Here is a 144,179-nt window from a genome sequence, read left to right as displayed (position 1 = left end):
CCTCAGCAGTGTGGACCTGGAAAGTGCACACCACCTTGGGCTGCAGCAAACCCAGTGTGGTCCATCCACAGTGAACATTCCCCACACATGCCAGTGGTATTTGTTTGCAGTGTCCCTCCCTCCCCACAGCACAACTGAACAAGTGAGCCTAGATAAAAAGAGCACTTAAGGATTTGATTATGGGCGAGGTTGCTCTCTCCCCGTTTAACTCTCCCTTTTCTCCTCCTGGTCACATATGTCTCCTTCCTCCCTCTTCTTTTCTCTGTATAACTCTGTGAATCTCTTTGAGTGTTCTGGATGTGGCTGTACTACTTTGCATTCCCAACCAACAGTGTAAGAGGTTGTTTGTTTGTTTGTTTGTTTTTTTCTGTACCCTCTCCAGCATTTATTGTTTGTAAACTTTTTGATAGCAGCCATTCTGACCAGCATGGCATGGCACCTCATGGTGGGTTTGATTTGCATTTCTCTGATAATGAGTGATGTTGAGCATCTTTTTATGTGTTTATTACCATCTGTATGTCTTCTTTGGATATATATCTGTTTAGTTCTTTGGCGCATATTTTGATTGGGTCATTTATTTTTCTGGAATTGAGCTGCAGGAGTTGCTTATATATTTTTGATATTAATTCTTTGTCAGTTGCTTCATTTGCTATTAGTTTCTCCAATTCTGAAGGCTGTCTTTTCACCTTGCATAGAGTTTCCTTTGTTGTGCAAAAACTTTTAAGTTCAATTAGGTCCCATTTTTTATTTTTGCTTTTATTTCTATTACTCTGGGAGATGGGTCATAGAGGATCCTGCTATGATTTATGTTAGAGAGTGTTTTGCCTATGTTTTCCTCTAAGAGTTTTATAGTTTCTGGTCTTACATTTAGATCTTTAATCCATTTGGAGTTTATTTTTGTGTATGGTGTTAGAAAGTGTTCAAGTTTCATTCTTTTACAAGTGGTTGACCAGTTTTCCAAGCACCACCTCTTAAAGAGATTGTCTTTTCTTTTCTCCATTGTATATTCTTGTCACCTTTGTCAAAGATAAGGTGTCCATAGGTGCGTGGATTTATCTCTGGGCCTTCTATTTTCTTCCATTCATCTATGTTTATGGCTTTGTGCCAGTACCATACTGTCTTGATGACTGTTGCTTTGTAGTAGAGCCTGAAGTTAGGCAGGTTGATTCCTCCAGTTCCATTCTTCTTTCTCAAGATTGCTTTGGCTATTCAAGTTTTTTTGTATTTCCATACAAATTCTGAAATAATTTGTTCTAGTTCTGTGAAAAATACCATTGGTAGCTTGATAGGGATTGCATTGAATCTATAGATTGCTTTGTGTAGTATACTCATTATCACTATATTGATTCTTCCGATCCATGAACATGGTCTATTTCTCCATTTTTTTGTGTTCTCTTTGATTTCTTTCATCAGTGTTTTATAGTTTTATATACATAGGTCTTTTGTTTCTTTGCTGCTGCTGCGTCACTTTAGTTGTGTCCGACTCTGTGCAACCCCATAGACGGCAGCCCACCAGGCTCCCCGGTCCTTGGAATTCTCCAAGCAAGAACACTGGAGTGGGTTGCCATTTCCTTCTCCATATGCAGGTCAGGAAGCAACAGTTAGAACTGGCCATGAAACAACAGACTGGTTCCAAATAGGAAAAAGAGTATGTCAAGGCTGTATACTGTCACCATGCTTATTTAACGTATATGCAGAGTACATCATGGGAAACGCTGGGCTGGAAGAAGCACAAGCTGGAATCAAGATTGCCAGGAGAAACAATAACCTCAGATATGCAGATGACACCACCCTTATGGCAGAAAGTGAAGAGGAACTAAAAAACCTCTTGATGAAAGTGAAAGAGGAGAGTGAAATGTTTGGCATAAAGCTCAACATTCAGAAAACGAAGATCATGGCATCTGGTCCCATCACTTCATGGGAAATAGATGGGGAAACAGTGGAAACTGTGTCAGACTTTATTTTGGGGGGCTCCAAAATCACTGTAGATGGTGACTGCTGCCATGAAATTAAAAGACGCTTACTCCTTGGAAGGAAAGTTATGATCAACCGAGATAGCATATTCAAAAGCAGAGATATTACTTTGCCAACAAAGGTCCATCTAGTCAAGGCTATGGTTTTTCCAGTGGTCATGTATGGATGTGAGAATTGGACTGTGAAGAAAGCTGAGTGCAGAAGAATTGATGCTTTTGAAGTGTGGTGTTGGAGAAGACTCTTGAGAGTCCCTTGGACTGCAAGGAGATCCAACCAGTCCATTCTGAAGGAGATCAGTCCTGGGTGTTCTTTGGAAGGAATTATGCTGATGCTGAAACTCCAGTGCTTTGGCCACCTCATGCGAAGAGTTGTCTCATTGGAAAAGACTCTGATGCTGGGAGGGATTGGGGGCAGGAGGAGAAGGGGACGACAGAGGATGAGATGGCTGGATGGCATCACCGACTTAATGGACGTGAGTTTGAGTAAACTGTGGGAGTTGGTGATGGACAGGGAGGCCTGGCGTGCTGCGATTCATGGGGTTGCAAAGAGTTGGACATGACTGAGCGACTGAATTTAACTGAACTGAACTGAGTCCTAAATATTTTACTCTTTTCATTGCAATGGTGAACGGGATTGTTCCCTTAATTTCTCTTTCTTTTTTCTCATTGTTAGTGTATAGGAATGCAAAGGATTTCTGTGTGTTAACTTTATATCCTGCAATTTTACTATATTCATTGATTAGCTCTAGTAATTTTCTGGTGGATTCTTTAGAGTTTTCTATGTAGAAGATCGTGTCATCTGCAAACAGTGAAAGTTTTACTTCTTCTTTTACAGTCTGGATTCCTTTTGTTTCTTTTTCTTCTCAGATTGCTGTGGCTAAAACTTCCAGAACTATGTTGAATAGTAGTGGTGAGAGTGGGCATCTTGTCTTGTTCCTGACTTTAGGGGAAATGCTTTCGATTTTTCACCATCGAGAATAATGTTTGCTGTGGGTTAATCATATATTACTTTTATTAGGTTGAGGTATGTTCCCTCTATTCCTGCTTTCTGGAAGGGTTTTTTTTTTTATCATAAATGGATATTGAATTTTGTTAAAGGCTTTCTCTGTATCTATTGAGATAATCATATGGTTTTTATCTTTCAATTTGTTAATGTGGTGTATCACATTGATTTGAAAATATTGAAGAATCCTTGCATCCCTGGGAAAAAGCCCACTCGGTCATTATGTATGACCCTTTTAATATGTTGTTGGATTCTGTTTGCTAGAATCTTGTTGAGGATTTTTGCATCTATGTTCATCAGTGATATTGACCTGTAGTTTTATTTTTTTGTGGCATCTTTTTCTGGTTTTGGTATTAGGGTGATGCTGGTCTCATAGAGTGAGTTTGGCAGTTTACCTTCTTCTGCAATTTTCGGGAAGAGTTTGAGTAGGATAGGTGTTAACTCTTCTCTAAATTTTTGGTAGAATTCAACTGTGAAACCTTTTGGTCCTGGGCTTTTGTTTGTTGGAAGATTTCTGATTACAGTTTCCATTTTTTGAATGCTGAGCAACTTCCACAAAACAACTTCTGAACCACTGGCAGAGGATACCAGGCACCAAGAAAGGCAGCCCATTCTCTTCAAAAGGAAGTAGGACAAAAGATGAAAGAAAAAAAGAGAGAAAAAAGAGTTAGGGATGGAGACTTGTCCTGGGGAGGGAGTAGTGAAGGAGGAGAAGTTTCCAAACAGCAGGAAACCCTCTCACCAGCAGGTATGTGGGAGCTTTGGAATCTCAGAGGGCAACATAACCGGAAGGGAAAAAAAAAAAAAAAACCCACAGAGTACACACCTAACCAAAACTCCCAGCAGAGAAGTAGCCCAGACACTTGCGTCTGTCACAAGTGAGTAGAGGCTGAAAGGGAGGCACGGGTTGCATGCTTAGAGTAAGGACTGAGCCTGAGTGCCCTGTGGACAATCTGAAGGGGTTAATGTGAGATAGAAACACAAACTGTGGGATAACCAGAAAGAGGAGAGAGAGAGAGAACTTTCCCATGAAAAGCTCTAACTAAGGCACAGCCTGGTCTGCTCACAGGACAAAGGATTGAGTGAATACCAAAGGTGAGCTAGCCAGCTGTGGACCAGCCCATCCTCCCACTGGAGGCAGAGAGGCAGGCCTGTGACAACCAGAGCCAGAAGGCAAGGGACAATCTTGGCCCCACAGATGGCATCCTTCACCAGACTGTGAGCAGGGTCCCAGTTGCTAAGCAAGTCTTCCTAGGATCCTGGATGGGGAACACATGTACACCAACGGCTGATTCATATCAATGTATGGCAAAAACCACTACAATATTGTAAAATAATTAGCTTCCAATTAAAATAAATTAATTATCAGATCAGATCAGATCAGTCACTCAGTCATGTCCGATAAAAAATAAAAATTAAAAACGAAAGCAAAAAAATATCTAAACCACCAGGGAAGCCCATAGTTACTTGTAGTAGCTTCTTATGATCTTTTCTATTTCTATGATGTCCATGGTAGCTTCTCTTATTTCTTTTTTAACTTTACTGACTTGATTCTTCTCTCTTCTTTTATTTATAAGTTTGGCTAAAGTTTTAAGAACCACTATTATTTTTATTGATCTTTGCTATTGTTTTTTTGTCTCTATTTTATTTATTTCTTCTTTGATCTTTATTATTTCTTCCTACTACTAACATTAGATTTTATTTATTCTTTCTCTGGTTTGTTTAGGGTAAGGTTAGGTTAAACCTAACCTTAAAAAATTGGATTAAAAATTTACCGAGCATGGCCCTGCCCACCAGAGCAAGACCGTTTTACCCATAGCCAGTCCCTCTCACCAGGAAGCTTCCACAAGTCTCTTATCCTCATCCATCATAGGGCAGACAGAATGAAAACCACAATCACAGAAAACAAACCAAACTGATCACATGGATCACAATCTTGTGTAACTCAGTGAAACTATGAGCCATGCTGCTTAGGGCCACCCAAGACAGATGGGTCATGGAGAGTTCTGACAAAATGTGGCCCACTGGAGAAGGGAATGGCAAACCACTTCAGCATTCTAGCCTTGAGAACCTCATGAACAGTATGAAAAGACAAAAAGATATGACACTGAAAGATGAACTCCCGAGGTCAAGTAGGTGTCCAATATGTTACTGGAAAAGATCAGGAAAATAGCTCCAGAAGGAATGAAGAAGCCAAAGAGGAAACAATTCCCAGTAGTGGATGTGTCTGATGGAGAAAGTTAAGTCCAATGCTATAAAAAAATAATATTATGTAGGAATCATGAACAATATTGCATAGGAATCTGGAAGTTAGGGCTTCCCCCATAGCTCAGTCGGTAAAGAGTCTGCCTGCAATGCAATGCAGGATACCTGGGTTCAATTTCTAGTCCAGGAAGATCCCCTGGAGAAGGAAATGGCAACCCGTTCCAGTATTTTTGCATGGAAAATCCCGTGAACAAAGGAGCCTTGCAGGCTACAGTCTATGGGGTTGCAAGATTCAGACAGGACTGAGGACTAAGCACAAACTTGAATGTGAAGTCAAGGTAAATTGGAAGTGTTAAATCAGGAGATGACAAGAGTGAGCATCCACATTTAAGGAACCAGTGATCTGGAATGGGTGAATTGAATACATGTGACTATTATATCTGCTATTGTATGCAAGAATCCCTTAGAAGAAATGGAATAGACTCATAGTCAACAAGAGTAAAAAATGCAGTACCTGGGTGCAACTTCAAAAATGACAATGATTTCTGTTCATTTCCAATGCAAACCATTCAATATCACAGTAATCAAAATCTATGCCCCAACCCCTAATGCCAAAGAGATGGCGTGAATGGTTATATGAAGACCTACATGACCTTCTAGAACTAACATAAAAAAAAATGTCCTTTTTATCATAGAGGACTAGAATGTAAAAGTAGACAGTCAAGAGATACCTGGAGTAACAAGCAAATTTGGTCTTAGAGGACAAAATAAAGCTGGGCAAAGATTATCAGAGTTTTGCCAAGAGAATGCACTAAGCATAGCAATCACTCTCTTCCAACAACACAAAAGAAGACTCTACACATGGACATCACCAGATGGTCAAAACTGAAACAAGACTGATTATATTATTTGTGGTCGAAGATGGAGCAGCTCTATACAGTCAACAAAAACAAGACCAGGAGCTGACTGTAGCTTAGATCATGAACTCCTTATTGCCAAATTCAGACTTAAATTGAAGAAAGTAGGGAAACCACTAGACCATTCAGGTATGACCTAAATCATACCCTTTACAAGTATACAGTGGAAGTGACAAATAGATTCAAGGGATTAGATATGATAGAGTGCCTGAAGAACTAGAGACGAGGTTAATGATACTGTACAGGAAGTGGTGATCAGAACCATCCCCCAAAAAACGAAATGCAAAAAGGCAAAATAGTTGTCTGAGGAGGCCTTACAAAGAGCCGAGGAAAGAAGAGAAGCTAAAGGCAAAGGAGATAAGCAAAGATATACCCATTTAAATGCAGAGTTCCAAAGAATACCAAGGAGAAATAAGAAAGTCTTCCTAAGTGAACAATGCAAAGAAATAGAGGAAAATAATAGAATGTGAAACACTAGAGACCTTTTCAAGAAAATTCGAGATACCAAGGGAACATTTCAGGCAAAGATGGGCACAATAAAGGACAGAAATGGTATGAACCTAATGGAAGCAGAAGAATTTAAGAAGAGGTGGCAAGAATACATGGAAGGACTCTATAAAGGAGATCTTAATAACCTGGATAACCAGGATGGTGTGATCACTCACCTAGAGCCAGACACCTGGAATGTGAGTCAATGGGCCTTCACTACAAACAAAGCTAGTGGAGGTGATGGAATTCCAGCTGAGTTTTTTCAAATCCTAAAGGATGATGTTGTTAAAGTGCTGCACTCAATATACCAGCAAATTTGGAGAACTCAGCAGTGGCAACAGAACGGGAAAAGATCGGTTTTCATTCCAATCCCAAAGAAAGGCAATGCCAAAGAATGCTCAAAGTACTGCACATTGAACTCTTTTCACATGCTAGCAAAGTTTTGTTCAAAATTCTCCAAGCCAGGCTTCAATAGTACATGAACCAAGATATTGCAGATGTTCAAGCTGGATTTAGAAACGGCAGAGGAACTAGATACCAAATTGCCAACATCTGTTGGATCATAGAAAAGACAAGAGAGTTCCAGAAAAAAAAAAAATCTACTTCTCCTTCATTGACTATGCTAAAGCCTTTGACTATGTGGATCACAACAAACTGTGGAAAATTCTTAAAGAAATGGGAATACTAGACCACCTGACCTGCCTTGTGAGAAACCTGTGTGCAGGTCAAGAAGGAATAGTTAGAACCAAACATGGAACAACAGACTGGTTCCAAATTGGGAAAGGAATACGACAAGGCTATATACTGTCACCCTGGTATTTAACTTAAATGCAGAGTACATCATACGAAATGCCTGCTGGATGAAGCAGAAGCTGGGATCAAAATTGCTGGGACAAATATTAATAACATAAGATATGCAGATGACACTACCCTTATGGCAGAAAGTGAAGAAGAACTAAAGAGCCTCTTGATGAAATTGAAAGAGGAGAGTGAAAAAGCTGGCTTAAAACTCAACATTCAAAAAATGAAGATCATGGCATCTGATCCCATCATTTCATGTCAAATAGATTGGGAGACAATGGAAACAGTGACAGACTTGATTTTCTTGGGGTCCAAAATCACTGTAGATGGTGACTGCAGCCATGAAATTAAAACATGCTTGCTCCTTGGAAGAAAAGCTATGACAAACCTAGACAATGTATTAAAAAGCAGAGACATAAATTTGCCACCAAAGGTCTGTATAGTCAAAGCTATGTTTTTTCCAGTAGTCATGTATAGATGTGAGAGTTTGAGCACAAAGAGTTCTGAACCCCAAAGAACTGATGCTTTTGAGCTGTGGTTTTAGAGAAGGCTTTGAGAGTTCCTTGACTTGCCAGGATATCAAACCAGTCAATCCTAAATGAAATCAGTCCTGAATATTCATTGGAAGGACTGATGCTGAAGCTGAAGATCCAAAACTTTGGCCAGGTGAAGTGAAGAGCTGACTCATTAGAAAAGACCCTGAAGCTGGGAAAGACTGAAGTCAGGAGGAGAAGTGGATGACTGAAGGTGAGTTAGTTGGATGGAATCACTGACTCAATGGACACAAGTTTGAACAAGCTCCAGGAGATAGTGAAGGACAGGGAAGCCTGGTGTGTTGCAGTCCATGGGGTTTCAAAGACCAGACTCGACTGAGTGACTGAACAACTACAGGGGTTAGGTTGTTTCTTTTAGGGTCAGGTTGTTTCCTGAGTTAAGATTGTATTACTATAATCTTCCCTTTTAGAACTGCTTTTGTTGAATCCTATAGGTTTCAGATTGTTGTGATTTCATTTTCATTTTTACCTTGGTATTTTTAAAAAATTTCCTCTTTGATTTCTTTGGTGATCCATTGGTTGTTCAGCAGCATAGTGCTTAGTCTCCACACATTCATGTATGTTATACACTTTTTCTTTTCTTTTTAATCTCATAACACTGTGATCAGAAAAAATGTATAATATGATTTCAATTTTCTTAAATTACTGATATTTGCCTTGTGGTCAAGCATATGGTAAACTCTTGAGAATCTTATGTGTGCTTTTATAAAAAAAATATGTATTTTGCTGCTTTTGAATGGAATGCTCTATAAGTGTTAATTAAGTCTTTCTGGTCCAATGTGTCATTTAAGGCCTGTGTTTCCTTATTGATTGTCTGGATGATCTGTCCATTGATTAAAGTAGGTTGTTAAAGTCCCCCACTAATATTGTGTGTGTAGGAAGTATCACTATGAGCAAAGCTAGTGGAGGTGATGGAATTCCAATTGAGCTATTTCAAATCCTAAAAGATGATGCTGTGAAAGTGTTGCACTCAATATGCTAGCAAATTTGGAAAACTCATCAGTGGCCACAGTACTGGAAAAAGTCAGTTTTCATTCCAGTCTCAAAGAAAAGCAATGCCAAAGAATGCTCAAACTACCACAAAGTTGCACTCATCTCTCACACATTAGTAAAGTAATGCTCAAAATTCTCCAAGCCAGGCTTCAACAGTACATGAAACATGAACTTCCAGGTATTCAAGCTGGTTTTAGAAAAGGCAGAAGAATCAGAGATCAAATTGCCAACATCCATTGAATTATCAAAAAAGCAAGAGAGTTCCAGAAATACATCTAATTCTGCTTTATTGACTATGCCAAAGTCTTTGAGTGGATCACCACAAACTGTGGAAAATTCTGAAAGAGATGGGAATAGCAGACCACCTGACATGCCTCTTTAGAAACCTGTATGCAGGTCAGGAAGCAACAGTTAGAATTGGACATGGAACAATAGACTGGTTTCAAATAGGAAAAGGAGTATGTCAAGGCTGTACATTGTCACCCTGCTAATTGAAATTATACGCAGAGTATATCATGAGAAACGCTAGGCTGGAGGAAGCACAAGCTGGAATCAAGATAGCTGGGAGAAATGTCAATAACCTCAGATATGCAGATAACACCACTCTTATGGCAGAAATTGAAGAAGAACTAAAGAGCCTCTTGATGACAGTGAAAGAGCAGAGTGAAAATATTGGCTTAAAGCTCAACATTCAGGAAACTAAGATCATGGCATCTGGTCCCATCACTTCATGGGAAATAGATGTGGAAACAGTGTCAGACTTTATTTTTCTGGGCTCCAAAATCACTGCAGATGGTGACTGCAGCCATGAAATTAAAAGACGCTTACTCTTTGGAAGGAAAGTTATGACCAACCTAGACAGCATATTCAGAGAAGACAATAGCACCCCACACTCTTGCCTGGAAAATCCCATGAATGGAGGACCCTGGTGGGCTGCAGTTCATGGGGTTGCTAAGAGTCAGACACAACTGAGCGATTTCCCTTTCACTTTTCACTTTCATGCATTGAAGAAGGAAATGGCAACCCACTCCAGTGTTCTTGCCTGGAGAATCCCAGGGACGGGGGAGCCTGGCGGGATGCCGTCTACAGGGTCACACAGAGTTGGACCTGACTGAAGTGACTTAGCAGCAGCAGCAGCAGCAGCAGCAGCAGCAGACAGCATTTATTAAAAAGCAGAGACATTACTTTGCCAACAAAGGTCCATCTAGTCAAGGCTATGTTTTTCCGTTAGTTATGTATGGATGTGAGAGTTGGACTATAAAGAAAACTGACCATGGAATATTTGATGGATTTCAACTGTGATGTTGGAAAGGACTCTTGAGAGTTCCTTGAACTGTAAGGAGACCCAACCAGTCCATCCTAAAGGAAATCAGTCCTGAATATTCATTGGAAGGACTGATGTTGAAACTGAAACTCCAATACTTTGGCCACCTGATGTGAAGAACTGACTCATTAGGAAAGACACTGATGTTGGGAAAGATAGAAGGCAAGAGGAGAAGGGGATGACAGAGGATGAGATGGTTAGATGGCATCACCTACTCAATGGATCAGAGAAGGCAATGGCACCCCACTCCAATACTCTTGCCTGGAAAATCCCATGGATGGAGGAGCCTGGTAGGCTGTAGTCCATGGGGTCGTCACTAAGAGTCAGACACGACTGAGCGACTTCACTTTCACTCTTCAGTTTCATGCATTGGAGAAGGAAATGGCAACCCACTCCAGTGTTCTTGCCTGGAGAATCCCAGGGACGGGGGAGCCTGGTGGGCTGCCATCTATGGGGTCGCACAGAGTCGACTCAATGGATATGAGTTTGAGCAATCTCTGGGAGTTGGTGATGGACAGGGAGGCCTGATGTGCTGCAGTCCATGGGGTCACAAAGACTCAGACATGACTGAATATTGTGTTACTGTCAACCTCTTCCTTTATGGCTATTAGTATTTGTTTTATATATTGAGCTGCTTCTGTGTTGTATGCATATATATTTATAACTGCCATAGATTCTTGAATTGATCCCTTGGTCATTATGCAGTGTCCTTATTTTTCTGTTATAGCAGCCTTTATTTTAAAGTCTATTTTGTCTGATATGAAGATTGTTACTCCAGCTTTCTCTTGATTTCCTTTTGTATGGAATACCTTTTTCTATCCCCTCCTCCCCTTTATCTATTACCATGAAATTGAAAGTGAAGTCACTCAGTCGTGTCCGACTCTTTGCGACCCCGTGGACCATAGCCCACCAGGCTCCTCCACCCATGGGATTCTCCAGGCAAGAATATTAGAGTGGGTTGCCATTTCCTTCTCCAGGTGATCTTCCCAACCGAGGGATCAAAGCCAGGTCTCCCGCATTGCAGGCAGAGGCTTTAACCTCTGAGCCACCAGGGAAGCCCATCCATTACCATACTCAGCTATTAAACTCTACTAATTATAGATTGATTTCTCTATTGTTTTCAACAGGTCTCTGGGACATACATTTTTCTGAGAACTAGTCCTATCAAATTCTGGCTCTTTTGAAGAGAGGTGGCTAAGGTCATCGTTTGATGTTTGTTCTGTCAAAACTCTTGTCTAGCACTCTGGAACAGAGCTTGGGGACAATGGCAAGCTTTTTTTCTGAGTGGGTGCTGAGTTCACTGTGATGTTGAATGGCAGTCACCTATGACCCTCTTAGATTGTTGTCCTGCTTGGCATGAGAACTCTACCTTATGAAATGGATAAAGGACATCTACAGTCACAGATCTAGGGCCCAAGCATTCTTAGCACGCTGCATTCAAAGTATAGCCTTTGTTCCATGAGAAAAAGATGGATAGATGAATGAAGTCCCATTTCTTGACTCAGTTGGTACTTAGCCTCAGCAACATGTAGCTGGAGACAGGATGAGAAACACTGACATCCTGCTACCCCCAGGAAGACAGCCCTCTTCCTGGGAACTGGGGAGAGAGGGAGCCCTGCTTTTTTGGCTGCAGTTGTATAGTGTAGTCTCCACCTGGTTATGTTGGAAGAGAGAAGGGAGAGACTGGTTGTATAGTCTAGATTTGTCTAGTCTAGATTTGTCTTTTACAGAGAATTTTTATAGATTTTCTTAAATGAATTTTTAAAAGTTTTCTATGTGCCTTTAGGCTATTTACAGAGATTTTAAATGGTTGCCTTCTCATATTTTTATCAGTTACAATTGGGTGCAAGTTGGTGGAACTCCTCACATTAATATGCTAGAAATCAACCTCTTAAACTTGCCATATATTTTTTCTAATTTAAATAACATGTCTTGTTATCTTTCCATGTGTATATAACTCTACTGCAATATTTATAATAACTGTGCAATACTAATTTTATGGATATCCCATAAACATTTTATATTCTTATATGGATATGGTGGATATGTTTATATCCATAAACATTATGGATAATGTTTACCCAATTCCACACCGGTGTATATTTAGACTTTTTTTTCAAAATTGTTGATATCAAAATTTGCATTTCAATGAATATTCGATTACATAAGTATATACACTTTCACACATTAATTGTTGTTTTCTTAGGTTAAACTCCAAGAAGAGAAAATAATGAGATGAAATTGCACTTCCTTTTCAGATTATTATGTTAATTCATATATTTTTTTCCTACATAGATTGACCTGAATGTTTGGCTTGGGTTTAAACGAGCTCACTCCTTCATGGATCACAGCCTTGTTCAGGTGAAGGGGATTGCATAAGTCAATGAAGCTATGAACCATGCCAAGGAGGGCCACCCAAGATGGCTAAGTCATAGTGGAGAGTTCTGACAAAGCGTGATCCACTGGAGGAGGGAATGACAAACGACTCTAGTATACTTGCTGTGAGAACCCCAGGAACTGTATAAAAAGGCAAAAAGATATGACACAGAAAGATGAACTGCCATGTGTCCAGTATGCTACTGGGGAAGAGCAGAGCACAACTATTAATAGATCCAGAAAGAATGAAGTAAAGTGGAAATGATGCTCACTTGTGGATGTGTCTGGTAATGAAAGCAAAATCCAATGCTGTAAATAAGAATATTGCATAGGAAACTGAAATGTTAGGTCCATGAACCAAGGTAAAGTGGACATGGTCAAGCAGGAGATGGCAGGAGCAAATATTGATGTCTTAGGAATCAGTGAACCAAACTGTGTAGGAATGGGTAAATTTAATTCAGATAATGGTTATATCTACTACTGTGAGCAAGAATCCCATAGAAGAAAAGAAGTAGCCATCATAATCAACAAAAGAGTCTGAAATGCAGTACTTGGGTGCAATCTCAAAAATGACAGAATGAACCTGGTTCATTTCCAGGACAAACCATTCAACATCACAGTAATCCAAGTCTATGCCCCAACCAGCAATGCTAAAGAAGATGAAGTTTATCAGCTCTATAAAGACCTAGAAGACCTCCTAGAACTAACACCAAAATAGATCTTATTCATCACAGGGAATTAGAACACAAAAGTAGTTAAGTCAAGAGATATCTAGGTAACAGATATGCTTGGCTTTGGAGTACAAAATGAAGCAGGGTAAAGGCTAACAGAATTCTGCCAAAAGAATGCTCTGGTCATAGGAAACAACCCTTTTCAACAACACAGGAAACTTCTTTACAAATGGACATCACCAAATGGTCAGTACTGAAATCAGATTGATTACATTCTTTGTAGCCAAAGATGGAGAAGCTGTTCACATTCGGCAAAAACAAGACCTGGAGCTGACTGTGTCTTAGATCATCAGCTCCTCATAGCAAAATAAGGCTTAAACTAAAGAAAGCAGGGAAAACCACTAGCCTGTCAGGTATGACTTAAATCAAATCCCCTATTAATATAAAGTGGAAGTGATGAATAGATTCAAGGTATTAGAGCTAGTAAACAGAGTGCCTACAGAACTATGGGCAGAGGTTTGTAATATTGTGTGGGAGGCAGTGAACAAAACCATTCCAAGGAAAAAGAAATACAAGAAGTCAGAGTGGTTGTCTGAGGAGGCTTTTCAAATGGCTGAGGAAAGAAGAGAAAGGTAAAGGTACACCCAACTAAATGCAGAGCTTCAGAAAATAGCAAGGAGAGACAGAAGGCCTTCTTCAAAGAACAATGCAAAGAAATGGAGGAAAACAGCATACTGGGAAAGAGCTCTCAAGAAAATTGGAAATATCAAAGAAATATTTCATCCAAAGATGGGCACAATAAAGGATAGAAATGGTAAAGACCTACTAGAAGCAGAAGAGATCAAGAAGAGATGGCAAGAATAAACAGAAGAACTCTAGAAAAATGATCCTAATGACCTGGATAACCATGATGGTGTGGTGATGGTGGTCACTCACCCAGAGACAGACATTCTAGAATGTGAAGTAAAGTGGGCCTTAGGAAGCACTGCTGCCAATAAAGGTAGTGAAGGTGATGGAATTCCACCAGAGCTATTCAAAATCCTAAAGGATGATGCTATTAAAGTGCTTCACTCTGCACTATCAGCGAATTTGGAAAACCCAGCAGTGGCCACAGGACTGGAAAAGGTCAATCTTCATCCTAATTTCCAAGAATGGCAGTACTAAGGAATGTTCAAACCACAAGACAGTTGCACTCATCTCCCGTGCTAGTAAGGCTATGCTCAAAATCCATCGAGCTAGGCTTCAGCATTATGTGAACGGAGAACTTCCAGATATTAAAGCTTTTAGACAAGACAGAGGAACTAGAGATCAAATTGCAAACATTTGCTGAATCACGAGAAAACAAGGGAATTCCAGACAAATATCTACCTTCGTTTCATTAACTACACTGAAGCCTTTGATTGTGTGGAGTATGATAAACTGGAAAACACTTAAAGAGATAGGAATACCAGACCATCTTATCTGTATCCTAAGAAACCAGTATGAGGGTCAAGAAGCAACAGTTAGAACCTTATATGGAACAACTGACTGGTTCAGGATTGAGAAAGGAGTATGAAAAGGCTGTTTATTGTCACCCTGTTTACTTAATTTATATGCAGAGCACATCATGCGAAATGCCAGGCTGGATGAGTTACAGGCTGGAACCAAGATTGCCAGGAGAAATATTAACATATGGATGATACCAATCTAATGGGAGAAAGCAAAGAGGAACTAAAGAACCTGTTGATGAAGGAGGAGATTGAAAAAGCCGGCTCAAAACTCAATATTAAAAAACAAAACAAAACAAAACTAAGATCATGACATCCGGTCCTATCACTTCATGGCAAATAGAAGGGGGAAAGGTGGAAGCAGTGACAGATTTCCTTTTCTTGGTCTTTGAAATCACTGTGGATGGTGACTGCAGCCACGAACTTGGAAGATTTCTTCTTGTCAGGAAAAATATGACAAATCTGGACAATGTATTAAAAAGCAAAGACATCACTTTGCCAACAAAAGTCTGTATATTTAAGGCTATCATCTTTCCAGTACTCATGTTCAGATGTAAGAGCTGGACTGTAAAGAAGGCAGAGCAGAATGGATGCTTTTGTACTGTGGTGGTGGAGAAAACTTGTGAGAATCCCTTGGATAGCAAGGAGATCAAACCAGTCAATCTTAAAGAAAATCAACCATGAATATTCATTGGAAGCACTGATGCTGAAGCTGAGGCTCCAGTACTTTGGCCACCTAATGCAAGGAGCCAACTCATCGGAAAATACCCCCATGCTGGAGAAGACTGAAGGCAGAAGGAGAAGAAGGTGACAAAGAAGGTGATTCAGTCCTATTTTTATACTCCCCCCCCCCAAAAAAAAAAAAAGAAGGTGATTCAATGGACATGAACTTGGGCAAACTGGGAGATGGTAAGGGACAGGGAATCCTGGTGTGCTGCAGTCCATGGGGTCATGAAAAGTCAGACACGACTTGGTGACTGAACAACAACAACAAAAATGACTTCAAGTTCTTGATGATGTTGACAAGCAGCCTATGAAGTGTGTTTTCTACAAGGTACTCTACCTTCTATATGCTCTCCTGGTTGATCTCTCAAAATCATTCAGTATTTTCTTAAAAGTGAAGATTACCCATCTCACCCCCAGCTTACCTGTGTTTATGTGTGTGCTAAGTTGCTTCAGTGGTGTCTGACTCTTTGTGACTCTATGAACTGTAGTCTGCCAGCCAGGCTCCTATGTCCAGGCAAGAATACTGGAGTGGGTTGCCATGCCCTCCTCCAGGGAATCTTCCCAACCCAGGGGTCACACCTGTATCTCTTGGGTCTTCTGCATTGGCAGGTGGGTTCCTTACCAGTAGCGCCACTTGGGAAGTCCCGCTTACCTGTGAGGGGAGTTCAAATAATGTAAAAATAAATAAAATTTGATTTGAGACATTGGTTAAGGGTTGGAGTCTGGGGTTAGGCAGAGTAGGTTCAAATCACATGTCAAATACTTACTAGCTATGTAATAGTGGGCAAGATCTTAATGTCCTTGTGCTCCAATTTATTCATTCAAAAAAGTAGAGATGATATCTATCTTTCTAACTTTTAAGTAGGTTAGGTGGATTTTATGGACCAATGTAAGTACAGTGAAGGAGAATTGTCTAGTACATAAGAAGTATTCACTAACTGATACATTATTGATTATATTTTTTTCTTAATAAATGAATAGAATGGATCATGTTCCAAAAAACATTCGATTTGTTAGAGTGTCTTGTGTTCCAATCCTAAGGAGGTTTGTGAGAGCCTTATTTCACTGAAGTATTTCATTGAAGTATTGTTTGAATTACGTTTTCTTTCTTGTTTTGTTCCTGCTCTGATGTAAAGGAAATCTCTGAATGAAGTGAATTATGAAATCAGTGGCTTTATAATCACTCTTGCTTGTTATTCATAAGACAAGTCACACTCCAGTTTATATGGAGCATTAGCACCTTTCTATAAGTTCTCTAGCCAATTAATTTTCTTTTTATAGTTTTATTTATTTATTTATTTATACTTTACAATATTGTATTGGTTTTGCCATACATCACATGAATCCGCCATGGGTGTACATGTGTTTGCCATCCTGAATCCCCCTCCCACCTCCCTCCCCATCCCATCCCTCTAGGTCATCCCAGTGCACCAGCCCCAAGCACCCTGTGTCATGCATTGAACCTGGACTGGCGATTCATTTCACATGTGATAATTTACATGTTTCAATGCCATTCTCCCATATCATCCCACCCTCGTGCTCTCCCGCAGAGTCCAAAAGACTGTTCTATATATCTATGTCTCTTTTGTGGTCTCTCATACAGGGTTATCATTACCATCTTTCTAAATTCCATATATATGCGTTATTATACTGTATTGGTGTTTTTCTTTCTGGTTTACTTCACTCTGTATAATAGGCTTCAGTTTCACAACTGAGTGACTGAACTGAACTGAAGGAGTTGCTTAAGTGCTCAGAGTGGTGTCTAACACGTAGAAAGCATTCAGCAAAGCTCACTGTCATGCCTTCTCACTCAGCAGAATGGAGAACTCTTGTTGGAGAACTCAGAATAACACATTCAAGGAGGTTCAGGAACGTGCTCCAATACCAAGCTGTGTGCACAGATATTAGATATAAGGTAAGGGTAACCCCTCGAGTGAGATAAGACATTTAATCAAAGCTGTTTTCACTGTGTGCTAGGTCCTGAGAGGAATGCAGGGATGAAAAAAAAGCCTTCTGTTGTCCTGAAGCTTTCAGATAGGCCACCAGAGGGAGATGTCAAGAAAGGAGCACCTCTTTGTGATAATTAAGAGGTAGTAGGAGATAAAACTGGAGAAGGCAGTGGCACCCCACTCCAGTACTCTTGCCTGGAAAATCCCATGGATGGAGAAGCCTGGAAGCCTGCAGTCCATGGGGTCGCTAAAAGTCGGACACGACTGAGCGACTTCACTTTCACTTTTCACTTGCATGCACTGGAGAAGGAAATGGCAACCCACTCCCATGTTCTTGTCTGGGGAATCCCAGGGACGGGGAGCCTGCTGGGCTGCCGTCTATGGGGTTGCACAGAGTCGGACACGACTGAAGTGACTTAGCAGTAGCAGTAGGAGATAAAACAACAGACTGGTTCCAAATAGGAAAAGAAGTACGTCAAGGCTGTATATTGTCACCCTGCTTATTTAACTTATATGCAGAGTACATCATGAGAAATGCTGGACTGGAAGAAACACAAGCTGGAATCAAGATTGCCAGGAGAAATATCAATAACCTCAGATATGCAGATGACACCACTCTTATGGCAGAAAGTGAAGAGGAACTCAAAAGCCTCTTGATGAAGGTGAAAGAGGAGAGTGAAAAAGTTGGCTTAAAGCTCAACATTCAGAAAATGAAGATCATGGCATCTGGTCCCATCACTTCATGGGAAATAGATGGGGAAACAGTGGAAACAGTGTCAGACTTTATTTTTCTGGGCTCCAAAATCACTGCAGATGGTGACTGCTGCCATGAAATTAACAGACACTTACTCCTTGGAAGGAAAGTTATGACCAACCTAAATAGCATATTCAAAAGCAGAGACATTACTTTGCCAACAAAGTTTCGTCTAGTCAAGGCTATGGTTTTTCCAGTGGTCAGGTATGGATGTGAGAGTTGGACTTCGAAGAAAGCTGAGTGCCGAAGAATTGATGCTTTTGAACTGTGGTGTTGAAGAAGACTCTTGAGAGTCGCTTGGACTTCAAGGAGATCCAATCAGTCCATTCTGAAGGAGATCAGCCCTGGGATTTCTTTGGAAGGAATGATGCTAAAGCTGAAACTCCAGTACTTTGGCCACCTCATGCGAAAAGTTGACTCATTGGAAAAGACTCTGATGCTGGGAGGGATTGGGGGTAAGAGGAGAAGGGGACGACAGAGGATGAGATGGCTGGATGGCATCACTGACTCGATGGACGTGAGTCTCAGTGAACTCTGGGAGTTGGTGATGGACAGGGATTCCTGGTGTGCTGCGATTCATGGGGTCGCAAAGAGTCGGACATGACTGAGCGACAGATCTGATCTGATCTGAGGAGACAAAATTGCAAAACTAAGCTGGGATCAGATTCTAGAGTGGAGATTTATATGTAATGTTAAGTCTGAAATGACCAGTTCTTTGAGAATCAACTTCCAAGTTCAATAAAGGGATTAAATACCCTGGCGAATGACTTTGCCTTCTGAGGAAGCACCTTTGAGTTCCCAGAAGCACAGATTCACCATTTACAGGATGATGTCTGTTTGTGGTCTGCTACTTCCAGAATTTCAGTCAGTCCAGGGCTCATACTGTGATTTCAAATTCAGTCAGATTCTTGGAGAGGAGTCATAGTTCTCAAAAGAAACCCATGCTTTTTTTTTTTCTTTTCCAAGTACAATGGAAAGAAGTTTTCTCTTTCAGGGATTGCCAATCGTTTCCTCCTGATGCAGTTATCTGCTTCATTTGGAGGAATAGGATAGTGTGATAGAATCCCAAAAAGGTTAAGTAATTTGCTTCAGATCACATAAGTAGACAGTTTAGTCAGGATGACAGATTTATAGACAAATAGTTGGAGATGACCTCAAAGATCTGTTCATTCAATCTGCCCACCACACCCATTTAAGCCTTGAATCACTTCTACTGCACCCCACTACAAATGTTTTCTTGTATTTCCTCTATACTTTCAATGAAAGAGAGCTTGCTTCTTTCTGAGACAGACCAATCCATCTCTGAACAACTCTACCATTAGATATTTATTTCTTCTGTTAAGCTAAACTTTATCTCCCTGTGGCTTTCACTCATAGCCCTTAGCTTTATCACCTGGTACCATCCAGAGCCCATCTGCTCCCTCCTCCCCTGATAGTCCTTTAAAGACTTAAAGACAGAGAACATGTCTTCCTAATCTGTTCTCCACAAACTAAATAGATTTTTTTTTCCTTCAAAAGTATGTCATGGTTCTTATTAGAAGCCCCTTACCCAGACTGTTTAATCCCTTTTGGACATAATCTGGTTTTCCCATGTTACTACAAAATCTCCTTACACTGAATCCTCTCACACTAAAAATCTATACCTATTAATATTTAGTTTGGTGGGAAGAGATTTTAAAGTAAGGAGACCTAAGTTTTAGCCTCATCTCTATCACTTCATTACTGGGTAATTTCAGGTGGGCTCCTTCTCTTCTCTACTCTTCTCCAGTTATACAAACAAACAAAAAGGAATAGACAGTATGAATTGTGAATACTCTCCAAGCTAGAAAATTCCTTGAATCTAAGACAAAAGAGTAGACTCAGATGGAGAATGAAGACCTGGCTTTATGGTAGGAATGCCTGAGCAGAATAACTTTTCTCTTGTGCTCCAGCAAACCCCTTTATCTCCAAGTGGTTTGGAAATATGGAAAATGCTGGCCTGTGACTGTTTCAAAGACCTGGAATCCCAGTCTGTGGGCTTAAAGGCTGGGTGATGGCTAAAAATACAGAGCTGAAACTCCCAGATAAAAAGCCAAAGCAACCTGGAACATTCTAGATGAGGGCCTTCTTGGGCCATTCTAAAGAAGAAAACGATTTATGGGAATGGATGGGGACTCAAACTGCAGTCTTCCATAGCCCAAAATGCTTATTTATGGGAGCCTAGATCCAGCCCCAGAGCCTTAACATGTCCATTACACGTTAAAATGCTAAGAAATTCAGCCTCCAGGCTTGACCTTTTTGGATGATCAGTTCTACCTCTGTTTTTTTTTTTTTTTTTTTCTGTCTAAGCTCCTGGTATGGTAGAATGGCTCCATTAGAATGGAGCCCTGAGAAACTCCAAATGGATGAATGCTTTTGCCCAACATGGCATAAAAATACCCCTCTCAGACTTCTGGTCCAGAGAAGATGGCATAGATCAGACAAGATGACATTCTCTCTGCTTTTCCCTCCTAAGGAAAACTACAAGCCCTAGAAATAATGACAAGAGGCAAGAAAGGAGAGCCCTGGAAGGTAGTAAGAAAAGGCTAACTGGTTTGAAACCCTAGACTTCGAGGAATATCCCAGGGGCAGGATGTCTTACACTCATAAACTTGACAACAATACAAATAGACAATTCTTTGAAAGCCACAAGCTACTGAAACTCACCCAAATGAAATAGGTAATCTGAATAGTCTTACAATCATTAAAGACATGTATTAAAATCTTTAGAAAAATAAACTGCTTGGACTAGGATGTTTCACTCAAGAATTCTACCAAACATTTACAGTATAATTAACATCAACTCATACTTCCCAATTCCAGGAGTTAGGAGAGGGAAGGGCAGCAAGATAGAGGTGGCTATAAAAGGGTAACAGAAGGAATCTATGGTGCTAAAATGGTAATATAATATATCCTTGTGGTGATGGAACAGTTCTGTGACTTAACTGTGGTGTTGGTCACACAAACCAACATGTGATAAAATTATTTGAGGCTGGATACACGTAACACACAGAAACACAATGATTACAAATAAAATTGGGAAATAAAAATATGATCTGTGAGTTACATCAATGTCAATATCTTTGTTGTGATATTATCCTATAGTTTTGTAAAATGTTGCCATTAGGAAAAACAGGGAAAAGTCTACAAGGAATCTGTATTATTTCTTACAACTACATGTGAATCCACAATTATCACAATACAAATTTCAAATTAAAAAACTTTCTCCTCCTTGAGCCAATGGAGTAGAACAACAACCATGACCCTGTTCTACTCTGTGCATTGCTTTTCTTCAAAGAGCAATGGAAGTAGCTCAACTGAAAGTGAAATTTAGCCCCTTCTCGTCTCATTGCACGTCTTTGAATAAGCCTCCTTCTGTCCCTTTCTGAGTCCTGTGCTCTCCTTTGATAATAGTAATAACATTTAACATATGCATAACTCTTCATGGTCTACGGAATTCTGTTATCTCATTTGAGCTTCATTCTGAAAGGTCGATAACGTTTTCTTAATGGGTATGAGTAAACTGAAGCTCAGAGAGGTTAAATAACTTGTTCAAGGTCACATAGCTAGTCCGAGGCAGACTAGAAGACAGCTCTTTCTAACTCTGCTGCTTCAGCTGCTAAGTCACTTCAGTCGTGTCCGACTCTGTGCAACCCCAAAGACGGCAGCCCACCAGGCTCCCCCGTCCCTGGGATTCTTCACTCAAGAACACTGGAGTGGGTTGCCATTTCCTTCTCTGATGAATGAAAGTGAAAAGTGAAAGTGAAGTCGCTCAGTCGTGTCCGACTTTTAGCGACCCCATGGACTGCAGGCTTCCAGGCTCCTCCGTCCATGGGATTTTCCAGGCAAGAGTACTGGAATGGGTTGCCATTGCCTTCTCTGCTTTCTAACTCTAAAAACTACGTTTTCCCTTCTACACTACACTATCAAGTTTTGTCATGCATCTATACTTTCATTCATTCATCCAACAAACCTTCATTGGGAAGCCTTCTCTATGTCAAGCCTTTTGGTGGGCCACAGAGTTAGGGAGATAAGATATGGACCTTGCTTTTAAAGACCCTACACTCGACTGGGAGGGGCTCCATTCTAAGCAGAGTCTTCCTGCCCCTCAGGTTGGGATCTCTTCTGCCCGTGAGGGTTCTGGAGGCTTGAATGCCACCTATACCAAAGTCTCCTTGGGAGTCAGCCCTTGGTACCCCTGCCTGACATGAAAGTCCACCAATGCTGGCCAGGGCTGAGTGCTAAAGTGTAGAGTTGGGAGAACTGATCTGGGGAGAAGAACACTGTTGGCTCTGCTGATACAGCAGGTGGGACCGGAGGTAGGGGATGTGTGGGCCAGGAATGCCCCCTAGAGGAAGCATGATCTGCCTGGAAATTTGCCACTGTGGCAAGGCATAAGGAGGGTAGGGCTCCCACCACTCCCATATGCCAACTTCTGCCTCCACAGACTGGAGGGACTCCACAGACTGGAGGGACTCCCACCAGATTGAGTTGTCACAGTTGGTTACAACTGACTGACAGTTCCTGCTACCACAGGCAACTCATGCATGCCCCAGTCTGAATGAATAAGTGTGCCCCAAGCAGGGGTTGCTTTTTTCCCTCTTGCCTGGGCAGGGAACAAACACCTGAGGGTGGTGCACATTCAGAGGTGGGGTCAAAATCAAAGCTGGGCCCCAGGGGCAGTGAAACTAAGGAAGAACAAAAATATTTCCATGTATCTGCACAAGTCATGGGTCAAATCCCTGAGATCAGCTTGGTAAATCCTGTGTCTGTGGAATACCTGAATAAACCTGACCCTGTTCTACTCTGTGCATTGCTTTTTTTTAAAGAGCAATGGAAGGAGCTCAACTGAAAGTCACGTGATTCTAAATTTAGCTCCTTCCCATCTCACTGAAAGTCTTTGAGTAAGCCTCCTTTTGTTACCACAATTGAGACTGGTCTACCATTTGCAGCAATGAAATTAGGAGACAAATACTTGTAGGAATTGGGCCAGGCCAGTCTAAGCTGACCCCACAGTGTTGACAGCAGGTCCCAAGATCTACCTAGAGGTACTGGAAGGCCTCCTGGGGAGGCAGAGATTGGTTCTTGCTCACTATGGGAGCAAGCACACTCTCACCAGAGGCCCCAGGAAAATATTCTTAATTTTTTTTTTGGTTTAATTTTGTTCAGTTATTGGTATTGTTACTTTCATTAACTTTTATCTTTTATTTTTATTATGTTTAATAAATATTTATTTTGTTTATGAATTTATTACTTTAATAAATAATAAGTTGAATATAACTTAAAAAAACATGGGACAAAAATAGGCAAAATTGAGCTTAATTTTAACCGACCACTTCCTACCCATGTCTGGCCATGTCCCTTATTTTTCTTTTTTTTAAATTTATTTATTTTTTATTTTTAATTGTAGGACAATTGCCTTACAAAGTTGTGTTGGTTTCTGCCATACAACAACATGAATCAGCTGTAAGTATTTATAGGTACCCTCGGTCTTGAATCTCTCTCCCACTCTGCACCCTATCCTACCCTTCTAGAGTATCACAGAGCACCAGGTTGAGTTCCCTTTTTATGAAGCAACTTCCTACTACCTGTATTTTACATATGGTAATCTATATGTTTCAATGCTACTCTCCCAATTAATCTCACCCTCTCCTTCCCCCAAATATATTTGTCTCTATTCCTGTCTGGGTCTCTATTCCTGCCCTGAAAATAGATTCATCAGTACACTTTCCTAGATTCTCTCTCTCTCTCTATATATATATATATATATATGTATTAATATATAATATTTGTTTTTCTCCTTCTGAATTACTTCACTCTGTATAAGAGGCTCTAGGTTCATCCACCTCACTACAACTGACTCAAATGTGTTCTATGGCTACATAACATTCCATTGTATATATGTACCACAGCTTCTTTATCCATCCATCTGTTGATGGACATCTAGGTTGCTTCTATGTCCTAGCTATTGTAAATAGTGTTGTAATGAACATTGGGAGTACATGTGTTTTTTAGAATTTGTTTTTCTCAGGGCATATGCCCAGTAGTAGGATTGCTGGGTCATATGCTAATTTTATTCCTACTTTTTAAGGGATCTCCATACTGTTCTCACTAGTGGCTGTATCAATTTACATTCCCACCAGCAATGGAAGAAGGTTTGCGTTTCTCTACATCCTCTCTAGCATTTATTATTTGTAGATTTTTTGATGATGACCATTCTGACTAGTGTGAAATGATACCTCAATGTAGTTTTAATTTGCATTTCTCGAATAATGAGTGATGTTGAGCATGTTTTTATGTGTTTATTAGCCATCTGTATGTCTTCTTTGTATTATATGAATGTTTGTTTAGGTCCTCTGTCCATTTTTTGATTAGGTTGTTTTTCTGATATTGACCTGCTTGAATAGCTTGTATATTATGTAGATTAATCCTTTGTCAGCTGCTTCATTTGTAATTATTTTCTTCCATTCTGAGGGCTGTCTTCTCATCTTGTTTATAGTTTCCTTTGCTGTGCAAAAGCTTTTAAGCTTGATTAGGTACCATTCATTTCTTTTTGTTTATATTTCCATTATTCTAGGAGATGGGTCAAAGAAGGTCTTGATGCAATTTGTGTCAAAGGGTGTTCTAAGTTTTCCTCTATCAGTTTTATAGTTTTGGGCATTAAATTTAGGTCTTTAATCCTTTCTAATTTATTTTCGTGTTTGGTGTTAGGAAGTGTTCTAATTCCATTCATTTACAGGTAGCTGTTTACTTTTCCTAGCACCAATTATTGAAGAGATTGTCTTTTCTCCATTGTATATTCTTGCATTCTTTTCCAGAGATATGATACCAATAGATGAATGGTTTTATCTAAGAGTTTTTTTATCTTGTTCCATTGATCTGTTTCTGTACCAATACCATACTGTCTTTATTATTGTATCTTTGTAGTATAGTTTAAAGTCATGGAGGTTAATTCCTGAAGCTCCATATTTCTTTCTCAAGAAAGCTTTGGCTATTTGGGGTCTTTTATGCTTCCATACAAATTGGAATATCTTTGGTTCTAGTTTTGTGAAAATTCCAGTAGTAATTTGACTACTGCATTGACTCTGTGGCTTCCCTGGTGGCTCAGACCGTAAAGCTTGCAATGTGGGAGACCCGGGTTCGATTCCTGGGTTCGGAAGATCCTCTGGAGAAGGAAATGGCAATCCACTCTAGCACTCTTGCCTGGAAAATCCCATGGACCGAGGAGCCTGATAGGCTACAGTCCATGGGGTCGCAAAGAGTCGGACACATTGACTCTGTAGATTGCTTTGGGTAGTATCATCATTTTTAGATTATTGATTCTTCTAATCCAAGAATGTGATATATTTATAGTTTTTGTCTTTGATTTCTTTCATCAGTCTCTTGTAGTTTCCTGCATACAGGTATTTTGTCTCCTTAGATTGGTTTATTTCTATGTATTTTATACTTTTGTGGCAATGGTGAATGGGATTGTTTCCTTGATTTCTATTTTTTTTTCCATTTTTATTGTATAGAAAGGCAAGATATTTCTCTGTTTATTTTGTATCCTGTGACTACTAAATCCATTGATTAGATTTAGTAATTTTCTGATGATATCTTAATTTTCAATGTATAATATTGGGATTCCCAGGTTGTCATTGGTAAAGAATATGCCTATCAATGAAGGAGCTGCAGTATATGTACATTCAATTCCTGGATTGACACGATTCCCTGAAGAAGGAAATGGCAACCCACTCCGGTATTCTTGCCAGGATAATCCCATGGGCAGAAGAGTCTGGTGGGCTACAGTCCACAGGTTCGCAAAGAGTCACACACGACTGAGCAACTAAGCATACACACATGTGCATGCAAAAATTTATAGTATCACATCACCTGAAAACAGTGAGAGTTTTACTTCTTTCCCAATCTGGATTTCTTTTATCTCCTTTTCTTCTCTAGGACAACTAAAGCTATGTTGAATAATAATAATGAGAGTGGGCACCCTTGGCTTGTTCCTGATCTTAGAGGAAATGCTATCAATTTTTTACCATTGAGAATAATGTTTGCTGTGGATTTGTCATATACAGCCTATATTACGATGAGGTAGGTTCCTTCTATACCCATATTCTGAGGAGTTTTTTCATAAATGGATGTTGAATTTTGTCAAAAGCTTTCTCTGCATCCATTCAATGGATTATATGGTATTTATCTTTCAATTTGTTAATATGGTCCATCACATTGATTGATTTGTATGTATTGAAGAATCATTACATCACTGGGATAAACCTCACTTGATTATGGTGTGAGATCCTTCTAATGCGTTGTTGGATTATGTTTGCAAGAATTTTGTTGAGGATTTGCATCTATATTTGTTGGTGATATTGGTATGTAATTTTGTTTTTTGTGCAATCTTTATCTGGTTTTGGTATCAGGGTGATGGCCTCATAGAATGAGTTTGGAAGTGTTCCTTCATCTATAATTTTTTGAAAGAGTCTTAGAAGGATAGGCATTCAGTTTAATTCAGTCACTCAGTCAAGTCTGACTCTTTGCGACCCCATGGACTGCAGCATGCCAGGCTTCCCTGTCCATCACCAACTCCCGAAGCTTACTCAAACTCATATCCATCAAGTCAGTGATACCATCCAACCATCTCACTGTCTGTCAGCCCCTTCTCCTTCTGCTTTCAATCTTTTCCAGCATCAGGGTCTTTTCTAGTGAGTCAGTTCTTTGCATCAGGTGGCCAAATTACTGGAATTTCAGCTTCACCATCAGTCCTTCCAATGAATATTCAGGACTGATTTCCTTTAGAATGGGCTGGTTGGATCTCTTTGCAATCCAAGGGACTCTCAAAATTCTTCTCCAACACCACAGTTCAAGATCATCAATTTTTTGGAACTCAGTTTTTTTTATAGTCCAACTCTCACATCCATACATGACTACTAGAAAAACCAGAGCTTTGACTAGACAGACCTTTGTTGGCGAAGTAATATCTCTGCTTTCTAATATGCTGTCTAGGTTGATCATAGCTTTCCTTCCAAGGAGCAAGCATCTTTTAATTTCATGGCTGCAGTCACCATCTGCAGTGATTTTGGAGCTCTCAAAAATAAAATCTTTCATTGCTTCCATTGTTTCCCCATCTATTTGCCATGAAGTGATTGGATCGGATGCCATGATCTTAGTTTTCTGACAGGCATTAGCTCTTCTCTAAATGTTTGATAGAATTCCCCTGGGAACCCATCTGTCCCTGGGCTATTGTTTTACAGGAGTTTTTTTTTTTTTTTTTTAATCACAGTTTCAATTTAAGTGCGTGTAATTGACTTGTTCATAATTTCTCTTTCTTCCTGGTTCAATTTTGGGAGATTGAACTTTTCTAAGAATCTATTTTTTTTCATGTTGTCCATTTTATTGTTTTATACTTGGTCAAAATCGTCTCATGATTCTTTGTATTTCTGCATTGTCTGTTGTAAACTCTCATTTTTCATGACCAATTTTATTGATTTGATTCTTCTCCATTTTTTTTTTTCTTGGTAAGTCTGGCTAAAAGTTTGTCAATTTTGTTTATTTTCTCAAAGAACCTGCTTTCAATTTTATTAATCTTTAATATTATTTCCTTCATTTCATTTTAATTTATTTCTGCTCTGATGTTTATGATTTCTTTCATCCTGCTAACTTTTATTTTTTGTTTGTTTGTTTTGTTTTTCTTTTTCCAGTTGTTTTAGGAGTAAAGTTAGGTTGTCTATTTGATGTTTTTCTTGTTTCTTGGGGTAGGATTGTATTGCTATAAACTCCCTCTTAGAACTGCATTTGCTGCATCCCACAGGTTTTGAGTTGTCCTGTTTTCATTGTCATTTTGTTCTAGAAATTTTTTTATTTCCCTTTTGACTTCTTCAGTAAACTGTTAATTATTTAGAAACATAATTTTTTAAATCTCCACGTGTTTGTACAGTGTTTTTCCTGTAATTGATATATAGTCTCGTAGCATTGTGGTCAGAAATGATGCTTGATATGATTTCATTTTTCTTAAATTTACTGAGGTTTGATTTGTGACCCGTGATGTGGTCTATCCTCGAGAATGTTCCATGTGCATTTGAGCAGAAGGTGTACATGTCTGCATTTGGATGGAATGTCCTGAAGATATCAATTAGAACCATCTGGCCTAATGTGTCATTGAAGGCTTGTGTTTCCTTATTGATTTTATGTTTTGATGATCTGTCCATTGATGTGAGTGAGGTGTGTGAGGTGCTATTATTGTGTTACTGTCAGTTTAGCCTTCTCTCTGTGTTAGTATTTATCTTATGTATTGAGCTGCTCCTATGTTGGGTGCATAGATATCTACAATTGTTATATCTTCCTTTTGGATTGATCCCTTGATTATTATGTAGTGTCCTTCCTTATCTCTTGCAATATTCTTTATTTTAAGGTCTATTTTGTCAGATATGAGGATTGCTACTCTGGATTTCTTTTGATTTCTACTTGCATGAAGTATCTTTTTCCATCCTCTAAGTTTCAGTCTGTATGTATCTCTAGGTCTGAAGGCACCATATATTTGGGTCTTGTTTTTGCATCCATTAAGCCAGTCTGAATCTTTCGGTTGGAGCATTTAACCCATTTTCATTTAAAGTAATTGTTGATATATATGCTTTTATTGGCATTTTCTTAATTATTTTGGGTCGTTTTTATAAGTCTTTCACTTCTCTTGTGTTTCCTGTTTAAATAAGTCCCTTTAACATTTGTTGTGATGCTGGTTTGGTAGTACTAAATTTTCTTAACTTTTGCTTCTCTGTAAAGCTTTTGATTTCTCCATCAGTTTTGAATGAGATCCTTGCCAGGTAGAATAATCTTGATTGTAGATTTTTCCTTTTCAATACTTTAAATATATCCTGCCATTCCCTTCTGGCCTGCAGAGTTTCTTCTGAAAGATCAGCTGTTAATTGTATGGGGTTTCCCTTATATGTTACTTGTTGTTTTTTCCCTTACTGCCTTTTAATATTCTTTCTTTGTATTTAGTCTTTGTTAGTTTGGTTAGTATGTATCTAGCTGTGTTTCTCCTTGGGTTTATCCTGTATGAGATTGTCTGTGCTTCGTGAAATTGACTGACTGTCTCCTTTCCAATGTTGGAGAAATTTTTGACTATAATCTCTTCAAAATTTTTCTCAAACTCTTCTTTTTATATTCTTCTTCTGGACTCTTATAATTTAAATGGTGGTGCATTTAATATTGTCCCAGAAGTTTCCAAGACTATACTCAGTTACTTCCATTCTTTTTCCTTTATTCTGCTCATCAACAGTTATTTCCATCTTTCTAACTTCCAGCTCATTTATCTGTTCTTCTGCTTCAGATATTATGCTATTGATTCCTTTTAGAGTATTTTTAATTTCAGTGATTGTGTTGTCTCTGTTTATTCTTTATTTCTTCTAGGTTTTTGTTAAATGTGTTAATTGATTCTTGCATTTTCTCCATTCTGTTTTTGGGGTTTTGGATCATCTTTATAATCATTCCTCTGAATTGTTTTTAAGACAATTTGCTTATTTCTTTTTTTGTTTATTTGGTTTTGTGTTTCTTCCTTCATTTGCACAGAATGTCTCTGCATTTTCTTTTTTTATTAACTTACTGTGTTTGAGGTTTCCTTTTCCCAGGCTTTGAGGTTGAATTCCTTTTTCCTTTTGGTTTCTACACTTGGTGGGTAAGGTTGGTCTAATTGTGTAGGTTTCATGTTCAATGTGACTTGTGCTTGTGTTCGGGTGGAAGGACATGAGTTTTTGCTTTTATTTATTTTTTCCTCTGATGGGTGGGGCTTTTTGAGGTGGTAATCCTATCTGCTGATGACTGGATCTGTGTTTTTGTCTTGCTGTTGTTTGGGTAAGGTGTCCTGCACAGATTTCTGCTGGCAGTTGGGGATGCTGGGTCTTATACACAGGTGGAAGTATTTGTTGGAGTTCTTACTGATTCATACTCCCTGGGGTTAGTAATTCTCCGGCAATCTAGTGTCTTGGTGTCAGTGGTCACACTTCAAAGGCTCAGGGCCTAATTTATGGCCAGGGAATACAGATTTCACAGGTTGTTTGTTATCGCATTAAAGGAGATTAAAACAAACACACAAAAGCAAAAAACAAGAATTAAAAGGGGGAGACCCAGACAAATGGCAAATACAAAATAAATCAAATAATAACAAAAATAATGGAATATACACATACACATATAAACCCATAAACAAAACTGAAATAGCCCCCCTCAATAAAATAAAGTTCAAGAGATTAACCTGGCAAGTAAAGGAAACCAAAAATAATATCAACCTTTTACAACAAAACTAAAGTATAAACTGGAATACAAAACCAAAGCAAGGTGCCAACTGGGGAAGAAAGCAATGAAAACAAAATAAACTAACCAATATGGTGAGAAAAAGAATAGAAAAGCATAGTTAAAAGAGGTAGATAAAGATTTATATATATTAGAGCAACTACAACAGGAAAATAACAATAAGAAAGGCAAACAAAAGAATAAATGTAGTAAAATAATAAAAAATAAACTTTTAAATTTTGTAAAAATAAAAAAAGAAAAGAAAAATATATGCCACAGAACTGCAAAAGGCCGCTGTAGAGGAGAAAGATATAAAATAATTAAAAATTATGATTAAAAAATTATCAGAAGTTTAAATGAATTTAATAGTACTAATAAAATCAACAAATATAGCAACAGTGGGGGGAAAAAGAAAAAATCAAGAAACCACTGCAGAATAAGTCAAAATATAAGAATAATAAATATATTTTTTTGAATCTCAGCTGTCAGTATCTTTTCCCTCTTTGTGAGTCACAGTCCACCTCTCCTCCCTAGGATGCCCTCTGATACTGGACTGGTCTCCAGACCTGCTGTGGTGGCAGCTCAGACTCTAATCTGGTCTTACTCCTGTGTGTTCTTGCCTCCAATGCCCACCTCCAGGTGCCAGAGCCAGTCATTTTCTTTTGTGGGAGCTTTCATTGTCTTTTTATACATCCCATAGGACACAGAGTCAGCCCAGTTGATCATCTGGATTTAACCTGCCACTTGTATAGCTGGTGGGAAGCATTTGGGTCCTATTCCTTAGCCACACTGTCCCTGTATTTCAACTGTGGTTTTATCTCCACCTCTGTATGTGAGTCATCCACAGGGCTTTGCTCCTAAGTCTGCCCTGGAGGACCTGGGTCTGCCTCAATGAGGACCCAGGTGGTACAGTTGCTTGGATCACAAGGGCCTCAGCACCACCAGGTACTCAGGAGCCAGCAGCTAGAGCAGCATGAAATGTGATACCCTTGGTTTTTTTTCTAGCTTTTGGCAGCTCTGCCCCAGCAAGTGTTGAGTATAGAGGTGGCACAGCTGCTTGGATCACAGGGACACTGGAAGCACCAAATGTGTAGGGATACTGACTGCCTCAACAGTAGGAGCTATGGCCCAGTCAGAGTCTTTTTCTAGCCTCTGGCAGCTGGTGATTGAGGGGCTCTTTGGCTGGCCCTTCTTTTTTGCTTGGCCTGATCAGGTACTTAAAAGGCCCTCCTGGCTGGAGTCCTTCTCTATTGTTTGGCCCATCAGAGGCTTAAAGGGCCAGCCTGTCTGGGGTCTTTCTCTATTGTTCAGTTGCTGGTGCTGGTATGTGGGAGAGAGAGGCTACAGTGTTGGCTTCCTGCCCTGTACATGACTCAACAGTATCACTTTGCCTTCATGGCTGCCTGGTTTTCCTACACAGTCATTTCCAACCATGATCTCCTCCTTCATGTCCCCTTGGGGCATCTCCCTGCAGCCAACAGCAGACCTCACCCTGGGATTTGCTCTCCAGTCCCTACACTCCAGCTCCCAGCTGCTGTGCTTTCTAGGGGACTTGCATCTCTGTCCACAGTATGTATGATTGTAGCAAAGACTGTCTCTGTGATTCTCATTTCAACAAGACTGTCACTGATCAGCTGCTTCACTGCCCAACAGCCTCAAATGCTTCTCCTCTGCCCCAAATATTTTCCTTGATGTAGGGATCTGACCCCTGCTTCAGTTCCCCCACTCCCCAGGTGCAGGTCCAGTCCTTCTCACTCTCCTTCCACCCCCTCCCCCACACTTCCTTCATCTTACCAAGTTCTTCCTGGTTCTATATATTCATTTCAGGTACTCTTTCCTGCTCCTAGCTGGTGTTCTGCAAGATCTTATGTGTCTGAAGGTGTACTAGTGTTGTATCCATGGAGAGATATGCTCAATATCCATCTATCCTCTGTCATCTCGTTCTCTGGAATACCTTTTTCCATCCTCTCTCTTCTGATCTGTATGTGTCTCTAGGTCTGAAATTAGTCTCTTATAGACAGCATATACATAGGACTTGCTTTTGTATCCACTCAGTCATTCCATGTATTTTGGTTGGAATATTTAATTCATTGAATTTAAAAGTAATTAGTGATGTGTGTTTCATATTGACATCTTCTTAATTGTTTTGGAGTTGTGTTTGTAGGTGTTTTCCTTCTCCTTCTGTAGCATTTGTTGTAAAACTGGTTTGGTTATGCTGAATTCTCTTAATTTTTGTCTGAAAAGCTTTTGATTTCTTTATTAATTTTGAATGATATCCTTGCTGGGTAGAGTAATCTTGATTGTAGGTTTTTCCCTTTCAATATTTTAGGGATATCCTGCCACTACCTACTGACCTAGAAATTTTGTGCTGAAAGATCAGGTGTTAATATTGTGATTACCTTGTATGTTAATTGACGTTTCCCCCTTGCTTCTGTTAATGCTTTATGCTTTTAATTTTGATTAGTTTAATTACTATGTGTCTTGGTGTGTCTCTCTTTGGATTTATCCTGTATGGGACTCTGCGCTTCTTAGACTTGATTATTTCCTTTTCCATATTAGGTGGGCTTTTTACTATAATCTCTTCAAAACTTCTCAGACCTTTCTTATTCTCTTCTTCTGAGACTCCTAAAAGTTGAATGTTGGTGTATTTAACATTGTCCCAGGTGTCTCTGAGACTATCCTCAGTTCTTTCCATTGTTTTCCCTTTATTCTGGTTTTCAGAAGTTATTTCCACTAGTCAAAAAGCAAGAGAGTTCCAGAAAAACATATATTTCTGCTTTATTGACTATGCCAAAGCCTTTGACTGTGTGGATCACAATAAACTGTGGAAAATTCTGAAAGAGATGGGAATACCAGAACACCTGACCTGCCTCTTGACCATCCCCTGCGAAGAGTTGACTCATTGGAAAAGACTCTGATGCTGGGAGGGATTGGGGGCAAGAGGAGAAGGGGACGACAGAGGATGAGATGGCTGGATGGCATCACTGACTCGATGGACGTGAGTCTCAGTGAACTCTGGGAGTTGGTGATGGACAGGGAGGCCTGGTGTGCTGTGATTCATGGGGTCGCAAAGAGTCGGACACGACTGAGCGACTGATCTGATCTGACCTGATCTGATCTTCTTGCTAACATTTATTCTTCTGCCTCAGTTATTCTACTATTGATTCCTTCTCGAGTATTTTTTGTATAGTTCTTCTGTGTGTTCTTGACACATCTTCTTAAAATCTTCTGCTTCTGTTAGGTCCATACCATTTCTGTCTTTTGTTGTGCCTATATTGGCATGATATGTTCCTTTGGTATCTCTAATTTTCTTGAAGAGATCTCTAGTCTTTCCCATTCTGTTGTTTTCCTCTATTTCTTCGCATTGATCACTGAGGAAAGTTTTCTTATCTCTCCTTGCTATTCTTTGGAACTTTGCATTCAGATGGATATATGTTTCCTTTTCCCTTTGTCTTTTGCCTCTATTCTTTTCTCAGCTATTTGCAAAGCCTCCTTAGACAATCATTTTGCCTTTTTGCATTTTTTTCCCTTGGGGGTGGTTTTGATCACAGCCTCCTGTACAATGTTGTGAACCTCCATCCATAGTTCTTCAGCCACTCTGTCTATCAGATCTAATCCCTTGAAGCTGTCACTTCCACTGTATAATCATAAGGGATTTGATTTAGGCCATACCTGCCTGAATGGTCTTGTGGTTTTCCCTACTATCTTCAATTTAAGTCTGAATTTTGTAATACAAAGATCATGATCTGAGCCACAGTCAGCTCCCGGTCTTGGTTTTTCTGACTGTATAGAGCTTCTTCATCTTTTGCTGCAAACAATATGATCAATCTGATTTTGGTATTGACCATCTGGAGATGTCCACGTGTAAAGTCATCTCTTGTGTTGTTGGAAGAGGGTGTTTGCTATAACCAGTGCATTCTCTTGGAAAAACTGTGTAAACCTTTGCCCTGCTTCATTCTGTACTTTAAGGCCAAATTTGCCTGTTACTCCAGGTATCTCTTGACTTCCTACTTTTGCATTCGAGTCCCCATGATGAAAAGGACATCTTTTTTTTGGTGTTAGTTCTAGAACCTCTTGTAAGTCTTCATAGAACTGCTTAACTCAAGCTTCTTTGGTATTGGTGGTTGAAGCATAGAATTGGATTACTGTGATATCAAATGTTTTGCCTTGGAAATGACCAGAGATCATTCTGTAATTTTTGAGATTGCACCCAAGTACTGCATTTTGGACTCTTTTGTTGACCATGAGGGCCACTCCATTTCTTCTAAGGGATTCTTGCCCACGGTAGAAGACATAATGTGCATCTGAATTAAATTCACCCATTCTGGTCCATTTTAATTCACTGATTCCTAAAATGTCAGTGTTCACTGTTGCCATCTCCTGTTTTACCACTTCCAATTTACCTTGATTCATGGACCTAACATTCCAGGTTCCTATGCAATATTAGGCTTCCCACACAATAGTAAAGTAATGCTCAAAATTCTCCAAGCCAGGCTTCAGCAATATGTGAACCGTGAACTTCCTGATGTTCAAGCTGGTTTTAGAAAAGGCAAAGGAACCAGAGATCAAATTGCCAACATCCGCTGGATCATGGAAAAAGCAAGAGAGTTCCAGAAAAACATCTATTTCTGCTTTATTGACTATGCCAAAACCTTTGACTGTGTGGATCACAATAAACTGTGGAAAATTCTGAAAGAGATGAGAATACCAGAACACCTGACCTGCCTCTTGAGAAATTTGTATGTAGGTCAGGAAGCAACAATTAGAACTGGACATGGAACAACAGACTGGTTCCAGATAGGAAAAGGAGTTCGTCAAGGCTTTATATTGTCACCCTGTTTATTTAACTTCTATGCAGAGTACATCATGAGAAACGCTGGACTGGAAGAAGCACAAGCTGGAATCAAGATTGCCGGGAGAAATATCAATAACTTCAAATATGCAAATGACACCACTCTTATGGCAGAACGTGAAGAGGAACTCAAAAGCCTCTTGATGAAAGTGAAAGTGGAGAGTGAAAAAGTTGGCTTAAAGCTCAACATTCAGAAAACGAAGATCATGGTATCCGGTCCCACCACTTCATGGGAAATAGATGGAGAAACAGTGGAAACAGTGTCAGACTTTATTTTTCTGGGCTCCAAAATCACTACAGATAGTGACTGCAGCCATGAAATTAAAAGACGCTTACTCCTTGGAAGGAAAGTTATGACCATCCTAGATAGCATATTCAAAAGCAGAGACATTACTTTGCCAACAAAGTTTCGTCTAGTCAAGGCTATGGTTTTTTCCTGTGGTCATGTATGGATGTGAGAGTTGGACTGTGAAGAAGGCTGAGCACCGAAGAATTGTTGCTTTTGAACTGTGGTGTTGGAGAAGACTCTTGAGAGTCACTTGGACTGCAAGGAGATCCAACCTGTCCATTCTGAAGGAGATCAGCCCTGGGATTTCTTTGGAAGAAATGATGCTGACGCTGAAACTCCAGTACTTTGGCCACCTCACGCGAAGAGTTGATTCATTGGAAAAGACCTTGATGCTGGGAGGGATTGGGGGCAGGAGGAGAAGGGGACGACAGAGGATGAGATGGCTGGATGGCATCACTGACTCGATGGACGTGAGTCTCAGTGAACTCCGGGAGTTGGTGATGGACAGGAGTCCTGGTGTGCTGCGATTCATGCGGTCACAAAGAGTCGGACACGACTGAGTGACTGATCTGATCTTATTTGATCTGGTGGCTCAGATGGTAAAGCGTCTGCCTGCAATGTGGGAGACCTGTGTTCCATCCCTGGGTTGGGAAGATCCTCTGGAGAAGGAAATGGCGACCCACTCCAGTACTCTTGCCTGGAAAATACCATGGACAGAGGAGCCTGGTAGGCTACAGTCCATAATCAGACATGAGTGAGTGATTTCACTTCACTTCATGCAATATTAGTCTTTACAACATCAGACCTTACTTCCATCACCAGTCACATCCACAACTGGGTGTTGTTTTTGCTTTGGCTCCATCTCTTCATTCTTTCTGGAGTTGTTTCTCCACTCTTCTCCCGTAGCATATTTGGCACCTACTGACCTGGGGAGTTCATCTTTTAGTGCCCTATCTTTTTGCCTTTTCATACTGTTTAAGGGGTTTCTCAAAGCAAAAATACTGAAGTGGTTTGCCATTCCCTTCTCCAGTGGACCACACTTTGCCCAAACTCTCCACCATGGCCAATCCATCTTGAGTGGGCCTACATGGCATGGCTCATAGTTTCATTGAGTTAGACAAGGCTGTGATCAGTTTGGTTAGCTCTCTGTAATTGTGGTTTTCATTCTGTCTGCCCTCTGATGGATAAGGATAAGAGGCTTGTGAAAGTTTCTTGATGGGAGGGACCGGCTGTGGGAAATCTGGGTCTTGCTCTGTGGACGAATCCAGGTCTTGCATGTGTATATGCACAGACATGTCAGACTCTTTGCAACCCCATGGACTGTAGCCCTCTAGGCTCTTCTCTCCATGGAATTTTCCAGGCAAGAATACTGGAGTGGGTTACCATTTCCTACTTCAGGGGATTTTCCTGACCCAGGGATCAAATTTGCTTCTCCTGCATTGGAAGCAGAATTCTTTACTACTGAGACACCTGAGAAACCCTCCACTTTCTGATACTTAGGGCTAATATTCAGGAAATTCAAAGTTATATCATCTCTTAAATATTGAAGTGTTTCTATACCAGCTGGTAAATAGTCACTACCCTAAGTTCCCTACATATCCCTTACTGCACTAATCCCTCACCTGGAATACCTAATCCTTCCTAGGATATAGCAACTAAAGGGGTAATGTTTCTTGAACCTTGTTTTAACATCACAAACCTATATTTATTCAGATATTTGGGGGGGCCATTGCCATACATTTTATTAAATATTTTGAATATTACTCCTATCTGTGCCCAATGTTTTATGATATAACTGACTACTCGTGATCCTGACATGTTCCTAGCTATCTTGCTTCTATAACAGGCCTTAACTTCTCTAAGTTTTTTCATTCAAATATTAGTCTTGGGGTTCAAGATTTTATAGCCTATATAAGAAATTCTAGGGAAGTGAGGGGGTTTGAGAATCTGATGGTCCACATGCTGTCTATAAAAATCATACTATACCCAATTATAAAGCCGTCCAAAGGTTATCCAGGTGAGGTTTTAGAAAATTAGAAGTCGGCTTTACTATCAGATGGATCAATTTGAGTGTAGACTCTGTTACATACTAACTGTATGACCTTTGATGTGTCACTCAATTTTGTGAATCTTAGTTACCTTGTCTATAAAATTGAGGCAATGTTATTGTAATAGGGTCATTATATGAAACACCTTAACTGGTCCAACAAATATTGAGGTCCTTTTCTGTGGTAGGAATTGCTCCAGCCCTTGCTCCTCAAAGTGTGGTTCATATTGATGTTATTGACATTATGGAACACCAATCTCACCACCTAATCAGAATATTTATTTTTACAAAAATATCAATGGACATTAAAGTTTGAGAAGCACTACTCTAGATAGACCACATTCCTGAAATATACACATATTATGCAATATACAAATATCATTTCTAGAGAAAAAATCTGTTTGAAGGAGAAGACATTTTTGATTTTGATCTCCTGGAATTGTAGAGTTAGAATAAAAATGAAGGTCAGAGAGCCCTGAAAAGTAGAAGTCACCATTCAGATGTCTGCTGGGGCTAAGCAGGAGCTACAAGGTAGGTTCTATGTCCCTAAAAGAGAGCAGCTGCACCCAGCTCCAGTCGACTATTGCAAGGTGGAAATGTTAGCCAAGGGATTCTAAACCTTCTGATTTTTCAAGAGAAGCTAGAAAGCCAGAGGTTCACACAGAAGGGAACAAAATCTTTCAGGTGGATCCCATTCACTGACTTCTACCTAGAGCTCTCTATTGTCATGATATTCAATGCATGGTCTGTAGACCAGCAGTATCTGTACCACCTAAGAGCCTTTTAGAAATTCTGAAATTTTAGGCCCCATTTCAGACCTTCTGAATCAGAATCCAAATTTAAAGATCACCAGGTGATTTGTACACACAAAAAAGTCTGAGATGCATGATTTAGTTGCTGGGAATATAATAGTATACAAATATTTTGTTCTCATAGATGTTACATACTAGTAGGACAAGATATACAATAGAAATGAAAAATGATTAGTAAACAAGAGTAGTTTCAATGGTGATATATATTATGAAGAAAGTAAAATGTCCAGGATGGCTTCTTTACTTGCATGGATGGTATTTAATCTGGGGCCATAGATAAACTAAAATGACTCAAAATAGGATGGCTAGACACACTGGCATCACAGGTCTCTCTCTCTTTCTGTGACTTCTCCACATGACTAGCATGGGCCTCTTCATAGCATGGTGATCCTAGGGTTATCAGCCATCTTAACATAGTGGTTAGCTTCACCTAAAATAAGCATTCCAATAGGCCAGTGTGACAACTCATTAGTTAAACAGATACTGAGGAACTACTCTGCAAAGCACTGTCCCATACACTTGTTATAAATATTCTGATACAGCCTCACAAGTTACGTAGCATCACTTCTGTCGCATTCTACTAGTTGCAAGGAAGGTATAGGACCATCCCAGATTTAAAGAGATGAGATATACAAGAATAAGAATAATGAAGGAGTGTATTCCTTGGGGAATCATGTTTGGAGAATAACTACCACAAGAGATAATATTTGAGCTGAGACCTGAATGGAGCAAAGTTGCCAACCATGCAAAATTCTGAGCAAAAAGCACTTCAGGTAGAAGAAATCGCCTGCAAAGGCACTGGGACAGAAGCAAGTTTAAAATTTTCAAGAGATGTAAAAAGGACATTGTTATTATAGCAAAGTGTATGAAGGAGAGTGTCATAGAAAACAAAACTGGAGAGGTAGGCAAGAAACATATTATCATAGGTGAGAAGTTCAGAGTTTACATTAATCACAATGGGAAGAATTGGAGTTTTTGAAGCATGCTATGCTAAGTCACTTCAGTCGTGTCCAACTCTGTGTGACCCCATAGACGGCAGCCCACCAGGCTCCCCCGTCCCTGGGATTCTCCAGGCAAGAACACTGGAGTCGGCTGCCGTTTCCTTCTCCAATGCAGGAAAGTAAAAAGTGAAAGTGAAGTTGCTCAGTCATGTCCGATTCTTAGCGACCCCATGGACTGCAGCCTACCAGGCTCCTCCGTCCATGGGATTTTCCAGGCAAGAGTACTGGAGTGGGGTGCCACTGCCTTCTCCGTTTTGAAGCATGGAAGTATTAAAAGATAAACTGAGGCATATTACAAACTTTGAGTTTATTTGAGCAAAACTTAGTTGGAATTAGGCAGGACTGGACTGAAAATGGTTAAGAGTGCTCCACCAACAGGAACTAAAGGAAAGACTTTTATAGAGAAGAGGCAGGCATAAGTAAAGAAAAACATAACTTGGCTATAGTTTAAGCAGTTGCATTACGTGACTATTTGCGATGTATTGTCCTTAGGTTTCAGTTTGTTATCCTTGAGGATATCCTTACAGGCTTAGGCTTTGGTCTGTTTACACAGATTCCTAAGTCACTCAAACTACTGCAGTCTAATGGCTTTCTTTCTTTCTTTTTTTTCACTCATTGAGGTTATCTTTTTTCTTTTTAAACTTATATTTAATTGGAGGACAATTGCTTTATAATGCTTTCTTAAAATTAATTTATATTAATTGGACAATTATTAATTTACAATATTTGATGTTTTTTTCCATACATCGACATGAATCAGCCATAGGTGTATTTGTGTTTCTCCATCCTGAACCTCCCTCCTCAACCTCCCTCCCCACTCTATCCTTCTGGGTTGTCCCAGAGCACTGGCTTTGAGTGCTTTGCTTCACACATGGAACTTGCACTGGTCATATAATTTACATATGGTAACACACATGTTTCAATGCTATTCTCTCAAATCATCCCACCCTCGCCTTCTCACACAACCCAAAAGTCTGTTCTTTACATCTGTGCTGTCTCACATATAAGGTCATCATTACTATCATTCTAATTTCCATATATATGTGTTAATATACTGTATTTGTGTTTTTCTTTCTGACTTACTTCACTCTGTAAAATAGGCTCCAGTTCCATCCACCTCATTAGAACTGATTCAAATGCATTCTATTTAATGGCTGAGTAATATTCCGTCGTGTATATGTACCACCGCTTACTTATCCATTCCTGTGTCGATGGACATCTAGGTTGCTTCCATCTCCTGTCTATTGTAAACAGCACTGTGGTGAACATTGGGGTATATGTGTCCCTTTCAATTCTGTTTTCCTTGGTGTGTATGCCCAGCAGTGGTATTGCTGTGTCATATGGCAGTTCTATTTCCAGTTTTTTAAGGAATCTCCACACTGTTCTCCATAGTGGCTGCACTAGTTTGCATTTCCACCAACAGTGTACGAGGGTTCCCTTTTATCCACACCCTCTCCAGCATTTATTGTTTGTAGACTTTTTGATACCAGCCATTCTGACTGGCATGAGATGGTACCTCATTGTGGGTTTGATTTGCATTTCTCTGATAATGAATGATGTTGAGCATCTTTTCATATGCTTGTTAGCCATATGTATATCTTCTTTGCAGAAATGTCTGGTTAGTTCTTTGGCCCAGTTTTTGATTGGGTCGTTTATTTTTCTGGAATTGAGCTGCAGGAGTTGCTTGTATATTTTAGAGATTAATTCCTTGTCAGTTGATTCATTTGCTATTATTTACTCCCATTCTGAAGCCTATCTTTTCACCTTGCTTATAGTTTCCTTCGTTGTGCAGAAGCTTTTAACTTTAATTAGGTCCAATTTGTTTATTTTTGCTTTTATTTCCATTACTCTGGGAGGTGGGTCATAGAGGATCCTGCTGTGGTTTATGTCAGGAGTGTTTTGTCTGTTTTCCTCTAGCAGTTTTATCATCTCTGGTCTGACATTTAGATCTTTAATCCATTTTGAGTTTATTTTTGTGTATGGTGTTAGAAAGTGTTCTAGTTTCATTCTTTTACAGGTGGCTGACCACTTTTCCCAGCACCAGTTGTTAAAGAGATGATTTTTTCTCCATTGTATATTCTTGCTTTCTTTGTCAAAGATAAGGTGTCCATAGGTGTGTGGATTTAATTCTGGGATTTCTATTTTGTTCCATTGATCTATTTTTTTTTTTTTTTTGGTCTTTGTGCCAGTACCATACTGTCTTGATGATTATAGCTTTGTAGTATAGTCTGAAGTCAGGCAGGTTGATTCTTCCAGTTCCATTCTTCTTTTTCAAGATTGCTTTTGCTATTCAAAGTTTTTTGTATTTCCATACAAATTGTGAAGTTATATATTCTAGTTCTCTGAAAAATACAGTTGGTATCTTGATAGGGATTGCATTGAATCTATGGATTGCTTTGGGAGGTATACTCATTTTCACTATATTGATTCTTCCACTCCATGAACATGGTATATATCTCCATCTATTTGTGTCATCTTTGATTTCTTTTATCACTGTTCTATAGTTTTCTTTATATAGGTCTTTTGTTTCTTTAAGTAAATTTATTCCTAAGTATTTTATTCCATGTACCACAATGGTGAATGGAATTGTTTCCTGAATTCTGCTTTCTGTTTTCTTATTGTTAGTGTATAGGAATGCAAAGGATTTCTTGCCGGGGTCCAGCCCCAGTGGATCCAGGGAATTCGAAGCGGGGACAGCGTCGGCGAGGATCAGGAAACAATTGCTTAATTAAATGTTAATTAAGGATATAAAGAGTAATAGAATGAGGATAGCTCAGTGAGGAAAATCAGTGGAGAGAAGAGGCTGAATAATTCAGCCAGAAGGTAAGAGAAAGAATGACATGGTGAGACCAAGTTTCGGTGAACAAGGCCCGCACTTTATTTTCCAAAGTAGTTTTTATACCTTAAGTTATGCATAGAGGATAATGGGGGAAGGGGTAGAGTCATGCAGTAAGCCAGGCTTTCTTCCTGCAAACTTATCATATGCAAAAGTTTAGGTGATTTGCATCATCTTCTGGCCCGGAGGCCTTTTTCTCTAAAGGTGATTATTCTAAAGTCAGGCACCAGCCTCCAAAAAGCATTAGATAAAGTTGCATTCCTACAGAGCAAAGGTGTGGTGGGCTATAACAACAAAAAGAATTAACTCAAGGGTCCCAGGTTACAAACATTAAAGCTACTATTTACACCAATTATATTAATCAATACACTGCCAGGGACACAGCAGGTAAGGGATATGGAGACTTAGCAGCAAACATTGGCCCAACAAGTGAAAATCCCTTCACCAATACAATTTCTAATCAATCTTTTAACTGCTCAAAGGAATCTGTATTTAGACAGTTTAGAACATCTCATGCCTCTCACAGTTTGGAGGCTCTGAGCAATCACATGTGGCCGGAAAAACCTATTCAGGCAGGCTAGAGGACTTCCAAGGGAGTTTGTAGGTTGAAACACTGTCACACCCAGGAATTATTAACTGGAGCTGTAAGCTAACTCTTTTTTCAGAGAGGTAGTGGGGGACAGCCCCCCGTAAAGTCAGAGGTGTAGGTGAAAGCACAAAGCAGAAAGTAGGCAGACTCTGGTTTTGGGGGTAGATTGCTCAAGAATTTCCAGGGAGACTCCTGAGGCTTGATCCCGCCTTTGCGTATGCCAAGCCTCCTTCCTCATGACCTTTGCCAGGGGCGGAGCTCGCTCCCCGCATCTCCCCCTTTTTTGTTTCTTAAAACAGCCAGATGCAGCTCAGTCGCGAGCTTTTGAATGTTCTGCCGAAGAATCCTGACAATACAAGGAAGAATGATTATGAGAAGCAAAATTAGAACTAAAGATATTAGACAGAATGTTTTTTCCAGAAGTAAAGTTAGAGAAGGTGTGAAATAAGTCATTAGCTGCTCCAGCGGCGGTAAAATCCAGTCGAGAGTGTTCCAGGGTCTGTATTTGATTATGAACTTTCCCTAAGTCCAGGCCAATGTCAGAGCTGTTGCAAACACCTGAGATATGTTTTTTGATTTTTTCCCATTCATAATCTGTCTCGTTTACCTTTAAAGATGTCACGCATATCCACCGGTAATTAGCGTGGCAAGACAGAGCCATTTTCACTTTTAAAGCCTGTAACTCAGTCCCGATATGCATTATTGCCTCTTCTAAGGCATCTACTCTCATCTCCAATTTTCTATCTATAACTTTCTGTGTTGCTAAAAGAAACATTTTTAGACATGGTATCAACATATTGGGCAGTATGCACTTGTTGAGTCAATGATATTGCTGCCACAGTAACAGAAGCAATTGCTGCTATTAAAGCTGATATTCCTAAAATAAGTAAGCCCACAAATCGTCACGATCGCATTAAATCCTGAAGTCTTTGTAATACAGCAAGACTATAGTTATATCAATAAGTGGTTACATCATAAGATAAGGTGGACATTGTAACACTACAAAGGAGCAAACATTATATTGAGGGTTTAAACAAGATGAGAGCATGCATTGTTCACAAGTCACTGCATTGGGTCCACCAGTGAAAAGTCACATGTACATTAAGTTTTCCAGAATCATTGGTAAAGAGAAAAACATAAGGAGAGGGTAGACAAGCCAAAACAGAATAAGTAGAATTATTTTCTGGTTGGAGTTCGCACTGCAGCAGCCCCGTCGGTCCCGCCGGGATCTCGATGTTTATCTTGCCTCCCCTTCAGGCGGGCTCCTCTTTTGTGATCGAAGCAATGGGGGAACTTGATGTCTGGGAGACTGCAACATGGCAAATCAGCCTGTCCCGGATGTAAATTGGAAAATGTGCATCCTGTGGAAAAATACAAGCACATCCTCGACCGCTAGTTAATAATGGGTCAGGACCCTTCCATTGTCCTGAGAGGAGGTCCTTCCATTTAACTAATGGTTTTGCATTTAATTGCTCCAGGCACCAATGACGAAGCATTGCAGTAGTTCCAGCCAGATCAGTATTTAGAATATTTATTACGAAAAGAGCAAATATTTATTACGAAAAGAGCATGTTGCAAGATTTGATGGGGACAGCTATACTTAAACTCCCCTTCTTTTAGTTTTTGAATTTGGATTTTTATTTTTTATTTTTTTTTTCACTTTTTTATTTTTTATTTTTTTTTCTAAATATTTTTATCCACCACAGGTATACATGTGTTCCCCATCCTGAACCCTCCTCCCTCCCCATACCATCCCTCTGGGTCGTCCCAGTGCACCAGCCCCAAGCATCCAGTATCGTGCATTGAACCTGGACTGGCATCTCGTTTCATACATGATATTTTACATGTTTCAATGCCATTACTCCATATTCATTTCTAATTTTGTTGACTTGATTCTTCTCCCTTTGTTTCTTGAGGAGTCTGGCTAATGTTTTTTCTATTTTATTTATCTTCTCAAAGAACTAGCTTTTAGCTTTGTTGATTTTTGCTATGGTCTCCTTTGTTTATTTCTGCCCTAATTTTTATGATTTCTTTCCTTCTACTAAACCTGGGGTGCTTAATTTCTTCCTTTTCTAGTTGCTTTACATGTAAAGTTAGGTTATTTCTTTGACTTTTCTCTTGTTTCTTGAGGTAAGCTTGTATTGCTTTGAACCTTCCCTTTAGCACTGCTTTTACTCCACCCCATAGATTTTGTGTTGTGTTTTCATTTTCATTCGTTTCTATGCATATTTTGATTTCTTTTTTGACTTTTGTGGTTTGTTGGTTATTCAGAAGCATGTTCTTTAGCCTCCATATGTTTGTATTTTTAATAGTTTTTCCTGTAATTGACATCTAATCTGACTGAAATGTGATCAGAAAAGATGCTTGGAATGACTTCAATGCTTTTTTAATTTACCAAGGCTAGATTTGTGGCCCAGGATGTGATCTATCCTGGAGAAGTTTCCATGTGAACTTTAGAAAAAGATGAAATTCATTGTTTTGGGGTGAAATGTCCTATAGATATCAATTAGATCTAAATGGTCCATTGTATCATTTAAAGTTTATGTTTCCTTGCTAATTTTCTGTTTAGTTGATCTATCCATAGGTGTGAGTGGGGTATTAAAGTCTTCCACTATTTTTGTGTTACTGATAATTTCCCCTTTTATACTTGTTAGCATTTGCCTTACATATTGAGGTGCTCCTAAGTTGGGTGCATATATAACTATAATTGTTATATCTTCTTCTTGGATTGATCCTTTGATCGTTATGTAGTGTCCTTCTTTGTCTCTTTTCACAAACTTTATTTCAAAGTCTATTTTATCTGATATGAGCATTGCTACTTCTGCTTTCTTTTGGTCTCCATTTGTGTAAAATATCTTTTTGAAGCCCTTCATTTTCAGTCTGTATGTGTCCCCTGTTTTGAGGTGGTTCTCTTGTAGATAACATATACAGGGGTCTTGTTTTTGTATCCATTCAGCCAGTCTTTATCTTTTGGCTGGGGCATCAACCCATTTACATTTAAGGTAATTATCGATAAGTATGATCCCGTTGCCATTTACTTTGTTGTTCTGGGTTCGAGTTTTTAAACCTTTTTTGTATTTCCTGTCTAGAGAAGATCCTTCAGTACTTGTTGAAGAGCTGGTTTGGTGGTGCTGAATTCTCTCAACTTTTGCTTGTCTGTAAAGCTTTTGATTTCTCCTTCATATTTGAATAAGATCCTTGCTGGGTACAGTAATCTGGGTTGTAGGTTTTTCTCTTTCATCACTTTAAGTATGTCCTGCCATTCCTTTCTGGCCTGAAGAGTTTCTATTGAAAGATCAGCTGTTATCCTTATGGGAATCCCCTTGTGTTATTTGTTGCTTTTCCTTTGCTGCTTTTAATATTTGCTCTGTGTTTGATATTCGTTAATTTGATTAATATGTATCTTGAGGTGTTTTGCCTTGGGTTTATCCTGTTTGGGACTCTCTAAGTTTCTTGGACTTGGGTGGCTATTTCCTTCTTCATTTTAGGGAAGTTGTCAACTATTATGTCCTCAAGTATTTTCTCATGGCCTTTCTTTTTGTCTTCTTCTTCTGAGACTCCTATGGTTTGAATTTTGGGATGTTTGACATTGTCCCAGAGGTCTCTGATGTTGTCCTCATTTTTTAAAATTCTTTTTTCTTTTTCCTCTCTGCTTCATTTATTTCTACCATTCTATGTTCCACCTCACTTATCCTATCTTCTGCCTCAGTTATTCTACTCTTGGTTCTGTCCAGAGTTTTTTTTTTTTTTTTTGATCTCAGTTATTGTATTATTTATTATTGATTGACTCTTTTTTATTTCTTCTAGATCCTTGTTAAACACTTCTTGCATCTTCTCAATCCTTGTCACCAGAGTATTTATCTGTAACTCCATTTTGCTTTCAAGATTTTGGATCATTTTTACTATCATTATTTTGAATTCTTTTTCAGGTAAACTCCCTATCTCCTGCTCTTTTGTTTGGTTTGGTAGGCAGTTATCATGTTCCTTTACCTGATGAATATTTCTCTGCCTTTTCATCTTGTTTATATTGCTGTGTTTTGGTGGCCTTTCTGTATGCTGGTTCTTTGTGGTTCCTATTTATTGTGGAGGTTGCTCCCTGTGGGTGGGGTTGGACGAGTGGCTTGTCAAGGTTTCCTGGTTAGGGAAGCTTACGTTGACATTCTGGTGGGAGGAGCTGGATCTCCTCTCTGGAGTGCAGTGAAGTGTCCAGTAGTGGGTTTTGAGGTGTCCATGGGTTTGATGTGACTTTTGGCTGCCTGTACTTTAATGCTCAGGTTTATGTTCTGGCATTGTTAGAGAATTAGCTCGATATGTCTTGCTCTGAAACTTGTTGGTTCTTAAGTGGAGCTTGGTTTCACTGTAGCTATGGAGCCTTTTGGATGAGCTCTCATCAATTAATGTTACCTGGAGTCAGGAGTATTCTGGAGTTCTCAAGTTTGGGATTTAAGCCTCTTGCCTCTGGATTTCAGTCTTATTTTTACAGTAGCCTTAAGACTTCTCCATCCATACAGCACCTATGATAAAACATCTAGGTTAATGGCAAAAAGATTCTCTACAGTGCGGGACACCCAGAAAGGTTCACAGAGTTACATGGGGAAGAGAAGAGGGAGGAGGGAGATCAAGGTCACCAGGAGGAGAAGACAGGGAATCAAGCAGGGAGAGAGCAATCTAGCCAATAATCAATTCTTTATATGCTCTCCACCATCTGGAACACTCAGAGAGGTTCACGGAGCTACATAGAGAAGAAAAGAGGGAGGAAGGAAATAGAGGTGACCAGGAGGAGAAGAGGGGGAGTCAAAAGGAGAGAAACAGATCTAGCCAGTAATCAGTTCCCTAAGTGTTCTCCACAGCCCAGAACACCCAAAGAGATTCACAGAGTTGTGTAGAGAAGAGAAGGGGGATGGAGGAGATAGAGGTGACCTGGGAGAGAAAAAGGAGAGTCAACAGGGGGAGAGAGCAATCAAGCTAATAATCACACTCCTACGTAAAAATGGATACTAAAGATTGGATTCTTAAAGGTGCAAAATTGATAACAAAAAACAAAAAGCAAAGATTAAAAATCTAGATTAGAGGTTAGACTCTCAAAAATACTATATTAAAAATACAAAACAAAATCAATCACAAAATTATAAAAAATATATATGTGAAATTTGCTTTAAAAATAGGGTCTTTTTTTGCAAGGTAATAGTAGGTTATAAAAATGAAAATTAAAGGAGTAATAAGGAATTTAAAAATTAAAAAATGATAATAGCAAAATACATCTTAGAATTTCTCTGGAGCTGTTGAGGGCAGTGTGGTGCCAGTTTAGTTTCAGATAGTTCCTTGTTCCAGCTTATACTTCTTCTCAAGGTCTATAGGCCCCTTCTAGTATAGTCAGTGCTAACTGCAGGGTTTTAATCTGTTGCACCTGTCACTTCGAGAGCAGTTCCCTCTTCTTTGTTTATTTTGACTTCCTCTGTTTCCAAGTCTCTTCAGTGTCTAATTTCCACCCTGACACAAGGGGGCGAAGGTGGTCACTTATTTAGGCTAACTTGTTTAGTTGTACTGTGGGGAGGGAGAAACACTGCAAACAAATATCTCTGGCATGTGTGGGGAGTTCTCGCAGTGTCTCGGCCACACTGGGTTTGCCCCACACTCTCAGTATGTGTGCTTTCCCAGTCTACACTGCCCAGGCTTCAGACTGTTCTGCAGCGGAACTGTCTAAAGTGGGCCCTGGGTTGGGTGCACTTCCCAGTCCTAAGCCACTCAGGTTCAGGTTCTCAGGTACCCCACAAAGGCACAGACTCGGTTGGGCCTGCTTTTTGTGCCCTTCCAAGGTCCAAGCAGCTCAGGCGACCAGGTGCTTGGCGAGCACACTCCCAATTTGGTGGTGCATCTTATCACCTCCCCAGTCCCAGGCACTTGGCTTCCTGGGTGCACCACAAGAGCACTGTCTCAGGTATGCCGTGTGTCTCCTTTGGAGGGCTGATCTCTGATTGCCACCATCCTGGTGGATGTCAACTGTCCAGGATCCCAGGAAGACTGGTTAGTAACTGGGAGCCTACTCACAGTTTGGTGGAGGATGCCATCTCTGGGGCCAAGATTGCCTCTCACCTTCTGGCTCTGGCTGCAGCCTGCCTGCCTCTCTGCCTCCAGTGGGGGAAGGGGCTGATCTGCATTCGGCTAGCTCTCCTCTGGTGTTCGCTCAATCCTTTGTTCTGTGAGCAGGCCAGGCTGTTGTGGGAAAGATCTCTCTCTCTTTTTTTTCTTTTTTCCTCTGGCTATCGCAGTTTGGGTTGCTATCTCACCTTAGCTCCCTCAGATTGTTCTCAGGGCATTCAGGCCTGGTCCCCACCCTAAGTATGCAGCCTAGACCTCCCTGTTCAGCCCCCATTCAGCTCACTGCTGGCAGACTCCAGCGTCTGGGCTACCTCTCCGCTGAGAGTTTCAGCTAGGCGTGTAATCTGTGGGTTTGTTTGTTTGTTTGTTTTTTCCTCCCGGTTATGTTGCCCTTGGAGATTCCAAAACTCTCCACAAACCTGCCGGTGAGAGGGTTTCCTGGTGTTTGGAAACTTCTCCTCTTTCATGACTCCCTCCCCAGACCAGGTCTCTGTCCCTAACTCTTTTGTCTCTCTTTTTATCTTTCATATTTTGTCCTTCCTCCTTTTGAAGAGAATGGGTTGCCTTTCTGGGTGCTTGGTATTCTCTGCCAGGGTTCAGAAGTTGTATTGTGGAATTTGCTCAGCACTCAAATGTTCTTTCCATGAATTTGTGGGGGAGAAAGTGGTCTCCCCGTCCTATTCCTCTGCCATCTTAGGTCCGCCCCCTGATTTGCATTTTTAAAATTTTTTTATTTTAATTTAATTTAATTTAATTTTATTTTATTTTTTTCCCCATGCCTTAAGGTAATTTATTTATTTTTATTTTATTTTATTTTTAAACTTTACATAATTGTATTAGTTTTGCCAAATATCAAAATGAATCCATCACAGGTATACATGTGCTCCCCATCCTGAACCCTCTCCCTCCTCCCTCCCCATACCATCCCTCTGGGTCGTCCCAGTGCACTAGCCCCAAGCATCCAGTATCGTGCATTGAACCTGGACTGGCATCTCGTTTCATACATGATATTTTACATGTTTCAATGCCATTGTCCCAAATCTTCCCATCCTCTTCCTCTCCCACAGAGTCCATAAGACTGTTCCATACATCAGGGTCACTTTTGCTGTCTCGTACAAAGGGTTATTGTTATCATCTTTCTAAATTCCATATATATGCGTTAGTATACTGTATTGGTGTTTTTCCTTCTGGCTTGCTTCACTCTGTATAATAGGCTCCAGTTTCATCCACCTCATTAGAACTGATTCAAATGTATTCTTTTTAATGGCTGAGTAATACTCCATTGTGTATATGTACCATACCTTTCTTATCCATTCATCTGCTGATGGACATCTAGGTTCCTTCCATGTCCTGGCTATTATAAACAGTGCTGCGATGAACATTGGGGTACACGTGTCTCTTTCCTTCTGGTTTCCTCAGTGTGTATGCCCAGCAGTGGGATTGGTGGATCATAAGGCAGTTCTATTTCCAGTTTTTTAAGGAATCTCCACACTGCTCTCCATAGTGGCTGTACTAGTTTGCATTCCCACCAACAGTGTAAGAGGGTTCCCTTTCCTCCACACCCTCTCCAACATTTATTATTTGTAGACTTTTGGATCGCAGCCATTCTGACTGGTGTGAAATGGTACCTCATAGTGGTCTTGATTTGCATTTCTCTGATAATGAGTGATGTTGAACATCTTTTCATGTGTTTGTTAGCCATCTGTATGTCTTCTTTGGAGAAATGTCTATTTAGTTCTTTGGCCCATTTTTTGATTGGGTCATTTATTTTTCTGGAGTTGAGCTGGAGGAGTTGCTTGTATGTTTTTGAGATTAGTTGTTTGTCAGTTGCTTCATTTGCTATTATTTTCTCCCATTCTGAAGGCTGTCTTTTCACCTTGCTGATAGTTTCCTTTGATGTGCAGAAGCTTTTAAGAACTCTCCAGAAAGCAGGAATAAAAGGAACATACCTCAACATAATAAAAGCTATATATGACAAACCCACAGCAAACATTATCCTCAGTGGTGAAAAATTGAAAGCATTTCCCCTAAAGTCAGGAACAAGACAAGGGTGCCCACTTTCACCATTACTATTCAACATAGTTTTGGAAGTTTTGGCCACAGCAGTCAGAGCAGAAAAAGAAATAAAAGGAATCCAAATTGGAAAAGAAGAAGTAAAACTCTCACTATTTGCAGATGACATGATCCTCTACATAGAAAACCCTAAAGACTCCACCAGAAAATTACTAGAACTAATCAATGACTATAGTAAAGTTGCAGGATATAAAATCAACACACAGAAATCCCTTGCATTCCTATACACTAATAATGAGAAAACAGAAAGAGAAATTAAGGAAACAATTCCATTCACCATTGCAACGGAAAGAATAAAATACTTAGGAATATATCTCCCTAAAGAAACTAAAGACCTATATATAGAAAACTATAAAACACTGGTGAAAGAAATCAAAGAGGACACTAATAGATGGAGAAATATACCATGTTCATGGATTGGAAGAATCAATATAGTGAAAATGAGTATACTACCCAAAGCAATCTATAGATTCAATGCAATCCCTATCAAGCTACCAACAGTATTCTTCACAGAGCTAGAACAAATAATTTCACAATTTGTATGGAAATACAAAAAACCTCGAATAGCCAAAGCGATCTTGAGAAAGAAGAATAGAACTGGAGGAATCAACCTACCTGACTTCAGGCTCTACTACAAAGCCACAGTTATCAAGACAGTATGGTACTGGCACAAAGACAGAAATATAGATCAATGGAACAAAATAGAAAGCCCAGAGATAAATCCACACACGTATGGACACCTTATCTTTGACAAAGGAGGCAAGAATATACAATGGATTAAAGACAATCTCTTTAACAAGTGGTGCTGGGAAAACTGGTCAACCACTTGTAAAAGAATGAAACTAGACCACTTTCTAACACCATACACAAAAATAAACTCAAAATGGATTAAAGATCTAAACATAAGACCAGAAACTATAAAACTCCTAGAGGAGAACATAGGCAAAACACTCTCTGACATAAATCACAGCAGGATCCTCTATGACCCACCTCCCAGAATATCGGAAATAAAAGCAAAAATAAACAAATGGGACCTAATTTAATTTTATTTTTTAACTTTACAATATTGTATTGGTTTTACCATATATCAACATGAATCCGCCACAGGTATACACGTGCTCCCCATCCTGAACCCTCCTCCCTCCTCCCTCCCCGTACCATACCTCTGGATTTGCATTTTTAAATAATGAGCAATGATTAGCATCTTTTCATGTGTTTGTTAGCCATCTGTATGTGTTCTTTAGATAAATGTCTGTTTAGGTCTTTTTACTGCTTGTTGATTGGGTTTTTTTTTTTTCTTTCTGGCATTCAATTGTATGAGCTGCTTGTGTATTTTGGAATTTAATCCTTTGTCAATTGTTTCATTTGCTATTATTTTCTCCCATTCTGAGGGCTTTTTACATTTTTTATAAAAGGTAAAAGGGCTTTTTACCTTTTACCTTCCTTGCTGTGAAAAAGCTTTTAAGTTTAATCAGGTCCCACTTGTTTACTTTTGTTTTTATTTCCATTACTCTAGGCGGTGGGTCATAAAGGATTTTGCTTTGATTTATCTCATCGAGTGTTCTGCCTATGTTTTCCTCTAAGAGTTTTATAGTTTCTCATCTTACATTTACGTCTTTAATGCATTTTGAGCTTATCTTTGTGTATGATATTAGGAAATGTTCCAATTTCATTCTTTTACATGTAGCTGTCCAGTTTTCCCAGCACCATTTATTGAAGAATCTGTCTTTGCCCCATTGTATATTGTTGCCTCCTTTGTCAACAATAAGGCACCCATAGGCACATGGGTTTATTTCTGGGCTTTCTATCTTGTTCCATTGATCTATATTTCTGTTTTTGTGCCAGTGCTATACACTCTTGATGTCTGTGGCTTTGTAGTATAATCTGAATCAGGAAGGTTGATTCTTCCAGCTTCATTCTTCTTTCTCAAGATTGACTTGACTATTCAAGATCTTTTGTGTTTCCATATGAATTGTGAAATATTTTTTCTAATTCTGTGAAAAATGTCATTGGTAATTTTCAGGGATCACATTGAATCTGTAGATTGCCTTTGGTAGCAGAGTCATTTTCAAAATATTGATTATTCCTACCAAGGAACACTGAATATCTCTCCATCTGTTTACATCATCTGTGATTTCTTTCATTAGTGTCTTATGATTTTATCTGTACAGTTCTTTTGTCTCCTTAGGTAAGTTTATTCCTAGATATTTAATTCTTTTTGTTGTAATGGTGAATGGGATTCATTCCTTAATTTCTCTTTGTCATTTTTCATTGTTAATATATAGAAATGCAGTTGATTTCTGTGTATTGGTTTTCTATCCTACAACTCTGCTAAATTCACTGATTAGCTCTAGTAATTTTCTGATAGCATCTTTAGGGTTTTCTATGTATAATACCATGTCATCTGAAAATAGTGAGAGCTTTACTTCTTCTTTTCTGATATGGATTCTTTTTATTTATTTATTTCTTCTCTGATTGGTGTAGCTAGGACTTTCAGAACTATATTGATTAACAGTGATGAAAGTGGACACCCTTGTCTTGTTCCTGATCTTAGGGGGCACGCTTTCAATTTTTTCACCATTGAGAATAATGTTTTCTGTGGGCTTCTCATACATGGCCTTTAGTATGTTGAGGTAGGTTCCTTCTATGCCCATTTTTGAAGTTTTACTCATAAATAGGTGCTGAATTTTGTCAAAGGCTTTTTCTGCATCTATTGAGATGATCATATGATTTTTATCTTTCAATTTGTTAATATGGTGTATCACATTGTTTAATTTATATATATTGAAGAATCTTTGCATTCCTGGTATAAACTCAACTTGATCATGGTGTATGAGCTTTTTGATGTGTTGCTGAGTTCTATTTGCTAACATTTTTTGAGGATTTTTTCATCTAGGTTCATCAGTGATATTAGCCTGTAGTTTTCTTTTTTCTGTTGTCTTTGTCTGGTTTTGGTTTCATGGTGATGGTGATATCATAGAATGTGTTTGGAAGTGTTCCTTGTTCAATGACCTTAAGGCATTCTTCTGCTTTTAGATGCTTCTCTTTGATAACTGACTTTTTCTGTTTGTATTTCTTGACCTTAGGCATAGACTTAGGGATCTGCTACTGTTATTCTCTAAATGTTCTTTCTTTTTGTGTCTTGCATCTCTATCACTTTATGTGTGTTTCTGTCTCTAAGACAGATCTCCCCTCTCTGCTGAGACTCCCACATATCCTCAGGTGGTACCAAGCTATAAACATTTATACATTTCTTATAAATACTTACAAAATACTAAGGTTATTTTTCCAAAAGTCAAATTTTTAAAAATGCAAGATTTGCATTCAGTTAGTAGATAAAGGCTGTATACTAAAGTACTATCCACGCTATCTTGCTTTTAATTTCAGCATTTGGGGCCTCTTACCTCTTGCTTTCACCCCTTGTCCCAGTATGTTATCCCAGGTTAACCTTTATCTTGTCAAGTACAAATTGACACTGGCAATGGGCACTTGCCCTCAACTTCTATAAGGATTAACTCATGTGCTGATGAAGCTCCTGACATTCAATACCCCTGAAAGGAGTTCAGCATGGAGAACAGAAATTGAGGCAGGAAACAGAAGGTCCCCCACCCCCCAGTAAAGCAATTGGAGATTCATTCCTTATGGACCAAAACTCTGAATAGCAGGATAATTATGAGAGGAGGCTAGGCCCTGCTCAGACCACATATTTCTTGTTCTTGACATCAGGAGACCTCCTTGACCACACATACACAGAAAGGCTCTTTGGAAGCCAAAGGGGAATTATGTCAAGGGATGTTCTACCCAGATGCTTTTTCAGTAAAATCCACCTTGGCTAAGAGATGCATGCACACAGATGAGAGGTCCTGATGTGAAATGAAAATATCTCCTGCCATATTAATAAATAAGAAATGTCATAGCCATCAGCGATTTCTCGTCTCCAAATGTGAATTAGGGCTCCCAAAATTGTGATCCAGCAAATGCTGCCACCACTACCACCTCATGGTGATTGCTGAGGAGCTGGGGTGATGCAAGAAGCAGGGTGAACAAGGAAACAGGTTTGGCCCCAGATAGCTGAGGTGCATATGACAAGAATGAATTTAGTGAGCCCAGACTTGTATCTTCCTATACATAGAATGCTACATTCCTTAACTTGATACTTGATCTTTGATGTTCAGACTGCCTGCCCCCTCTGTTACAAACTAACTTGACTCCCTCTCCTTCCTCTTTGGAGCAGTTTTCTGGGCTCAGAGTCCTAAACATTCCCAACAAATAAAATAACTCTCTAATTTCAGGTTGTGACTATATTTTTTAGTTAACACTGAGATATACCAAATATGGACTGTGACTCAGGCAAATCAAAATGATTGGCCAAATGAAACAAAGAAGATATGCTCCATAGAAGTAATTGAAACTGCTGCAAGGGCACAACTCAGTGACTTTCTCTCACTGAATTCACCCATGTGCTTATCCACATGTACTGTACTTTTTTCCCTCTTATTAAGTACTTTACTATCTTCACTACTTTCTATTATAGTGGAAATTCTTTTCTGCAAAGCCAAAGGGCCAGGGCCTTTGTCACTGACCCCTGGTCTAGTGGCTAGGATCTGGTGCTTTCATGGCTGTGACCCAGCCCAATCTCTGGCTGGCAACCCAAGCACCTCTCCAAGCCATTGCAGGCTGAGGCCACAGGAGATCAAATGAGGTACTCTGTGCTCCAGTAAACTGTCAGGATGGGTCTTTCAGCTCAGTTCAGTCGCTCAGTCATGTCCGACTCTTTGCGACCTCATGAATCACAGCATGCCAGGCCTTCCTGTCCATCACCAACTCCCGGAGTTCACTCAGACTCACGTCCATCGAGTCGGTGATGCCATCCAGCCATCTCATCCTCTGTTGTCCCCTTTTTACTCCTGCCCCCAATCCCTCCCAGCATCAGAGTCTTTTCCAAAGAGTTTACCCTTTGCAAGAGGTGGCCAAAGTACTGGAGTTTCAGCTTTAGCATCATTCCTTCCAAAGAAATTCCAGGGCTGATCTCCTTCAGAATGGATGGGTCTTTAGCTAGTTAGATATTTTCAGGAGCTGATTTTATGAGCCAGGTTATTGTATCTCCTCATATCTAGAAAAGCACTAAAATTCTTCATGGTGACACTATTCCTTGGGATTAATAAAGTTTCATGAGACTAGTAGAAACCTTCTGGAAAAATATGTGCTTGTTTGCATGTATTCCCTTTTCACCAAAATCACACATGTACTGACCTTTCCGCCTACCTCTTTGGAGAAGTTTGTCAGAGCTATCTGAGGTACTATCTCCCAGGCTGAAGTCCTCATTTTGCCTCAAATAAAACTTAACTCGCAATTCTCACATTATATGTTTTTTAATGTTGGCAATATCTTGGTTTAAGCTGCTCCCCCCGCTACTAACACCATCCTCTTTTCATTTCATTGCACCTATACGAGTATTTGGAGGATTAATTTGAAGTCCTGTGTTCTCCAGAAAGCATTCCAGGATACTGAAAAACATGATTGCAGTTAGCATGGAATCTTAGAATGTCTTTTAACTGGTCATTTAGAATTCAGAGATAGATATCTTTTCAATTCTATCTTAACTTTTATCAAGAGCAGATACACTTCTCTGGTGGTAGTCACATAGTTTTAGCACAACACTTAGATATACATTATAGTGAACTGTTTTTCCAAATCTAAGCAAATACCTGTTTGACAACAGGTAACATTACTTGAATCTGGAATGAATGATGTCAGCCCACAAGGTAGACTTTAGCTGGTGAAACAAAAATCAACAAAGCCAAAAGCTGGTTCTTTGAAAGGATAAATAAAATTGACAAACCATTAGCCAGACTCATCAAGAAACAAAAGGAGAAAGTCAGATCAATAAAATTAGAAATGAAAATGGAGAGATCACAACAGACAACACAGAAATACAAAGGATCATAAGAGACTACTATCAGCAATTATATGCCAATAAAATGGACAACGTGGAAGAAATGGACAAATTCTTAGAAAAGTACAACTTTCCAAAACTGAACCAGGAAGAAATAGAAAATCTCAACAGACCCATCACAAGCATGGAAATTTAAACTGTAATCAAAAATCTTCCAGCAAACAAAAGCCCAGGTCCAGACAGCTTCACAGCTGAATTCTACCAAAAATTTAGAGAAGAGCTAACACCTATCCTACTCAAACTCTTTCAGAAAGTTGCAGAGGAAGGTAAACTTCCAAACTCATTATATGCGGCCACCATCATCCTAATACCAAAACCTGACAAAGATGCCACAAAAAAAGAAAACTACAGGCCAATATCACTGATGAACATAGATGCAAAAATCCTTAACAAAAGTCTAGCAATCAGAATCCAACAACACATTAATAAGATCATACACCATGACCAAGTGGGCTTTATCCCAGGGATGCAAGGATTCTTCAGTATCCACAAATCAATCAATGTAATACACCACATCAACAAATTGAAAAATAAAAGACATATGATGATCTCAATAGATGCAGAGAAAGCCTTTGACAAAATTCAACACCCATTTATGATAAAAACTCTCCAGAAAGCAGGAATAGAAGGAACATACCTCAACATAATAAAAGCTATATATGACAAACTCACAGCAAACATTATCCTCAAGGGTGAAAAATTGAAAGCATTTCCCCTAAAGTCAGGAACAAAACAAGGGTGCCCACTTTCACCACTACTATTCAACATAGTTTTGGAAGTTTTGGCCACAGCAATCAGAGCAGAAAAAGAAATAAAAGGAATCCAAATTGGAAAAGAAGAAGTAAAACTCTCACTATTTGCAGATGACATGATCCTCTACATAGAAAATCCTAAAGGCTCCACCAGAAAATTACCAGAGCTAATCAATGAATATAATAAAGTTGCAGTATATAAAATCAACACACAGAAATCCCTTGCATTCCTATACACTAATATGAGAAAATAGAAAGAGAAATTACGGAAACAATTCCATTCACCATTGCAACAAAAAGAATAAAATACTTAGGAATATATCTACCTAAAGAAACTAAAGATATATATATATATATATATATATATATATATATAACTATAAAACACTGGTGAAAGAAATCAAAGAGGACACTAATAGATGGAGAAATATACCATGGTCATGGATCGGAAGAATCAATATAGTGAAAATGAATATACTTCCCAAAGGAATCTATAGATTCAATGCAATCCTTATCAAGCTACCAACGGTATTCTTCACAGAGCTAGAACAAATAATTTCGCAATTTGTATGGAAACACGAAAAACCTAGAATAACCAAAGTAATCTTGAGAAAGAAGAATGGAACTGGAGGAATCAACCTGCCTGACTTCAGGCTCTACTACAAAGCCACAGTCATTAAGACAGTATGGTACTGGCACAAAGACAGAAATATCGATCAATGGAGCAAAGTAGAAAGCCCAGAGATAAATCCACGCACCTATGGACACCTTATCTTTGACGAAGGAGGCAAGAATATACAATGGAGAAAAGACAATCTCTTTAACAAGTGGTGCTGGGAAAACTGGTCAACCACTTGTAAAAGAATGAAACTGGAACACTTTCTAACAGCATACACAAAAATAAACTCAAAATGGATTAAAGATCTAAACATAAGATCAGAAACTATAAAACTCTTAGAGGAGAACATAGGCAAAACACTCTCTGACATAAATCACAGCAGGATCCTCTATGACCCACCTCCCAGAGTAATGGAAATAAAAGCAAAAATAAACAAATGGGATCTAATTAAAATTAAAGGTTCTGTACAACAAAAGAAACTATAAGCAAGGTGAAAAGACAACCTTCAGAATGGGAGAAAATAATAGCAAATGAAGCAACTGACAAACAACTAATCTCAAAAATATACAAACAACTCCTGCAGCTCAATTCCAAAAAAATAAACGACTCAATCAAAAAATGGGCCAAAGAACTAAATAGACATTTCTCCAAAGAAGACATACAGATGGCTAACAAACACACGAAAAGATGCTCAACATCACTCATTATCAGAGAAATGCAAATCTAAACCACAATGAGGTACCATTTCATGCCAGTCAGAATGGCTGTGATCCAAAAGTCTACAGTACTTTGGCCACCTCATGCAAAGAGTTGACTTATTGGAAAAGACTCTGATGCTGGGAGGGATTGGGGGCAGGAGGAGAAGGGGACGACAGAGGTTGAGATGGCTGGATGGCATCGCTGACTCGATGGATGTGAGTCTGAGTGAACTCTGGGAGTTGGTGATGGACAGGGAGGCCTGGCATGCTGCTATTCATGGGGTCACAAAGAGTTGGACACGACTTAGCGACTGAACTGAACTGCAAATTCTACAAGCAATAAATGCTGGAGAGGATGTGGAGAAAAGGGAACCCTCTTACACGGTTGGTGGGAATGAAAACTAGTACAGCCACTATGGAGAACAGTGTGGAGATTCCTTAAAAAACTGGAAATAGAACTGCCATACGACCCAGCAATCCCACTGCTGGGCATACACACTGAGGAAACCAGAATTGAAAGAGACACGTGTACCCAATGTTCATTGCCGCACTGTTTATAATAGCCAGGATATGGAAGAAATCCATCAGCAGATGAATGGATAAGAAAGCTGTGGTACATATACACAGTGGAGTATTACTCAGCCATTAAAAAGGATACATTTGAATCAGTTCTAATGAGATTGTTGAAACTGGAGCCGATTATACAGAGTGAAGTAAGACAGAAAGAAAAACACCAATACAGTATACTAACACGTAAATATGGAATTTAGAAGGATGGTAACGATAACCCTGTATGCGAGACAGCAAAACAGACACAAATGTATAGAGCAGTCTTTTGGACTCTGTGGGAGGTGGAGGCGGGGGATGAATTGGGAGAATGGCATTGAAACATGTATAATATATAAGAAACGAATCACCAGTCCAGGTTTGATGCATGATACATGATGCTTGGGGCTGGTGCACTGGGATGACCCAGAGGGATGGTATGGGGAGTGAGGTGGGGGGGGGGGGTTCAGGATTGGGAACACGTGTACACCCGTGGTGGATTCATGTTGATGTATGGCAAATCCAATATTGTAAAGTAATTAGCCTCTAATTAAAATAAATAAATTAAAAAAAATCCCCACTAAAAAAAAAATTGAATCAATGGTCAATTAAATAATCAATTGCCTTATCAGGTAATCATCTCAAGTTTATCAGAATATTAGCAAATCTGTTACAGTAGGCAGGTAGCTAGATATGAGCAGAGAAAGGGCGTCAGGGGACAGGTAGCAAGAAACCATGCATCTTGTAAACAACAGGGATCCATGGGCAGACAGAAGTAGGAACCTCCATATTGACAAGAAACCATACATTTTGGGTGATAAGTGTCCTAGAAGAAAGTCAGGAATCTCCTGTGTCAGAATGTAATCTGTTGTTCATTATACTCTCATTACAATAAAATTAGCCTTGCAGATAAGAAGTACCTACCAATTGTGCACCAACACAGGGAAGCCTGGTGGGCTACAGTCCATGGGGCACAAAGAGCTGGAAACAACTCAGTGACTGAGCATATACACAGGCTCACACAATCAGCCTACCAAAGAAACCCAGGGCAGCTACTCTCTGTCTGCCTGTTCTCCCTCTGAGAGCATATTTTTGCTTAAATAAATCCTCACTTTACTTTCTTGACTTCACTGTCTGGGCTCTGAGTTATTTCTGTGACAGGGCAAGAACCTAAAATTCACTGGAACAGATTGAGCTATGGTATTGAGTACATACTATGTGCCAAGTACTGAACTGGGAAATGTCACATACCCTTTTCATATAACTTTCACAACAGCCCTGAGAATAATTTCCCACTTATAGGATGAGATAATCCTTAAGACTTCCATACAAAATCATTGTTACATGCCAGAGCACTTCCCATGGAGGAGGGTCTCACCAAGGATCAATCCTTGATTAGAAATATCCAAAGCAGGGCAGAGTTGAATTCTCTGTATAGTGCCAGAGCTTTGTGCCCTTTTCTACCAAAAGGTCTACAGACTTAGTCAGTGCCTTATTATAAATTAGGACAAAGATAGGTAGGGAATCTTAGGGTAATCTCTTTAATGTGAAATCAGTAAAAGGGCTTGGGTTTTTAACAAAAGTGTTTTATAGTCAATTAGCTACCTATACCTTTATATATAAGAATATATACTATATATATCTATATGCATGTTAGTCACTCAGTCATGTCTGACTCTGAAACCCCATGGACTGTAGTTCACCAGGATCCTCTGTCCATGGAATTCTCCAGGTAAGAATACTGAAGTGGATTACCATTCCCTTCTCCAGGGGATCTTCCCAACCCAGGGATCGAACCCAGGTCTCCTGCATTACAGGCAGATTCTTTACTCTCTGAGCCACCAGAGAAGAAACCAGCAAGGTCATATACATCTATATTTACATCTATATCCATATTTACAGCTATATCTATATAGAGATGAGGATCCTTAAATATGAGGTTCATGTCCTTTGACTCTATATTTTCACTTCTAGGATTCTATCATAAGGAAGTAATCTGACAAAGATGTATGTACCAGAATATTCATTGCTGCAGAGGTTATATTTTTGCCAATTCAGCAGACTGGGGACTGGAGATAGAAATTCAGTTATAAAAAATAAAGTTATTTTTCCTACTTACACACATTTATGGATTTACTGAAATTCATGCTTGAATAGGTACTTGATAGATTTATAAATTGATATATAGATATCTATATCTAGATATCTATAGAGATGAATGTTTATAATGGGCCACGTTAAATGTTCCAGGGAATGTCTAAATAAATATGATATAGCTATAAGAGATGCTATTTAACCATTAAAAGTCATGACTTTAAAGAATATTTAGTAAGATGGGAAAATGTCACTTTTTTGGTGTTAAGTGAATAAAAGAAGACAAAACACAGTTATGAAGCTTATAATCCCAATTAAGAAAATCAACCATTGCACACACACAGGAAAAAGGTAAAAAATGTCTTTAAAAAGTTAGCTGTGTTTACTTCTTGATTCTAAAATTGTGGATTTTTTTCCTCTGCATATATTTAATTCTCCACACTTTTAAAGTTTTCTATTCTGAACATGTTTTACTTTTATAATAACAAAGAAAAAGTGTTTTACAAAAAAGAAGGTTTGTATGTGTATGTTTCCTTGGGAGTGGGGATAGAAGAACACCAATGGGAGATAAGGAAAATAAATGGTACTTTCAGCTAGGGGGACAAGGAGCTAGAAGAGAAGGAATGCAGTCAAGGTTAGGATAGCCTATTGAAAGATGGGTTTCGCTATTTAGAAGAATTGTTGCTCCTTTGTTGGTGTTCAGAAGGAAATTAGAACCTGAAGTGTCTGTATTGGAAGCAAAAGTTCTGTGTTGATATGTTCTATAATGGTGGGAGTTGGAGGAGAGGGGTCATGTGCAAAGCAGTAGCAGTGGGAAGTAAAGTGAAGGAGTTTCAATTCAACCTTAGAGCAGGAATTTGGTTTTAATCCTTCCACTCCCACTCCCAATCCCATGGCCCTGCAATAGACCTGACACAGAATAAACTGCTCAGTGTTTCAGTGTTTTTTGACTGGACTTCTGAGTGGCAGAGATCGAGGCCCTTCTACCTAAAGATTTCCATCTAGGCTTTTCTTTTACATCACTGACTTCTTTTGTTTTAAGGGAGCCTGCATCTTTATAAAGGCAAATTCAGTGGCTATCATAATTTATTTTTCAGCTTATTTTTTATTATATAAATATTATATATTTATTATAGACAAATGAAAAAATACAGGTAAGCAAATCCACAGAAGATGTAAAATAAAACTATCTAAATTTCCACCACCGCCACAACCACATAAAGATAACTGTGTAAACATTTCAGTGTACATCCTTCCAGACATTTTTCTCTGTGTATATTTACCCTTATAATTCAATTATGTGTTTTGTAACCATGTCTTTTCACTTAACAATTTAACACAAACCACTTTTCAGGTTATTTTTATTTTGGGATCTTTAAAAAAATTTTTTTTAGCTACTCACATAATATTTTAATGTATTGTTCTTTCAAAAATTTAAGTATATAAAATTTACAGGTAAGATTAATATCTTCTTTAATCAGCAGTCCCATCTTATCTTAGTCTTGGTCCCCTCCCCCACCCCTCAGAAATAACCACTATTATCATAGTATGTATATCTTCTTACAGGTGGTTCTCTAAAGATTTATGTGTAAGACATTATTTTGGTGATATACATGGTGTTTATTATCAACATAAATTGTGACATACTGTACATATTAGTCTGCAATTTACTTTTTTCACTCAAAATCATGACTTCAATATCTAAACACATCTCATTTCATTAAGCTGATGTGTGGTATCATGTAGTAGAGATGCACCATTGTTTATTCAACTATGTCACTTATTGATGTAAGTTTAAGTTGTTTTCAATCTTTCACTGTTACAAACAGCACTGAAATAAATATGCTTGGCAAGACTCCTTGTGCACATGTGTACAAATGTTCCTTTAGGATAGATATGAGGAGAGTAATTAGTATGTCATGGGATGCATAGCCCTCAGCTTCAATAATTAACACATGGCCAAACTTGTTTCATTTATACTCCACTTCCCCATATATATTAGATTATTTTAAAGTGAATTATATAATTTGGATGCCTATTTTAACATTTAGTGTATGTTGAAAAATCCCTTCCAAAATGACTGAACCAATTTAGATTCTCATTAGCAGTGCATGAGATTATTTTCAACAAGTTTGCCAAACTTGAAATTATCAAACTTTATTTTTTGGTGATTAGAAGTAGTATTTTATTATTGTTTTAATTTGCATTTCCCTGATTAGTAGTAAAATTGCCCAATTTCAAGTTATTATATGAAATATCTTTTCATATATTTGTTGGTGTATTTAATGTTGTCCTAGAGGACTCTTGAACTATCATCATTTCTTACATTTTTTTTCTTTTTTAAAAATTACTTATTTTTAATTGATTGATGATTGCTTTATAATATTGATTTAATTTCTGTTATACATCAGCATGAATTAACCATCTGTGTACACTCTTTTTTTAAATTCTGTTCCACTGCAGTGATTTCTTCCATTTTGTCTTCCAGCTTGTTCTTCATTTATTTTTATTTTATTTTTTTAGCTATCATTCCTTTTAGGATATTTTTCATTTTAGTTATGGTATTCTGCAACTATCTTTGTTTGTTCCTTATGTCTTCTAGCCCTTTGTTCGGAGAAGGCAATGGCACCCCACTCCAGTACTCTTGCCTGGAGAATTCCATGGATGGAGGAGCCCATTGGGCTGCCATCTATGGGTTCACACAGAGTTGGACACAACTGACGCGACTTAGCAGCAGCAGCAGCAGCCCTTTGTTAAACATTTCTCATATCTTCTCAGTCTGTGTATCCATCTTTTTCCAAGATCTTGAATCATCTTTATTATAATCACTCTGAATTCTTTTTCAGGTAGATTGCCTATCTCTACTTCACTTAGATATTCTTCTGGGGTATTATCTTATTCCTTCATCCATAACATATTCCTCTGCTGTCTCATTTTGTCTAACTTTCTGAGTTTTCAGTCCCAAGCTTCAGGATAATAGTTCCTCTTGCATCTGGTGTCTTCACTCCAGTGGATGAGACTGGTCTAAGAGGCTTGTGCAGGCCTCCTGGTTGGGAGGGACTGGTGCCTTCCCATTGGTGAGTGTAACTGGGTCTTTTCCCTCTGGTGGGAAGAGCCATGTCAAGTGGTGTTTAGAGAAAGCTGTGGGCTCAGGAAAACTTTAAGTAGCCTGTCTGATGATGAGTGGGGCTATATCCCTGCCCTGTTGATTGTTTGGCCTGAAGCACCCCAGCACTGGAGCTTAATGTCTAGTGTTAGTTGCTCAGTCATGCCTGACTCTTTGTGACCCCAGGGACTGTAGCCTGCCAGGTTTCTCTGTATATGAGATTCTTCAGGCAAGAATACTGGAGTGGGTTGCCATTTCCTTCTCCAGTGGATCTCCCTGACACAGGGATTGAATCAGGTCTCCTGCATTGCAAGCAGATTCTTTACTATATGAGCCACCAGGGAAGCCCTCAGCACTGGAACCTATAGGCTATTGGGTGGGACCAGGTCTAGGAATCAAAATGGCAGCCTCCAGGTTAGCTCATGGCAGCAAGTACTCTCCAGTATCTCTGCCACCAGTGTCCTGGTCCCTTCAGTGAGCCACAGCTATCCCTACTCCCTAGGAAATCCTCCAAGTTCACCATGTAGGTCTGGCCAAGGATTTTATGAAGTCACTACTTTTCCCCTGGGTTTCAGTACACATGAGACATTGTGTGCACTCTCTGAGAGTGGAGTTTCTACTTGCCCAGTCCTGTTGAATTCCTGCTACCAAGCTTCACTGACCTTCAAAGCCAAATGCTCTGGAAGCCCTTCCTCTTGATTTCAGACTCCCAGGTTGGGAAGCCTGATGTGGGGCTTAGAACTAATTCCTGTGGGAGAACTTCTGCAATAAGGTTCTTTTCCAGGTTGTGGGTCACCCACCCGGTGGGTATAAGATTTGACTGTTTCACAAATGAACCTCTCCTACCATCTCATTGTGGCTTCTTCTTTGTCTTTGAAAGAAGAATATCATTTTTGGTAGGTTCAAATATTTTTTGCTGAAGGTTGTTTTGCAGGTAGTTGTGATTTTGATGTTTTTGTGAGATAACGTGAGCTCAGGTTTTTCTACTCTACCATCTTGTCCTCAGACCTGGTGTCCCAAACTAGAACAGCACCATCCTGTTGATCATGGGTCTTCATGGGGTGCAGTCAAGACTGATCTTGATACCAAGGTCACAGTCTTGGAGAGGCATCCATCCTCAGGTCCAAGCCATAGCAGCCCCAGCAGATCTTCTATATATTCTATATATTTAACAAACACTTGTTTTTCCCTTTCTGTGAAATATCTATTCAAACCCTTTGTTGATATTTCCATTTGGATTTCTCTTTTTTTAAATCACATTTAAGGTTTATATATAAAACACCACTGAATAAATACTTAATGTGTTAGCATTTTGAATGTTAAGAGGCAAGTGAACTTTTCTTAGCATCTGTTGATTCTTTTTTTCAACTATTTCAGCTACTTTTTGAGAGCCTGTTATCTTTCAGTCTCTAGAATATATAATGTTGAACAAAAGAGGACATGGGAGCCTGGTCTTCTGTAGTCCATGGAGTTGCAAAGAGTTGAACAGGACTTAGTGACTGAACGGCAACAACAAAAGAGATAATTCCTGCCCCCATGAAAATTATGATTAGTTAAATGGGATAGATAAATATTAATTAAATGACCATACATGCACTCATGATAAGTTGCTTCAGCTGTGTCCGACTTTTTGCAACCCCATGGATCATAGTCTGCCAGGCTCCTCTGTCGATGTGCTTGTGTGCTTAGTTACTCAGTCATGTCTGACTCTTTGAGATCCCATGGACTGTAGTTCACCAGGCTCCTCTGTCCATGGGGATTCTCCAGGCAAGAATACTGGAGTGGGTTGCCATTCCCTTCTCCAGGGGATCTTCACAACCCAGGGATCAAACCCAGGTCTCCTGCATTGCAGGCCAATTCTTTACCATCTGAGCCATGAGGGAAGCTCTGTCTATATATATATTGTTGCTGTTCCCTAAGTCATTGTCTGACTCTTTGCAACCCCATGGACTGCAGCATGCCAGACTTCCCTGTCCTTCACCATCTCCCAGAGTTTGCTCAAATTCATGTCCATTGAGTCAGTGATGCCATCCATCTGTCGTCCCCTTCTCCTCCTGCTTTCAATGTTTCCCAGCATCAGGGTCTTTTCCAATGAGTCAGCTCTTAGCATCAGTTGGCCAAAGTATTGGAGCTTCAGCTTCAGCATCTGTCCTTTCAATAAATATTTAGGGTTGATTTCCTTTAGGATTGACTGGTTTGATTTCTTTGCTTTCCAAGGGACTCTCAAAAGTCTTCTCCATCACAATTCAAAAGTATCAGTTCTTTGGCACTCAGCCTTCTTTATGGTCCAACTCCCATGTCCATACATGACTACTGGAAAAATCATATCTTGACTATATGGACCTTTATATAAATAGTTACAAATAATTATAAGTTCTATGAAAGAAAAGTACCTTGACTAAAAGGATTGAGGAATCCAAGTTGGTGGGCCACTGGATAGGCTGCAATAGAGAAATGATGAGTAGTAGTGCTCCCATTCAAGCAGCCAGGACCAATTGGAAAGGATCTCTCATCCCCTAAAGGCTATTCAGTCTGCTTGAAAAGTATTGCTTTTTGAAATATAGTTAACTATAAAAGCACTGCTGCTGCTGCTAAGTCGTGTCAGTTATGTCTGACTCTGTGCGACCCCATGGACTGCAGCCCACCAGGCTCCTCTGTTCATGGGATTCTCCAGGCAAGAACACTGGAGTGGGTTGCCATTGCCTTCTCCGATAAAAGCCCTGGCTGAATAGATAATCTAGCACTTAATTATTAATCTTTGGTCAAAAATGAGGCAAAGACTATCCTCTGTATCCCCAGGACAAGTCCACTACCAAAATCCTTCTAGGAAAACCAGCAGAAATAGATGATAGGTAGATCAAGTATTTTCTGAAGAAACTAGGGAAACTATGAATTCCTACTTGTGGGAATCCAGTAGGACTGTGCACTCCATTATAGCATTATCAACATGAGCAAGACCAATAACAGTAGCAACATCAAAACTCAGAGCAATAGCAAGAATATCCAGATCCATGAAAACAAGTGCAACAATATAAACAAGAACAACATTAATCACATCAACAGGCAGTGTAAGGACAGAGAATAATAAGAACACCTCAGACTTTTTTGTACTTATTCTTTCAAGAAGACAGTAAGATCACGCTTAAGGATGCTTGCCTCTTCTGTATGCTCTGCAGTAAGAAACCACCTTCAGCCTCAAGAAACATGGAATGGAGGACTAAGTGTGGCCCCAGAGTGTGATCCATCAAACTCCAATGATCCATTTGAGGGACACCATCAACTCTGAGAAAAACCACAATCCTGAACAAGAAATACTCCTAACAGTTATATGAGCAAGTCCAAAAAGTTTGGAAAAGTAGTCCATTTTATCTGACCTATGTGCCCACATTTCCACCCTTTTGGTTTACTGAGAAACCCTTCTAGGCTTGGGACCTAGGAAAGTCTTCCTAACACACAAAACAGTTTGTGTTATGGTAGGTGGCAGTGGACTAAATAGTTCTTATTTATGAAGTTTTATAACAAAATAGAATGATCTTTAGTTGAATTAACTCATGCCTTTAAAACCCAAAAGCTTAAGAAGCTGATGAATGTAAGACTTCAAATTCTCCAGGACTTATGGCTCTCTGGCTGATGAAAGTTATATGATATGGCTTGAAGTTAGTCTGTGATCAGGGCTTGGCTATAGTGAGCTTGGAGGTTAGGGATGCTCCAGGGGAATGTTTAAACCAGTAGCTACTTCAGGGAAATATTGGGGCCTCAACTGTCTCAGTTTGTCAGTGTACCTCTCAGAGCATGGTGCCCATAAGGGAAAACATTCAGTGGTCTGAGGAGTGTTAAGTAGAACAAGACTGCCACCTCCCTTGTTCTGGACACTGTATTTTTGTAAATACAGCCAAAGCAGCTTTAGTTTTTGGCCACCACATTTCACAATTGATGCACACTGAGCTCACTGTCCACTGAAATCTCAAAGCTGTATTACACATGCTGTTTCTAAACCACGTCTCCTCAGTGGCCCTTAGTGGATAGTGCCAGTAGCACATCAACACATTCATTTGTTTTTATCTCCTCTTTCTCTAGCCTCTATGGAGACAATTCCCCTCAACCTCCTCCCTGTTGTCACAACACAACAGAAACTTCAGCCAAATTACACATAATTGAATAGGTTACAGTTTTCTATATACCAAATTCCATTTCTGCTGCATCTTCCTCATCACTAGACTTGGAACACAACCTGTTCTCTTGATTGAGACTTGGGACATGTTCAGTTTACTTTCATACCAGTAGTTTGTGTCCAAATTATTTTTTAGGCTCAATTCTTTCTGCAAAAGGCTAAGCTCATATGTTTCTTGCTGATTATATTTGGTTCATTTTCCAAACAGAATCAAATTTGGTCTAATCTGGCCTCTATATGAACAAGTAGAGGATGTGGAGTTGGAAGGAGGATGTGATCTTTGTGAGATATGGCACAGCTTCAGGATGACTGTCCAAAATTCAACTACTCCAGATTTAAAAATAATCAGCTCTTACATATCATTTCATTTAGTCATTATAAGAGTCTAGGAAGATACATGTTGCCACCTGTTTATTGATGAAAAAGCCAAGGTTTAGAGAGATTAAAAGTTGTGTTTAAGAGTTACATAACTAGTTATGAGCAGAGCTGAACACAGAAACTCTCTTAACTAAAAATGCAGGGATCTTCTACCTTTCCATTTGGCTTTATCTAAAAGCTGATGGTATCTCCAACCTATGCTACTCTTGCCATGACTATCCTGTATCTGACTATTTCTGGGGACCTCACAGATGGGGACAAAATACGCCAGTGACAAAATCACTTGGTACCTTGACCAGACTTGAAGTAGAAAATACAGGAAACTGGATTCATTGCTTGGGTGATGCTGCTGATGAGGTGACCTGGTCATAGTGGTTAAAAGAGGAAGTGACAGACTACTAAGAAGAACTTCCTTTTCCAGGGACTCATAATGTCATGAGAAAGGCATCAGTGGACAGTGGACACAAAAAATAAAATAAAATCAGTCTCTGCAGATTAGTTTTCTAGGGTTGCCGTAATAACACAGACTGGGTGACTGAAAAAAACAAAAGTTTTTTTCTTACAACTCAGAAAGCTAGAACTTTAAGATGTCAGCAGATTTGTTTTTTCCTGAGGCCTCTCTCTTGGCTTAGAGGTGGCTACCTTCTCACTGTCCTCACATGGTCTTTACTCCACATGTACACATTCCTGGTGTCTCTTTTAGTGTCTAAATTTCCTCTTCTTATAAGGACACCAGTCAGATTGTATTAGGGCCCATATTAATGACCAAATTTTAAGTTAATTGCCTCATTAAAAGCCTTATATGCAAATACAATTATCACATTCTGAGATGGTGTGAGTTCAACATATGAATTTTTGAAGGACACAACTCAGCCCTTGACATTATACTCTGTTTTTCAGAGCTTGGACTGAATCTAGTTCTCCTTTTAGTTTTCAATAAATAGAGAACAGCTACATAAAGTGACACATAAATAGGATATTCTTGAGAAGAAGGATGTGTGGTGAGAGGAGTCGAGATATTGATTGTCATTTAATATCTGTATCTATTACCCCAGGTTCCAAATATTTCACTCCAGGCCTAGAATTTCAAGGTTTCTTGGCAATCCCTCATTGTTCTCTTGCTGGCACAATCTTATTTTCCTTGCTGAACTCTTTTCCCTTTTTTGGCTAATATTTGATCCTTTGAGAAAGTTTGGGCTCTTGGCTTTCTGGAAATAAGTATACAAAATTAAAATTTGGTCTATATTTATAGACCTTTGATCCAAAAATGGACATTCTATCTTTAGGCAGTGATAATCATAAATGTGGTAGACATAGATTTCAGATTTTCCAGCACAGTTTAAGATCTAAAACTCTGGTCTTATTGCTCTCATAATTACATGTTCATTTGTTAGACTGTTTGAATCTGCATTCAGAAAATATACTTCAAAGAGTTGCTAAATAAATTTTTGTATTCCCTTCAATAAGTTTCCATTATTTGGGGAGCAGATTCTAAACTCAGCATAACATTCTAGGTCCCCAGTGATGTGGAACTGCACATCTATTCAGTTTCATCTCCTGCCATTCCTCAACATAAATTCTGTCATAAAACCACACAGAATTTTAATCACTCCAAATTACCTGTTTTATATATATGTCTGCACATGTATTTTAGGATGCTTTTCTAGAATGCCTATGATGCCCTTCTTTCTACCACTATCTATAAACTTCCTGCTATCATCTTATTTATCTTTCTAGTCTCATTTAAATTATTTTCTGTGAAACTGCTTCTGCCCTCCTCAGAAAGTTTATCACTCATGTTTTGCCATTGTAGTTTATACATACTAAATTACTTATTATATCATATATACTATAGTATAGCTCATACATATTATATTACATGTAAAAACTATGCTATATATCGTAGTGATGAGCACTTTGGTCTAATTGAGTCAGTTTATTTGGCTATCTTTCTCACTAGACAGGTACCTGACTCAGAGTAAGTACTCATGTGTTTGTTAAATTAGTGAATACAAAAATATGAAAAGGACATTGCCAAGGATGTGTGTCTCTGCTTTCCCACCCTCCAACATGATCAATATGATTTTTGTGATTAAGATAGTGATATGGAAGTGAGGTAGAACTAGGAATAGCTAAACTTAGGCTTTTAACCTGTTTACCAGTTATGGGATCTGCTCTGATCTAAGCTGTATTACCAGTGTTGGGCCCTAAGAAGACCAATCCAAGTTGTCAGATTAACCTAAACTCCAAAAGGTTGAGAAGAAAGCAAGATGGCCTGACAGATATGTTCCCTGACAGACCAGGTGTCATGCTGAGGGGTTCAGAAAACCTGATTCCTCCTACCTCCATCTCCTGAGGCCCCCAACCCAGGGTCCTTAAAACTCTGAGAAACCAGAATATTGCCACAGTAGTGGGGAAATATTAGCATGGAAATTGCCACACATAGGCTTTGGGGAGGTTAGGGTGGAGGAAGAATGGTACAGAGGGACTGATGCAAAAGCCAACTGCCATTCTTGAGCAACTGAGGAGGTATGGGTTAGAAGTCCAGACTGTTGTTTCTGGGACTTCCTTTTCACAATGACTCTGCAATGAGTAACCGCTGGGGAGGCAGTTACAGAGGCCACCTCAGGCAAAGCCTGGACTAGGGGTGGTGACTGATAAGCCACCCACTTTTGAGTTCCCACCCCATCCTACTTTCCTCTTTCACACCTATTATTACATCAGATCTGACAAAAGTCCTGCAATATATGCAAGGCAAAGATTATGACCTTTGTTTTACATTTGAGGATGTTGCCATTGGTGTTTATATATACTGTATTACTTATTATATTATACATACTCTAATATAGCTTATACATATTGAATTAATGAGGACCAGAGAAGTGGTCCATTAAGTAGCCTCTTTCCCTATTAAACTGCTAAACTACACTCACCTAGGAGAAGGCAATGGCACCCCACTCCAGTACTCTTGCCTGGAAAATCCCATGGATGGAGGAGCCTGGTGGGCTACAGTCCATGGGGTCACGAGGAGTCAGACACAACTGAGCGACTTCCCTTTCACTTTTCACTTTCATGCATTGGAGAAGGAAATGGCAACCCACTCCAGTGTTCTTGCCTGGAGAATCCCGGGGATGGGGGAGCCTGGTGGGCTGCCATCTATGGGGTCACACAGAGTCAGACACGACTGAAGTGACTTAGCAAGCAAGCACACTCACCTAATGGTTCCTCCATCCAAGACCTTGAGCTCTGCTCTTGCTGGAGCCTTTTGTCTATCCAACTTAATAGCTCTTTGGAATTTCCTGCCTTCAAAATCTCCAATTCAGCATAACCATAACACTAACACCAGTAATGTCAACTTCTTTCATCTTGACTTATGTTGTGTCAGGGACAACAGCCATTTATTCACCAAGTATTATTTGATATCTCCTACCATATGCCAGAAAACACCCTCTTCCAACAACACAAGAGATGGCTCTATACATGGATGTCACCAGGTGGTCAATAGCAAAATCAGATTGATTATATTCTTTGCAGACAAAGATGGAGAAGTTCTATATGGTCAGCAAAAACGACAAGGAGCTGGCTGTGGCTCAGATCATGAACTCCTTATTGCCAAATTCAGACATAAATTGAAGAAAGTAGAGAAAATCACTAGGCCATTTAGGTATGACCTAAATCAAATTCCTTACAATTATACAGTGGAAGTTACAAATACATCCAAGGGATTAAATATGATAGAGTGCCTGAAGAACTATGGACAGAGATTTGTAACATTGTGCAGGAAGCAGTGATCAAAACCATCCCCAAGAAGAAGAAATGCAAAATGACAAAATCGTTGTCTGAGAAAGCTTTACAAGTAGCTGAGGAAAGAAGAGAAGTGAAAGACAAAGGAGAAAAGGAAAGATATATCCATCTGAATGCAGAGTTTCAAAGAAGAGCAAGGAGAGATAAGGAAGCCCTCCTAAGTGATCAGTGCAAAGAAATGGAGGAAAACATTAGGATGAGAAAGACTAGAGATCTCCTCAAGAAAATTAGAGATACCAAGAGAATAATTCATGCCATAATGGGCACAATGAAGGGCAGAAATAATATGGACCTAACATAAGCAGAAGATTATAAGAAGGAGTGGCAAGAATAAACAGAAAAACTATACAAAAAAGATCTTAAATACCCAGATAACCATGACATACTTAGAGCCAGACATCCTGGAGTGTGAATTCAAGTGGGCCTTAGAAAGTATCACTATGAACAAAGCTACTGGAGATGATGGAACTCCAGTTGAGCTATTTCCAATCCTAAAAGATGAGGCTGTTAAAGTGCTTCACTCAATATGCCAGGAAATTTGGAAAACTCAGCAGTGGCCACAAGACTGGAAAAAGTCAGTTTTCTTACAGTTGCCCTCATTTCACATACTAGCAAGATAATGCTTAAAATCCTCCAAGTTAGCCTTCAAAAGTATGTGAACCAAGAACTTCTAGATATTCAAGCTGGACTCAGAAAAGGCAGAGGAACCAGAGATCAAATTGCCAACATATACTGGATCATAGAAAAAGCAAGATAATTCCAGAAAAACATCTACTTCTTCATTGACTACATTAAAGCCTTTGACTGTGTGGATCACAACAAACTGTTGAAAATTCTTCAAGAGATGGGAATACCAGACCACCTTACCTGCTTCCTGAGAAAAATGTATGCATGTCAAGAAGTAACAGTTAGAACCGGACATGGAGCAATGGACTGGTTCCAAACTGGGAAAGGAGCACATCAAGGCTGTATATTGTCACCCTGCTTATTTAACTTATTATATGCAGAGTACATTATGTAAAATGCTGGGAAGGATAAAGCACAAGCTGGAGTCAAGACTGCCGGGAGAAATTTCAATAAACTCAGGTATGCAGACAACACCACCCTTATAGCAGAAAGTGAGGAGGAACTAAAGAGCTTCTTGGTTAAAGTGAAAGAAGAGACTGAAAACACTGTCTTAAAGTTCAACATTCAAAAAACTAAGATAATGGCTTCCAGTCTCATCACTTCATGGCAAATAGACGGGGAAACAATGGAAACAGAGACATACTTTATTTTCTTGGGCTCCAAAATCACTGAAGAAGGTGACTGCAGTCATGAAATTAAAAGATGCTTGCTCCTTTAAGAAAAGCTTTGACCAACCTTGGAGAAGGCAATCGCACCCCAGTCCAATACTCTTGCCTGGAAAATCCCATGGATGGAGGAGCCTGGTAGACTGCAGTCCATGGGGTTGCTAGGAGTCGGACACGACTGAAGCAACTTAGCAGTAGCATGACCAACCAGGATATTAAAAAGCAGAGACATAACTTAACTGACAAAGGTCCGTCTAGTCAAAGCTATGATTTTTCCAGTAGTCAAGTATGGATGTGAGAGTTGGACCATAAAGAAAGTTGAACGCCAAAGAATTTATGCTTTTGAACTGTGGTGTTGGAGAAGACTCTTGAGAGTCCCTTGGACTGCAAGGAGATCCAACCAGTCCATCCTAAAGGAAATCAGTCCTGAATATTCATTGGAAAGACTGGTGCTGAAGCTGAAGCTCCAATACTTTGGCCACCTGATGTGAAGAATGGACTCATTTGAAAAGACCCTGGTGCTGGGAAAGATTGAAGGCAGGAGAAGGGAACGACAGAGGACGAGATGGTTGGATGGCATCACTCATGCGAAGGACATGAGTTTGAGCAAGCTTCAGGAGTTGGTGATAGACAGGGAAGCCTGACGTTCTTCAGTCTATGGAGTCACAAAGTGTTGGGCACAACTGAGTGACTGAGCTGACTGACATATGCCAGGACTTTCCTGGTGGCTCAGTCAGTAAAGAATCTGCCTGTAATGCTACAGACCTGGGTTTGATCCCTATGTTGGGAAGATCCTCTGCAGAGGGGTATGGCAAACCACTCCAGTATTGTTGCCTGGAGAATCCTCATGGACAAAGGAGCCTGGTAACATGCAGTCTATGTGGTCACAAATAGTTGGACACAACTGTGTGACTAAGCACACACGCCATATGCCAGGTACTAAGCACTAGTTAATATATTAGTGAATAAAACACAGTTTCCTTTTTATCACAGAGCTTACAGTCACAAAATGCAGTATCCCAAACCAGGGAGGTTATCAACAGTAAGCATGTAAGTTGACCAAATATTAAATTATTCCAAATCAGTCACCTAGAGCCAGACATACTGGAGTGTGAAGTCAAGGGGACCTTAGGAAGCATTACTATGAACAAAGCTAGTAGGGGTAATTGAAATCCAGCTGAACTATTTCAAATGCTAAAGATGATGCTGTTAAAGTGCTGCACTCAATATGCCAGCAAATTTGGAAAACAGTGGCCACAGGACTGGAAAAGTCAATTTTCATTTTAATCTCAAAGAAGGGCAATGCCAAAGAATGTTCAAACTACCACACAATTGCACTCATTTCACATGCTAACAAAGTAATGCTTAAAATCCTCCAAGCTAGGCTTCAACACTGTGTGAACCAAGAAATTTCAGATGCACAAGCTGAATTTACAAAAGACAGGGAAACCAGAGATCAAATTTCCAACATCTGTTGGATCATAGAAAAAGCAAGAGAATTCCAGAAAAACATCTACTTCTGCTTCATTGACTATGCTAAAGCCTTTGACTGTGTGGTTCACAACAAACAGTTGAAAATTCTTCAAAAGGTGGGAATCCCAGACTACCTCACCTGCCTCCTGTGAAACCTATATTCAAGTCAAGAAGCAACAGTTAGAGCTGGATATGAAACAATGGACTGGTTCCAAATTTGGAAAGGGATACGTCAAGGCTGTATATTGTCACCCTGCTTATTTAACTTATATGCAGAGTACATCATGCAAAGTGTTGGGCTGGATGAAGCACAGGCTGGAATCAAGATTGCTGGAAGAAATATCAATAACCTCAGATATGCAGATGACCCTACCCTTATGGTAGAAAGTGAAGAGGAACCAAAAAGCCTTTTGATGAAGGTGAAAGAGGAGAGTGGAAAAAGGTGGCTTAAGACTCAACATTCAAAAAACGAATATCATGGCTTCCAGTCCCATCACTTCATGGAAAATAGATGGGAAACAATGAAAACAGTGAGAGACTTTATTTGGGGAGCTCCAAAATCATTGCAGATGGTGATTGCAATCAGGAAATTAAAAGACACTTGCTTCTTGGAAGAAAAGCTATGACAAACATAGACAGTGTATTGAAAAGCAAAGAAATTACTTTGCCTACAAAGGTCCATATAGTCAAAACTATGGTTTTTCCAATAGTCATATATGGATATAAGAGCTGGACCATAAATAAAGTTGAGCACTGAAGAATTGGTGTCTTCAAACTGTGATGCTGGTGAAGAGTCTTAAGAGTCTCTTGGACAGCAAGAGTTCAAACTAGTCAATCCGAAAGGCAATCAACTCTGAATATTCATTGGAAGAACTGATGCTGGAGCTGAAGTTCCAATATTTTTTCCACCTCATGTGAAGAGCCCACCCTGATGCTGGGAAAGATTGAAGGCATAAGAAGATGGGGATGACAGAAGATGATATAGTTGGATGGCATCACCCACTCAATGGACATGAATTTGAGCAAACTCAGGGAGATGGTGGTAGAGAGAGAAGGCTGGCATGCTGCAGTTCATGGTGTTGCAAAGAGCTGGACATGAATGAGCAACTGAATAACAACAGCAACAGCAACAACTGTGAAGGAAGGGCTTTCTAAATGGTTCTAGTGGTAAAGAACCCTCCTGTCAATGCAGGAGAGACAGGAGATGCCAGTTTGATCCCTGAGTGGGGAAGATCTCCTGGAGAAGGGCATGACAAGGCACTCCAGTATTCCTGCCTGGAGAATCAAATGGAAAGAGGAACCAGGCAGGCTACAGTCCATAGTGTCAGAAAAAATCAGACAGGAGTGAAGCAATTTAGCATGCATGCAGACACTATGAAGGAAATCAGTAGGATTTTTAAGGTGTGAGAGCAAAAGCATAAGAACAGTTACTTTAGCTTGGATTGGAAGGGAGAACATTCCATGAAGAGGCTATTTCAAGTTAAGACCTTAGAGCCAGAGGTGTATATAGTCCATCTGACTAGGGTTAATAGCCATCTGGAGGCAAAATAATATGCAGAAATGACACTGGATGCAACCTGAGGAATCCCTTTTAAGTGGCACAGAAAGGAACTGGCATTTGCTAAGTGTCTATTATGTGCCAGGCAGGAACTAATCTCTTTCCCATATGATTTTTTAAAAAATTTTGTTCAGTCTCAGTATTCTCATCTGTATAAAAAGGAAGTGAAGATATTTGTCCTCTAAAGGCTCTTAAAGATTGGAGATATTAACTAGTCCATGATGCCATCTTTTTGTTAGAAAGTGAAGCCTGTGGATATGGATCACTTTTGCCTCAGCTTGTCCGATGGATAAGTACATCATTCTTTAACTCTAGGTCTGATCAACTTGGGCTGAGACAGTCTTATATAAACTAAAATCTAAAAGGGCACTTCAGACTCTTGACACTGCCCAGGAAGAATATGTGCATGGGGGAACTCCAACTTGGATGCAGAGGGAGGAAGTCATCTGTGAGCCCATTTACAGTATGGTTTTACCTTTGGATGATAGCAAAGCTTTTCGTAGCGTCAGATGTTTCCAGGAAGAGAAAAAACTTCAGTTCAATGTTTTGTGTAGATAAAACTTATTCTGGTTGTGGCAGACGTATTGGAAGAAGGTTAGGTATTAAGTCCAAAATCTTAATGCTTTCATGAAAAGAGATCTGATGAAAATTTCAAATCTATTTTCATTTCTTTTCTATAGCTCTCTTTTCTTCTTTCTCCTCCTCTGCTTTTGCCTCCTCCTCCTCCCCCCCCCCCTCATCCTTCTTCTTCTCCTCCTTCCCTCCTACCCCTCCCCCTCTTCTTCTGTCTGGAAGTCAAATACCCAATTATAACCTCAGGCTCCATTTTACATTAGCACTGGTCCTAATATCTGTCCCAACTCCCAGCTTGAGGGAGAGGATAGAAGAAGATAAAGGAAAAGAGAGAAGAAAAAAGAAAAAAGAAAAAAGGATGAGAAGATGGGAGAGGAATGAGTAGAAATAAAAAAAAAGTAGAGGAGTGCAGGGGAAAGAAGGAGAGGATAACTTCTTCTCTTTGACTAGTATGTCCACCAATTCTGTCTCATCATGAGAGTAACTTCAATGAAGCCTAGGGTTTTCCCCATGAAATAGTATTTCATCTTGATAACAATGGGCTTCCCTGGTGGTAAAGAATCTGCCTGCAATACAGGAGACTTGCAGGAGACATAGGTTCATTCCCTGGATCGGGAAGATCCCCTGAAGAAGGAAATGACAATGCACTCCAATATTCTTGCCTGGAAAATCCCACAAATACAGGAGACTTCCAGGCTACAGTCCATGGGTCCATGCATTGCAAAAGAGTCAGACATGACTGAGTGACTGAGCAACAAACTTGATAACAATGCAACACTTTGGTTACAAATTTCTCAAATCAATAACCTCAACAGAAATAAAGTACATCTGAAAATTCTTTCTTCCAGAGTCCCTTGAACTCACTCCAATTTCTATCATAGGAGAGGGTGTATCTCTTTGTGCATAGGAATATGGGCAAAGTGAGATCCTTTTCCTCTTTCCCTCTGCCCAAAGGGAAAATCTCTGCTCCTCTGAGATTTTGCCCAGTAAAATCAGCATGTAATAGATCACAGTAAAATCAGCATGTAATAGATTACATGGAAAAGTCTTTAAGGGGAGAGAGGCCCTCACTAATCCATGTAGGAAAGAACAGTGCCTAACAGAAATCAGAAACCTAACTAAGGTGGAATCTTAAGAAGTCTGAAAAGTGAAAGTTGTTCAGTCGTGTCCTACACTTTGTGACCCCATGGACCCCATTCAGTCCATGGAATTCTCCATACCAAATGCTAGAGTGGGTATCCTTTCCCTTCTCCATGGGATCTTCCCAACCCTGGGATCAAACCCAGGTCTCCTTCATTGCAGGTGGATTCTTTACCAGCTGAGCTACAAGAGAAGCCCAAAAACTGCTGGAGTGGTTAGCCTATCCCTTTTCCAGCAAATCTTCCCAACTCAGGAATTGAACAGGGGTCTCCTGCATTACAGGTGGATTCTTTACAAACTGAGCTATCATGGAAGCCTTAAGAGGTCTGATGGGATATTAAAAAGAGGATCAGGGTTACTCATTTCTTTTCTCTGTCCCTTAGACATTACTATGGATAAAATGACCACTTTCAGCTCTTGATTCTGTTTTGTTTTTTTTTTTCCCCAGTGTTCATACAGAATTTCCACTTACCCCTCTGGGTTATTTCTGCAGATGAGTTAATCTTGTTGACGATGGAAAAAATCAGCTATTTGGGGATTATATTTGCTCTAGAATTAAAAAATATAACAAACAAGCAAACACAAACCCCTTGTTAATACATCCATTCTCTGTGAGTTTGGTTTGCATGAGGTAGTTATAGACTATAGTCAGATCAACTCCAGATGTTTTCTCGAAAATGGTGTTTAGAGGTCAGGCAAAACTGAACCTTGTGCCCCAAGATGAGAGATCTCTGCTTGAGAAGTGTATGTGGCTGTTCTCTTGCTCTCTGTACATCCCCAGCTTGACCACTGCCTGCTTTACCTACACCCTACTCATATGATTGACCTTCCTATATACTTGCCCCAGGTGCAAGCTAGTGATTATTCTTATCAAAGGGGCAGTGAGGGATGTGCCCCTATTCTAGTTTCCCTGGTAAATGATGAGCGAACCCGACATAAATTTCCCCTATAACTGGCCATCTCTCCTCCCCACTAGGAGTGAGCCTGAGACTCTGACCTGCCTACCTTCCACTCCACATGGTGGGGTGCTGCTCCACCACCTTACTTCAGACATGTAAGATCCTTCATCTATTAAGCCATTAATGTCTCTGTCGTTGACTCTGGGCTTTCTTTCGTCTTGAAACTGAACAAGCACAGAGGCTTGTAGGCCTGTGGAGTGTAATCTAACAAGAAGAAAGACCTTATCCTCGGAGAGCATTTTTACCTCATTCTATAATGTCAAGAAACCAATTTATTTATTTTGAAGATAAGGAAAATGGAGCCCAGAGAGGGTAAGAATCTTGCCCAAGTGGGTCAATGACACAGCCAGGATCTAGGTTTAGGTCATAACCTTGTTCTACATAGGCTCTTGTCCTATTACAGTCTATGTCTGCATTCTGTAATCTCTCTCTTACCCTGTAAATAAGAATCAGGAGTTCTGTGAAATCTCAGAAAAGTAATCATTGAGTCAATTGAACCTAGTTACTTTTCTATTAAGTGGCCAAGAGAGAGAAATCTATTTATAGATTTTCTCCTTTTATCTTTATATGATAGATCTTTTCCTTCTCCTCTCCACTAGGGTTTCCTTTTCTTTTGGATTTTAATTTCCTTATCTTCCTTACTTAAGGTGACAGAAATGTAACCCTGATTGTAATTTTGTTCATTTCTTTTCAAATTTTCTATCAGTATGTTCATAGAAAGAAAGTAGAGATTTGCAAGAAAACCCAATAGCTGTACAATCTTATCTTCACCTTGAGCCAGAATATGATTCTAGGTCTTTCATTAAGAGCCTACTGTGTGCTAGGTGTGGAGCCTATGAAAAGAGATAACCGTGCTATCTGAAGAGATTTTTGACTGGGGTAGGATTGGAGTTGGCAACTGAACATGTGTGGAAAGGATCTTTCAATAGGTATTTTAATCAGATTTAACAAGAATTTACAGAAAGTCTGCTTCATGCAGACTTACCCTAAGGTTCTGGGAATCCCAAAGCAAATAAACCAAGGTCCCTGCCTGATTTCATCCTAGGTATGTTAACAGATAACTTAAATGCAATGTAATCAGGCAATAACTGCAAGATCAAACCAGTCAATCCTAAAGGAAAACAACCATTAATATTCTTTGGAAGGACTGATGCTGAGGTTGAAGCTCCAATACCATGGCCACAAGATGCAAAGAGATTACTCATTGGAAAAAACCCTGATGCTGGGAAAGTTTGAAGGCAAAAGGAGAAGAGGCAGCAGACAAACTCTGGGAGATAATGAAGGACAGGAGAGTCTGGTGTAATGCAGTTCATGGGGTTGCAAAGAGTCAGACATGACTTAGTGACTGAACAAAAATATGTAGTATAGGACACTTTGTCTATGAAGCTAAGAGTGGTTTCCTAAAGATGATAATTGAGCTGAGCCTGAAGAACAAATACAAGGCCACCTTTCAGGATATATGTGAGGGGGCCAGGAAACTTTCCACATCTATAGAGAGGCATATAGACAGGTCAGAGATGTACTACTAGAGTATAGGGGATGTGATGTTGTAGTTAGAATACAGAATAGGTGGATAAGGATGAAGACATAGGTTGTGGACAAGTTGTGAAGGGTCCTGGCTAACTGGTTGAGTAATTTTCAACTTTTAGCTTCAGGCAATGGAGAGCCACTGATCCTTTTTAAGCACTAGAGTAAAAGACCATCCTGACGATAAATTCCAAACTTTAAAGAGAAACACATCATTGACTGAAAATAAGCATCATATTCATATGTATATTTTCATCTTAATCATTAAGAACAAGATTATCCTCCCCCTTAAACAGGCACTATGGGAGCTAACCTCATTACTAGGTAACATTTCCTAAATAGTAACTTATTTTGTGCCTCAAACTGAGGATATAGAAATTATCCAAGAGACTCTTGTCCTTGAGGGAACTCCAGGCTATAATGAGAGAAAGTCAGGGGTATGAAATGTCATGATGAAAAGAAGTGTTCTAGTGAGTATTAATAAAAATTTATAATTGTAGTCAAAGATGACTGATCTCTCTATCTCGGATTCCCTTTCATAGGGATGTGGATTCCCTTCAGGATTATTAAAAGGTTTGAGGTATAGGGTCAGGGATATGAGGACTTTGACATTCAGGGGGATATGCTCAGTATTCAATTGAATCTACGGATGTGAGTCTGAGTGAACTCCGGGAGTTGGTGATGGACAGGGAGGCCTGGCGTGCTGCGATTCATGGGGTCACAAAGAGTCGGACACGACTGAGCAACTGAACTGAACTGAATATGGAAGTGGGGTGCGGATATAGAGTGAACAAGCTGTAGACACAAGCACATACACACAGAGAAAGATACAGCACTCAAGAAAACAGTTAACATGTAATAAGGAGCAGGAAAAGAAAAGAATTCATAAAGAAAACCAAAAAGAGTGGTCAGGAAGATAAACAAATCAGAGAAAAGTAGGCACGCCAATTCAACTACTCTCATTGAATACTACTCTGGATTGGGTGCTGTGTTAGGCAGTAGGGAAACAAATGAAGAGGACAGTTCCTGCCATAAGCTATGATCTTCTGGCAGAAAGTTGATTTTTATATCTCATCTGAACCATGCTTGTGTGACTTTGATGACAGAATTCATTTTGAAGAGGGAGGTTAACTTATAAACCACAGGAATTTGAGAAAAAAGGAATGGATGACAGCATCATCAATTGCAGAGACAATGAAGGGAATGGGAGCTGGTAGGGAGGCTTTTGGTTTTGTTGAGAAATAATTCATGCTAATTTGGTGACATCAGATAACAGGGTCAGTGCAGAGATGGGGATAGAAAAGAAAAAGCTTAAGTTATGGTGAATAAGGAAGATAAAAAATGAGACAATTTTTAAAAACTACTTAAACTTTGTGTAAAGTGAAGAATGATGAGGTGAGCATTTTTTAAAAGTTGACTGTGATCAACATATGAAACACCAAATAGAATGACATCTGAGAAGAGGCCATTGGGTTGGTAAGCTTTGTGTAAGCAGAGCCAGTGGAGTAATGGAAGCAGGTGAAGTGAGAGTGGCCTTAACCTGAGTTCAGAAACCACTTTGTTTGGCTTAGGAGTAAAAGTGGGAGGTTCAAAATGGCATAAGAAGTTGGAGGCTTGCAACACAGGGACACATATTTGGAGGAGAAGTAGGATAAGGGGAGAGGAAGTTGACTTAAACCACAACAGGCATGGTTCAGATGAGATGAGAGGATCAACTTCCTGCCAGTGGAGCATAGCTCATGGCAAGAGAAGTGAGAGAAACTCTATATTTCCAATCCCCTCCCCAAATTTATAAATAATTCTCCCTATACTTTGCAATAAAAATTGTTACTATCCAGCCTGGAGGCAGTGGAAGTTACAGAAGTTACTAAAATGACTCTTTCAAGTGGCATTTGGTATAGAAGAAAGTAAGAGAATTGCTCAGCTGCTACTGAATGACTTGACATGAATCATTTTGAGCACTCTGAATTTCATTTTTCTCATTTGTAGAAAAGGAAGAACAACTCCTACCTTCTAGAATGATTGTGAAGGTTACTTGAGAGGATGTGCATAAAAGCATCCAGCACAGCGCCTGAGACATAATAGCCATTAGCCAACTGTTAGCTCCCTTCCCCCACTTCCTTTGTTTCCCTAGTCCTATCAACACAATGCTGGAGTCTCCAGATGTTGCTCCCCCTTTCTTCTCCCTATTTATACTTAATAGATAATGAAAATGTGAGAAAACCTGTGGATGCTGGGAATCCATGCCACAATGTACAAGAGCTGAGGATGTCTTGGATAGAGTCAAACTATCCAGAGGAGCCCACAGAGCACCCCTCAACCTACCTCCTTTACCAAGCACTGAGTCAAACCAGGCAGCTTTCCAAGATGTCTGATAGCATCAGTGGGTCAGAGAAGTGGGCCTAACTAGTAGTTAGAGACTCTTAGGCTTCTGAATAGGTCTTTGCCTGTCAGACAGATGGCATTTGCTTTACACTACTAAAAGTAACAGAAGATCCCCCTACAAGTCTCAGGGAGACTCAGGTTCAGCCTCAGGTTCAGCCTCAAAGGGTCTTAGAGTAAAGTCTCAAAACAGGTCTAGAGAAATCCCCAGCCACATGAAAAATGTCATCCTTCACATTCATAGTATCATTTTACAGTTTAGAAAACTTATTTCACATGTTAGGTTAGGATTTATGTGTATATGTTTGTGTTTAATATAAATATTGTTTATAATAAAATTTTAAATTATATAATAAATACATATAGTAAAGAATACAATATATATACAAAATAATTAATTTTAATGTATATGTGTATATTAAACAAGGACTTCCCAGGGGGCTCAGTGGTAAAAGAATCCTCCTGCCAATGCAGTAGACACAAGAGCTGCCAGTTTGATCCCTGGGTCAGGAAGATCCCCTAGTGGAGGAAATGGCACTCCATTCCAGTATTCTTGCCTGGAGAATCTCATGGACAGAGGAGTCTGGCAGGCTACAGTCCACAGGGTTGCAAAGAGTCAGATATGACTGAACAGCTGAACACATACACACATATATATTAAATAAACAAAACCCAGAGAACTTTACTTAGTCTAGGTCATCCTCGAGATCTCAGTTTTAGACAGTTTGGAAGGAAGACTTACCTAAACTCATGCAAAATTAGATTTACTATTATTTTCTCTTATAAGGCTCTATATTTATCCTACATAAATCTTGATTTTTTACTGTAAGATTGTTTGGTGAGTGCCTATTTCTCTCACTAGAGCAAGAAATCTGGGAGTGTAGTGTCCTGGTCAATTGTATTATCTTTGATATCTCTATCACTCAGAGCATTTGAAAAATTCATAAATGAGAAAAGAGGGTTCTTGAAAACCATCTGTGCTTAGTTGCTCAGCGATGCCAGACTTTTTGTGACCCTGTGGACTGTAGCCCACCAGGCTCCTCTGTTCATGGGAATTCTCCAAGCAAGAATACTAGAGTGGGTTGCCATGCCCTCCTCCAGGGGATCGTCCCAACCCAGGGATCAAACCCAGGTCTCCAGCATGGCAGGCAGATTCTTTACTGACTGAGCCACCATGAAAGCCCTGAAGATAATCTAGTCTGCTAAATTTATAAACAAGAGCAAAGAAGGGAATTCCCTAAGTTCATACTATAAGCCATGGCATAGTTGAGCCTGGAACTCAGCTCTGCTGCCACTGTGTCCAGGACTTTCTTCAATGAATCTTTAATCTTGATTAATTAAAATCCCAGGTCATTAGGAACCAAGGTCAAGGGATGGTCAAGGCACTCAGTATTTACATGTCACCTCATTTTCAGGCCTGTACAACATTAATAATTATTTTTCATTAACAAATATTTATTGAACGTTTACTATAAGCAAGGCACTAGAGTTATAGCTGTGAGTAAGTTAAAATCACTGCCCTCCTGGAGTTTGGTAGAAGACACATACAATGAACAAAAACATGAAATGTTAGAAGGAAGGTCAAAAGACAAATGCTAAACTATTGACATTTGCAATTCTTATTACATACAAAGGGAGAAATCTATTATATAAAGAACTCTCAATCACAGGAAAAATAAATCAGCAACTTTATAGAAAAGTGGATATTACAGAGATGGTTCTTGACCTCATGGAACTTGTAATGTACTGGGAGAAACCCCTTTTCTCAAAGGTTAGGGAGAGTGGCTGGACTGCATGGTTTTAAGAGACCAAAGGAGATGGTGAGCTTTGAGTAGCCCTTCTCATGCTTTCTTAGGTGCACAGCTAATAAGAGTCTAAATCTCAGCTCTGTCACTTACTAAATATGTGACTCTAAGGGAAATTGCTTAATTTTTTTGAGCTTCTATGTCTTCATTTTGTGAACAGGGAATAATTCTAATCCTACAAGTTTATTGAGAGGAGTGATAAAATAGATGTGAGAGTATGAAGTATATAATAAGCACTCAACAATACTTTTTTCCTTTCCATTTCCCACATCTCATTCTGCCTAGAACTGAGAATAGAGGAGCAGTGCCTTTTCTTCCATGAATATTTATCTTCTTTTTCTTCTTAACTTGTAATGTCTGGCCTTGAAGGAATTCTCAGCTATGTCATTCTGCTGAGTCCCATGAAGTACCTATTTATTAGTTTCATTTTGAGATGGGGAAATGCATAGTCAGAAACATTAGTAGTTTACCTACAGCTGTAAAGTGGCAAACTGAAGTTCAAATTCAGGTCTTTGAACTACAAACTCAATGCTCTTGTCACTATAATATAAGGCCTTAGGTGACAATCTTCAATGTCTGCCACCAATCAAGTGCCCACTTTTAGCATCTTTGTTGTCACTTAATCTAACTGTAACACTATTAGCAAGAGACATTTGACCATCTACATTATAACACCTTCTTAGGGGTTAGAAAAGTTCAGGATATTCATTGGAGATTCTGAACTACCTATTATACTAATTGCTGACACTCCTTAGATAAGCCTGTGGAAACTAACATGCCAATACGGGACAGGAACATTAACGAAAAGAGTTCATTCATCGTGATTATTAGCTGTGGTGTAAGCACAAAGGTTTGGCCTAAATTCTTTTTTTGTCCACAAAAATGCACCATTCTTGCCCTTTGTTTAGTCAGAGGAAACACTAGGAAGATGAAAATCGGGTGAACATGGTTTGCATGCCAAGTCAGTGATACCAGGGGCACCCATCCCAGTCTGAATTTAGAGACTATATATTTTAAAGAAATGCAATTTCATTCCTTCCAAATATATGCAATGGGCTATGACAAGTTTTTCCTCCTTCCTTCCTTCACTGTCCACAACTGTTGCCTATGGGGTTTACCTTTAGGTGAACCATTGTAGGAGTATTTGGCTAGTTTCTTCAGTTAGTTCTGTCATAAATGGAAGCTTCTGAAGAACTCTGATTGGTGGTAAGGTATCATCACAATAATGTAAAGTAATTATTGACCAATTAAATAAATTTTAAAAAGAAGAAGTGAAGAGTACAACCAACTTGCTTTTCTAAGTCTTAAACAACTCTCTAGAACTCCTATCTTATTTACTCTTTTTGACTGCACTGCTTGACTTGTGAAGTCTTAGTTTCCTTTTCAGGCATCGAACCTGCACCCTAGTCAGTGAAAGCATGCAGTCCTAACCACCAAACCACCAGGGAATTCCCATTCACACATATAATTTTTTCTTTCCAAGAAACTAAGCAAAGGTCAGCTCAGACCCTCTAATAGTCATAAATTGGAAATTAATTGAGATTTTTCTGGATATGACTACCCTTGTAGACTGAAATGATAACTGACTTGAGTTTGCTGTTTGTTAACCAGAGCCATATTAAATATTTTTGTATATTGCTTTAAAAATCTAACCCTTCATAAATTGTTGCATAGCCTTTGGGCAAATGACACGACCTCCTTGAACTTCAGCTCTTCATATGTCATATGAGGTTAATTTTAGTATCTTCCTCATAAGGTTGTTGTGAGGATATTGAATAAACTAATACATACAAAGGGCTTTAGACAGTGCCTGGCACTTAGTAAATTTTCTTGGTAAGTACAAGGCCTTTGCCTTGTTTCTCCCAGAACACGTTTGATGAGTTGGACAGGCTTTGGGGCTGCTCTTATTCTAGTATATCTATAGATATTCAAAGATATTCTTGGGCTATATTTACCCTGTTATATCAGTGGTCCCTCCATTCATACAAGCTCACCATGCTCTTTTTTACCTCTGCAATTTTACTTTTGTTCTTCTTTCTGCCTGGAATGTCCTTTTCTGACTATTAATCTTAATTATCTTTCAAGGCTGTTTTTAAATGCTGCCACTTCTGTGAAGTCTCCAAGCAGTTGGAATTAATTTTTCTTTCCACACCCTTGACTCCAGAGTTGCTTGTATTGAAGATGAAAGAGTATTGAACCACCTGCACCTTCTCTGGTTTCTCATGTCTCATTGGATAAATTTCAAACTCTCAACAGTATACAAGGGCTTCTTCAGTTTGATCTCTTTACTTCTCTTACATTGCTTTGAGCTATTCTTTCCTTTCCTTACTCTATTCTAGACCACATCAACCTCCTTATCTTCTTGGAATATGTCACATATTTTCCCACTTTAGAGATTTTACATAAGCTGTTTCTTCTGTCTAGAATAGCTTTTCACAATTATTTGCTTGGCTCATTCCTTCTTATTCTTCAGTCTCATTTCAAAATTTACTTCCTCTGAGGGGTTTTCTCGACCTATCCAAGCCTTGTGGATTAGGTTCCCTGTGTCCTAACTTTCTGAGATTCCCCCTTTCTTGTCATATTTACCTGTAACTATTTGTTCAATGACTATTTTTCACCACATTGAAAGTGCCAAGAAGGGAGGCATCTTATGTGTCTTGTTCTCTGTACTCTGAGTGCCTCACATCATGCCTGATATTTAAAAAAAAAAAATTTGTTGAGTGAATGCATCTATTCCAGCCTCATTTTAGATATGGCTCATAGAGGGAGAGGGTTTTACTCAAAGTCACATAAAGAATCAGTGGCAGAGAAGACTGTAGTCTATGTCTCCTGACTTCAGGTGCAGTGCTCTTTTCCTTATATTCACTCCACTATAGTACTTGTTCTTCATATTAATCTGGGTCCTAGGATAGGCTGTAAATTCCTTGAGAGCAGGGACTACATCTTGTACTTTTGCTGTCCAATTGTGGTAGCTACTAGCTACATGTGGTGATTGAATATTGTCATGAACTGTAGGTTTAAAATACACACAACATTTTAGAGTGTAGAATACCTCATTAAAACATGTTTTCATTGCTTACTGGTTAAGAAAACGTCTTGGATGCATTGGGTTAAATAAAATATACTATCAAAATTGCTTTCATCTATTTATTTTTTCAAATTTCTAATGTGGTTATTAGAAAATTTTTGGCTTATGTTACATTTCTATTAGATGTATACTACTGCTCTGTTGTGTGTGTGTGTGTGTGTGTGTGTGTGTGTGTATATATGTATTTTCCCCTTGGTACCAACTATAGAGCTTCGCAGCTGATAAGTACTCGACACACACATGTTGAATAAACTTGAGCTATAGTTGGTATATTAATTACTGCCATGTTTCTTGTTACTCTCACTGGGTTTTGGGGAACCTCACAGTGAACCATCTGCCCTCAAGCTTATGAGTACATGAAATTCTTCGATCTTGGCCTGAGGGTGCCCTATGCATTGCATCAGTCTTTGGGTTTCCTTTTGCAGGAAGCCCCAGTGCAATCATATACACAACAATCACCAAGGTTGAGGTGGAGTGTGTGGACACTGGCTTCTTGCACAGGAAGTGGCCTCAGCATTGCAATTGTTCTTGGGGCCTTTTCTTGACAGGCTTCCTATAGTGGGTGGGGGTAAATGAGCAGGGAGTTGAACTCAGTGTTGAGAGGGGCTTCTCATTTCTTTTATGGGGGTGAGGTAGGCTAAGGAATGTGGGGATCTTGGGCTCCTTCATTTGATTATGCACTGATGCATTCACTTATTCAACTCACAGTTATAGAGCAACTATTTCATTCTTGGTCCTGTGAAGAAAGGAAGGGATCAGACACAGTCTCTATTTAGCAGTTTTTGGTCTGGCAAAGAGGCAGGCAAAGCCAGGAGCAATTAATTTTGTCAAGAGTGGGTGGTCACAGAAGGCTTTCCAAGGACAGTAATCATCATTACTTTCTCTATCCATCTTTAAAAATATAGGTTTTTACCTATATTTTTTTATCTTTTTTAATTTAATTTTATTTTTAAACTTTACATAATTGTATTAGTTTTGCCAAATATCGAAATGAATCTTTATCCTTCTTTTTCTAAGAACCTTTCTAATCACCACCACCTTCTTACTCTCTGCCCTGGAAGAATCATGGCTTTCTCACTCACTCTTCTGATAGCATTTTGTACCTTCATCAAATCACTTGTCTCACACTGTAGAAATATTTATTTCCTTGGATGTATGCCTACATCCCTCTCCTCTCTAGCTTGAGAATTCCTTGATATGATGTGGTGGCTGGTGCTCAAACAAGCTGTGCATGATTTTTCAAAGACATAATTAATCAGTTTCAGAGATGGATCTATAACCCAGGGGCTATAACACAGTATCTAAGACATAAGAATTCTGACTCAAAATTTAGTGTTTTTTATTTTTTCATTTCAACACTGAGTGAATAAATGAATGCATCTACAGTGTGAGACTCTAGCACCTTCTGCCTGCTCCCCTTATCCACCTCACTTCCCCCATATCTTGTCTCATAAGTACAGTCAAGCCAAAGACCATCCAAAGTGAAAGAATTCTATGTCTTTTGGTTGGACAACAGACCTAAAGGAAAAGTCCCTTTTGTGTATTGCTGCAAATTTGGCCCTTCCCAGCATGCTTTGTGTTTATGAGGTAAAAAGAGGCTCTGATTTACTGTAGTTCAGACCTTTTGCACAGTAGGCATGAGTTGTAGATCCTCCTGACTCTAAACACTCTTTTTTCACGGACCTACTATGAAGCTCAAATTTGCCATCATGCAGAGTACATCATATGGAATTACAGGCTGGATGAATCTAAAGCTGAAATCAATATTGCTGGGAGAAATATCAACAACCTCAGACACGTAGATGATATCACTCTAATGTTAGAAAGTGAAGAGGAACCAAAGAACATCTTGATGAGGGTGAAAGCGGAGAGTGAAAAAGTTGGCTTAAAACTCAACATTAAAAAAACTAACATTATGGCATCCAGTCCTATCACTTCATGGCAAATATAAGGGATAAAAGTGGAAGCAGTGACAGATTTTATTTTCTTAGCCTCCAAAATTACTGTGGATGGTGACTACAACCAGGAAATTAAAAGACATTTTCTCCTTGGAAAGAAAGCTATGACAAACCTAGACAGCATTAAAAAGCAGAGACAACTCTTTGCCAACAAAGGTCTGTATAGTCAAAGCTCTGGTTTTCCCAGTAGTCATGTATGGAAGTGAGAGTTGGACCATAAAGAAGGTTGAATACTGAAGAATTGATGCTTTCAAATTGTGGTGCTGGAGAAGACTCTCTAGAGTCCCTTGGGCATCAAGGAGATCAAACCAGTCAATAGTAAAGAAAATCAACCCTGAATATTCATTGGAAAGGCTGATGCTGAAGCTGATGCTCTAATACTTTGACCACCTGATGTGAAGAGCTGACTCATTGGAAAAGTCTCTGATGGGAAAGAATGAAGGCAAAAGAAGAGGGGGACAGTAGAGGATGAGATGGTTAGATAGCATCACCGACTCAATGGACATGAATCTGAGCAAACTACAAGAGATAGTGAAGGGCAGGAAAGCCTGTCATGCTGCAGTTCATCGGACAGAAAAGAGTCAAACATGAGTTAGCAACTCAGTAACAACAATTGCTACTTTAATTGAAGATGTTGTTTCCAGAGGGTCCCTGTTAAAAATCTAGGAGAGTACCTTAACTGATAAATGAGAAAAAATAAATAAATAAAAGTGGGTAGCTGAAATTACTCAATCTCTAGGATATAAGAAGAGAGGAAGGGTCCCTCCCTAGGACAGTGCTCAAGGGACAACCCTGACTCCACCCCAAGTTTTAGTAAGAAACAACAACAACAACAAAAAAGGAACTGAATCTTTCTAGAAGATAGATCTGGGGAAACTAGTCTCAAGGACTAAGTCAATAAATTATTCTGGTAGAAGAAAGTTTTCTACAGAGCAGTGTGAATGTGAGTGAATCCCTATTCAAGCTATCCCCTACAGCCTCTAAGCCCTGCATATGCAGAGAAGACCATAGTGAGAGAGTGGCAGTGATGGAAGGGTTAAAAAGTAACCAGGGAATATTTGAGTTGGAGAGGCCACCAAGATCATCTAGTTCAATCTCTGTTGGCTAAATGGGAAAGTAAGATTAAGGGAGGGAACAGAGCTGACAGATCTGGGAGTAGGACACAAAACTCCTGGCTCCCAGGATGTTTTTTTTTTTTTCTCTTGAACCTGAATTTATACTACTGTATGTGTCTTGGATAGATTATTCACTGAGTCTTGAGTACTGCAAAGAGTCCTATTTCTGCTCTATAGACTAAGCACTGAGACTTGGGCACTGCAATCATTGACAGTGATCATGCAAATATAGCCTGAAAGCATAGTAGGAATTGCCTCTATGACATGCCATCTGCCATGTCATCAGGTTTCATGATGTAGTGCCTGCATAATGGGAATTCAGTCTTCCTGGCTGTGAATGGAAACTGCCCAAGGATTGCAAACAACAGGATCTAGGAAATCATTTACTTTCTTATATCTGTCATGTTCCTCATGAATCCTGAAGGTCATAGTTGAATTTAAGGGTCTGGCATTATCTTTTCCTTCTTAAGGTCAATTACTTTCTTTGTAATCAAAATGAGAGAGTAGAAAAAGCCTAATATTTGGAATCAGAAAGACCTGAGCACAAATTCTGCCTTCTCAATTATTTCCCAGTTTTGTTTCTTTAGGAAAGCCACTTTACTTCTATGTGTCTCAGTTTCTTCACCTATAAATAGGAAAAATGATAGTACCATACTAAATGGTTGTTGATTAAATAACACATGTAAAACACGTAATAAAAGCATTATGCAAAACATATAATAAATGCTTTGTAGGTATGACATTTCTTTTTTCATTCTGTCTTAAGTTCCCTAGATGCCAGAATGCAACCTGTGGGCAGAACTGTGCTAGCAAGGCCAGCTTCAAAGGTATGTGATCTGTAAAGTTTCACAGGTCTTCATGCTTAAAAAAGACCCCAAATTTAGCTTAATGTTCTGCTGTCACCATCTTGATTTTCTTTTCTTTTTTTTTTTTTTTACAAGGATCCCTTCATTTTGTACCTGTAAATTTACTCCTATAAATTATATTTTGTGCCAATGGACTTAAAATGAATGTTTTAGGAACAGGAAACATTCCAACAGGATGAGAGAACACATGAATTTGGAGTTGACAGAAATAGATTCAAGTTCTATGTATGCCACTATTTTGCTTTTTTATATCAGGCATTTCCTTTTATCCTTGAGAAGATCAGTTTCTAAATTTTGACAATTTTTGTTTGACAATGTCTTAGCTTTGACATTTCAGGACTCTTTCAATAATTCTAAGGAAACCTCTCTGGCCATAGGCAGAACCTAGGGCAGCCAGAGCTCTCTACTCCAACTTTATGAAGCTTGGGGAATTAGTTCCTGGTGGAGTTCAGTGGCAGTGGGCAAGGGCATAGCAGTGGGGACTGTTGCTGCAGTAGGAGACCCTTTCACAACGGCACTGTTTTGTCATTTTGCACTCAGATTTCCGTTGGCTAACCTCAGCCTTATCTTCCTCATTTCTGTTTCCTCTTGAAGACACCAAAGGCCCTTCAAAACATAGGACCTTCCTGCTCAAAGCATAAAGCCCAGTTCCCTTTGACTTCTGCAGGATGGCGCATCACCAGGGAACCTATGCCTCCTACAAGATGAAGGCACCAATTCAGTAACAGGTATAGTATCCACTTGCCCTCTCTGTTTGGGTTCCCAAACTAGGGCAGTGTCTATGGCTACTAAAGGTGGCTTGGATCTACTCATCTCATTCTCTTTGGACACTTATGAATCCTGGATCAAGGGTGGGGGAGAAGAAGGGTCCCATTGGTCCCCTTCTGTCCTAAATCCTAAAATGGTAATAACAGACAGTTTAGGAGACAGTCAAATGGGAGTGGAAAGTTCTCTGGAACCAGAAGTCAGGATATTTGAATAGCAGTTCTGGTTTTGCTGTTTACCCATTATGTATCTTTGAACAAGTCCTTTCTCTATTCTAGGACATATATTTTTGGCCTTTTCTGCAAAAAATGGGAGGGGAAAGATTAGATGAATTGTATCCAGAGACTCTTTTAATTTTTATATTTCTTATTTTGAAGGTTGTCAGCCCTCTGTTGAGAAGGGATGTGAAAGTGATGCTGAGTAAATATCTCTGGGTGAGGCTGAGCAGGGGGTTTAACTATGCCTAAAAAAAAAAAAAAAATCCATACTGCTCCCAGTGTGAGGATGCACAACTGGGTCAGTTGCAGGGCAAGTCTTACTACTTGGTATATTAGACCTCCCAGGGCAGGCAGAGAACAGATGATATTTTATGTAGTGTAACAGACCAAGAGAAAAGCTTTCAGTGTCCCTCAATACCGCTCCATGTAGATATCCACCTCTTCTTCCTATGGGTTTGGCTAGCTTTTCTCAGCTAAACTTGCTTTCATTATACTCTATGGGAGAGGCATGGACTAGAACATCAAAAGTGGAAATAAAACCAGTGTAGTTTCAGCTCAACTACTGACTCCATTAATACTGGGACGAAATGGTCTATAAGGCTCTTAAGTTTCATGTACTAAAAAAGAATCTTTAACCTCTTCAAATCTCTCTTCCTTTTTGATGAAGTCAGAAAGGGTGTTCAGAAGGCTGTGGGCACATCCAGTTTATCCAGGTCTTCTCACAAAAGCTGGTAGTCAATAACACTGATAATAGAAGAAAGGCATCAGTACAGTTCTCTCTCTCTGGCCACCCTGAACTCAAACTGTATTAATCAGCTTCCTTGGCTGGCTTCTCCAGGGACCGAGCTAAGGTGTCCGTGAACTCCTATATGAAAGGCTCTGGAAAGGTCACCAGACCCTTTTACAACAATTTTTCCAGGTAAGTTTTCTTGTTACCATTTCCAGGGGAGACAACTGAAGCTCAAAGGACAACTGAAACCTAAGGGAAAACTTTCCCAAAGCCACGGTTGGCTAATCGGTGCCCACAGCAACATTAGAAAAGTTTGTATAAAAGTTTGTCTTTGTTCTAAATCAGACAAAGTTTGTCTGATTCTTTCCACTATGGCCTATCTGGTGATCATGATTGTTGCTTTGGCTGAAAAAGCCACACTTCTGGGTCACTTGGAATGGATTGGATAGGTAGAGAGGGAAATGATTGGATAGGTAGAGAGGTAGAGGGTGGAAAATACTGTTTAGAGCTTTAAGTTTGAAGTTCCTCTCAGATATCAAATTGGAGGAGCATGTCACCCCTTTGAGGCTTCCTGGTGGTGCTAGTGGTAAAGAACCTGCCTGCCAATGCAGGAGACATGAAATGCAGGTTCAAACCATGGGGTGGGATGATCCCCTGGAGGAGGGAATGGCAACCCACTCCAGTATTATTGCCTGGAAAATCCCATGGACAGAGGAGCCTGGTGAGTTACAGTCCACAGGATTGCAAAGAGTCAGATTCAACTGAAGCAACATAGCACGCATGCACACACATCACCCCCTTACCAACATATATTCAACTGAAAGAGTTAAGGTTTATTTATTTTTTACAAAAATACACTCTGCTGTTTCATTGACAGAGAAGTCCCTCTGCCTTGTCTTATCTAGGATAAGGCCTTCTCACCTCATGGGGCAGTTTTATATTCTTTGGAATGTTTGCAATTTTCATGACAGTATTTAATATAAGCCAGTTACTTTCTCATATATCAACTATCACACTTGGGGAGGGGAAGAATTTGACACAGACAACCCGGAACTTTTAGGAACAGGATTTGGGCATTGCTAAGGGAATTCTCTCAGAAGTTCCAGGCATGCATGATCATGCTCCTGGTAGCTTCTTTATTTTTCACATGACTGCATTGAATGATCCCAGTAACTGACTGCCAAGTCCACTGCCAACAATACTTACACCCATTTTGTGGATGTGGAAAACTAGAGTTCAAAGAGATGGAATGATTTATCCAAGATTTCTCAACTACTTAATAGAAGAGCCAGAATTCATGCCCAAGCTTAGCCTAAAAGCCTTTGTTCACAGTCATAACACTGTAAGAACATAACGTACTGAGTAGCACACATAGCACACATAGCATAGAACACTGTGTGAACTGTGAGAACACTGTGAGAACCATAGGAAGGTGAGACATGGACATTAACTCTGGGACCTGGTCTTTTCCTGCACAGAGAACCTCACTGTAGCTAAGGACCCCTAGAAATGCCATAGCTATAGGACTCAGGCCTGAGAACCCCCCAACTGGGCATTGGGACTTCACCTGCAGTATCAACTGGGCCTTCCACATATACCATAAAGATCCTTCTTCTTGTTAAAAGCCTTATTGCCTATTTCATTCACTTCCTTATTTTGATGATTCACCTAGTCCCTACAGCCTCTGCAGTTTCCCTGGTGCTCAGGGTGTGACTCCTTTCTCTCTCTTTCCCTCCAAGGTCACATCTTCCAGGATGATCTCGCCTCCCCACTGAAGCCCCTGGCCCAGCCTCCTACAGTGCCATGCTCCGTGTATTTGACAAGCTGAGTTGGACACTCCATGTAGTAGTGTCAGTTTGTCAAATACCCCAAGTGTGGCATATGCCTAGCAGCTCCAGGCCGAGACACTTGAGATACAACAGAAGAGAGACAGTTGGATACAAGAACACTCAGCAAATACCAACTAAATTCTCAGAAGTTATTTTTGGTGACTTTGAGGGAAATAAACCATTATACATGAAGGTGTGGGGGAAAAATGAAGCAGCTCTGCTACACACAGTGGGAGCCCTAGGGGGACACAATAGTCTTGAAAAGGCATTTGGGCATTTTCAAGGGATGTAAACGTTCTTTGATTCATACTTTCTTCCTTCACACTCCCCTCCCACAGTCACATAGCAAGGACATCAGGACTTAGGAACCCAATTTCTTGACACTTTATCTTGACTTCTAAACACACTCTGACCTTACTTATCTCTCTCCTTTTCCTCATGCTGTTTCTCCTTCTGGGAATACCTTCTTTATTTCTCTCTTCTCAACTAATTCTTTCCCATAATTCCTGGCCCAGCCAAAGTCCAGCATCTCCAAAGACTTGAAAGTTAACTTATATTCTTTCCTGCTTCATTCTTCAACACACTCCTTGCCTGGGTGCTTGTATGTACCCATTTATCTCTTACTGGCCAATGGTACCTTTTGAATTGTTAGTGAACTTATTTCTTTTTTTTTTGGTTTGTCTTGTTTATTATTATTATTATTTTTAATGGCCGAATTCTCAACAACAACCTTGAAGGAGTTCTTAAACAAATTCAAGCTTTTCTGACACTCAATAATGGATATATTCTAAAGTCATATATTTTGGACAAAGTTTTCTAACAATATTTCAAATATTTCATAATTTCTTTTTTAAATTTAAATTTATTTATTTTAATTAGAGGCTAATTACTTTACAATATTGTGTTGGTTTTGCCATACATCAACATGAATCCTAAGGGAAGTATTTTTTTAGTTCCCCACTAGATTGTGAACTCCTAGAGAACAATATTCTTTCCGTGATTGCTCTCTCCCCATTCCATCCCTACTCTAACCTCAGCACAGTGCTCTAGTTACAGAAAATACTTAATAAATGCTTATTGATAGAAAAATTTTCCAGTAGTCCCTTAACTTTGGACCTTTGGGTCAAATGCTACCCAGGAACTTTGTGAAAAACCAATTTTGGTAACTACAATGCTATAGGGTGTGTGAGGTAACTGCCAACATGGAGGGTTTTATCCCTGAGAAATAGGGTCAAGAGTCAGAGGATGAGAGCAAAAAAGTAGACTCAGAGAGCAAGTAAGTTTTGGAATTACTTGGTAGCAAAAAGTTATATAGATACTTTATTGGAGGATTTTTCAGAGACTTTAATATTGAAATATTGCTTTGGAAATCTCCGAGACAGAGCCATAGAGTGAAACATTTCCCATGCTTATCTGATTATGGAATTTTTTTCTGTGGTCCATTTCCTGGGTCTTGAATTTCATGGAACAAAATTTGAGAAACTACCTTAGAGGAACTTTATATTTTTCATCTTTTCTGGAGATCTTGTCTTTTTACCAAACAGCTACTTGCCTAAGACAGGTCCAATGTTATCACATCATTTTTGTTTACTCTATACTGTATATTTGGACTAGGTCTATACTTAGGACTTTCTTACTGACTTATTTTATATGTAAAAAATTATCAGGTTTTGGACAGAGATGATCTCTGGAAGTTTCCTGATGTAATATATATATGATCCTATGTCTGTAATTTTATCTTTTGTGTGACATTTAATCAACTTGTAGCATCCATGTTAACTGGCATCATTAAAATAATTTAAATGTTTGCTTTCAATTTTTTCTACTCTGGAACAATTTATGTAGCAACAAAAAAATGCATACAGGCCCTGGTGATGGAAGTACTCCTTGATTCATTACTTTCATTCCTATAAAACAAAGGGCTCCTTGCTCACTTTTGTGTATAATTTTGACTTTTGTAATCAGTGTATGGGGGGCAGCTGTTGGTTAAACCTGAAATGACCTTGGAGTTGCATTGTAATCAAAAGTGGTGCATGTCAGCTTCCATAGAGGGTGAAGAAGTTGATTTGACATGAATTACCTGAGGAAAAGTTGAACTTGCCCAGAGCAGGTCTTCACTGAGGAGAATGATTTAAAAAGTACATTGCATGCACACATATTCAGAAAGATAAACACACACACACACACACACACACACACACACACACTCAGACTCCTAGTATCTATTCTGCTTGAGAAGAAAGACTTCCATGCTGTGACCTTTACCCCACATTATAAGAAGGGGTCAGGAGATAAAGATGACCTATGAAAAGTATAACTTTTCCAAAGATGTTATGAATCTAGGAAGTAAAAATCTCTGAGGGTGATGCATCTATAGTTTGGAAAGAAGGAGAGCTCTTTATCTGTCGACCCACAGTCCCTGAGACAGAAGAAAGACTCCTTTTTTTATGGTTTCCAATTAACCTGGGTAGAGTCACCCAGGTGGAGCTGGAAGGATGATTAAGAGAAGAATAGAAGGCAGTTGAGTACTCTTTTACCAAAGGTTTATTGTGTTTCAGTGAGCTCACTGCTGAAATGAAGTAAGGATAGCATGGGTGCAAGGGAAGAAAAAACAAAAAAGAAAAGGTTCTATCCATACTCCCAGGGCCTCAATCATCTCAACTAGTCTTACTTTAATCACTCTTGGTAGGTACTTGAGAGAGGACCAATATGACCAATGTTGTTATTATGCTTAGATATTTATTGAGCATCAAAAGAATACTAGAGCACTAGGCTCATAGTACAGGAGCAGATCTGAACCCTGGTCTGTTTCATGATAATCTTGATTCAAAGTTATCTGGCACCAGGGAAAGGGAAGTGACCTGAACCTAACTCATCCTCTGAGCTGGCAGAGCTGAGCCTCTCTCTGGTCGTTCAGTGGTAAGAGGACAAAGTTGAGTGGCATCTGGAGGCATGGTGACCAAGTCCTAGTGCTACGGGCACTTTTTTCTGATGTTTGGAGAAAAGCAATGGAAGCTGTAGGCAGGACAACTAGAAGGGTCTAGGGCATGGCCCAGCAGCAGGCTTGCTTGAGGTACATATGGCAACTTCTTAGGCAAAACCAATTACTCTTAGGAACCTCATTGTTGGCAAGGAAGACATGTTGGACTAACCAGGAAGAAACAGCAGGGAAAGGGGCCATGTAGAATTCCTGGGCTGAATAGGCAATTATGTCAATAGACATCACCTCAGTAGGACATTTTTAGCAGACATTCTTGACCTTGGTGGCTAGAAGCTCATAATCCAGGGAATCTGTATGCAGCAGATGAGCATAGTCACTGTTGATCTGGGTGATGATCTGGTACTCCTGGCCCAGGCAAGGCTCGTCAGAGTAGTCATTGCCCAGAGTCTGGGAAGCTGGCTCTTCATCGGAGCAGCCACTTGTGAAGAGGGCCACCCTCATTGTTTCACCAGAGTCACTGGCCTCCCTGGCATGAAACCTGTGGTCCAAGAGCCCACCACCCATGAGAAGAAACTTGAATCTGGTACCTTGGTTTCCCACTTTTCTGCCCCAGTTATTGACAACTGACCATCAGGCACCTGCCACCCAAGGATTCTTGGAACAGAGGTCTAATGGACTTGGGTTATTTTGTGTGTTCACTGGGTCAGGACAGTACCACAGGAGGTGCTTCTGAGAGGGAAGAAAGTTGTGCCCTGACCTTGAAGGCCTCTGGGCTTAATATTGGGTCTGTACCAAACCCCCTTGCCTCTATGCCAGTAATCAACAAACTTGAGGACAAGGAACAGGTCAGAAGATAGAAGATGAGAAGCTATCTTACCTGGCCACTTCATAGACATGATCTAGAAAAAAAAAAAAAAGAAGAATCAAGTCAGAAGTCTCCATAGGGAATGGGTAAGGGCCAAATGCAAGTCCTTGTGAAAAGAAAAGGGAAGAAGAGACAGAAAGGGGGGATCACAATATGTCTCAGCCTTCCAACAAATAGAAGTGTTAGGAAGGTGGGTTGAAATACAGATTTACCTGTTTTTCAACAGATGCAGATTTATCTGGGAAAGGAAGAGGAAGCACACTTGATCACTGTCATCTTTGGCACAGTCTGACTCTGGACATTGGGCTAGAGCTTGGTGTGATGGGGGATGGACACTGGAACTGGATCCACTCTCCACCCAGGAGTCTTGCCAAATATCCTTCAGGGAGTCTTTATGAAAAACTTGGCAGCCATTCAGACCCCAGACAAAAGGGCCTGAATTATCAGTCTGATGCCCGAGACTATAGCTTGAGTCATTCTCAAGTGCATTTATCCCCATCCTGCAACCAGGAAGGATCTTGGAATAAATCACCATTGCCCCCTAGTGTCTGTGGAGAAGAAGTATCTACATTCCACGTAGGCTTAAAAGCTCTCTAAGTGAGTAAGTGAAGTCGCTCAGTCGTGTTCGACTCTTTGCAACCCCATGGACTGTAGCCTACCAGGCTTCTCTGCTCATGAGATTCTCCAGGCAAGAATCCTGGAGTGGGTTGCCATTTCCTTCTCCAGGGCATCTTCCCAACCCAGGGATCGAACCCAGTTCTCCCGCATTGCAGGAAGACACTTTAACCTCTGAGCCACCAGGGAAGCTCTATAGCCTGGTACAAAGATGGATGTACTGCCCTCTAGGTGCTTGTAATCTTTCAGAGATGCAACTGGAAATGTAAGCATTAAACCACAACAAAGCAAAAACAGAATGCTGCAGGTCTTTTGTTTGGTGATAAAGCCTTAAATTTCCATGTCTTACCTCCCTGATTGGCTCTGCAGCTTTCATACTGTAGGATCTTTTTCATTTTTATATGCCTAGTGCATGGTACATAGTAGGTACTCAGAAGCTACATGTTAAATTGAGATGATGCCCTGAGGCTGTCTCCCTTATACAGAGATAGAATGCAGGAATTCTGGAAAGGCAATCCAGGGAGGAAAAAGTATAAAGACATGAGGTGTGTCACCTATTTGCCTGTTTGACTTCAGTGACTGGGAATGAAATTAGGTCTAAGAGAATGGTGGGGGTTGACAAGATAGGCCAGAGCCACATTACAGAGGGCCTTCAATGGGATGCTACATTTTGACCTCTGTCCTCTGAGTCATGGGGAGCCCTGGACTGTTTTTGAAAGGGAAATAATCTAGTATTGTTACAGTTTATACTTAGTCTTATTGAGACTATAATGAATGTTTTCCTTTTAGTACACCTAGGACTTGTGGCAAATTAAGATATCTCCACTTCCAAGTTTAGCTTCACGGATCATAGCCATGGTAATTGGCCAAGACAAGAGTTTTTACTTCAAACCCAGGACAAGGAGAAACCCAAGGCTTCCTCCTCTTTTTGGGTTGGAGAGACCTATGGTAGAAATCAGACTATTAGGGAGTAGGAGCTACTTCAAAGGAAGAGACACATAAATGCTAGTTAAAATGACTAGTGCAAAAGGAATTGAGATGTAGTTAGGCTTTACTTAGAAGTAAACATTAAGAGTCTCTTTTTCTTCTGTTGGCAAACAGATATTAAATGACCCTGACAACTACAGTGTAATCATGTCACTGCCTGGCTTAAATTTTTTAAGTGATTTTTAATGCAAGGCTTAGAGAAGAAATTCCAAATTCCTTAACCTGTCATTCAAGACTTTCTAGAATCAGGAATGAACTTATCTTTTCCTTTGTATTTCTCTATTGCTTGGCTACATGAATTTTCTCTATTGATGACTCCACTCATATTTATCTTTTACAATTTCACCCCTTTATTCATGTAATTTCTTGTATTTGTAGAATATTGTCCCCTATCAATGGCTTTCATCCTCCAAGGTATGGTCTAAGTCCTGCCTCCTCCTGAAAGCCCTTGATAATTATTCTACCCCTAACTGATTCTCCTATCCTTTGGATCTTTTTAGCATTGATTATCTTCTCCAAGCTTTGAGTTCACAACCTTTATAGCTATGTATTGTTATTGATAAACTCCATGACTCTACCTTGATTCCATTAATTAAACTGTAAATAACTTGAAGCAATAATTGTTACTTCTCCTTCTCTTGCACCCTCATTAAAAATCCACTATGTAGATGCTGTGCCAGGTTGAGTAAAAAGATTTGTGAATTAACTTTCATATGTTGTACTCTTATTGCATGTCTGTCTCCATGGATTTCCTATCCTCACTTTCAGGATAGGCTGGGGACCCTTTGAAGTGCCTAACATAGTGCTTGATGCAGAGTTTATGCTGGGGTTTCTTTGGAAGGAATGATGCTAAAGCTGAAACTCCAGTACTTTGGCCACCTCATGCGAAGAGTTGACTCATTGGAAAAGACTCTGATGCTGGGAGGGATTGGGGGCAAGAGGAGAAGGGGACGACAGAGGATGAGATGGCTGGATGGCATCACTGACTCGATGGACGTGAGTCTCAGTGAACTCCGGGAGTTGGTGATGGACAGGGAGGCCTGGCGTGCTGTGATTCATGGGGTCGCAAAGAGTCGGACACGACTGAGTGACTGATCTGATCTGATCTGTACTGCTGAATGAAAGAATAAGCGAAAGCCACCCATTCATATTCATCACTCACCCTGTTGGGATGTCTTCCTGCAGACCATGATATAAGTCATGGTGATGAACACTATACAGCACAAGGAGATGATGAGAATTATGGCAAAGATAGACAGGCCTTTTCCTAGGGGGCAAAACAAGACCAAGTGGTATCTGGTTGAAAACAGTCCAGAAACAGAGACTCCAAGGATCAGTCTAGACTAGCTCACAGTTCTTTCTTTTCCATCCTCTCCTAACTTATTTAGCTAGCCAGAGAGACAAACAAAACCCAGGATCCATGAAAAAGACTTGAAAGAAGCTAGAGACTCCATGTACATGCAAGTTATTTCAGGTCCACTCATTGATGGCTGATTGGCCTGGACATTTGAACCAGTACTCCATGCTTTCCATGGGGCCAAGACAAGAGGTTTCTCACATTTTCTTAGGAGAAAGTGCTTCCCAGCTTCACAAAAATACTACCGTATTGAGATTATGATCAATTACTTCTCTGTCCAAGTATTCAGGTTTCTTAATCCTCAAAACATATTTCCACTGTCTCCTGGGTTACCTATCTAAATCATGAAGGAAACCCCTGGACTAGGCTTCTGGTCCTGGGTCTGTTATTTATTTGCTGTATGACTGTAGTAGGCAGAATAAGGGTCCTCCAAAGATGCTCATATTCATATCCCCAGTATGTTAGTTTACATTGTAGGGAAGAATTAAGATTGCAGATATATTTAAGATTGTTAATTCATTGACTTTGAAGTGGGGAGATTATCTTGAAATATCTGGGTGGGCTCAATGGAATCTCAAGGGTCTCCCCAAAGTGGAAGAAGGAAACAGAAGAGGGGATGATAGTGAGATATTTGAAGATACTACATTGCTAGTTTTGAAACTGGTGGAAGGTAATCAGAAGCCAAAGAAAGAAGGTAACCTCTAGGAACTGAAAGGAGGACAAAGAAACTGATTATCCCCAGTATCCAAAAATAACACAGCCCAATTATACCTTGATTTTAGCCCAGTATGTCAGACTTCTGATGTCCAGAAGTATAGGATAATACATTTGTGTTATTTTAAAGTGCTAAGTATGGGGTACTTTTTCAGTAGTCCTAGAAGGCTAAATACATAGAAGTCATAGAAGAATAAATACAGTGACTTTAATCAGATTTTTTTTTACTAATACCTTAGTTTCCCCATAAGTTCAATGAAAATATTGGATGATGTCTAATGCACTTGTAGCTATAATATTCTGAATCTAGGGAGTGAGGTCAGGGGATATGGATGGAGAGGGAAAGGAATCCCAGTGTCCTTAGGATTTACTGCTGCAACTGACTTTGTTTTCTCTAGATCCCAAAATATTATATCTTAGACATCTGGTATTTGTGGTCTTTAGAGCTCTGATTGGAGTTGAGAGAACCTAAGCTATAAAATGATACAGATCAAGGGAAGGTTCCTCATTGGAGAGAGTAAAGTTGTAAAATAATTAATAGAGGATGTAGGGCATAAACTCCAAATCTTAGAGTATCCAGTCTTCCAAAAGTTATTTTCCCATCTTCTCAAATCAACTGTCTTAAGAAGTATCTTCTAGCTCCCCTTCTTCTATGGATATTGCCATAGGAGAGACATGGAACTATGGAAGTCTTCAAGCCAAAAGTGACAACACAGAAATGGAACACAAAACAAGCTTAAGCTGTGACCTGAGACAACCAAGAAACTCTGCAACCAGGAGGGCAGAAGTACAGAGGCATTAAGAAGTCCACCATCAATGACACACAACCAGAGGGTAAGACCAGGAGTGATAGTCATTGAACTATTATGTACTTATCAATCAAAACAGATACCTACTGTAGACCTGGAGTCTTAGAGGTCTCCAGGCATCAACACTTTTGTTGCCGGACCATGGGGGTGGTCTAGAGAGTTCTGAGGGATGGGCCAAGGCAGCCAAGGTGATAATGGGAAACAGTGGTTAAGAGAAACATCTAGCATCAACTAGTATTGTTGATAAAATAAAATGATATAAAATATAAGTATTTCATTGTTTTAATAATCAATGTATTCAAACCACTGCATACCAGCTATTAGTTCCAGGTGAAAACCCAAAGAACTTATATTTGGGGTTTGCATCTCTGAGACTTTGACTTAGGGATCCTTGAAACTTTGAAGGAATCAGAAATCAGCTACAAGCTGCTTGGTGACCTCTGAAGAATAACTCAAGTAATGAAGCCTTGCCACTACCCTTACCTGGTCCAATGCCTGTCTCCCTGGGAGAGATGGCTGAAATCATAGTCCAATTCCAATTCTTACATAGAATGTTTAGGAAGTACATTATCATGCCAAAAGAGAAATAAGAACAAAGATATCACTACCCTTAAACCCATTCTGACTTTGAACATCCCTGTATCTGTATCTTTCCCTATTCTTTCTCCATTCTATCCATCTCATCTGTCTCTAGGACCTTTGATCATAGCCTGGAACATAGGAGGTAACAGTTTGCAGAGTAGAATGGCATAGAATAGTGTGTATAGTGGAAACTTTTTGTTGCAAAGTTAAGAGCCAAAAAGGAAGAATAGAAGTGTTAACATTTCCCTTACCTGGTCCAGCACTTGTCTTTCCAATATCACCATCCATTTCAGTTATTCTGCCCCAGGATATATTCACTGTGTATGTTGCTATAACAACAGGATTATTAGGGTCAGAGATCTCTCTTCCAGATAGGAAATTTCAAGATGGAGGGTGGCTACAAAGATTGAAGTTCTTCTATGGGTATCTGTGCTAAGATTTCCAGAATTCCTGGCCATGTCATTGACCACTATTATTGGGTTAGCCAAAAAGTTCATTTGGGTTTTTCCATAATATCTTACAGAAAAACTTGATTGAACTTTTTGGCCAATTCAATACAATAATGTGATAGCTTATTTTATTTTTTTACTGTTGGTGGGAAGAAGGCCCATAGAGGAGAGAAAATATACCTGAAGTCCCATAGCAATTCAGACTAGGAGCAGAGCAGAAGTCAGTTTTCTTTTTCCACTTTTCCTATAGGGTTATTCAAATTCTCTCCTTCTTTTTGCCTCAGACATTTTTACAGAGAAAAAAAAATAATATCTATATATATATATATGATTCACTTCTTCATGACCCTTAGGTCTTTTTATTTCCATGTCTTTATTACCATGTTCCTTCTGAAGAACCCAGTGACCTCTTATGACCTGTCTAATGGCATTGAGCCTCCTCCCTTGGCTTCCATGACACCATTTCAGACCTTCCCTATTCCCACAGAACCCCAGTAAAACTCACCTTCCAAGGGGGTTTGCATGGTTGGAAGTGACTTAGTCTTGGTCTCAAGTGGCTTTGAGGAATCTGCAAGGAAAAGGGAGTCCATTCAAGGGCACTGGCACCCCTGAGTGAACAGTTGAATGTTTTAGGAAAAAATGGGAAATAAGTAATGGCCAGTCAGATACTTAATTAATCTGGATGGGGAAAATATTTTGTTTTAACTAACTTCCAGTTGAAATTTAGCTACTTATTCTCTTGAGAGGGTCTTAGAAGTATTACAAAGAAGGTGGCTGTAGTGAGTTAGTAAAGATAATAGAGTAATAACCTCCAAACACTTACTTCTTCACAAAAGCAGTGAAATGACTGACAATTTTTTTTAAACTTTTTTTTCTTTAAGATTTTGGAAAAATAGCCAAAGATTTGAATCAACCCGGGTAGCATTTATGGAAGAAAAACACTCCAATCTTGTTAAGTACAGCAAGTATTGTTGCATTTTAATTTACCCCAGCTCTATTACCCTGTCCCAGGCCAGTAGTAGCCTTGAAAATAAGCCTTGTTCAAGGTGCTAGACTGAACAGAACAGATTTAATTCCCCCCAAAATTGTCATTATTTGACTTCTGTGGCAGTTCCCTGAAAGACCTGATTCAAAAGGCTTATCTTCATTGATCATCTAGTGTTAAAACTCTTGCTAGGGAAGGGGTGTATTTGTCAGACAGATGCCTGGAGCATTAAACAACAACTAAGGTAAACAAGAGACTTGCCAAAAAGCTTTAAAAAAAAGTAATTAAAAGTTCAGAGACTTTGAAAATCTCTGACACATTCATGAAATCTGGAAAGCCAAGACATGAATAGTATTGTGTGCATGCTCAGGAAAGACATGAGAATGTCATATGTTCTTATCTCTGACTAGCCTTGAGGCTCTGCATTAACAGGAAATGAAGGCTACAGCATAGTTATAAACTTCCTGGGTAAGCATTGAAAACAGTTAAACAAGCAACAGAACCCTTGGAGTTTTATTGATTCCAACTATTTAAAGAAATATCTGTCCAATAAATATTTGACCACAAAATTGATCAGAGACTTAAGTGGCAATCCATGACAAAGAATAAAAGAGACTACATAGAATTAGCTCAGACAGTTATTGAACAAATAAATAGCAATTAATACAGAAAGCAGCAACAAAAGCAAGCCCTGGAGAGAGACAGAGACTCAGAATTCTAAATTTGTCACACTATATTATTTAAAAAGTCAAATTTTCAACAAAATATGAGACATGCAAAGAAACTAGAAAGTATGGAGCTTCTGGTTAAAGATGGCAGAGTAGAGCACCATCTCCTTCTGCGAGAAAACCAAAATTGAAACTAGCTATTGAACAATCATCAACAGGAGAATGTTGCAACCTACCAAAATAAGACACCCCACATCCAAAGACAAAGAAGCCATAGCAAGATAGGAGGAGGGGTACAATCACAATAAAATCAAATCCCTTCCCCACCGGGTGGGTGACCCACAATCTGGAGAAAAATCATACCAAAGAAGTTTTCCCACTGTTGTTAAGGTTCTGAACCCCATGTCAGGCTCCCCAGCCTGGGGACCCAACAAACAGACTGGGAATATACAGGGAATCTGACCTTGAAGGCCAGCAGTATTTGATCATAGGACTTCCACAGGACTGGGAGAAACAGAAACTCCAGTCTTAGAGGGCACAAACAAAAGCTTGTGTGCACTAAGCCTCAGAGGAAGGGAGCAGTGAGACCACAGGAGACTGAATCAAAACTACTTGCTAGTGTTGGAGGGTCTCCTGTGGAGGCATGTGTCTGCAGGGGATTACCACAGGGATGGGGACACTGGCAACATCAGTCTGGGAAGGTCCCCCTTGGTGTAAATCCTCTTGGGTTGCCATTAGCCAGACCACAGAACCTGTAGACCCAAGGGCTGGGTCACCTCTGGCCAAAAAACTACCAGGAAGGGAGTGCAACACCACTCATCAGCAGATAATTGGATTAAAGCTTTACTGAGCAAGGCTCTGCCCACCAGAGCAAGACCCAGTTTTTCCCACCACCAGTCCCTCCCATCAGGAGGCTTACACAAGCCTCTTATAATCCTCCATCAGAGGGCAAACAGAGAAGAGAGAAGAGGCACAGTCTGACGGTGACCAAATTACAGAAAGTTAATCATCATGAAAAAAAATAGAAAGTTATGTCCCAGATGAAGGAACAAGATAAAACCCCAGAAAAACAGCTAAATGAAGTGGAGATAGGCAAACTTTCAGGAAAATAATTCAGAGTAATGATAGTGAAGATGATTCAGGATCTCAGGAAAAGAATGGAGGCAAAGATTGAGAAGATGCAAGAAATGTTTACCAAAGACCTACAAGAACTGAAGAACAAACAGGTGAATAATACACTAGAAGAAATCCATAGCAGAATAACTGAGGCAGAAGAACAGATAACTGACCTGGAGGACAGAAAGGTGAAAATCACTGCAGGAGAACAGAATATAGAGAAAAGAATGAAAAGAAATGAAGATAGACAGACAAATAAATAAATAAATAAAAGATATTTGCAATGTCAAGCCATAATGGGAACATGATTAGCCTAATAATATAAAATAATTACATACAACTCAGGGGGGAGGATCAAGCAGAGTGATAAGTGGAAGTACATACATGCACATATTTTCATCTACTCAGCCAGTCTATGTCTTTTGTTTGGTGCATTTAATTCATTTGCATTTAAGTGCAAAACTACAGTTTTCGTGTTTTAGGTTCATTTTCTGTAGATAGATCTTTTCCTTCTCTTGCTTCCTGCTTGGAGAAGTTCCTTTAGCATTTGTTGTAAAGTTGGTTTGGTGGTGATGAACTCTCTTAACTTTTGCTTGTCTGGAAAGCTTTTGATTACTCCATCAAATCTTAAGGAGAGAGTCTTGCTGGGTAGAGTATTCAGTTTTTCCCACCACCAGTCCCTCCCATCAGGAGGCTTGCACAACTGTAAATAATATGTATATATATTTTAGAAAACATGAACTTTTGCCTAACTAAAAAAATGTGTGAGTTTGATTCCACTTATTTGATTTAGTATGAATAGAATGTTAGATTTATAATTTAAGAAAATAGATAGGCAAGAAGCAGCAAAGGTTTACTATGTAGCAGAGGGAAATATAGTCAATATCTTATATTACCCTATAATGGAAAATAATTTCAAAGATAATATATGAATATATGCATAACTGAATCACACAAAATTTCTACATTTTGAAATTTAGTATTGTTTACCAGTTTTTCTAAATGTCCTATGGACATCTAATAGCAACATAAGAGATATAAAATTTTAAATACATTTTGTAGGATATAAAATTAATGTAAATTTATATAAATAGAAATCAATTGTATTTAAATTATTGACATCATCAAGATGCTCCTATTCTTATTTTTTTCTGCATTTGATAAAATATTCTCAGAGAAATGTTAATATGTCTCACTATGATTATATATTTTTTCTTTTCCCTTATATTTCTTCTGAGATTTTTGCTTTATGTATTTTTGTTTCTTTTCTGTTAGGTACCTCATGGTTTATGATATCTATCTTTGTGAATTGTACTTATCTTTAAAAATATTCATCTTTGTTTAATTTAAAAATAAATAAATTTATAAATTAAAAAAATAAACTAGAAAATATAGTCCATAAACTTATTTAAAAAAGCAATGAATAGAAACTTTCTCTGAGGAAGTACAGATACTGGACTCATTAGAAAAAAATACTTTAAATCAACTAAATTTGTTATTAAAAAAAAAAGAAACAAATCAAAGGAAACTATGTCCAGAAAACTAAAATAATGAGGGCAATTCAAACCAAGTTGTTGTTCTGTCACTCAGTTGTGTCTGACTCTTTGTAAACCCATGGGCTGCAGCACACCAAATTTCCCTGTCCTTTACTATCTCCCAGGGTTTGCTCAAATTCATGTCCATTGAGTCAGTGATGCTATCTAACCATCTCATCTGCTGAAATGCTCTTCTTTTCTCTTCAAATTTTCCCCAGCATCAGGGTCTTTTCCAATGAGTTTGCTCTTTGTATCAGATAGCCAAAGTACTAGAGCTTCAGCATCAGTCCTTCCAATGAATATTCCCATTACTTTAAGAATTTTCCACACTTTGTGGTGATGCACACAGTCAAAGGCTTTAGTGTAGTCAATGAAGCAGAAGTAGATATTTTCATGAAATTCCTTTGCTTTCTCTGTGATCCAACAAATGTTGGCAGTTTGATCTCTGGTTACTCTGCCTTTTCTAAACCCAGCTTGTGCATCTGGATATTATCAATTCAAGTACTGCTGAAGTCTAGCTTGAAGGATTTTGAGCATAACCTTACTAGTATGTGAAATGAGTGCAACTGTATGGTAGTTTGAACATTCTTTGTTATTGCCCTTCTTTGGGATTGGAATGAAAACTGGCCTTTCCTGTCCTGTGGCCACTGCTGAGTTTTCTATATTTGCTGACATATTGAGTGCAGAACTTTTACAGCATCGTCTTTTAGGATTTTAAATAACTCAGCTAGAATCCCATCATATTCATTAGCTGTGTCTGTGGTCATGTTCTTAAGGCGACTTGACTTCACACTCCAGAATGTCTGGCTCTAGGTGAGTGACCACACCATCATAGTTATCTGGGTCATTAAGACCTCTTTTGTAGAGTTCTGCCACTTCTTAATTTATTCTGCTTCTGTTAGCTTCCTACCGTTTATGTCATATATCATGCCAAACCTTGCAAGAAATGTTCCTTTGATCTCTCTGATTTTCTTGAAGAAATCTTAAGTCTTTCCCATTCTATTGTCATCTTATACTTCTTTGCATTGTTCTTAAGAAGACCTTCTTATGTCTCCTTGCTATTCTCTGGAACTCTGCATTCAGCTGGGTATATCTTTCCCTGTATCCCATGCCTTTCAGTTCTCTTCTTCCCTCAGCTATTTGGAAAGCCTCCTCAGACAAACATTTTGCCTTCTTGCATTTCTTTTTCTTTGGGATAGTTTTGGTTACATCTTCCTGTGCAATGTTACAAACATCAAACCAAGTAGAAAATGTCAGTAAACAAAAATTATAAAACAGGAAAAAACTAGAAATCCTGGAGATGAAAGATACAACAACTGAACAAAATGCATGCATGCTAAGTTGCTTCAGTCATGTGTGACTCTTTGCAATCTTATGGACTGTGGCCTGCCAGGTTCTTCCCTCCATGAGGTTTTCCATGCAAGAATACTGGAGTGGGTAAGCATGCCCTCCTTCAGGGGCTCTTCCTGATCCAGTAATCAAACTGGCATCTCTTATGTTTCCTGCATTAACAGTTGGGTTCTTTACCACTTCTGACATCTGAGAAGCCCCAACTGAAAGAATAAAACCCACTAAAAAGAAGAATTCACTAAAACAGATTTAAACAGGCATAATAAAGAATGAGTAAAACTGGTGTCAATTGAAATTAGCAGATTAGAGAAACAGAAAGGAAAGTGAATGAAGAAAAATGACCAGCACCTCAGAGAACTGCAGGTCATCTTCAAGTGTACCAATATACACATAATGGAAGTTACTGAAGAGGATAGAAAAGCACAAACAAAATATTTTAAAATGCTATGTAATGTCAAAAAATTTTTGACATTTTTATTTTTATTGACATTTTTATTTTTATTACTTTTTTATTCCTGTTTAGTTGTGTCTGACTCTTTGCAATCCCATTGACTGCAGCTCCATCTGACTCTTTGCAACCCCATTGACTTTAGCACACAAGGCTTCCCTGTTCTTCACTATCTCCCTGAGCTTGCTCAAACTCATGTCCATTAAGTCCATGATGTCATCCAAACATCCCATCCTCTGTCAGCCCTTTCTCCTCCTGCTCTCAACCTTTCTCAGCATCAGGGTCTTTTCCAATGAGTCTTCTTGGCCAAAGTATTGGAGCTTCAGCTTCAGCACCAGTCCTTCCAATGAATATTTGGGACGAATTTCCTTTGGGATTGAATGGTTTGATCTCCTTGCTGTTTAAAGAATTCTCAAGAGTCTTTTACAACACAATAGTTCAAAAGCATCAATTCTTCAGTGCTCAGTCTTCTTTATGGTCCAACTCTCATATTTGTACATGACTATTGGAAAGCTTTTTAGCTTTGACTAAAAAGACTTTTGTAGGCAAAGTAATGTCTCTGCTTTTTAATACACTGTTTGGGTTTGTCAGAGCTTTCCTTCAAAGGAGAGAATGTCTTAATTTCATGACAGCAGCCACCATCCACAGTGATTTTGAAGCCTGAGAAAATAAAATCTGTCACTGTTTCCATTGCTTGCCCATCTATTTGCCATGAAGTAGTGGGACTGGATGTCATGATTTTCATTTTTTTTAAATACTGAGTTTTAAGCTAGCTCTGTCACTCTCCTCTTTAATCTTCATCAAGAGGCTCTTTATTTCCTGTTTGGCTTCTGGCATTAGGGTGATATTGCTTGCATATTTGAGGTTGTTGATATTTCTCCTGGCAATCTTGATTTCAGTTTGTTATTCATCCAGCCTGGCATTTCACATGATGTACTCTGCATAGAAGTTAAATAAATACACATACAATGTGTTAAAATGCAGATACATCACTATACTTACAAAGGTGATACCACTGTAATGGCAGAAAGCAAAGAGGGACTAAAAAGCCTCTTGATGAAGATGAAAGAGAAGAATGAAAAAACTGGCTTAATACTCATCATTCAAAGAACAAAGATCATGGCATCTGGTCCCATACTTCATGGCAATTAGAAAGGAAAAAAAGAGAAGCAGTTGCAGCTTTCATTTTCTTGGGTTCCAAAATTACTGGTGATGATGACTGCAGCCATGAAATTAAAAGACACTAGCTCCTTGGAAGGAAAGCTATGACAAACCTAGAGAACATATTAAAAAGTAGAGACTCCAGTTTGCCGACAAAGTTCTGTACAGTCAAAACTATTGTTTTTCCCGTAGTCATGTACAAATATGAAAGTTGAACCATAAAGAATGCTGAGCACTGAAAAATTGATGCTTTCAAATTGTGATACTGGAGAAGACTCTTGAGAGTCCCTAGGACTGCAAGGTGATAAAACCAGTCAATCTGAAAGGAAATCAGCTCTGAATATTCATTGGAATGACTGACGCTTAAATTGAAGCTCCAATACTTTGCCCAACCCATGTGAAAAGATGACTCATTGGAAAGACTCAGATGCTGGGAAAGATTGAAGGCAAAAAGAGAAGCGAGTGGCTGAGGGTGAGATGGTTAGATAGCACCTCCGATCTGATGGACATGAGTTTGAGCAAACTCCAGGTGATAGTGAAGGACTGGGGAGACTGGTATTATGCAGTTCATGGGGTCTCATTGCAAAGGTTCAGACATGACTTAGCAAGTGAACAACAACATAGCAGTATTATTTTCCATCTGTCTCCTAAAACAAAAGAAGCAAAAATAAACAAATGGGACCTAATTAAATCCTTTTGTACAGCAAAACAAACAAAAATCAATGAAACAAAAGACTGCTTACTGAATGAGAGAAAATATTTGCAACTAAGAATGATAAAGTGTTAATGCCTAAAATATAGAGAGCTCATATAACTCAATATAACAACAAAAAAATAACTTGATTTGAAAATGGTCAATTCAGTTCAGTCGCTCAGTCAAGTCTGACTCTGTGCAACCTCATAGACTGCAGCAAGCCAGGCCTCCCTGTCCATCACCAATCCCTGGAGTTCACTCAAACTCATGTACTCTGTGTCCGTGATGCCATCCAATCATCTCATCTTCTGTCGTCCCCTTCTCCTTCCACCTTCAATCTCTCCCAGCATCAGGGTCTTTTCATATGAGTCAGTTCTTCACATAAGGCGGCCAAAGGATTGGAGTTTCAGCTTCAGGATCAGTCCTTCCAATGAATATTCAGGACTGATTTCCTATAGGATGGACTGGTTGGAACTCCTTGAAGTCCAAGGGATTCTCAAGAGTCTTCTTCAACATCACAGTTCAAAAGCATCAGTTATTCGGTGATCAGCTTTCTTTGTAGTCAAACTTCCGTATCCATACATGTCTACTGGAAAAACCGTAGCTTTGACTAGATGGAACTTTGTTGGCAAAGTAATGTCTCTGCTTTTTTTTTTTTTTTTTTGTCTCTGCTTTTTAATATGCTGTCTAGGTTGGTCATAACTTTTCTTCCAAAGAGAAAGTGTCTTTTAATTTCATGGTTGCAGTCACCATCGGCAGTGATTTTGGAGCCCACAAAAATAAAGTTTCTCACTGTTTCAACTGTTGCAGAATCTGTTTGCCATGAAGTGATGGGACCAGATGCCATGATCTTCGTTTTCTGAATGTTGAGCTTTAAGCCAACTTTTTCAGTCTCCTCTTTCACTTTCATCGAAAGGCTCTTAGTCCTTCACTTTCTGCCATATGGGTGGTGCCATCTGCATATCAGAGCTCATAGATATTCTACTGGCAATCTTGACCCCAGCTTGTGCTTCATCCAGCCCAGCGTTTCTCATGATCTACTCTGCATATGTTAAATGAACAGGGTGACAATATACAGCCTTGATGTACTCCTTTCCCGATTTGGAACCAGTCTGTCATTCCATGTCCAGTTCTAACTGCTGCTTCCTGACCTGCATACAGATTTCTCAAGAGGCAGGACAGGAGGTCTGGTATTCTTACTTCTTTCAGAATTTTCCAGAGTTTGTTGTGATCCACACAGTCAAAGGCTTTGGTGTAGTCAATAAAGCAGAAATAGATGTTTTTCTGGAACTCTCTTGCTTTTCTGATGATCCAGCATATGTTGGCAATTTGATCTCTGGTTCCGCTGCCTTTTCTAAATCCAGACTGAACATCTGGAGCTTCATGGTTCATGTACTGTTAAAGCCTGGCTTGGAGAATTTTGAGCATGACTTTACTAGGATGTGAAATGAGTGCAATTGTGTGGTAGTTTGAGCATTTTTTGGCAATGTCTTTCTTTGGGATTTGAATGAAAACTGACCTTTTCCAGTCCTGTGGCCACTGCTGAGTTTTCCAAATTTGCCAGCATATTGAGTGCAGCACTTTCAAAGCATAATCTTTTAGGATTTGAAATAGCTCAATTGTTTTTCCATCAACTCCACTGGCTTTGTCCATACCAGACCACCTGATCTGCCTCTTGAGAAATTTGTATGCAGGTCAGGAAGCAACAGTTAGAACTGGACATGGAACAACAGACTGGTTCCAAATAGGGAAAAGAGTTCATCAAGGCTGTATACTGTCACCCTGTTTATTTAACTTATATGCAGAGTACATCATGAGAAACACTGGACTGGAAGAAACACAAGCTGGAATCAAGATTGCTGGGAGAAATATCAATAGCCTCAGATATGCAGATGACACCACCCTTATGGCAGAAAGTGAAGAGGAATTAAATAGCCTCTTGATGAAAGTGAAAGTGGAGAGTGAAAAAGTGGGCTTAAAGCTCAACATTCAGAAAACGAAGATCATGGCATCCAGTCCCATCACTTCATGGGAAATAGATGGGGAAACAGTGTCAGACTTTATTTTTCTGGTCTCCAAAATCACTGCAGATTGTGACTGCAGCCATGAAATTAAAAGACACTTACTTCTTGGAAGGAAAGTTATGACCAACCTAAATAGCATATTCAAAAGCAGAGACATTACTTGGCCAACAAAGGTTCATCTAGTCAAGGCTATGGTTTTTCCTGTGGTCATGTATGGATGTGAGAGTTGGACTGTGAAGAGGCTGAGCGCCGAAGAATTGATGCTTTTGAACTCTGGTGTTGAAGAAGACTCTTGAGAGTCCCTTGGACTGCAAGGAGATCCAACCAGTCCATTCTGAAGGAGATCAGCCCTGGGATTTCTTTGGAAGGAATGATGCTAAAGCTGAAACTCCAGTACTTTGGCCACCTCATGCGACGAGTTGACTCATTGGAAAAGACGCTGATGCTGGGAGTGATTGGGGGCAAGAGGAAAAGGGGACGACAGAGGATGAGATGGCTGGATGGCATCACTGACTCGATGGACGTGAGTCTCAGTGAACTCCGGCAGTTGGTGATGGACAGGGAGGCCTGGCGTGCTGCGACTCATGGGGTCGCAAAGAGTCGGACACAACTGAGCGACTGATCTGATCTGATCTGATCTGATGCTTCTTAAGGCCCACTTGACTTCACATTCCAGGATGTCTGGCTGTAGGTGAGTGATCACACCATCGTGATTATCTGGGATGTGAAGATCTTTTTTGTATAGGTGTTGTGTGCATACTTGCCACCTCTTCTTAATATCTTCTGCTTCTGTTATGTCCATACCATTTCTGTCCTTTTTGTGCCCATCTTTGTATGAAATGTTCCCTTGGTAATGTTAATTTTCTTGAAGAGACCTCTAGTCTTTCCCATTCTATTGTTTTCCTCTATTTCTTTGAACTGATCACTGAGAAAGGCTTTCTTTTCTCTCCCTGCTATTCTTTGGAACTCTACATTCAAATGAGTATATGTCCCATTTTCTCCTTTGCCTTTAACTTCTTTTCACAGCTATTTGTAAGGCCTCCTCAGACAACGGTTTTGCCTTTGTGTATTTCTTTTCCTGGGGGTTGGTCTTGATCACTGCCTCCTGTACAATTTCATGAATCTCCGTCCATAGTTCTTCAGGCACTCCGTCTAGCAGATCTAGTCCATTGAACCTATTTGCCACTTCCACTGTATAATCGTAAGGGATTTGATTTAGGTCATAACTGAATGGTCTAATGGCTTTTTCTACTTTCTTCAATGTAAGTCTGAATTTGTCAATAAAGAGTGCATGGTCTTAGCCACAGTAAACTCCTGGTCTTATTTTTGCTGACTGTATAGAACTTCTCCATCTTTAGCTGCAAAGAATATAATCAATCTGATTTTGGTATTGACCATCTGGTGATGTCCACTTGTAGAGTCTTCTCTTGTGTTGTTGGAAGAGAGTGTTTGCTATGACAAGTGCATTCTCTTGGCAAAACTCTATTAGCCTTTTCCCTGCTTCATTCTGCCCTCCAAGGCCAAATTTGCCTGTTACTCCAGGTATGTCTTGACTTCCTACTTTTGCATTCCAGTCCCCTATAAAGAAAAGGACATCTTTTTTGGGTATTAGTTCTAGAAGGTCTTGTAAGTCTTCATAGATCCCTTCAACTTCAGCTTCTTCAGCATTACTGGTCAGAGCATAGACTTGGATTTCTGTGACATTGAATGATTTGCCTTGGAAATGAAAAGAGATCGTTCTGTCATTTTTGAGATTGCTTCCAAGTACTGTATTTCAGACTCTTTTGTTGACTATCATCACTACTCCATTTCTTCTAAGGGATTCTTGCCCACAGTAGTAGATATAATGATCATCTGAGTTAAATTCACCCATTCCAGTCCATTTTAGTTTGCTGATTCTAGGTGAAAAAACAGCTTTCAGAATGGGAGGAAATAATAGGAAATGAAGCAACAGACAAAGAATTAATCTCAAAAATATACAAGCAACTCCTACAGCTCAATTCCAGAAAAACAAAAGACCCAATCAAAAAGTGGGCCGAAGAACTAAACAGACATTTCTCAAGAAAAGACATACAGATGGCTAACAAACACATGAAAAGATGCTCATCACTCATTATCAGATAAATGCAAATAAAAACCACAATGAGGTACCATTTCATGCCAGTCAGAATGGCTGCTATCTTTGGGTTCAAGTCTACAAGCAATAAATTCTGGAGAGGGTGTGGAGAAAAGGGAGCCCTCTTACACTGTTGGTGGGAATGCAAACTAGTACAGCCATTATGGAGAACAGTGAGGAGATTCCTTTAAAAAAAAAACTCAAAATAGAACCACCATATGACCCACCAATCCCACTGCTGGCATACACACTGAGGAAACCAGAATTGAAAGCGACTTGTGTACCCCAATGTTCATCACAGCCCTGTTTATAATAGCCAGGACATGGAAGCAACCTAGATGTCCATCAGCAGATGAATGGCTAAGAAAGCTGTGGTACATATACACAATGGAGTATTACTCAGCCATTAAAAAGAATACATTTGAATCAGTTCTAATGAGGTGGATGAAACTGGAGCCTATTATACAGAGTGAAGTAAGCCAGAAGGAAAAACACCAATACAGTATACTAATGCATATATATGGAATTTAGAAAGAAGGTAATGATAACCCTGTATGTGAGACAGCAAAAGAGACACAGATGTATAGAACAGTCTTTTGGACTCTGTGGGAGAGGGTGAGGGTGGGATTATATGGGAGAATGGCATTGAAACATGTAAAATATCATATGTGAAACGAATCGCCAGTCCAGGTTTGATGCATGATACAGGGTGCTCAGGGCTTGTGCACTGGGATGACCCAGAGGGATGGGATGGGGAGGGAGGAGGGAAGAGGTTCAGGATGGGGAACACATGTACACTCATGGAGGATTCAAGTTAATGTATGGCAAAACCAATACAATATTGTAAAGTAAAATAAATAAATAAATTAAATAAAAGAAATGTCAGTGCTCACTCTTGCCATCTCCTGTTTGACCACTGCCAGTTGGCCTTGATTCATGGATCTAACATTCCAAGTTCCTCTGCAATATTGCTCTTTACAGCATCAGACTTTACTTCCATCACCAGTCATATCCACAACTGGGTGCTGTTTTCGCTTTGGCTCCATTTCTTCATTCTTTCTGGAGTTGTTTCTCCACTCTTCTCCTGTAGCACATTGGCACCTACCTACTGAGTTAATCTTTCAGTGTCCTGTCTTTTTGCCTTTTCATACTGTTCATGGGTTTCTCAAGGAAAGAATACTAGTGGTTTTCCATTTCAGAAGATCTGAATGGTCATTTCTTTCCAAAGAAGTGTACAGATGACTAACAGTCCCATGAAAAGTTGCTCAGCATCTTTAATCATCTAAGAAATGGAAATTAGAAGCACAATTTGATATCACTTCACACCTATCAGAATGGGTATTTTCAAGAAGATCACAAATAGCAAGTGTTGATGATGATATGGAGAAAGGGGCACTGTAGCACACTTTTTAAGGGAATGTAAAAGTGTTACAGCCACTGTGGAAAACTGCATGGATGTTTCTCAAAAAAACTAAAAATAAAATTATCATATGACTCAACAATTCCACTCATGGGCATTTATTTGAAAAAAAGAAAAATCGCACTCCAATTTTTATTGCAGCACCATTTATGATTGGCAAGATATGGAAAGACCCTAAATGACCATCATCAGATAAATGGATTAAAGAATATGTGAATGGGGAGAGGAAAGGGCAAGAAGGGGTAGATAATTAAGAGTTACAAGCTATTATGTATAAAATGAATAAGCTACAAGGATACATGGTAGAACCCCAAATATATAGCCACTATTTCATAGCAACTGTAAAGGGAGTATAACCTTTAAATTTTGTGAATCACGACATTGTACACCCACCAGAAGCTTAATATTGTACACCAACCATACCACAATAAAATCAATGCAAAAATCCTAAATAAAATATTAGCAACCATAAAAAAAAATCAGTAGCTGATTTCTTATTGAAAACAATGGAGGTCATGAGGCAGAGGGCTTACATATTCAAAGTATGTGCATGCTAAGTTGCTTCAGTTGTGTCCAGTTTTTTGCCATCCTGTGGACAGTAGCTCACCAGGCTTTTCTGTCCATGGGAGTCTACAGGCAGAAATACTGAAGTGGGTTGCAATGCTCTCCTCCAGGAAATCTTCCCAACCCAGAGATCTAACTCTCATCTCTTATGTCTCCTGAATTGGCAGGCAGGTTGTTTTTTTTTTTTTTTTACCACTAGTGCCAACTGAGAAGCCCCATTCAAAGTACATATTATATCAATCAATAGTTCTATATTTAGCAAAATTGTCCTTCAAAAATGAAGCAGAATTAAAACATTCCAAGACAATGGGGAGAATGTGTCACCAGCATATTTGTACTGTGGGAAATCCTGAAGGGATTCTTCAGGGTGAAATGTAAGGACAGTGAATGGTAACTTGAATCAAAGCTAAGAAATAAAGCACAAATAAAGGTAATTTATCTAACTAAACGTAGAAAGAGTATAAATGTATTTTTTGTTGTAACCCCTTTTTCTATCTGATTTAAAAGACAAATACAGAAACAATAATTAAAAGCCTATGCTGATATGGTTATAATACATAAAGATGTAATTTGTTATAATAACAGCATAAATAGGGAGAATGGAATTATGTAGAAACAAAGTTGTATATGCTATTGAAATTAAGTTAGCAAGAATTCAAACTAGATTGTATTAAATTAAGAATTAATAGTAATCCCCATGACAACCACCAAGAAAGTTACAAAATATATATGGGAGAAACAACAAAAGGAATTGCATAGCACACTATATTATATCTATTTAATACCCAAAACAGAAGTAATGAAGGAATAAAAGAATGAGAAAAGACAAGATATATAGCACATTGGCAAACATAAACCCTATCTTATCAGCACTTACATTAAACATAAACAGATTAAATTATCAAATTTAAAGGCAGAGATTCACAGAATGGATAAGGAACATAATTCAACTAAAAGCTATGTATATTTAGGATTCAAAAGACACAAGTGATTTGTTATTAAAAGAATGAAAAAAATATACCATGTAAACAGTAAACAAAATAGAGCCAGAGTACCTATACTACTATCAAACAAAATATACTTAGCAGCAAAAAATTGTTATTAGAGACAAAGAATCACATTTTATAATTATGAAAGGATCAGTCAATCAATGACACTACAATTATAAACATGTATGCTCTTAACAACAAAGCCCCCCAAAACATGAATCAAACAGTGAGTGCATTTTAAGGAGAAGTAGTTGATTAAAAAGTAACAGCTTGAGATTTAAATACTACATTTTCAACTATGGATAGAATACCTAGCTAAAAGATCAGCAAGGACATCAAAGACTTGAAAAATACTGTTAACCAATGGACCCAAAGACATGTACAGGACACTCCACAATACAACAGCAGAATACACATCCTGTTTAAGTGCACATGGAACATTATCCAGAATATACCATATATGTTAAGCCATAAAATAAGTCTCAATAAATTTGAAACAATTGTAATAATGTACCATAATACAATAAAATTAGAAAAAAAATAGCAGAAGGAAATTAGGGAGATGCAAACATATGTGAAAGTCAAACATTTCTAAGTAATCAATGGGTTAAATAAGAAATCATTAAGAAATTAGAAAATACTTACAAATTATTGAAGATAAAAACACAGCATATCAAAACTTATTGGACACAGTGAAAATAGTATTTTGGTACTACTTAGGTACTATAGCTAATACTACTTAGCTATAAATACCTACACCAAAAAATTTAAAAAAATTCTGATTAATAACTTAATCTTTCACCTTAAAAAGAAAATTAAAAATAGAAGAGAAAACTAAGCAGAAAATAAGCATATTGAAGAAATCAAATATTTAGCAGAGATAAATGAAATAGAAAATTGAGATAAATGAAATAGAAAATTGAAATAAATAAATAAAATCAACAAAACCAAAGTTTGATTATTGAAAAAGATCAACATAATTGGCAAGCCTTTAGCAAGACCAAACTAAAAAGAAAGAAAGAAGGCTCAAATTATTAAAATCTTTGATGAAAATGGAGACATATCTACTAACTTTATAGAAGTAAAAAGAATGACAAGAGAATACTATGAATAACTGTATGACAATGGATTAACTAAGACACAAACAGTAAATTCCTAGAAATTCACAATCTACTGAAACTGAGTACAGAAGAAATATGAAATCAAAAAAGACAGATTTTTAATGAGTGAAAAGATTGGATTGCTAATCAAACAACTTTATATAAAGTAAAGATTAAGCCCAGGTGTGGTTTCACTGGTGAATTCTATAAACCCGCCCCCCTTTTTTTTAAAATAATGCCAACTCTTCACAAATTCTTTCAAAAAATGGGCATGGTAGCACCTCCTAGCTCAGTATATGAGATCATTTTTATCACTCACTTGGAATTGTATAATGACATAAAAACAAAAGAAAACTAAGAACCAATATTCTTTATGAATATAGATGCAAAACTCCATAACAAAATACTAGCAAACCAAATCTAGCAGCATATTAAAAGGATTCTGTACCATGATCAATTTATCCCAGGAATGCAAGATTGCTTCAGCATTTGAAAATGAGTCAAGATAATACACTCTCTTAATAAAATAAAGAAGGCAAGAAATACACAATCATTTCAATAGACACAGAACATGACTTGACACGATTCAATACCTTTTGATTATAAAAGCACTCAAAAAGCTAGGAATAAGGAAATGTTCTCAACCCAAGCAACATTTACCAAAATAAAGGCATCTGTCATCATATTTAATGTTGAAAGAAAGAATATTTTCTTGTAAGATCACAAAGAAGGCAATGATTCCCATTCTTGCCATGCTTTTTTCACCACTGAACCGTGGGTACTAGCCAGAGAAATTGTGCCAGAATAACAAATAAAAGGCATCTAAATTGGAAAGAAAGGAATAAAATTATTTCTACTTTTAGATGACAAAATCATATATACAAAAACCTAAAGAATCCACAAAACAATGATTAGAGCAAATAAATGTTTAGCAAAATTGTAGGATATAAGATCAATATACAAATATCAGTTGTACTTCTGTACCCTAGCAATGAACAACCCAAAAATAAAATTAAGGAAACAATTTTGAAAATAAAAAGGTACCCAAATTGGAAAGGAAGAAGTAAAATTCTCACTATTTGAAAAGAGACATGATACTGTATAAAGATAGTCCTAAAGACCACCAAAATTTTTTAAAATTAATAAATGAATTCAGTAAAATAATAAAATATAAAATCAATATACAGAAATTTGTGGTATTTTTATATAACTCTCAGAAAGATAAGTGAAGAAAATAATCCAATTTATAATTGTATCAAAATTAAAATACTTAGTAATATATTTAGCCAAGATGTTAAAAGACATGTACAATGAAAACTGTAAGACACTGACAAAAGAAATTGAAAACACAACTAAATAAGGAGATACCCCATTTTTCTGGATCAGAAAAATTAATGTTTTTAAAATATCTATACTACTCAAAATAATCTACAGATTAAATACTATCCTTGTCCAAATTCCAATGGTACATTTCAAAGAACTGAAACAAACAATTCTAAAATTTATGTGGGGGAAGGAGCCAAGATGGCCGAGGAGTAGGATGGGGAGAACACTTTCTCCCCCACAAATTCATCAAAAGAGCATTTAAACATCGAGTAAATTCCACAAAACAACTTCTGAATGCCGGCAGAGGACATCAGGCACCCAGAAAAGCAACCCAACTCTTCGAAAGGAGGTAGGAAAAAATATTAAAAACAAAAAAAAAGAGACAAAAGAGGGAGGGACGGAGTTCTGTCCCGGGAAGGGAATCTTAAAAAGAGAGAAGTTTCCAAACACCAGGAAACCTTCTCACTGCCGAATCTGTGCCGAGCTTTGGAAGCACAGAGGGCAACATAACAGGGAGAAAAAATAAATAAACAATTAAAACTTGCAGATTGCGAGCCCTATGGTAACTCCCCCAGCGGAGAAGCAGCGCAGACGCCTGCATCTGCCATTAGCAAGCCGGGGCTGGGCAGGGAGGTGCGGCGTGGGCTGCATCGCTGAGAGTAAGAATCTAGCCTGAATACCCTGAGCGCTATCTGAGCGAAATAATTTGGGCTAGCAAACCAGACTGTGGGATATCTACCACGCGAAAAGCCAGCCCTAACCTAAGACCGCCAGGCCCGCGCACGGAACAAAGGACTGAACAGAGATAGCCGGCTGCAGACCTTCCCCCTCCGGTGACAGGCAGCCAGAGCCGGAAGGGGGCAATCGCAGCCCCAGAGAGACATTATCTATAAAACTGTAAGCAGGCTTCTTTGCTAACTAAAACTTCTTGGGGGTCTGGACGGTCAACATCTGCCTGAGAAGGTGCGCCGGTTTTACACCCAGATCACCGAGTGGCGGGGAGGCGATAAGTCACAGCATTGGCGCTCGCCAAACACCTCATCACCTGAGCTGCTCAGACCTGGGAAGAGCACAAAACGCAGGCTCAACTGAGTCTGCGCCTCTGAGGACTACCCGAGTGCCTGAACCTGAGCGGCTTGGACCTGGGAGGTGCATGCAGCCCAGGGCCGGCCTCGGATTGTTCCCGGCGGAACAACCTAGAGTCCGAGTAGTGTGGACAGGGAGGCTACACGCGCCGTGAGCGGGGGCAGACCCAGGGTGGCTGAGGCACTGTGAGCCCACGCCAGTGTTATTTGTTTGCAGCATCCCTCCCTCCCTCCCCACAGCACGACTGAACAAGTAAGCCTAAAAAAAAAAACAAAAAAAAAAAGTGTCCTCCACCGTGCCCTTTGTGTCAGGGCGGAAACCAGATACTGAAGAGACTAGCATACAGAAGAAGATATAACAGAGGGAAATGCCTTGGAAGCTACAGGCAATAGATCAAAACCCTGTGGTTACTACGAACTACATAGGAAGGGGCCTATAGATCTTGAGAAATATAAATCTGACCAAGGAACTAGCCAAAAATGAACTGAACCCACAACACCCACAAAAAAAAAAAAAAAAAAAGTCCTAGATATATTTTTATTATTTTTACGATCATTCTTTCTTTTTTTTTTAATTAAAAAAATTTTTTTAAGTCCTCTATTGTTCCTTTAATTTTCACTTTTATAACCTATTACTTTGCAAAAAAAAAAAAAGACCCTATTTTTTTCTTCTTCAGCAAACTTCATATATATATATTTTATAATTTTTTGACCCTGTTTTTTTTTTTGTTTTTTTTTTGTTTGTTTTTTTCTTCTTTTCTTTAACATTGTATTTTTGAAATTCCAAACTCTACTCTAGATTTTTAATTTTCACTTTTTGGTATATGTTATCAATTTTGTACCTATAGTTTTTTTTTATATAATTTCATTGTATATCTGAAATTCCAAACTTTACTCTAGATTTTTACTTTATGCTTTTTGGTATTTGATATCAATTTTGTACCTGTATTTTCTTTATAATTTTTGTGACATTGTTCGTATTTGTTTGTTTGTTTTCTCTTTTTATTTTTCTTCTTTTTTTTTTTTTAACATTGTATTTTTGAAATTCCAAACTCTACTCTAGATTTTTAATTTTTGCTTTCTGATATTAGTTATCAATTTTGTACCTGTACTTTCTTTATAATTTTCGCGACCTTGTTTGTTTTTGTTTGTTCGTTTTTTCTCTTTCTTTTCCTTCTTCTTTTCTTTAACATCGTATTTTTGAAATTCCAAACTCTACTCTAGATTTTTAATTTTTGCTTTTATGTATTTGTTACAATTTTGTACCTTTAAGGACCCAATCTTCAGGACCCATTTTTCACTAGGGAGTGAGATTACTGGCTTGACTGCTCTCTCTCCCTTTGGACTCTCCTTTTTCTCCACCAGGTCGCCTGTGTCTCCTCCCTAACTCCTCTCTACTCTACCCAACTCTGAATTTCTGTGTGTTCCAGACGGTGGAGAACACTTAGGGAACTGATTACTGGCTGGATCTGTCTCCCTCCTTTTCATTCCCCCTTTTTATCCTTCTGGCCACCTCTGTTACCTTCCTCCTTCTACTCTTCTCTGTATAACCCCGTGAACATCTCTGAGTGGTCCAGTTGTGGAGTGCACATAAGGAAGTGACTACTGGCTAGCCCACTCTCTCCACTATTGATTCACCTCATCTCATTTGGGTCACCTCTAACTCCCTCCTCCCTCTTCTCTTCTCCATGTAACCCTGTGAACCTCTCTGAGTGACCCTCACTGTAGAGAAACTTTTCATCTTTAATGTAGACGTTTTATCAATGGTGCTGTATAGAAGGAGAAGTTTTGAAACTACTGTAAAAATAAGCCCGATAACCGGAAGCAGGAGACTTAAGTCCTAACCCTGACTCCAGGGAACTCCTGACTCCAAGGAACATTCATTGACAGGAGCTCATCAAATGCCTCCATACCGACACTGAAACCAAGCACCACACAAGGGCCAATAAGTTCCAGGGCAAGACATACCAAGCAAATTCTCCAGCAACAAAGGAACACAGCCCTGAGCTTCAAGATACAGGTTGCCCAAAGTCACCCCAAAACTATAGACATCTCATAACTCATTACTGGACATTTCATTGCCCTCCAGAGAGAAGAAATACAGCTCCACCCACCAGAACACCGACACAAGCTTCCCTAACCAGGAAACCTTGACAAGCCACCTGTACAAACCCACACACAGTGAGGAAAAGCCACAATAAAGAGAACTCCACATACTGCCAGAATACAGAAAGGACACCCCAAACTCAGCAATTTAAACAAGATGAAGAGACAGAGGAATACCCAGCAGATAAAGGAACAGGATAAATGCCCACCAAACCAAACAAAAGAGGAAGAGATAGGAAATCTACCTGATAAAGAATTCCGAATAATGATAGTGAATTTGATCCAAAATCTTGAAACTAAAATGGAATCACAGATAAATAGCCTGGAGACAAGGATTGAGAAGATGCAAGAAAGGTTTAACAAGGACCTAGAAGAAATAAAAAAGAGTCAATATATAATGAAAAATGCAATAAGTGAAATTAAAAACACTCTGGAGGCAACAAATAGTAGAATAACAGAGGCAGAAGACAGGATTAGTGAATTAGAAGATAGAATGGTAGAAATAAATGAATCAGAGAGGATAAAAGAAAAACGAATTAAAAGAAATGAGGACAATCTCAGAGACCTCCAGGACAATATTAAACGCTACAACATTCGAATCATAGGGGTTCCAGAAGAAGAAGACAAAAGAAAGACCATGAGAAAATACTTGAGGAGACAATAGTGGAAAACTTCCCTAAAATGGGGAAGGAAATAATCACCCAAGTACAAGAAACCCAGAGAGTCCCAAACAGGATAAAGCCAAGGCGAAACACCCCAAGACACATATTAATCAAATTAACAAAGATCAAACACAAAGAACAAATATTAAAAGCAGCAAGGGAAAAACAACAAATAACACACAAGGGAATTCCCATAAGGATAACAGCTGATCTTTCAATAGAAACTCTTCAAGCCAGGAGGGAATGGCAAGACATACTTAAAGTGATGAAAGAAAATAACCTACAGCCCAGATTATTGTACCCAGCAAGGATCTCATTCAAGTATGAAGGAGAAATCAAAAGCTTTTCAGACAAGCAAAAGCTGAGAGAATTCTGCACCACCAAACCAGCTCTCCAACAAATACTAAAGGATCTTCTCTAGACAGGAAACACAAAAATGGTGTATAAACTAGAACCCAAAACAATAAAGTAAATGGCAATGGGATCATACTTATCAGTAATTACCTTAAACATAAATGGGTTGAATGCCCCAACCAAAAGACAAAGACTGGCTGAATGGATACAAAAACAAGACCCCTACATATGTTGTCTACAAGAGACCCACCTCAAAACAGGGGACACATACAGACTGAAAGTGAAGGGCTGGAAAAAGATTTTCCATGCAAATAGGGACCAAAAGAAAGCAGGAGTAGCAATACTCACATCAGATAAAATAGACTTTAAAACAAAGGCTGTGAAAAGAGACAAAGAAGGTCACTACATAATGATCAAAGGATCAATCCAAGAAGAAGATATAACAATTATAAATATATATGCACCCAACACGGGAGCACCACAGTATGTAAGACAAATGCTAACAAGTATGAAAGGAGAAATTAACAATAACACAATAATAGTGGGAGACTTTAATACCCCACTTACACCTATGGATAGATCAACTAAACAGAAAATTAACAAGGAAACACAAACTTTAAATGATACAATAGACCAGTTAGACCTAATTGATAACTATAGGACATTTCATCCCAAAACAATGAATTTCACCTTTTTCTCAAGCGCACATGGAACCTTCTCCAGGATAGATCACATCCTGGGCCATAAATCTAGCCTTGGTAAGTTCAAAAAAATAGAAATCATTCCAAGCATTTTTTCTGACCACAATGCAGTAAGATTAGATCTCAATTACAGGAGAAAAACTATTAAAAATTGCAACATATGGAGGCTGAACAACACGCTGCTGAATAACCAACAAATCACAGAAGAAATCAAAAAAGAAATCAAAATTTGCATAGAAATGAATGAAAATGAAAACACAACAACCCAAAACCTGTGGGACACGGTAAAAGCAGTCCTAAGGGGAAAGTTCATAGCAATACAGGCACACCTCAAGAAACAAGAAAAAAGTCAAATAAATAACCTAACTCTACACCTAAAGCAACTAGAAAAGGAAGAAATGAAGAACCCCAGGGTTAGTGGAAGGAAAGAAATCTTAAAAATTAGAGCAGAAATAAATGCAAAAGAAACAAAAGAGACCATAGCAAAAATCAACAAAACCAAAAGCTGGTTCTTTGAAAGGATAAATAAAATTGACAAACCATTAGCCAGACTCATCAAGAAACAAAGGGAGAAAAATCAAATCAACAAAATTAGAAACGAAAATGGAGAGATCACAACAGACAACACAGAAATACAAAGGATCATAAGAGACTACTATCAACAATTATATGCCAATAAAATGGACAACGTGGAAGAAATGGACAAATTCTTAGAAAAGTACAACTTTCCAAAACTGGACCAGGAAGAAATAGAAAATCTTAACAGACCCATCACAAGCATGGAAATTGAAACTGTAATCAAAAATCTTCCAGCAAACAAAAGCCCAGGTCCAGACAGCTTCACAGCTGAATTCTACCAAAAATTTAGAGAAGAGCTAACACCTATCCTGCTCAAACTCTTCCAGAAAATTGCAGAGGAAGGTAAACTTCCAAACTCATTCTATGAGGCCACCATCACCCTAATACCAAAACCTGACAAAGATGCCATAAAAAAAGAAAACTACAGGCCAATATCACTGATGAACATAGATGCAAAAATCCTTAACAAAATTCTAGCAATCAGAATCCAACAACACATTAAAAAGATCATACACCATGATCAAGTGGGCTTTATCCCAGGGATGCAAGGATTCTTCAATATCCGCAAATCAATCAATGTAATACACCACATTAACAAATTGAAAAATAAAAACCATATGATTATCTCAATAGATGCAGAGAAAGCCTTTGACAAAATTCAACATCCATTTATGATAAAAACTCTCCAGAAAGCAGGAATAGAAGGAACATACCTCAACATAATAAAAGCTATATATGACAAACCCACAGCAAACATTATCCTCAATGGTGAAAAATTGAAAGCATTTCCTCTAAAGTCAGGAACAAGACAAGGGTGCCCACTTTCACCATTACTATTCAACATAGTTTTGGAAGTTTTGGCCACAGCAATCAGAGCAGAAAAAGAAATAAAAGGAATCCAAATTGGAAAAGAAGAAGTAAAACTCTCACTATTTGCAGATGACATGATCCTCTACATAGAAAACCCTAAAGATTCCACCAGAAAATTACTAGAACTAATCAATGACTATAGTAAAGTTGCAGGATATAAAATCAACACACAGAAATCCCTTGCATTCCTATACACTAATAATGAGAAAACAGAAAGAGAAATTAAGGAAACAATTCCATTCACCATTGCAACGGAAAGAATAAAATACTTAGGAATATATCTACCTAAAGAAACTAAAGACCTATATATAGAAAACTATAAAACTCTGGTGAAAGAAATCAAAGAGGACACTAATAGATGGAGAAATATACCATGTTCATGGATTGCAAGAATCAATATAGTGAAAATGAGTATACTACCCAAAGCAATTTATAGATTCAACGCAATCCCTATCAAGCTACCAACAGTATTCTTCACAGAGCTAGAACAAATAATTTCACAATTTGTATGGAAATACAAAAAACCTCGAATAGCCAAAGCGATCTTGAGAAAGAAGAATGGAACTGGAGGAATCAACCTACCTGACTTCAGGCTCTACTACAAAGCCACAGTTATCAAGACAGTATGGTACTGGCACAAAGACAGAAATATTGATCAATGGAATAAAATAGAAAGCCCAGAGATAAATCCACCCACCTATGGACACCTTATCTTTGACAAAGGAGGCAAGAATATACAATGGATTAAAGACAATCTCTTTAACAAGTGGTGCTGGGAAAACTGGTCAACCACTTGTAAAAGAATGAAACTGGACCACTTTCTAACACCATACACAAAAATAAACTCAAAATGGATTAAAGATCTAAACGTAAGACCAGAAACTATAAAACTCCTAGAGGATAACATAGGCAAAACACTCTCCGACATACATCACAACGGGATCCTCTATGACCCATCTCCCAGAATATTGGAAATAAAAGTAAAAATAAACAAATGGGACCTAATTAACCTTAAAAGCTTCTGCACGTCAAAGGAAACTATTAGCAAGGTGAAAAAACAGCCTTCAGAATGGGAGAAAATAATAGCAAATGAAGCAACCGACAAACAACTAATCTAAAAAATATACAAGCAACTCCTACAGCTCAACTACAGAAAAATAAACGACCCAATCAAAAAATGGGCCAAAGAACTAAATAGACATTTCTCCAAAGAAGACATACAGATGGCTAACAAACACATGAAAAGGTGCTCAACATCACTCATTATCAGAGAAATGCAAATCAAAACCACTATGAGGTACCATTTCACACCAGTCAGAATGGCTGCGATCCAAAAGTCTACAAATAATAAATGCTGGAGAGGGTGTGGAGAAAAGGGAACCCTCTTACACTGTTGGTGGGAATGCAAACTAGTACAGCCACTATGGAGAACAGTGTGGAGATTCCTTAAAAAACTGGAAATAGAACTGCCTTATGATCCAGCAACCCCACTGCTGGGCATACACACTGAGGAAACCAGAAGGGAAAGAGACAGGTGTACCCCAATGTTCATCGCAGCACTGTTTATAATAGCCAAGACATGGAAGCAACCTAGATGTCCATCAGCAGATGAATGGCTAAGAAAGCTGTGGTACATATACACAATGGAGTATTACTCAGCCATTAAAAAGAATACATTTGAATCAGTTCTAATGAGGTGGATGAAACTGGAGCCTATTATACAGAGTGAAGTAAGCCAGAAGGAAAAACATAAATACAGTATACTAATGCATATATATGGAATTTAGAAAGATGGTAACAATAACCCGGTGTACGAGACAGCAAAAGAGACAGTGATGTATAGAACAGTCTTATGGACTCTGTGGGAGAGGGAGAGGGTGGGAAGATTTGGGAGAATGGCAATGAAACATGTAAAATATCATGTAGGAAACGAGTTGCCAGTCCAGGTTCGATGCACGATGCTGGATGGTTGGGGCTGGTGCACTGGGACGGCCCAGAGGGATGGTATGGGGAGGGAGGAGGGAGGAGGATTCGGCATGGGGAACACATGTATACCTGTGGCGGATTCATTTTGATATTTGGCAAAACTAATACAATTATGTAAAGTTTAAAAATAAAATAAAATTAGAAAAAAAAATTTATGTGGAACCACAAAATAATGCAGAATAACCTAAAACAATCTTGAGAAAGAAGAATAAAGCTGGAGGCATCATGTTCTCTGATTTCAAACTATACTTCAAAACTATAGTAATCAAAACAGTATGATACTGGCACAAGAACAGACACACAGATCAATGAAACAAAACTGAGAGCCTAGAAATAAGCTCACACTTACATGGACAATTAATTTATGACAAAGGAGCAAAGATGTGAATAGAGAGGAGGAGCAAAGATGTGAAATTGGAGATTTGGAAGTAAGTGATGACTCCAGTTTACAAAGTTATATTGGGGTAAATAAGGAGGGACAGACAATAAAAACTACCTGTTTTAGTAGGTCGGTAGTGGCCACAGCCGAGAGATGGGGTGGCAGATGTAAAGTTTTATTTAATGACACATATGTTGAAATGAAAGTGTTAGTCACTCAGTCATGTCCAACTCTTTGTAACCCCATGGATTGTAGCCAGCCAGGTTCCTCTGTCCATGGGATTTTCCAGGCAAGAATAGTGGAGTGGGTTCCAATGCCCTCTTTCAGGGGATCTTCCCAACCCAGGAATTGAACCCAGGTCTCTCTGTCAGATTCTTTACCATCTGAGCCACTGTGGATGTTATTTACATATATATGTACATTAGGCTTGCATAATACACCCCACTCCAGTACTCTTGCCTGGAAAATCCCATGGACAGAGGAGCCTGGTAAGCTGCAGTCCATGGGGTCGCAAAGAGTCGGACACGACTGAGCGACTTCACTTTCACTTTTCACTTTCCTGCATTGGAGAAGGAAATGGCAGCCCACTCCAGTGTTCTTGCCTGGAGAATCCCAGGGACGGGGGCAGGGGAGCCTCATGGGCTGCCGTCTCTGGGGTCGCACAGAGTTGGACACGACTGGAGCAACTTAGCAGCATATATATATATATTATATATATGGCTATATATAATATGGCTTAGGTAGAGGATAATGGATGAAGCATGGAGTTAGAGTAGTTGAGGTTAAGAGCTGAGGTAAAGGATTTTTCTGTGGAGAAAAAGATATATCTTACACTGAGCCAAGAGGGAATGAACAAGGGAATGTCGAAGCAGAGAGGGTGCTTGATAGAGTTCACATCTGATGGTGGGGATCTGGGTCTTCTCAAGTTAAGGAGAAGGTGACCTCATCTTCTGGGAGCAGGGCTGAAACATGAAATAAGTCAGAAATTGTTCTGAATAGCTGCTATAAGGAATAGGACATAGATAAGCAAATTGATTGACAAACAGCATAGGGACAGGCAGTAGATGACACAGAGTATGAAACTAAAGTGGGGCCAATGCATCTCTGTACTTTTTCCAGAATTGGGGGATAACACAGAGTGTGAAGTGTATGTAGGACAGAGATGAATCAGGTGACCAGACTTAAGGAACTATGTTGAGGTGGAAGAGAAGGCAGGTAGAGGAAGCCAAGAGAAAGTAACTTGGATCAGAGAGCAGGAAAGGATGTAACTTCTCTGGGCCTCAATTTCCTTATCCGTCAGTAGAGGTCAGTTGTGAGCACTGCCTAACAGTTTTATTGTCTGTCAACATGGACTGGAAAAGGAATAGGCAGGCTGATTGGTTGTGAGCAAGGTCATGCTCAAATGGGCTAGAAACACACTTATAGAAAGATGAGAATGTTCAACTTGTCTCTTTATGAAGCACACTTTTTTTTTTTTTTTTTTGCTTTCTGGCCATGTCTTTCTCTGCTTGACCAGATTGTCATCTCTCAAAGAACTGGACCAGTGTCCATAAATTTCTTTCAGGATGAGACTCCCCTTATTCCTTCCTAAACTAACAGACCAAAACTTACAGCACACACATCCTCACTACATCTAAACTTTGGCAAACAAATCCCTTCAGGCCAAACAGGAGTCTCAAACCAATATCAACCACCTAATGGGAAGTAGATGGAGAAACAGTGGAAGCAGTGTCAGATTTTATTTTTTTGGCCTCCAAAATCACTGCAGATGGTGATTGCAGCCAGGAAATTAAAAGATGCTTACTCCTTGCAAGGAAAGTTATGACCAACCTAGATAGCATATTCAAAAGCAGAGACATTACTTTGCCAACAAAGGTCCGTCTAGTCAAGGCTATGGTTTTTCCAGTGGTCATGTATGGATGTGAGAGTTGGACTGTGAAGAAAGCGGAGCACCAAAGAATTGATGCTTTTGAACTGTGGTGTTGGAGAAGACTCTTGAGAGTCCCTTGGACTGCAAGGAGATTCAACCATTCCATTCTAAAGGAGATCAGTCCTGGGTGTTCATTGGAAAGTGAAAATGAACTCGCTCAGTCATGTCTGACTCTTTGCAACCCCATGGACTGTAGCCCACCAGGCTCCTCTGTCCATGGGATTCTCCAGGCAAGAATACTGGAGTGGGTTGCCATTTCCTTCGCCAGGGGCTCTTCCCACCCCAGGGATCGAACCTGGGTCTCCCGCACTGTAGGCAGACGCTTTAACCTCTGAGCTACCAGGGAAACTCATTGGAAGGACTGATGCTAAAGCTGAAACTCCAATATTTTGGCCACCTCATGCGAAGAGTTGACTCATTGGAAAAGACTCTGATGCTGGGAGGAATTGGGGGCAAGAGGAGAAGGGGTCAACAGAGGATGAGATGGCTGGATGGCATCACTGACTCAATGGACATGAGTCTGAGTAAACTCTGGGAATTGGTGATGGACAGGGAGGCCTGGCATGCTGCAGTTCATGGGGTCACAGAGTCAAACAGGACTGAGCGACTGAACTGAACTGAACCCAAGTGGAAGGAGACAGTTTGCTTACTTTTGTTACACAGAGATATCCTCTGAGGATAATAATTTTCAGGAGACTCTGAGGGTAATCTCCTAAAGGAAGTTAGCCCTCAACTTGTTTTGGGAAATAAAAACCATCTTGGAATAAGTATCTTCCCTTCCAAGGAGATTTCTTTAAGGGCAACAAGATTCATTTGGCCATATCAGTGCTGGGCTGTTCATTTAAATTCCAGTCTACAATCATTATGTACACAGTTTGCAGTGTTTCCAAATAATTCTGTAATAAACATTCAGACCTTGATTAGACTTCAACCAGAATTTGCATTTGGCTTTAGGGAAAAAGAGGGGAGATTTAAAGAAATTGTGCAGAGATCTGGGCTTTATTTCATAAAGCAAAACTGAACAATCAACCAACAAAATAAAAATAACAGCAAAAAAAAAAAAAAATCGAAGCACAACAAAAACAAACCAATAAAAAGTATCCCAAAGGGTGCCCAGAAACTGGTATAGGTTCAATCACGAGAGGCAATCAGACATAGTGGGAGAACATGAAACCTGAGTACAAATCCTGCCTTGAACTTCCAAACAGTAAGCCCCTGGACAAGTAGATTTCCCTTTCTGACGTGTAGTTTCTTCTTCTGTAAAATAAGGGTAATGATAGCTATCTCATGAGATAATTGTGGGATTCAATGAGAAAACATGTGCCAACTTCTTGTGCATTGTATATGGCAAAAAAGGGTACTTAGTAACTATTACTTTTCCCTTTACCATCTTCATCTACTTAACCTACAACATGACAGGAAATGTCTCCAGTGTTATTGTGCCAGTCCAGAATTTTTCCTTAGTAATTGAACAACCAAGGACTCCCTCCCCACTCTGCCCAATTGATTTTCTCTGGGATGAGGGCATTATGTTGATATATGTCTCTGGAGCAAGGTAGTCCACTGAGATTCTCATCAAGAAAGAATGTTGCTCACCTTTGACCACAAATTTCACAGTGTGACTGTGCTGCTCAGAGCCTAACCAGCCCTTGACAGTACAGAAATAGGAACCTGAGTCATCTACCACTGCAGACTTCAAAAGTAAGATATTGAAGATTCCTACTTTGATGGGTACTTGGTTGTTAGTCTATTCCTTGTATCAAACATAATTAATGGGGGGAGATCCCCAAGCCTGGCATTGAAGGCTAATCCTCATTCCTTTGGGTACTGTGAAGCCATAGCCACTGCCAGTCATCACTGTGGGTTTAGAAACAGATACTGCAAAGGGAAGACAAAAGAGGAGGCTCTGGGAAGTTACAAGGATATGAAAACACAAGGCTGTCACCCATGTTGAGTCTAGGCTTATAAATATTTCTGCAAAGGGAAAAAAAGGGCTGCTGATGTGGGGAACAAAAGGGAATAAGATGACTTAAATAAAAATAATTTCCTTGGAAAGAATAAGTATCATTTTGTATTATTTGGGGATGTGTGCTATCTGTAGTTTAAAAAATAAACTGACTAAAACAAAGCCCAAACAGCTTTTTTGTTTTGGTTTCATTTTTCATTTTGCTTTGTTTGCTTGTTTTTGTTCAGAGTTTTTGGTTTATCTGAAGTTTTGGATGACCAGGGGTCAGATTTTTGTAAAATTGTCAAGCCAGCTAAGCTTATTTTTACTAATCCATGCATACTCTTCCCCAGAGTTTCTCTGCCAACATTTTTACATTCTCTGATAACCTGATCAGATATACTTATTTTTATGAGTTTTAAGAGAGTCCAAGGGTACAATCAGGCTGTGGGTGCTGGAATTTCTGGGACATGTGAAGGGGTAGAGATTTGAAGGCCAGAAAGCCTTCCCAACATTTATTAAATTCTGCCACGAGAGTGATAACCCTGAGAATATCCTGTTCACTACCTCTGATTAGCACATATAACTGAAGAGAGACTATGTAGAGGTAAACTAAGGTCTCTGGATTTCTTAGGACTTTCTAGGATTGCAGTCCTTTATTGGGTCTTTGCTTACCAGTACTTTCTTAACGCCCATAGTGACTCACGTTTCTGGACTCGGAGTTCAACGATTTTATCTCTCACAACTTGGTTGCCATCAGGAGTCTGCCAAGTGACTTCACATGTGTAGTGGCTCCGGTCATCCATCTCCAGGGTATTCAGTTGGAGGGACACATCTCCTGGAACCTCATGATTTACATGCAGGCGGCCCCGGTACTTTGCTTGCTGAATATGGTCTCCAGAGGGGTCACGTAGAAAAATGGTGACTGAGTCAGATCCACGTTCTACCAGCCACTTTACTAAGACTTGTGTATACCCTTGCAGAGGACCATAGGTACAGGGAATATTTACATCCCCTTTCCAAGGCCCAGTCACACTCTCAGGCACTTCCAGGATGGGATGTCCTGAAGAGGAGGGAACAGAAGAAGGGAGAAGACACAGATGGTACACTCATCTGAGAGCTAAGATGGCAGTGGCAGGCTTCAAGAGGTTTCTGAGAAACACACCCTTAACTCATACGTTCAGATTTCCCATGATCTTTTCTTCTCTGCCAGCTCTCTCATCAATCAGAACCAGTCCTTAGAAGGAAAGCCCTAAAGTTTTTTTTTGTTTTTTTTTGTTTGTTTGTTTTTTTAGCACTTGTGAGTTTCAAGTTCTTTTCCTATCACTTCCTTGCTTTGAAGTGATCCTGTGTAAGTCAATTTACACCATGTTGGACCTATTTTTTTCATATATTATATAGAAATTCTGAGGGGAATGATCTCTAAGGATCCTACAAACTCTAATATTCTGTAAATCCATGGAAAAAACCTCTTTCAACATTTTCCAAAAGAAGTATGGGAGCAAACGCTGAGCAACTGGGTCTGAGCTATTTTACTGCATGTAATTATGCACTTGGAGAAATGTGGTGGCTTCAGGTTTCAGAAAGAAAAGACTATCTACCCTGCTTATTCCTCACTGCTCCCTCAGAAAGGCTCAGTGACTGGATCCTTGCACTAAAATTATTTTCTGGAAGGGAAGAAAGAGGCAGGCAAAGGACAATTCTCAGGGTGGAAACTTGTATAAGATGCATTTCTGTTTAGCAAAATCATCAGCTATGGTTAAATGTTGAAAACATGCAATTTGTAAGCTTGATATTTTTTCTGATTTCTATCCTTTCTTTATCTTCCTTTTTGTTTCTCTGAGTTCTCAGCAAAAGTACATTGGAAAATTTCATCCTGAGGAGGAATGGAGAGGAAAATATCTGGAAGGGAAAAGGTTCTGAGTATAATTCTAGAGCTGACTGGTAGGAATGGTGATAGGGCCAAAGGGTGATTATTTCTTGGCTTGCTGAGAAAGGAAACTAAGGGGGAAAAGTTGGGGATGTTGAGAGAGATACCACCTTCCATCAACAATTTCCATCCATAAGCTCATATCTTGAGAATTTTGTGTTTTATTTAACTGGAGTCAGAAACCAGGGATTGTATTTAGATATGATTTTATATCTCTCTTAGGAGAGGTAGTTTCAAAGTGTAGAAAGTAAAAGAGTTAGTCGCTCAGTTATATCTGACTCTTTTCAACTCCATGGAGTGTAGCCCACCACAATCCTCTGTCCATAGAATTCTCCAGATAAGGATCCTGGAGTGGGTAGCCATTCCCTTTTCCAGGGGATGCTCCTGACCCAGGGATCAAACCCAAGTCTCCTGCATTGCAGATAGATTCTTTACCATCTGAGCCACCAGGGAAACCCTTATCAAATAAAAGATTTTTATATAGCCTAAGATTCCCAGGCTTTAATCAAACAGATGAAAGATAGAGTGGGGGCATGTGTTCTAGCTCTCAGAATGTATTGCCAAATACCAGGGCTTCTGTCAATGGGAATGCTAAAGTCTAGCCTTTGGCCTGTGCCCTCAACAGAGACTCTAGTACATCTCCTTTACAACCTGCTGGGACCTATCGAGTTATGAACAGGTAATAGGTCATCCCTTGGTTGTAGGGAAACTAGAGAGGACACTTGAGCAACAAGGCAGCTTGGCAGCCAATGTGAAATGTAAGTCAAATTAAGAAATACTCATCACTTTCCTGGAAATTTGGGTAGGGGAAAATCTATTTCAGGAAATTCCCAACACTTGGGGAGACACTTTGCCCATTATGGATCCTTGCAAACCACCAAATGGTGAGGTACTTGGTGCAACAGGGTTTGAAGTACCAGGCAGGGTGGAATTTGGAGGCTTCCAGTATGGCATAGCTAGAAGGGCTTTTAGAATCCACCTAGACACATTCCCTCATGGTACATATGGACAAGCTGAGGCTCAGTGAAAGAAAGATGCTTACTCAAAGTCATACAGAAAGTAAGGGCACAGCCAGGCCTGGAGGACTAGAATGAAGTCTTTCAGATGCCACACTGCCTCCATACTTTTTAACCTGATTAATCTACCAGCCACAACTGAAACCAGAACCTTCTTATCTGGATCTATTTGATATGGTTTAACAGTGGCATCTGGTCCCATCACTTCATGGGAAATAGATGGGGAAACAGTGGAAACAGTGTCAGACTTTATTTTTTGGGCTCCAAAATCACTGCAGATGGTGACTGCAGCCATGAAATTAAAAGACACTTACTCCTTGGAAGAAAAGTTATGAGCAACCTAGATAGCATATTCAAAAGCAGAGACATTACTTTGCCAACAAAGTTCCATCTAGTCAAGGCTATGGTTTTTTCCAGTGGTCATGTATGGATGTAAGAGTTGGACTGTGAAGAAAGCTGAGCACTGAAGAATTGATGATTTGAACTGTGGTGTTGGAGAAGACTCTTGAGAGTCCCTTGGACTGCAAGGAGATCCAACCAGTCCATTCTGAAGGAGATCAGCCCTGGGATTTCTTTGGAAGGAATGATGCTAAGGCTGAAACTCCAGTACTTTGGCCACCTCATACGAAGAGTTGACTCATTGGAAAAGACTCTGATGCTGGGAGGGATTGCGGGCAGGAGGAGAAGGGGATGACAGAGGATGAGATGGCTGGATGGCATCACTGACTCAATGGACGTGAGTCTGAGTGAACTCCAGGGGTTGGTGATGGACAGGGAGGCCTGGCGTGCTGCGATTCATGGGTTTGCAAAAAGTCAGACACGACTGAGTGACTGAACTGAACTGAACTGAACTGAACAGTGCTACCCTAGGACTGGAAAATATCCTCTTGACAGCCTAAAAAATAATTCTCTCATCTGCCAACTGCTTTCTGAGAAATCTTTCCCAGAACTTCAGAGCTTAGCTCTCCTCCCTCAGGAGACTGAATATTATTCAACTATTTCATCCCTTCAGAAGAAAGAAAAGGGCTGGGCATTGACTCAAAGGGCTTTGTTGGAGTGTTTTGACTTGAGAAAGAAGGGCTAGTACTGAGGCCCACACTATTCCTGGGACCTGGACTTTAAAAAGTAAAGAGATCTGTGGCTTGTGTGATGATCCTAAGCAAGGAAAGGCCTGGTTTGGGTGGTTATGAGATCCATTATGGGCTCCATTTAAACTTTTCATCCTCATATCATCAAACAGGCAGTCACATCTTCTGATGACCCTGAACATCTGTGTCTGGCCTCTCTCCCCCTATTATAATGCCCACTCAATAGAGGATTAGTTTACATAATAGATATTTGAAAAAATTTTATAGTGTTTATAAAATGCAAATGTTAGGATTTATTTTTATTATTTAAACATATGTCTTAAATCGAGAGACTTTTTAGAAGTGAAGCCACAGTCCTCCAGAGCTTTCCACCTGGCAGGGTGTTTTGAGATCAGTCAAACTGATCTCCTCACTATACAAATGAGCTGGGGACACTGAGATTAAGGGAGAAGGAAAGTGTTATCGGCCAGTTTGTTCCCAGTCTCAGGTCTGTGGTGTTAGACTCTCTACACAAATGATAGACCTACTTCTAGGTCTAAATAACCTCCACAGGCTGTGGAGGGAACAACACACACACACACACACACACACACACACACACACACACACACACACGTGATTTCAATTTAACATTTGCAAAATGGTCCTCTGAGCTCCAGTCCTGTCTCTTTAATTCCCAACTCAAATCAACTGATTTGGAGAAAGTAGAGAGGTGCACTCTAAAATGTATTAGAGAGTGAAAATATTGTAGTTGTAGAAAGAACAATAATTTTTAGGAGCATTAACTCTGTTGCTGATGCTCTGTGACCTGGAAAAAATTATTTTCCTTCTTTGGTGACTTAATTCAGTGTCTCTTCTAACTCTGAGGTTCTAGAATTTGATGGACGGCAGAGCCCCAGGACAAGGTGATTTAATCTGAGTCAGTTATGGAAAGTTGGATTCTTTCTAACAACATAAATAGCACCAAGTTAGCACTCATCTCGTCTCTCCCTCTAAGGATATGGAATAAGCAGGGATGAATCAAGGATCCTTTTACCTTATCGTGAGTTTCACTTAGCTATTACTCAGGCTTAGTTTCTTAAAGGGAGAAGGGAATGGCAACCCAAGGCAGTATTCTTGTCAAGAGAATCCCGTGGACAGAGGAGCCCGGAGGGCTGCTGTCCATGGAATCGCAGAGTCGGGAACGACTGAAGCAACTTAGCATGCATTGGAGAGGGAAATGGCAACCCCCTCCAGTATTCTTGCCTGGATAATCCCATAGACTGAGGAGTTTGGCGGGCTGTTGTCCATGGGGTCACACAGAGTCAAGCACAACTGAAGTGACTTAGCATGCATGCATGTATTGGAGAGGAAAATGACAACCCACTCCAGTATTCTTGCCTGGAGAATCCCAGGTACAGAGGAGTCTGGTGGGCTGCCATCTATGGGGTCACACAGAGTCAGACATGACTGAAGTGTCTTAGCAGCAGCAGCATCAGTTTCCTAAAAGGCTATTTCAGTTCTCAAGGGTATAAATGAAGATACAGTAGGATTTCAGAAAATAATGCTGCTATGAGATAGTCAATCCTCTTTTGGTATATAAGTCCAGCATTAAGTTGGACAAATTACCCCAGACAAATTGGGCCATGTCCACAGGGAAGTGAGTCATCCTAGGAAATGATAAGAAATCAAGTCTTGTGAAGAACAGTTGAAGGAGCTAAAGCTGTTTAACTTGGAGAAAAGATGAATCAAAGGAACATTGTTTCTGTCCACAGCATTCTAAAGACCTGTCACAACATTGAGAAGATATATTTTTTGTGTCTCCAAGAAACAGGGCTGGGATCCTTTGATAGAAGCCACAAAGGAATTGATTTAGTTCAACACAAGGAAGTTAGGAACCTTTTTAGTGTCCCTGAGATACAACAAATACTAGAAAATAATGTGTATGTTTTACAGGGGATGATCCTTTCCAGTTTCTACCCAAACTTATCTCCTGGCTTCTTCAATAACCTTCAACCACTTCCCTCCCTTCTGCCCAAAGCTGATAGAATCTGGATCATTGGCTGAGAACAATCACTCATTTAGCAGGAGTAGGCTTTCCTCAGTAGGCATTCAATCCCACCTCTCCCCACTCCCCCATTTTTGCCTGTGCCAAAAGTGGCAGCCAGGCCCCCTTTTGCTACTTTACCATAGATGACCACCAGTAGGTGGCTCAGGAGCAGCAGGCCCAGTAAGAGCCCCATCACAGCCAGAGCCACTTCTGTCCTTTCTTCTAGCCTCCTGATATTAAAAAGATGAACTCCTGATGGCTTCCAGAGTCTGTGCTTGCTTACTTCCCTTTCTTCCTTATATCTCTCACACGAACTCCAAGTCTCATCTAACATTCCCCTTCCTTCCCTATTTCAGTACAAGTCACATGAGCACCCCCTCCCTACCCTGCCTTGGGTTGGAGTTTTAACTGTGAGTGAAGCAATTCTTCCCCTTGCTAAAGTATTGCCTTGACTTTCCCTGGAGCCAATAGGAGTTTCTGGCCTTTGATTTCCCAAGCTGTGTTTATTTTGTGTTTCCTCAACAAGATGAGGTTGAGGAATAACTTTGGGATGAGTGTGCTCCCTCCACTATGGAAGTATTTTCCTTCCTGGTGTGCCCAGGTAGAATAGATCAACTTTGCTGGACTATGCAATATTCAGCAGTTGTACTGTTAACCTGTGTCTATTCAGTCTATGCAAATAAACAAAGGGTTGGAGATGGGTGTCTATGGGCCTCAGAATGCAGGAGATTAAGTTTGTGAAAGATATTTTTATATATCAGTGTTTAAATAATTTGTAAGCCCATGAATAATGCTGTTATGGGGGAATATACCCCCACATCTCCTATAGGGAAAGCTTTCTCTGATAGCTCTGCCTCTTTGGTGGTAAGGGTAAAGTTTCCATTACTGCTCACAAGGAATCTTTTATTTATTTGTTTAGTTGGAAAGTTAGGTCTGGCATTCAGTGTACTTGCCAATTGATTTGACAGTGGTATGCTCTATTAGATTGACCTTTTAAATGGTTTTACACTGATACATACACCTGACCCGTAAGAGTTATATTAAGCCTTATGAGAAGCTTAATTACTTCTCTTCATAAGCCTCAGGGTGACTTTTAAGTCCACCAGAAGTCTAACTCTAGGTTTGGCACTGCTAACAGTTCACTAATCTTTGAAAATATAAACACTTCCAAGAGGAAAAATACACCCAACAAATTCACACTGCAGTGGGTCTCCAAAGAGAGACATCATCTCCTCCACTCCTGTGTGTAACCACCTCTAGTGCCTGTCAAGGAGTGGTTACATACAAATGAGTTGAGGCTGGACAAGGGCTAAGAGGCGACTCTAGCATTTCAGATTCTGCCATTATCACATGGGATTCTCTCAAGTCCCTCTGGCTTCCAAATTCAGTCTCCCTTGTATGGCTGTCCCTTGCTTTTTGGTCACTTCATTTAGTCTACCTCACTGGAACTTTTAGTCATTCTTTCCCATCAGGTCATCACTCAGGGAACCCTGAACTTTGGAAAACCCTCCTTTTGTATTTTCCAACCAACATCCTACTACCATCACCACCATTCACACACACACACACACACACACACACACACACACACACACACACCTCTTCACCTAGACAGTCTTTGCCTGATGAAGAGCTGGAACCCCATGCCCCCTTGGACTGGTGTCAATTTCTGTCTGGCCTGGTGATTGCATTATTGAACTGCCTCTTGCCTCTTGTTATGATCTCCTAGATCTGAACATAAATAAAGGTCCTCAAGAGCATGCACAACATTTCTCTGGGGAAGACTTACAGTCCTGAAGTAGGTTCAGTAACTCTGTTGAGAAAGAAGAACATTGAAGGGAAAGTTAGAAATTCCACTGAAGGTGAAGTTAGAAATCCTAGAGACAGACCTGACTCTGCATCTTTCTGAGACTTTAAACAAGTTAAATCTCTCTGTTCCTCAACTTCCCCAATTGTAACATGAGCACCGCTAAACTTGATATTTGTATCTTTTCTGATATTTAAAAATCAAACTATAATATACTTAGAATAACAAGTATAACAATGACAGCTACTATTTCTTAATCATTTGCTTTTCCAGGCACTGTACTAAGCACTTAGTGCAGATTATTTCATTTGGTATCTACAATCTCCTAGGTAGGTATTATGGTATTATTGTACTCACGCTTGTGTCTCTTTTGTCACTCTA

The 144,179-nt window shown here is 39.4% G+C and overlaps 1 protein-coding gene and 1 long non-coding RNA gene across 8 annotated transcripts; one reads left to right on the top strand and one right to left on the bottom strand.

Moving 5' to 3' along the window:
* Nucleotides 1-45,832: 45,832 nt before the first annotated feature.
* Nucleotides 45,833-142,317, bottom strand: VSIG4 (V-set and immunoglobulin domain containing 4). 5 transcript variants are annotated; one of them, XM_061410300.1, is made up of 7 exons: nt 142,130-142,317; nt 136,635-136,991; nt 106,341-106,403; nt 105,638-105,715; nt 103,087-103,191; nt 100,335-100,356; nt 45,833-47,456 (listed from the first exon to the last, which is right to left on the bottom strand). In XM_061410300.1, the coding sequence occupies exons 1-7, from the start codon at nt 142,182-142,184 to the stop codon at nt 47,420-47,422; spliced, it is 717 nt and encodes a 238-aa protein (XP_061266284.1). In that variant the 5' UTR covers nt 142,185-142,317; the 3' UTR covers nt 45,833-47,419. The 5 variants fall into 5 exon arrangements, with proteins under 5 accessions (XP_061266284.1, XP_061266283.1, XP_061266281.1 ...); XM_061410299.1 differs by lacking the exon at nt 45,833-47,456 and adding an exon at nt 58,217-67,326; XM_061410297.1 differs by lacking the exon at nt 45,833-47,456 and adding an exon at nt 99,236-99,995.
* On the top strand, nt 91,602-109,604 carry LOC133243416 (uncharacterized). 3 transcript variants are annotated; one of them, XR_009735079.1, is made up of 5 exons: nt 91,760-91,936; nt 92,875-92,935; nt 93,569-93,702; nt 96,427-104,829; nt 106,717-109,603. It is a non-coding gene; the product is annotated as an uncharacterized LOC133243416 (long non-coding RNA). The 3 variants fall into 3 exon arrangements; XR_009735077.1 differs by having other exon boundaries at nt 91,758-91,936; nt 92,875-93,702; nt 106,717-109,604; XR_009735078.1 differs by lacking the exon at nt 106,717-109,603 and having other exon boundaries at nt 91,602-91,936; nt 92,875-93,702; nt 96,427-98,332.
* Nucleotides 142,318-144,179: the final 1,862 nt, after the last annotated feature.

This window comes from Bos javanicus, chromosome X, assembly GCF_032452875.1.
Source record: "Bos javanicus breed banteng chromosome X, ARS-OSU_banteng_1.0, whole genome shotgun sequence".
Classification (NCBI taxonomy): domain Eukaryota; kingdom Metazoa; phylum Chordata; class Mammalia; order Artiodactyla; family Bovidae; genus Bos; species Bos javanicus.
This window is presented reverse-complemented; position numbering and strand designations above follow the sequence as displayed.

Bases quoted from the DNA above. Each gene is read 5' to 3' on its own strand.
- VSIG4 (XM_061410297.1), bottom strand. From the start codon at position 142,184: ATGGGGCTCTTACTGGGCCTGCTGCTCCTGAGCCACCTACTGGTGGTC. The intron at 105,716-106,340 runs GTGAGTTTTACT...CTGTTGTTATAG, and splicing joins CATGCAAACCCCCTTGGAAG to CAACATACACAGTGAATATA. The intron at 103,192-105,637 runs GTAAGGGAAATG...TTTGCCCCCTAG, and splicing joins AAAGACAAGTGCTGGACCAG to GAAAAGGCCTGTCTATCTTT.